General features: G+C 49.1%; 6 protein-coding genes across 15 annotated transcripts; 4 read left to right on the top strand and 2 right to left on the bottom strand.

The window, feature by feature from the left end:
• The first annotated feature begins 37,064 nt into the window (after positions 1-37,064).
• On the top strand, positions 37,065-41,039 carry Rpl11 (ribosomal protein L11). The gene is made up of 6 exons (XM_075945963.1): positions 37,065-37,135; positions 37,854-38,004; positions 38,790-38,896; positions 39,434-39,565; positions 40,596-40,706; positions 40,973-41,039. Exons 1-6 carry the CDS (start codon positions 37,130-37,132, stop codon positions 41,000-41,002), a joined length of 537 nt encoding a protein of 178 aa, XP_075802078.1. The 5' UTR covers positions 37,065-37,129; the 3' UTR covers positions 41,003-41,039.
• Positions 41,040-72,121: 31,082 nt separating this feature from the next.
• Positions 72,122-90,533, top strand: Eloa (elongin A). Its single transcript, XM_075945472.1, has 11 exons — positions 72,122-72,280; positions 78,465-78,521; positions 79,880-79,986; positions 81,375-82,563; positions 83,184-83,298; positions 83,891-84,046; positions 84,148-84,245; positions 85,704-85,884; positions 86,145-86,256; positions 87,247-87,425; positions 88,102-90,533. The coding sequence occupies exons 1-11, from the start codon at positions 72,206-72,208 to the stop codon at positions 88,161-88,163; spliced, it is 2,331 nt and encodes a 776-aa protein (XP_075801587.1). The 5' UTR covers positions 72,122-72,205; the 3' UTR covers positions 88,164-90,533.
• Positions 90,534-99,557: 9,024 nt separating this feature from the next.
• Positions 99,558-109,645, top strand: Pithd1 (PITH domain containing 1). The gene is made up of 6 exons (XM_075945199.1): positions 99,558-99,852; positions 100,339-100,382; positions 100,765-100,842; positions 106,187-106,291; positions 107,443-107,551; positions 108,757-109,645. The coding sequence occupies exons 1-6, from the start codon at positions 99,655-99,657 to the stop codon at positions 108,856-108,858; spliced, it is 636 nt and encodes a 211-aa protein (XP_075801314.1). The 5' UTR covers positions 99,558-99,654; the 3' UTR covers positions 108,859-109,645.
• Positions 109,646-112,728: 3,083 nt separating this feature from the next.
• Positions 112,729-117,016, top strand: Lypla2 (lysophospholipase 2). The gene is made up of 10 exons (XM_075945002.1): positions 112,729-112,850; positions 114,280-114,385; positions 114,604-114,635; positions 114,728-114,793; positions 115,238-115,285; positions 115,374-115,444; positions 115,571-115,644; positions 115,720-115,821; positions 115,926-116,099; positions 116,176-117,016. The coding sequence occupies exons 2-10, from the start codon at positions 114,308-114,310 to the stop codon at positions 116,224-116,226; spliced, it is 696 nt and encodes a 231-aa protein (XP_075801117.1). The 5' UTR covers positions 112,729-112,850; positions 114,280-114,307; the 3' UTR covers positions 116,227-117,016.
• A 44-nt stretch (positions 117,017-117,060) lies between these two features.
• Gale (UDP-galactose-4-epimerase) lies at positions 117,061-121,574 on the bottom strand. 9 transcript variants are annotated; one of them, XM_075944992.1, is made up of 12 exons: positions 121,487-121,562; positions 121,200-121,322; positions 120,340-120,772; positions 119,852-119,977; positions 119,643-119,758; positions 119,284-119,397; positions 118,863-119,039; positions 118,492-118,605; positions 118,344-118,410; positions 118,185-118,270; positions 118,016-118,093; positions 117,061-117,460 (listed from the first exon to the last, which is right to left on the bottom strand). In XM_075944992.1, exons 4-12 carry the CDS (start codon positions 119,970-119,972, stop codon positions 117,140-117,142), a joined length of 1,194 nt encoding a protein of 397 aa, XP_075801107.1. In that variant the 5' UTR covers positions 119,973-119,977; positions 120,340-120,772; positions 121,200-121,322; positions 121,487-121,562; the 3' UTR covers positions 117,061-117,139. The 9 variants fall into 9 exon arrangements, with proteins under 9 accessions (XP_075801107.1, XP_075801116.1, XP_075801115.1 ...); XM_075945001.1 differs by lacking the exon at positions 120,340-120,772 and adding an exon at positions 117,562-117,676 and having other exon boundaries at positions 121,487-121,559; XM_075945000.1 differs by lacking the exons at positions 120,340-120,772; positions 121,200-121,322 and adding an exon at positions 117,562-117,676 and having other exon boundaries at positions 121,487-121,574.
• Positions 121,575-123,259: 1,685 nt separating this feature from the next.
• Hmgcl (3-hydroxy-3-methylglutaryl-CoA lyase) lies at positions 123,260-137,956 on the bottom strand. 2 transcript variants are annotated; one of them, XM_075945475.1, is made up of 9 exons: positions 137,845-137,956; positions 134,156-134,239; positions 132,823-132,930; positions 132,143-132,238; positions 130,602-130,750; positions 127,706-127,769; positions 126,228-126,416; positions 125,102-125,227; positions 123,260-123,839 (listed from the first exon to the last, which is right to left on the bottom strand). In XM_075945475.1, the coding sequence occupies exons 1-9, from the start codon at positions 137,902-137,904 to the stop codon at positions 123,738-123,740; spliced, it is 978 nt and encodes a 325-aa protein (XP_075801590.1). In that variant the 5' UTR covers positions 137,905-137,956; the 3' UTR covers positions 123,260-123,737. The 2 variants fall into 2 exon arrangements, with proteins under 2 accessions (XP_075801590.1, XP_075801591.1); XM_075945476.1 differs by lacking the exon at positions 137,845-137,956 and adding an exon at positions 137,252-137,396.
• Between the last annotated feature and the right edge of the window lie 1,176 nt (positions 137,957-139,132).

Here is a 139,132-nt window from a genome sequence, read left to right as displayed (position 1 = left end):
CATGGAACTATGAGCGGGTGAGTCCTTTCCATCCCTGGGAATCTATTTCTTTCTATGAATGAAATGTAGCTGGCATCTCTTAAAGCACGTATGCAAATCTATGCAAATTACAAGGGACGCTAAAAGGTTGGGTCACAGGGGAATAACTTCAGTTCACGTCTTCATACCTGTTTAGCTGTGGCTCTCTACCCCACTCCAGGAGAGGGAAAGTGACCTTCGCAAGGTCGCACAGTGTGACACTAACAAAGACAGTCACTGGCAGGTTCCTAGTCTGTCCCTTTTCTTGTCCGTTCTCCCGGCTGTTCAGGCCTGGGGCTGGCACATTGCAGGGAAAGAGGAGAAGCCATTACCCACAGTGCTCAGCGGAGCGTGCTGGAGTCCAGTCTCCTGGGACAAGGACCAGGTGTCTTTCCGGGGAGAAGGAGGAGAACAAGGGGCATTCCACACAGCGTGAATGGCCCGTGTGAAGATGGCGAGACAGGAAGAAAAGCCCGGCCCATTGCAGGCTAACTTAGAAAAGCGTCTGAGGACCACTGCGGGGCCCTGCCTCAGGATGCACCCCTTGTCTCTTTACAACTGGGTTACCCCGCGTATCTTTCCCCTGCCTGTGGGACAGTGAAAAACAACCCTGGGAAGACAGCTAGAGACAAACCCAGACAAAGAAATGGCCATTTTAAGCATGTGAGCTCGGGACTGGGGAGGTGGTTCAGTGGTTAAGATCACTGGTTGCTCTTTCAGAAGACATGGGTTCGAGTCCCAGCCCCCACATGGTGGTTCACAATTGTCTGCAATCCCACTTCCAGGGGATCTGATACCATCTTCTGACCTCCAACAGGCACCAAGCATTCGTGTGGTGCACACTCATATATGCTGGCTAAATAATCACATGTAAAAATAAATTGAATAAACTCAATAATTTTTTTTAAAATTAAATAAAAAAGAATGTGAATTTTATTCTGAAGGCAACAGGGAGCCATAGGAAGAGAGGACTGGATTGATGTTTAGGTTAACCCTGCCAGTATCAAGGAAGTCAGCTGGGCAACCAAGCCGGGAGCCCCACAGTGAAGGTGGGCACGCTGGGTACACCTCTCAGTGAAGCAGTCTGGACCTGTGTGGTTGGCGAGTCGAAGCCGGGACTGAGCTCCTCGGGGTCTCAAGGAGCCAAGGCTCATCATTCTTTCCGTCCCTCTGTCCTCAGGCTGGTGCCCAAGCGGGCAGGAACGCCATGGTCATCAGAGCGGTAGCCAGCCTGGAATCCAGGGCAGAGGCGGCTGGACCGAGATCTCCAGGGCCTTTTAATCTGTTCTTCTGACTTGTTACGGAAAGATCCGAGGCCTTAGGGAACCACAAGTCATGGATTTCTCAAACATTTACTTAGCACCCACTAGGGCAAAGGACTAATGCAGGGGATAAAAACGCTATCAAGGCTGTGATTTCCGCGTGGTGCTGGGATGGAGATTGGGCTGCCTGCGCCAACGCTCCAAGGCCATATTTTCTGACTCAAACTGGGGCACATGACTCACAAAAGCCTTTTCAGACTCAAGGTTTATTTGTATAAAAGCCCTTCAACAACCCGTGTTCTGGGTTGAGTTGGTCCTCCAGAAGATACGCAGGGTCCTGCCCACCCACCCCCCACCCCCAGTACCACAGGCGCTGGCCTTATTTGGAAGAAAGGTTGCTGCAGATATAGCTCGCTAAGGTGAAGTCAGGCTGGGATGTGGCCCAGCTGGCAGAGTACACACCTTGTGTGAAGTCTTGGGTTTAACCCCCAGCACTGCAGAAAAGATGTTGTGGAACAAGCCTGTAATCCCAGCACTTGAGAAGTGACGGGAGAATCAAGAGTTCAAGGTCACCCTTGGCTATACAGCGTATTTGAGGTCACCCTTGGCTACATAAGACCTAAGCAAGAAAAAAAAAATGATGCACTGGGATGAGGTGCCTTAACCCAAGATGGCTTTCCTCATCCTATAAAGGGGAAAGACTCAGGTGAAGGACTTGTATTGACAGAGGCAAACCTTGGAGAGCTGAGGCTAATGTGGGAGAGCTGAAGACTGGGGGATACTCAGGCTGCCCAGAAAAGCAGGCAGCACGGAAGAATGATCCACTCAGGGTACCCTGAAGAGATCTTCAGTTTACTTTCTGAGTCCTCAGAGCTGGGAGGGCAGAAAGCAGTTCTGGGTGAACCAGATGGCCCATCAGGTAAAGGCACCTGCTGCCAAGCCTGAATACCTGAGTTGGATCCCCAGGTCTCACATGGAGGAAGGAGAAAATAGATTCCTACAAGTTGTCTTCTAACCTCTACACATGCGCTGTTGCCACAATTTTAAAAAGTAAATAACCATAATTTGTTTTGTTTTGTTTTGATGTTTGGCTTCTCTGTGTAGTTCTGACTGTCCTGGAACTCGCTCTGTAGACCAGGCTGGCCTCAAACTTACAGGTCTGCCTACTTCTGTCTCCCAAGAGCTGGGACTGAAGGCGTGCACCGTCATGCCCAGTTATGGTATTTGTTTTTTGAAAACAAACTCTAGCTTTTCATCACCTGACTGTGGTCATAACAGCCCTGGAAACCAACATGACATCAACACTAAATCACATGTCACTTGTGCCCCCTCTGGCTCCCAACTCATCTTTGTGTCCAGGGGTCTTCCAGAACACAGAGAAACTCTGCAGCGTTCCCAGGGTCCAGGCGATGCTCTGAGGGACCCTTGCCTGAGTCTGGCTGCTCTTGCTCAGCCTTTTCCCTGTCCCTTCCTGGTCCAGATCCACTCAGTGGCTCCTCTTTGTGCTCCCTCCGGCTGCTCCCTCACACCACTTCCTGCCCCACAGATTTCGCTTTCCTTCCTCAGTGGAGCTGTAAGAGCAGATAGCTCGCATGCTAGTCAACCATTCTACCAAGCTATCTGTATCCCCAGTCCAGAGGGCTGGTTTCAGACCCCCAGCTGCCATTCCCTGGCATGTGGCAGGGAACAGTTGCACAGGTGCGTGTTACCGGCTCCATTTCCTACCCTGGTGAAGTGGGAAGATCAGTAGTTCCCTCCTCTTGGGGTCACTGGAGGGTGGGAAGACACAAATACGCCATTAAAGGGCTGAACCCCTGAAAGCCCTAGGAAGTAGCTCCCGTTTCCTTGTTGTACATAGTACCTGGGCTTCCGGATGTCCCCACTGGATCGGATTACCCACGGGGTATGGTGCCTGCCTGTGCCCGGATCTCTCCTGGTAAGAAAGGGGCTATCTTGTAGCTATATCCACGCACGCAGTTTCACGAAGAATGCTTGTTGATTGAACTGTTGGGCAAAGAGCACCTGGCAATGGCCGTGGAGGCTTTGGAGACATCTTTCACAGGCCAACTTGCCCGTCCTTCTAGAAATGAAAGTTCCTCAGACAGACGACTGAGCAGAAGCCTAAGCCTCAAGCCAGCACCCCGACCTCACCCCAGATCCAGCTTCCACCCTCCCGTGGTGCCCCCCGCATGCTGTCACCCACGCACACCACCCTGTCCCCAGACTTCCTGTGACTCACACTTTCCGTGGCTAGGTGGGGCTGAGCAGGTGGCAGGTGAAAGCAGTCCTCAAGGTGTCTTCCCTTGGCTAGCTCTCGGCACCCCTCCAGGCCTCCTGTCTCTGCAAACCCCGTCTATCCACAGCCCCTGACTCCAGTGGCACAAGGCCACGGAGGCCAGAGAGGGAGGACAGTGGACAATCAAGGGACAGGGAGGAGTCCTGCTGCTATGATGGGTGCCTCGTCTGGGGTAAGTGGGCTCCTGTGCTAATTTCCCCAGAAAGGAGTTCTTGTCACAGCTGGTAACATTTGGGGACAGAGTAGGAGCTTGAAGAAGTGGGAAGGTTCCCTTCTCTGGGCCCAGTGCCGTGCCAGGTGCTGAGGGGTCTTAGTGAGTCTGTTCGTGTATTGGTGGGGTAGGGAATGAGAGGCACACTCTGGTGGGAAAAACACAAGCCTGGGAATCAGACATCTGGGTCTGGCTGCCTCTCTGCGTGATATAAGCATTGTTCCTTCCCTTGCGACTCACTGCCTCCGATCCACAATAAAGGTCCCACTCGCAATGCTCCTCAGGTCTGGAATTCCTGGCCACTTTGCTGAGAGAAAGCAAGTCTGTCTGGGGCAGGCTTCCAAGTGGAGTCCGTTTCTAAGTCAATCCTGAAGGCAGGGATGGAATCTTGCCTCTAGGCCAAGGCCAAGCCCCTTTGATTTCCTCCCACCAACTTCTGTACTAGGCTCTTTGACGCCCTGTCAGTCCAATTCACTGCCCAGCTCATCAGTCAGGATGCTTCTCCTCCTCCTGCCCCCACCTCCTCCCCCTCTTCCTCCTTCTGGATAAGTAAATGGAAGAATGACTGAGTGGGTGGGTGGATGGGTGGAGGGACAGGGATGGGGGACTCCACGGGACAGCCGGCTAGTGACTAGCTGAGAATTGAGTAAAATCATCCGCTGACCGTTACTTTCAATGCAGTCCAACTTCCCTGGAGTCCCGCCCCCACTGGGGTTGCCAGGGAAACCCCCCTGGCTTGGATCATTCCATTCCCCATCTCCAGAGGATGGATGTGAGTCCGAGGGTCCTCCCTGATTCTGCCCATGAGGCCCTGAGGTAAACTGCCCACCAGAGAATCCCATTACACCGTTCCTTTTCTGTTTCCCAGGCTCCCATGTGGACCCTGCGCGTATTCCCTCTGGCTCCCGGAGCAAAAGTTTCTGGGTGTTTGGGTTCAGAAGGAACTGACGGTGGTGATGAGAGTCAAGATGGCAGCTGCTCTCATGGCCCAAGCTCACTGCCATCACTGCCTCCCCATGCAGCGAGCCAATGCCTCCTGCCTCCTAGATACCCTTCCGGAATACTATATATTGATAATTGAAACACTGAATTAAATGTATTCTTTTAATATTTATTTTATATTTCTGACGATCTTAGGTTTGCACATATTAGATAAATATAGGGTTGTTTGTTTTTGTTTTGAGACAGAGTCTCTCTACACAGTCCTGGAATTCACTTTGTAGACCAGGCTGACCTTGAACTCACAGAGATCTGCCTGTTTCTGTCTCCTAAGTGCTGGAATTAAAGGCACATGCTACCACTTTGTGTACCACAGCTTTTTGTTTTTATTTTTATTTTCTCAAACAGGGTCTCTTTATCTCAAGTTGACCTTGAACTTGCTACACAGCCCCCAAATCAATCATGACACAGAGATTTACTATTAATTATCCTTGTCCTATTAGCTCTTACAACGTAATTTAACCTGTTTCTCTTCATCTGTGTTTTGCCTTGGGGCTTTTTACCTTTCTGTCATTCTGTAAGCCCTACTTTCCTGCTTCCTCCGTGTCTGGCTGGCTGGCAGCTGCCTGACTGGCCCCGGATCTGTCTCCCTCTCTTTCTCCCTTGTTCTCTCCTCTCATTTTATACCTAGTTTACTTTCTATCATAACTAAGGAGAACTGTAACTATGACTATCCAGTCTTTAACTCCATCAAAGACCCCAGAAAGATATATTGCCTGAGTAAACAGGAAGTGCAGTGTAAGTCACTAACAAAACTATAGAAATGACAGAAACAGCTGGCTGCCTGGACAGTCATCCAAGGTTCCTCTGCAATGTTGGGGCATCCATCTTTGGCCTACAGGCCTAGAATATCTGACAGACTTTTCTAGGAAGCAGGAATCTTGAAGGACTGTCCCTCCCTGTTTTGGCAAAGTTCAGCAGTCTTTTTCCTTCGTGTTCTGTTTGTCCTGTCTGTACAGCATACTGTCAGCAGTCAAAAGAAGAGCAGTTTCTTGCCCAAATGGTTATCTTTGCCATAATGAAAGTAAACTCCATATGGAGATTCTTCGATGCCCTTCATCCTTTTATGAATAGATTGGTGCTGCCAGGAGCAGATGTGTCTCGCTGTCATGAAAAGTTATTAAACATCTTAAATGCCATATTCTGTAGGTCTCTGAAGCATTTGAATAGAATCTATCTAAAATATATCTGTTTAACCTTGAAAACATACCTAACATAACTATAAGTTTGATTAATATAGATGACTAACTAGTAACCCATTTTTCTAAATTATACATTACATTTTTAAAAGAGTTACATCATAATAATACACCAAACAAGAGTAGAAACATACATACAGTATAACAAAAATAACTTTAAATTTGTATCAACATACCAAAATCTGTACCAATGTAAAATACTCGAGATGAATAGTTATCTTTTTATCCTATATTCCTATATCCCCACTAAATGATGACAAAACCCACCAAATGACCAAAAACCACCCACCACACCTCTAGTGAATGTGGGCATTGTGTTCTCTAGACTGCTTCTTGTTGTCTGTGGGCATCCTGAGAAAATTGAGACAATGGTCAAGTCCTGGGAAATCTAGTTGTATCATTTGTTGTCCAGTCTTAGAACTATTCCCATGCAGAGGGATCCGTATATATGTCACCTGTCCTGTAGGTTTTCTTGGTTTCTTTACGTCTGTGGTCAAGATTTTCAGGAGGTGTCCACCGATCAAACCTGATCTCTATTAGCCTTGAAGGAATCCACAGCCTTTTGTTTCCTGTGGACATAAACATATAACCTCTTCCCCGGTGCTATACATTTTCTGACTTCCATTTTAAAGTTAAGACATCCCCTAAAGCATCTAGGCTGGTCTAATTCAGCATCCCTTCTACAACATCATGTCTCTCAGCAGCTGTCATTTGCTCATGAGGGCTCAAAATATTCCAGTCAACAGGACACCACAGAGGATCCAGACTTCCGTGCACGTTCTACCCTTGTGTGGCTTATTCTTTTTATATTATTTACTCTCTCCTTAAAGACTTTACTATTATGTAGAAGCTACCTTTTTCTATGACGGCCTATATCCATTTTCTTTCCATTCTTAAGCCTATACACTTTTTTTTTTTGACACACTATAACCTTTTAGAGTTTTTTCCATCTGGACCTGTCTTTACTGCATGTCTTTAGCCTTTTCTGACCACGTGACACAAACAAATGGAGGGCTTAACTATCACACTTATTCTCTCTGCCCACAAGCCCCACCTATCCCTCTTCTGCCTCACTATTGGCTATTCAGCTTTTTATTAGACCAATCAGGTGCCATAGGCAGACAAGGTTAAACAAGAAAACCTCTTTACATAATTAAAAAAAATGCAGCATAAACAAATACAACACACCTTTCCATAGTTAAAGCAATATTCCACAACAGCTGAGGATAGTCTTGAACTTCTGATCCCTTTGCATCCACCTCCCATGTGCTGGGATATTCTAGGCTGTGCCACCACACCCTGTATTGTTTAAGTGGCACTAGGGATGACACACAGGACTTTGTGCCTGGCAGGTATTCTACCAACCGAGCCACATCCCCAACTCCACACTTGATATTGAAGTAGGGAAAAAATGGTGGCATGAAGCATACATATTCCAGTGATTCCAGCACTGGGGAGACTGAAGCAGGAGACTATCAAGTTTGAGATCATCCTTAATAATAAATAAGAAAGGAAGGAAGAGAGAAAGAGAAAGGAGGGAGGGAGAAAGGAAGGGAGGGAGAAGGAGACTGACCTCTTAACTGTTCAACTGTTTAGGTATCTGTCTCCCCTTTTCACCAAGGGGCTCCTTGAGAAAGGCACTGTCCCTTGGTCATCTAGCCCATGCAGACACACAACAGAAGTCAGTTGGATAGACAGGCATAGGAGCTAGGGAGGGGAGAGTCAGTGGGATGACCCACAGTAGGGTCCCAGAACCCACCTAAAGAAGCTGGATGCAGAGACTGCATGCACCTCTAGCCCCAGAACTTCCTACTTGGAGATGGGAAGCACAGACATCACCCAGGAACCGGTTGGGCAGCCAGTCTGGAATATGAAGCACAGCGGCAGAAACAAGAGAGACCTCAGCAAGAGAATCATTGCTGGGGCTGAATGATGGCTCAGTGAGTAAGAGCCCTGCATCCTCTTCCAAAGGATCCAGGTTCAACTCCCAGCACCTTACAGGGGCTCACAACCATCAGTAACTCCCTTCAAGAGTGCCAGTATGTACATACTGCACAGACATACACACAGGCAAAGCAATCATAAACATAAAATAAGAATAAAATACGAATAAAGAATACAAGCCAGGTGGTGGTGATACTGACCTTTAATCCCAGCACCTGGGAGGCAGAGGCAGATGGATCTCTGTGAGTTCGAGGCCAGCCTGGTCTACAGAGCATTTTCCAGGACAGTCAAGAATACACAGAGAAACCCTGTTTCGAAAAACAAATAAAAAAAGAGGGCTGGATGGGCTGGAGAGATGGCTCAGTGGTTAAAAGCATTGCCTGCTCTTCCAAAGGTCCTGAGTTCAATTCCCGGCAACCATATGGTGGCTCACAACCATCTGTAATGAGGTCTGGTGCCCTCTTCTGGCTTGCAGACATACTCACAGACAGAATATTGTATACATAATAAATAAATAAATATTTAAAAAAAAAAAAAAAAAGAGGGCTGGAGAGATGGCCCAGAGGTTAGGAGCATTGACTATGCTTCCAGAGGTCCTGAGTTCAATTCCCAGCAACCACATGGTGGCTCACAACCATCTGTAGTGAGATCTAATGCCCTGTTTCGATATAAAGGCATGCATGTAGATAGAACACTGGTATACATAAAATAAATAAATCTTTTTTTAAAAAAAATACAAATAAAAGATAAAACAACCAACTCCTTAAAGATGGCCTCTAACCTCACACAGAAACTGTGGCAATTAATAAATGGGGGCTGGAGAGATGGCCCAGCAGTTAAGCTGTACCCAACACGCCAGACAGTTTAGTTACCTATCACTCCATATCCAGGGGATCTGACGCCCTCTTCTGGCCACCACAGGCACTGCACACACATGTGGCATATTCATACAGACATAAAAATAAATCTTAAAGCCGGGCGGTGGTGGCGCACGCCTTTAATCCCAGCACTCAGGAGGCAGAGGCAGGCGGATCTCTGGGAGTTCGAGACCAGTCTGGTCTACAAGAGCTAGTTCCAGGACAGGCTCCAAAACCACAGAGAAACCCTGTCTCGAAAAACCAAAAGATAAAATAAAATAAAATAAAAATAAATCTTAAAAAGGAATGAAAATAAAAAGATGAATGAGTCTGGTGGTGTGTGCCTTTAATCCCAGCCCTGGGAGGAGGCATGAGTTTGAGGCCAGCCTGGTCTATATAGGCTATTCAGGGCTGCACAGTGAGTCCCTATCTCAGAAAAAAAAATAAAATAAAATCAAACAGACTGGGGAGATAGCTCAGGGGTTTAGAACACTTTCTGCTCTTTCAGAGGACTCAGTTTCAATTCCCAGCACCCACATGGTGGCTCACTACCATCTACAACTCCAGTTCTAGGGGGATCTAACACCCTCTTCTGGCTTCTGTGGGTACTGCATGCAGGTTTGTGTCCCACATACATAAATGTAGGCAAAATGTAAAATAAAATAAATAAATGTAAAAAAAAATTAAAAATCAAACAAACAAAAATAAAAAGAAGGCTGTGGGTAAGAGGTAGAGTACTATGGTGGCAGACAAATAAATAAATAAGAATAAATTAATACTAAGTGAATAAGAAGTACATGGATGTGGGTGGGTTTTCTCCTAGCCCCAAAGTTCAAGATGAATACGGGCCCAGGCAGGAGACAGCTGACACCTCTTTTAGTTTGATTAATGGGTGAGTAATCAAGGCTGGCATCCTGGCATCCTGGGAGCTAGGGCTTAGGGCCTGGAGGGGTAGAAGGCAGAAGAGACATGCCCAGGGCCAGCTGCTGCAGCTGGAGTGGAGGACATAGTCAGACTATGGCAGCCCTATGGGGAGCAGTGAAGGGGTAAGTGTGGGCTGCGCTCTGCCTTCCTGCCGCACCAGAACCCAGAGCAGAACGGGCATTGGCGTCACCCCCAGAGGTTAAGGGGAGCATTTGGTGGATAGGCAGATGGAGAAACTTAGCACAAGAGAGAACACAGCCTCCCAAGACCTTTTTTTAAAACGTTATGTTGTCTATGGGCAGTGGGGCACACACACCATAGTGTGTGTTTGGGGTTAGAGGACACTTGTGGGATCTAGGCTTTCCCTCTTACCATGTGGGCTCTGGGAATCAAACCTAGGTTCAGAGGCTTCACAGCAGGTGCCATATTACATTCCCACGACCTTTGACACCTCTGAGTGTCCTTCTCAGGGGCAGCAAGAGGTTAGGACAACCATAACCATCGCCCCTGAGCACTGTTTGAGAAGATGTGTTATCCCATTCTCCAGCGGGGGAAACTGAGGATCAGAAAGTCCAAGGGGCTTGTCCACAGTCACGCACAGCAGGATATGGCCAGACCCCAAACCAAGGTCTCACAGCCTTCTGCAACCGTGTGCTGCAAAGTTAATGTCCTCTCCATCTCCGAGGGTCAAATGGCTCCTCCAGGGCCACACAGCTGTTGGGGTGGGGTGGGGTGGGACAGGAAGTGGGACTGCAGCTTGCCCTTAACTGGAACAGGTGACAGGCAGCTTGCACGGTGGCAGCCTCAGGGATTTTTTTTTAGCCCCAGTGGGTGGAGCCACCTCTTACCAGGTGCCTCCGGGAATTGCTGGCCAGCCACCACCACAGGATCTAGGTCTTGAGAACTGGGCAGGGCCCTGAGCATCCTCTCTGCCTCCCTGTGTGACTTTAACACCAATCAGAATAATACCTTAGTGCTGACAATCAAGTCCCTGGGGACAGTCACAGCCTTCCTTCACACGGCCACTATGGCACCTTAGAATTGTACAGTGTCTGCGGGTAGGTATTATGGGATGCTTGCTTTTGTAGGTAAAGAGCTGAGGCTCAGAAAGCAAATGACTTGTCTGTGGCCACAAAACAAGTCAGACCCGTCGGTACTAGTCCTGACCCAGGCAGTTCTGAATCCCCCCCCCCCCCCCCCCGCCAGCTTGCCTGACAGCTGAACTGGATCAAACAGGTCACTTCCTGTGTCTTAGTGTGCTCGGCTATAAAACAGGGATGACAGCATCTACTTTATTTGGGTCCGGTACACATGAACTGAGTGACGTACCCGATGTTCTCAATACAGTAAAGAGCAAGGCTGAGGTGTAGCTCAGTTAGCCGTGTGTTTGTCCAGCGGGTACAGAGTTCTGAGTTCAACATCCGGCCTTGCAGAAATGGCGGTGGCAGTGCACACACCTGTGACCCCAGCACTGCTCAGGTGGAGGCAGGAGGATCAGATGTTTAAGGTCATCCTTGACAACATAGGGAGTTCAAGGCCTGCTTGGGCTACAGGAGACTTGGTATCAAAAACAAAGCAGCCAGTGGGTAAAAACCAGGCTGTGGAGTTAGTGTCCATTTCCCAGTCCTATCCTAGGAGACCCGAAAACTGTACCCCGTGTGACTCTGGCTTCCTTGGCTAAGCGACCACCATCAGGGCCCTGAACTGCACTTTCTATGTCCAACCCTGTCTGGCAAACAAGGAAACCTGGGGTCAAGGGAAGCAGCCCCCCACTTAGGCCTCCAGACCTCAGCTCTCTAAAGGCTGGCCGGCTGCTCCCCAGTGGGGGCTGGCTGGTAAGGCTCTCTGTTCTGGCGATGCAGGAAGCCCCCGGTGTGGTGATTGCTGGTATTGTCCCACACAATGCTACCGACCACGACAATACAACAATCACAGAGGGGTTTATTTCCACAATCATTCCAGCCCAGGGGAGGGGCCTGGGACTAGAAGAAGAGGCTCCCAGGCAGGATGCGCAAACAAGCCTGGAGGACCCGCAGCTGGGGCCCAGGTGCAGGGGAGAGAGTGGGGCAGGAAGCGGGCAGGCCGTGCTTTCTTTCCTCTTCGTTCTTATTTGTTTGAGGAGCAGCTTTACTTTCTAAATCGGTCATTGTCACCCGTTGGCCCCCACCCCACCTGGGCCAGGGCCTCCGGTGACAAGGGCTCAAGAGGAAGCGCGAGAGGACAGAGCCTCAGCCCAGCTGGATCTGAGGCTTCATCCCTGACAGGGATGTCATAGGCCACCTCCAGGTGAAAGGAATCATTTGGATGTACCTGCCCCCTGCCCGTGGCATGAACTGAGCCCCCCAGCTTCAGCTGCCAGGGAGTGGGTGGGCCAGGGGACTTTACACACTGGGAGGAAGTCAGAGGTGGTTCGGGGTATGGTGTGTTTGGCTCCTGAGATGTGTCACCTTGGTTAAGTCTTGCATCTCTCCAATCGAGCCTCTCTGCTTTCTCACCTGTGAAGATGGAAGAACTGAGAAAAGGAAAGATGATGAATCGCTGGGAGGAAGGTGAACTCAGAGCTGCCTCCTAGCCTGGAAGCATCATCACTAGCTGGAGTCGTTTAAGATGCCACCAGCCCTGCAGTGGTTGCTGGTGATGATGCACGCCTTTAATCCCGACACTCTGGGAGGCAGAGGCAGGTAGATCTCTGAGTTGGAGGCCAGCCTGGTCTATAGAGTGAATTCCAGGACAGTCAGGGCTACTCAGAGAAACCCTGTCTCAAATAGCAACAACAGCAAAACCAAAAACAGAAGGAGAAGCCAGCAGCCTTTGGGCATTTGACATAGCCCTTCATTCAACCAGCACACACAGTGTTAGATGAGACAAGAGAGGCAGGGCCAGAAGCCCACAGCAGCAGGCCCAGCATTGCAGGACAGGAAGAGCTCCTAACTGTGAAGGACATTGTGCGAGAGGATCAAGGCTTCCACTTCACGGAGCTCACCCGACTCTCCCTCGAAGCTCAACTACCTTGCTACCCGGGGGCAGAGGCTAGGAGTCAGCTCTAAGACCTGGAAGTGTTCACAGCATCGCTGATGGGCATGAAAGGTGTCAGTCAAAGCGGCACGTAAGATAGAGGCCAGGGCTGGAGAGATGGCTCAGAGGTTAGGAGCACTGACTGCTCTTCCAGAGGATCCTGGCTCGAGTACCAGGACCCACATGGTAGCTCACAACTGTCTGCAATTGCAGTTCCAAGGGACCTGACACCCATGGCAAAACACCAATGCACATAAGTTAAATTAATGATTAATTAATTAATTAAAAACAAAAACTATAGAAGCCAGTGCACTGATGCACTGCACGGATGGGCGAAGTAATGAACAGATGGATGGATGGACGGACGGACGGACGGACGGACGGGTGAAGGGATGGAATAAGGAACAAACAAGGGGATGAGCTGATGCTTCCGTAGTGCCGACTTTACAAGTTATCTTCAGTACCACGTACCACACGTTGTCCTGTGTGTGTCTGTATTTCCATGTTCCTATATGTGCAAAGACACACGTGTGTGGGTATGTGCGTGTGGAGCCCAGACAACAATCTTCGGGTGCTATCCACCTTGGCTTTAATTTTATTTCACTTTCTATCGCTGTTGTGTGTATGAGACGAGACAGAGTGAGTGTGTGTCTGTACGGGTGCATGCCCTAGCATTCCTGTGGAGGTCAGAGGTCAGCACGCAGGACTCGGTTTTCTGCTTCCATCAGAATGGCCCCAAGGGTGGGGCCAAGGCCATCAGGCTTGAGTAGCAAGTGCTTCTGACCCCTGAGCCATTCCACTGGCCTCACCTTGGTTTTTGAGTTTTTCACTAATCTGGAACCCGCACCAAGTATGCTAGATTGGCTGGCCAGGGAACTGTCTGTCCTGTGCAACCATAAAAGCAGGCATAAAGCAGGCATTGTGCTGCACTGGAGGAGGCAGAGGCAGGCAGAGCTCTGTGAGTTTAAGGCCAGACTGATCAACATAGTGAGCTCTGGGCCAAACAGAGACCCCCTTGTCTCAACACACACACCCCAAAAAACACGTATTATGGGGATCGATCTCAGGTCTCACATTCACCAGCCTTCTATGTGCCTCCCCTACCTTTAACCCTCTCAACCACCCAGCAGGCACCTGAGTGGATATTATCCCCATCTTACAGATGAGGAAGTTGAGGTCCATAGAGGAGCAGGAAGTCCTTTAGCTAAGGGCACAGAGTTAAGAAATGGCAGACCAGAACTGGAACCCTGGCTGCCAAACCACAGGGGCCATGGTTTTAATCACTACCATAACTGTTCCTCCCTTACGGTGAGAACTTGGCACTTTCTTTGGGCACCCTCGCCTCCACACGGATACTCTCGCCCCTTCCTGACTGTCGCTTGCGATGGGGACAAGCCACCGTTGTTTTGGAGTCTCTGATGGCTGTGATGGTCTTTCCAGAACTTTGAGCATGTTTCTTGGGTATAAAACAGGGACTGTATCATTTATAGGGTGACCATGAAGTCTGTACCTCAACTGTTCTTGGCGTTTCCTTTTAAGGTGAGATAAAAATTTGTGGGAGTCAGTTCTCTCATTTCACTGTATGGGTTCCAGGGAATCGAACTCGGGTCCTTGCGCTTGGAGGCAAGTGCCCTTATCCACTGGGCCATCTGGCTGGCCCCAATTACTCTACATGTTTGTTTCTAAGTGTGCTGCCAAAAGCCATGTTGTCTGTTTCCAGACCTTGTGGCTGCCCTTGATCCTACAGCACAAAGTGTCTGAGAACATCATAGGTGCCACACGGGATGCCTAGGGTCCAGAGATGCTGCCACCCCACGGGTGAGGGGACAGGACTTTTGTGAGGAGTGGATTTGGGGATGGAGAAAAGGACAGAGCCATCCAATGCCCCATATTCTAGATGATGTCCACCCCAGACCATTTGTGACCCAGTTATTTGTCCCTTTCTGGGCTCAGCTTCCCCATTACAAACTGGATGTATCTGCATGCTCACGGTGAAACTCTTTTTTGGGTTATTAGAGACAGAATTTCTAGACAGGCGCCCCAGGAGACCCACAGGGGCTTCAGAATGCATGCCCAGACACACACCCCCTTTCCCTGGGGTGATCTTCAGAGATCCAGCTCCTGGGATGAAGCAAGTGCTCAGGTCTCAGCTGTTCCTCACAGCTCTAGTCCGGCCTGATCTACCAAGCCCTTGTCTGTAAAATGCGTCTGAAGATAAGATACATCCTTATCCCCACACTCCAGACGAGGAGACTAATGTTCCAGGAGGCACGGACTTACTGAAAGTCATGATTCTTCCCCTGCCCTGTCCTGCTGTCCCTAATTCATCAGGGATCCTGGCTGGTCCCTCCCCAGACCTGTCCTGCTGTCCCTGCTTTTCCTCAGTGGGTAACATCTCACCCTGGTGACCCTACCTGTGAACACCTGACCCTAAGCATTGCTCCAGCCCCTACACTTTGGTTTGCTTTTTCCTTTGTTTCTAGGTAGGGTCTTACTGTATGGCCGCAGGCTGGCCTCACAGGTGCGCACTCTCTGGGCTTACAAGCATGTACCACCACCACATCTGGGGCAAGGATTTAATCCTTTTACCTGGCAGGCTTCCCCAGTGCCTCTCAATCCTTGTCTTTGGGGTGGGCTGGGCTGGTGTCGACTCTTGAGTCCCACCCACTGATTACAGCATACAGGGCAATCACAGAATCCCATTTTCTTTCACATAAAAATCGACTTGGGTCTGGGCATGTGATACAAGTTAAGCTAATCATCGGAGTCCTCTGGAATTTTGGCAGGAGTTAGTGGGGGAGGTTTGTGTCTCCTGCAGTGTGAGCCAGTGAACTGTGGACTAGTGAGTCCCTTCCTGGACTAGAGGAAGGCAAGGCTGGGGGGGGGGAGGGGGAGAGCCAGGGCCAGGGCCAGAGAGGTGACTTTCCCTCAAGCCACTGCCACCAAACCTGTTCACCTGCGTTCCATCCCCAGAATTTACATGGTGGAAGGAGAGAAGCCACGCTTGCAAGCCTGCCATCCTCCGATCTCCACATCTGCGATAGCGCGCACGATGTATTTATTGGGTTTACTTACAGGCGTGTGGGGGAAGAATTACCTACAGGAATGTGGGTGACCCCGAAACAGCCATACCACTAAAACTTCCCACCCAAGCATGGGGAGACACCTCTTATAGCTGTATAGATGGCGTTCCCTGCCCCCTTTCAGTTAACTATTTATGATCTGTGTGCTCTAGCCCCTCCAGAGACCACGTGCAGCCTGGGTTGAATTAACTGCAGCTGGGAGGTGGGTACAGAGGGAGGGTCTAATGACCAACAGGCCCAATCTTACAGAGGGGGGAAGGATCGCAGATAGTTACAGCCGCTCTGATTAAGATGGCAATGACTGTCCTGGCAGAATGACAAACACCTTTATACTACCAGCGTGATGGAGGCAGAGGCAGGCAGATATTTGAGTTTAAGGCCAGGCTGGTCTACAGAGTGAGACTGTTTAAACAGAAAAGAGAAAGGTAAGAAGGAAATGGCAACGACTGCTTTGCTGGAAGGACAGAGCTGCACAAAAGGAGACGACCCAACGACATCATGAGAAACCCTGGACCCCGCCATGCCTCGACCCACACTCAAAACTCCACAATAAAGGGGCCTCTTAACTTTTAACTTCGTTCTCCTTATTTGTTTTTCCTTAAATAGTTTGAAGCAGGTTTCTCCCAAAACAATATTCTTGGTCAACCGTTATTCTTTCGCCCCTGTGCACTGTCCCCGTGTGACGGCACTGTCCGGCACAGGCAGTTACTGTAATGTCAGTGATGCCCGGCTAGCCGGCTCAAAGGCCACTCCTTGTCCCCTCCCTGTTCGACAAACCATCTGGTGTTGTCCCCACCTCTCTCCCATGCCTGGACCGCTGGTCGCTCATAGGATCCTCCTGTTCGGCTGCTCTGTTCCAGAAGGTTCTTGTGCATCGGTCTGTCTCTTTTCACTCCCCCATCTCACCCCCTTGGCTGGGGTCCCCTTCAATTCAGGGCAGAATTCTGTCTCCTGCTCTGTTCTTTATCCCCCGCTGTTGCGGCCACAATCCCACAACCTAGGATTCTGTGCTTGCTAGGTGAGCGTTCGTTCCTCAGCACCCCCCCCCCCCCCCCGCCCACCCCGGCTCAATGCGCAGTAAATCCTTGACCCCGTAGGATTCTGGATTCCATCCAAAAAGAATAATTACAGTTTAGAAAGTGCTGGGTGTTTTCTTGTTGGCCTTTAGACCTCTTTGCTCTGTCAGGGATGGAGTCAGTAACCAATTTTACAGATAAAAATCTTGGCTTCAGAACCTGGTTCTGACCTACGCTTGCCAGTTCCCAGATGAGGACAGAAGAGGAAGAAGGAATTCCAGCCAGGGGCAAAGGCTCTGGATGAAGGCACTACCGTCACAACCAAGTGACGGCTATGTGGCTCCCAGCATGCCCAGCATGTCCACTTACTCTGTCTCCTATATCTTATGAAACGATGTCCCTTTAGTCTAGACTGGCCTGGAACTTACTTTGTGGCCAGGAATGACCTTGAACTGATGATGATCTTCCTGCCTCTGTCTCCCAAGTGCTGTGGTTACAGGTGTGTGCCACCACACCCAGACCCGTTGTCCTCTTCCTCTTTTTCTAAGATTGATTTATTTTACTTCATGGGTATGAATGTTGAATGTTTTGCCTGCAGGTATGTTTGTACACCACGCGTGTACCTGGTGCCCAAAAAGGGTAGCATTAAATCCTTTGGAACTGGAGTTACAGTTGACTGCGACCTGCCCCGTGGGTGCTGGGAATCAAACCCAGGCCCTCTGCAAGAGCAGCCAATGCTGGTAACAGCGGAGGCACACATCTCTTCGGGCCCCTCGCCACCCCCTTTTGAAATAAGTTCTCCCCCTGTACCTCTAGTTGGCCTTGGAGGTGTAAAGAAGGTCCGGTTTCTACCTTTCAGGTGCTGGGATTGTAGGTGTACACCACCATGCCTGGTCAACCAGGTGCCAGGATAAACCCAGGGCCTTGTGCATACTAAGTACCCTACCAAATGAGCTACACATGCAGCCCCTAGGTTTTGTTTTACTTCTGTTTGTTATTGAAATAGGGGCAGGAGCTCAACATGTAGCCTAGGCTGGCCTCAAAGTCGCCATCCTCCTGCTTCAGCATCCTGAGTGATGATGGGACTACCATCGTACAGCTAGGGCCAGTGCCTCCTCTGCTTACTCTCATTGAGGCACAGGAGAGTTTGGAGACTTGCCTCTTCCTCCTGAGGCCTGGGTTTCTGGGACCTCATCACCAGCCTGACACGGGCAGGAGATGTCCTGTTTTAGAGGCCACAATGGAGGCTCCGAAGCCAACCGCATAGGTTGCGGGTGGCACCTTGTGATCTGCAGCTCCTGCTTGGAACCAGGGGGCCTGTCTGCCGAGTGGGCGGCCCCTCCCTTCAGCCGCAGTGAAAGCTGAGCGTCCCGCAGCGAACTCAGCAGGTGCACCGTTCTCCGCGGGTGTGCTAGCGTGGGCGTGGGCGAGGGACCCAGGCGGTCCCCACGCCCATCCTCCCTCCTGCCTGCCCTCCCTCCAGTGGCTGGTGGCAGGTGAGTGGGTGTCGAGGAACCGCCAGGCAGCGGAGAAAACAGGACGCCGCAGAAATCTGATTACTCACCTGCAGCTGCGCAGCCCCAGGGCTAATAAAAGAAGAACATCCTGTTGTTTCTTATTACCGCCCTGTGCCTCCCCCAGCCCGGTCCGCTCCCAGCTGCGGCCTCAGCTCTAACTGCTCGCTCAAAACTGGTAGCTCCCAGGTCCAGACCCCTCGAAGCCTGACCTCACTGCCTGCCCAGCACAGGGTGGGATTAGGGAAAGCGCCGAGGGTGGCCCTCCTCACCTGCCTGGCAATCACCTGGATGCTGGTTAGCAAAACAGGTCCTCAGACACTCTCTACACCTGCTGGGTTAGAATTCCTGCAGTTTAAGCTCCCAGCGTCTAAATCCATAAAAAAGGGGGTTTGCATGTATGAGGGATGATGGAGAGTCACCAAGTACAGGTGTGTTCCTTCAGACTGTCACCTAGGAGTTAGGAGTGGAGTCGAACCCCATCCCCAGTCTTGAGCAAGTCCCTGACCCTCAGAGCAGCAGTTTACTGATTTATACTGTAATGGATGCAAAAAGCGCAGCACCCAGAATGCTTGGTGGTGTTCCCTTCCAGAGCTGCGGTGGCTTTACGCTGATGGTCGCCTTGACAGCATCTGCAATCACCAAGAGGCCAGCCTCCAGAGTTGCCTAGATCTAGGGCATTAGCCGAGGTGGGAAATCTACCCTGGACGTGGGCAGCGCCATCCCATGGGCTGGGGTTCTAGTCTGGATTTTATTTATTTATTTAATTAATTTTTTGTTTTTCAGGACAGAGTTTCACTGTGTAGTCCAGGCTGTCCTGGAACTCACAGAGATCTGCCTGCATGTCAGGGAATTTTTAACAGCAATGAGAACTGTTGTTTATACATGGACTAGCTGGGACCAGACACAGTGCTCCACTATGGTCAGGGGGTACAGGGACCAGAGTGATGGAAGCAACCTCAGTTCACTCTGTGAATGCTGAGAAAGGCCCTTCACCATCCACTGCATCCGGATAAGGGCCCTGTCTGGGCGCTGGCCCTGGTGACCCATCTGGCAGCCTCTTCTCATCCATCTAGGACACCTGGTCACACCTTTCTCCAAACTCTCAGCCTCCAGGGCTGCTCCCATCCTAACTTCCTCTGATCACCCAGCTTTTCCTCCTTCTCCCCACTGGGGTCCTGGGTGCCTTGGCCCCCTGCCATGCTCACACCTCTTAGACAGTGGTTTCCCCCAAGCGGAGCTCTGTCCTGGGTTCACCTGTAATAGGGCCAGGGAATGCAGTCCCTGAGCTCCCCCCAACCCCATGGTCTCCCATTTCCACCCATTGTTTTCTCCCTATTAGATCTTGGCTCCGCCTCCTTTCCCACCCCCCAGGGCAGACGCTTAATCTCTCGCCACAGTTAATAATTATTTCTCTTGGATTTCATTTGTTTGTTTTGAGATAGGCTCTCACTTGCTGGCCTAGAACTTGATATGTAGACCGGGCTGGTTTCGAACTTGCTGTGACCCTTCCAACTCCGCCAGTTGTGTGCTGAGCTTACAGATGTACGGCATCACACACAGCTCTGCTCGGACCTTTATTACTTTAGTTGCGTTTTTTGGTTCACGTAGCTCAGGCTGCCCCCAAATTCACTATGTAAATGAGGATGATCTTTCACCCCTGATTCTCATGCGTCCCCACCTCCCAAGTGCTGGGATTACAAGCGGACACCCCCGAACTCATTTTATACGGTGGGTGCCAGGATCAAACCTAGGGTTTACACTACTAGGGTGGCTCAGTAGGAAAAGGCTCTTACCACCAAGCTTGACAGCCTGCATTCAATCCCCAGGTCCCATGTGGGGGAAGGAGAGAACCAACTCTGACTTTTACACACAAACACACAAGCCACGGCACATGAACACACACACACACAGTAAAAATGAAAAATTTAAAACCCATTAAAAAAAAAAAAAGAAACCCAAATCTTCAACCCCTACCCCGGTTACTTTAACAGGCTTCTCAGGTGGCCCTGGTGGCTCCTGTCACCCCTCATGCTTGTCTCAGGGATCTGAGACACTCTCTTCCCTGGCCTGGATGCAAACCTCAGAGTGATCAGCATGGGACCCAAACTCCGGCCACTCAATGCTGCCAGCCAGACTCCTCCAATCTCCTCACAGCAAAGCCGGATGCCAAGGTGTGCCAGCTCTCTCAGAGCATCCCCGCCCAGTCTCGGCACAAAGGATACAGAGGAAATGGGAGGTAGGGTGAACTGCCCGGAGTCACATAGCTGGTAGCTGAGTTGGAGCTCGAACCCAGGTCTCTCTGGCTCCAGAACTGGTGCTCTCAACCACGCTGCTGTTGGGTCTCCTCCTCCTCCTACCTGTGTCAGGGTCCCCTTGGGTTTATGTCTTCTGATATTTGGGAGGATGCCTGGCCTGCGATAGGCGTTTGATGAGATTTAAAAACAATTTCTACTGTGTAATATTTGATGGATTTAAAAATACAAAACATATAGTGTAGTAATTTATTTGTAAAGATAAACTTAGCAAATCAGAAATTCCTACCTGGGGAACTCAAATCTCATTAACCTGTCCCCTCTTCTATGTATTGTTGGCTTTTCAGCCTTTATATAAACAATATACTACATTTGTATTCTTTCCTCCACCCCCCCCTTTGTGTGTGAGAGAGAGAGAAAGAGGGGGGAGAGAGGGACAGAGAGATTGAGAGATTGTCCTTTCTTCTTTGGGATGTGAGACTTTCTCAGTGAAAGTTTTGTGTTTTTCTTCTTCTTGTCTTGATTTTGTTGTTAGTTTGTTTCACTTTTGCTTTTACAAACAGATTTGGTTTATTTTTAACTGTGTGTGCTTGCCTGTGGGAGTGGGTAGGTGCGTGTGTGCACAGGTGTCTAAGGCAAAAGAGGACCTCAGATACCTACATCTGTGGGCCACCCAACATGGGTGGGGCAACCGAACTTCGGTCCTGCTGTAAGAGCAGCCCGTGTGTTTAACTTTGGGCCACCTCTCCAGCCTCTTGCCTTTCGGTTTTGAGACAGATTTCACCATGTAGCCCAGGTTGTGCTGGAAGGCCTCATCTTCCTACCTCAGACTCCTGGGTGCTGGGATTCCAGGCGTGCATTTTGGTGGAGTTAGGTTCTGCAGCCCCTGGCTCACAGAACAGAGCTAGTTCCAACCCAGCATGCTTTGTGCCCATGATGTCATCCATCCAAATCATCCATCCCTCAGTGTCTGGGGAGCATCTTCTCAGTCAATCATCTTTCTTTCTTTCTTTCTTTTTTCTTTTTTTCTTTCTTTCTTTCTTTCTTTCTTTCTTTCTTTCTTTCTTTCTTTCTTCCTTTCTTTCTTTCTTTTTTTTGGGGTGGGGGCGTATTTCAAGACAGGGTTTCTCTGTGTAGCCCTAACTGTCCTGAAACTCGCTCTGTAGACCACACTAACCTTGAATCTGAGATCTGCCTGCCTCTGCCTCTTGAGTGCTGGGATTAAAGACTTTCGCCACCACTGCCTGGCTTCAGAAGGGCAGAGTTACTACTGGGAGAAAACGCACAGCCCTTGTCCCTAAATCTTAGTTTCTCTGCCCTCACTGGCTAGGTCTTTGGGTCAATCCCTGTCTCAACTATGCCTCCATTTCCTTGTCTATAAAACTATGGTGGAGGAGCCAGGCAGTGGTGGTGCACACCTTTAATCCCAGCACTCAGGAGGCAGAGGCAGGCGGATCTGTGAGTTCGAGGCCAGCCTGGTCTACAAGAGCTAGTTCCAGGACATAGCTAGGACTGTTACACAGAGAAACCATATCTGCCCTTTGAGGATGGGGGACATTGAGAGGCATAAGCAGGTCTTGCCTGGCTTTCACCACACACCAGGAGCTGGGTAACCAACCAGCACTGAGCCTCACACCAGACAGGCCCCGGCACTCACGGAACTCTCCATCCCACGGAAGGACATGAACACAAGACAGATACAGAAAACCCTGTGGCTCATGATGAGGGCAAAGGCAAAAAGCAGAAGGGCCACGCAGACAGAATGACCAGGTGCTGACCCGGTGTCACACAGGGAAAGGCTCCTGGAAGAAGGGACACTTTAGCTGAGGCATGGAGGATGAGGTAGCCTTCAGGGCAAAGAGCGGCAAAGAGAGCATCCAGATGCAAAGGCCCAGACGCAGGAATCTCTTGGCATTCCAAGGAATTTCAGCCAGGTCGGCATGGCCAGGGTCAACTGGGCCATGAAGGGAAGAGAGGAGACCTGGGAAGACTCAGGATCAAGGTTCTCATCGGGGTGCCGTGGGCAGTTTTAGACAGTGGGGTGTCATGATCGGGTTTCTGTCCAGCTGCCTGTGGAGGTCAACTCTCTACGAATTCATCACGGCGCTTCAAGAAGCCGCCAGTATTTTTAGCCGGTGCCCAGTCTCTGCAAAGCCAAACTTCCCTTTATTGGTCATAAATTTACTGCTTTTGGGTTTTAAGGGGAGCCCCCTTCTGCCTCGTAGCTGAGGGTTAGCGAGGCAATGAGAGCCTTCCAGTCAAGAATGTCACAGCGGAGGGGAAGTGACGGGAGGGAGAAGAGGGTCCCCAGGTCCATCTCACCTGCTCCCAGGATGTCTTCCTACCTGTAAAGAAGGCAGCTGAAGCTGTGGTAGCACACACCTGTCCTTCCAGCATTCTGAAGGCTGAGGCAGGGGGATCACAAGGTTGAGGCCAGAGTGAGGTACATAACAGGCATCTCTTCAACAAAAGAAAGCGCATGATGGCTACAGACTGTGATTTTAGCACTTCAGACGCTGAGTCAGGAGGATTGCCATGAGTCCAAGGCCAGCTTGGAGACCCTGTGTCAAAATACCAAAATAATGAACACAATAAAATGATGAAGGCCGGGCGGTGGTGGCGCACGCCTTTAATCCCAGCACTCCGAAGGCAGAGGCAGGTGGATCTCTGTGAGTTTGAGGCCAGCCTGGTCTACAAGAGCTAGTTCCAGGACAGGCTCCAAAGCTACAGAGAAACCCTGTCTCGAAAAAAAAATAATAATAATGGATGTGTTGGCTCTCTCCTACACGCATCCTCAGTTTGGAGCCACAGAGAACAGCTTTTAACCCACTCCAAAGCTGCGCCCACAGTTCGTTATTTCTTCCAAGAACTCGAAGGGCAGGCTTCGTACCCAAGGTTTCCATCATCCTGGGGTCTGTGTCTCAGCTCGGATTTTGCCTCAGACATCTCCACTGCCCTGTTGAACACAAACGGATGCTTGCTACACCCTCTAGTGGGCTCTTCCCTTTCCCCACCTGGCTCCTTCTGGCTTCTCAGCAAAGTCACCTCCATCTTTCCTTCTCTGCTTTGCCTCGGTTGTCAACTGAGGGGATACAGCACCACCTAGGAGATGGGCTTCGGGCACCCCAGAAGGGGCTGTCCTAATATGGGTAATCAAGGCCCTGGTGTGTGACAAAACTTCTCCTGGGGAAATGAAACACACACCCCAGATAGGAAACCCAGGACAGACACAAAGTCCAGCTCGGTAAACCAGTGAGTTTTATTGAGGTCACCTACAGGAATATGGATGAGGGGTTATTTACAGGGGCAGAAATGGCTCAAGGACAGCTGCGTCACCAAGAGCCACCCCACCATGGTGACAGCTCACAAAGCTGGGAACCTGGAGCACACTGCACAACCTGCAGGCTGCTCCACAGGTGGGAGAATGTCCTTTCCAGGGGGCTCAGTTGGTCTAAACCCCTTCCAGGCAGTTTGCTGGTTCCTGATTCTTCCTGGCAGCTTTTCCCTTCTGAGCATCTTTATGTCTTATCCCCCTTCATCTGATCAGGACTCTCAACTTTGATGGTTTACTCTGGTAGGGAGGGGCCTAATGCATCTAGTCAGTTTTAGGGACTTCCTGAAGCTACTTCGGGTTGTTTATCTTCCTGTTTAAAGAGCATCTGTTATACACTGGTGGGAAGACCTGGCAGCTATGGGCAGCGCCATCCCCTGGCCTGTATAAAAACGAGACCAAGCGCTGGGTTTAAGCATTCATCCGGCCGCTGCCTGGGGATGCCATGCAACCAGGTGTCCAGGACTCCTGTCCAAACTTCACATCTGATCCATCCCAGGTACCACAAGCTCTCCTTCCCAAAGATGGCATCATCTAACCTCCACCTCTTCCACTGCCTAAGACAGAACCACCAGTTTTTGCCTGCCATTATGACCCAACCCCTCTTCATGCCCTGACCCCTCTCCATACCCCAACCCTCTCCATGCCCCAACCTCTCTCCATGCCCCGACCTCCCTCCATGTCCCCAGCCGTTAGTCGGGAGTCAGGGAAAGGGTTAAGAAGAGAAGGCATAGAGTGGTGAGATGCGTCACATATCCAATGCTGGTAGGAAAGTCAGATGAAAATTGATTTAGCAGCCCCTTCCCTGTGGCCACTTCCCTGGACCTTACGAAGTGGGTCACAGCTCCCCTGGTGGACGGAAATGAAATGACAGCCCACCCGGTACCTTGTGGTAGCGCTTCAGAGCACTGGATGCAAAGCTTGAATCCTGCCTCGCCGAGGCTTGTGCCTTCACCGGCTCCTTTAATGCTCTAACCTTTAACCCTGCGCTCAGTGCTGTGGGCAGGCTCGCTTTACAGGCCCGGAAACTGGGGCTCAGAGAGGAGCTGTTGGGATGGGGATCAGCCAGCCTGTACCCTCGCCTGACTTCCAACCACAGTGTCAGCTCCTCCTTCAGTTGGGTACTAGACTAGAGGCTGGCCAAGTTAAGGAGGGGACTGGCTGGGACTGAATCCTAGGAGCCACGGGCCACTGGTCTCAGCTGTGGGGAGGACCCGGACATCATTACAGCAGAGTGGGGCGCATGCGCTTAGGAAGGCGTGGGCAAGAGAACGCCAAGGGGAAGAAAGACACCAGAGCGGGGAGAGACCATGATGTGCCTGTGTTTGGGGGTGGGGGGGTGGGGAGCAGACAAAAATCACAACCAAGGCTAAAGGCAGGGGGATGAGGCAAGAGCATCAGGGCTCTGGGCAGTCCCCAGCTAGATTTAACAGGTGGCTGGCGGGTGGGGTGCACTGAACAAATGATGTGTCCCACTTGAGTAATAGGGTGATGTTAGATTGCATTCACTGATTCAGCAAAGCTTTGGTCAGGTTCTGACCAAAGTGATGAGAACACAGAGGAAAAGGTGGGAGCACACTGGGGAGGGGAGAGAGAGAGAGAGAGAGAGAGAGAGAGAGAGAGAGAGAGAGAGAGAGAGAGAGAAAGAAGAAGAAGAAGAAGGAGGAGGAGGAGGAGCAGGAGCAGGAGCAGGAGCAGGAAGAGGAGGAAGGACCATAAAGACATAAAGGCTTGGCTAGTAATGGGGGTGAGGAGCCGGTGAGAGTGGCCGAGCAGCAGCAGCATCCTAGGAACCTTGGGCAAATCTTCTGTGACTAGCCCCAAACTCCCTGTGCAGCCCAGGCTGACCTTGGACTCCTGATTCTCCTGCCTCCACCTCCCCAGAGCTGGGATGGCAAGTGTGTGCCACTCCACACAGCCTGAGAAACAGTATTTTGTAACCAAAGCTCAGGCCCAGCTTGGTAAACTTCCTGAAGATCGTGTAATTGCATGTTTAAAATGAACAAATGTTGTGTTCTATAAATTCTACCTTGTTGTTGTTTTTAAAATACACCTGGGGAGGCAGAAGAGATGGCTCGGTGGCTGAAGAGAGCATTGTGCCCATGGAGAGGAGTCCACATCATCCCAGAGTCTCACATCCACCTGAATTCTAGCTCCGGGGATCCCACACCCTCTCCTGACTTCTGAGGGACGCTTGCTCTCGTGTCCACATTCTCTCTTCCACACACATTACACATAATTTAAATTAAAAATCTTTTTTTTAAAAAACACAACTGGGGCTAAGAAAACATGAAGTCTCAATTTTCCCAGCGGCTCTGAATCTCAGAAGGGAGAATATTCCAGATGGAGGGTGAGAGAGAAACCAGGCACTTGGCGGGAGGGGCTGGCCTCACAGTTGGACTGTTTGGATTCTCTGCGTTGACTTGACTCTTGCTCCAGGAGGTTGCCTGTGCATTCTGGAGCAAATATCTCCATTCCAGGAAGAAGGCCAGCCTCACTTTTCAGACGGGGAAACTGAGGCTCAGAGGGGTCAAGCAGTTTACCCAGACTCATGACCATTAAAGCGTAAAAACTGAGAGAGTTACACTCCAGGGTTGTCTGCTCCAGAGCCTGGGTTCCTTTCTACAGCAAACGTCAAGAGTCTTTGCTCAGGATCCCGTGCTACCCACGCGTCGGCGCTTCGCCGGCGCCACCTGCTGGCCACTTGAAGGAAGCTCCGGCTTCTAGCGGTGCCCTCCCTTAATAGTCTCCTTCCTCCCTTCCAGTGTTTTCTGCCTACATCTCCCAGAGGCTTGTAGTCAGGAACAGCTGTCTAGCTTCATCTTCGCGACAAGGAGACCAAAAGACTTCTCAAAGATGACCCAGAGAAGCAGAGGGAGACCCAGGTGTACTGGGACCACCCACCTATGCAGTTTGGAGCCAGTCCCTCTGCGGGCTGGTTTACATGCCAGGCAAATTGTTTGCTGGCACAGGGGCTTATTATGCAGCAGGCCAGCGGTCCCCCTCATATATTCGTGTGTGTGTGTGTGTGTGTGTGTGTGTGTGTGTGTGTGTACGCGTGCGTGTGTGTCTGCTTAGCTTTTACTCTTTACCCTTTTGTTTTGAAAACAAAACCCAAACAATTTGCTGTAACCACTGTGCACTGTTTGGGGTGTGACTGGGTGGTAACTCACTTGCAAGACCCTTAATTCAATCTGTAGCAACAAAAAAATAAAATAACGAGTAAGTATGTGAGTTAGGAACCATTAGTTCCAAGCAAGAAATGATAGTAAGAAATAATAAGAAAATGGATGGGGGTCTGGACAGACGGCTCAGCAGGTAAAGGTGCTTTCTTCTACCAAGCCTGACTACGGAGTTCCATCCCCGGGACCTACGTGGTAGAAAGAGGAATCCCACTCACCAAAATTGTCTTCTGACCTCTGCATGTTCGTACAGTGCTTGTGTGCCCAGAAACATACATACGCCACGCACAAATAAATGGAGAAAGGAAATTTCAAAAGATCAATAGAAGATAATCAATAGAAAAAATAATAATAAGGGTTCGCAAGATGGCTGAGCCAGTAGAGACACTTCCCACCAAGCCTGATGACCGAACTTGCGTCCCTGGCACCTATGTGGTGGAGGGAGAGACCCGTGTCCCTCAAGTTGTCCTCTGACCGCCACGCTCACACCCTGGGACATGCGACAGCTTGGAAGAGGGGGTCCTCTCACTCTTTCTCCCTCCAGGCCGCTGTCTCTCTGTCCCTCAGTCCCCTTGCAGACCAACTCTCCACTGTACTCAGTGTTCCTGATGTAGTAACCAACAGCTCTCCTTCTCTCCTCCTCCCCTAACTACCTGTGCTGATTTACTAACTGACCCTGAACCTACTAGCTTCCCATCAGGGCTCAAGTCTCCAGACCCATTTCCCTAAGTGGTTCAACAGAACTTTCTGTGAGACTGAACATGTCCTGCGCCTGTTGTGTTTGGTGTGGAAATGTAGCTACTGGTAACCAGGCAAATGCCTGCAATCCCAATACTTATAAGGCTGAGACAGGAGAATTTCGAGTTCCAGGACAGACAGGGAAGAGCCTGTCTGTCCTGGAACCTGAGGAGGCCAGAAAAGAGCAAAGAAGCCTCCAGGGGCTGGAGTTAGAGATGGTTGTAAATGCGCATGCTTTTAATCCCAGCACGGGGGAGGCGGAGGCAGGCGGATCTCTGAGTTCATGACCAGCCTGTTCTACAGAGAGCATTTCAGGACAGCCAGGGAAACAAAGAGAACAGAAAAAGAAAGAGAGTGGGGGTAGGGAGGGAAGGAAAGAAGAAAGGAAGGGAGGGAGGGAGGAAGGAAGGAAGGAAGGAAGGAAGGAAGGAAGGAAGGAAGGAAGGAAGGAAGAAAAAAAACTGGGCTGCTTTTGGAGACCACACTTGGTCTAAATGGCCTATATCATCCCAGCAGCTTAAGGAAAGACCCTCTAAGGCTGGAGAGATGGCTCAGTGGGTAAGAGCACTGGCTGCTCTTCCAGAGAGACCTGGGTTCAATTCCCAGCATCCACATGGCAGCTCACAACTGTTTGTAACTCAAGTTCCAGTGGATCTGACTCCCTCACACAGACATATGTGCAGGTCAAATAGCAACACACATAAAAATTAATAAATAAATAGAAGTTACATTTTTTTTTAAAAAAAAAAAGAAGAAAAGCCCCTCTTATGTTTATGAGTCAGGGTCTCTCATTGGACCCGGTGTTCACCAATTTGGCTATTCAACAAGCCCCAGATATCCATCTCCTCAGTCCAGGAGTTACAGGCATACACCACTGGTCCTCATGCTTGCCAAGCAAGTATTTTACAATAATAATTGTATTGGGCCGGGCGGTGGTGGCGCACGCCTTTAATCCCAGCACTCGGGAGGCAGAGGCAGGCGGATCTCTGTGAGTTCGAGGCCAGCCTGGTCTACAAGAGCTAGTTCCAGGGCTGGAGAGATGGCTCAGTGGTTAAGAGCACTGTCTGCTCTTCAAAGGTCCCGAGTTCAATTCCCAGCAACCACATGGTGGCTCACAATCATCTGTAATGAAATCTGGTGCCCTCTTCTGGCCTACAGGCATGCCTGCAGGCAGAGTAATGAAAATACTGTATACATAATAAATAAATTAAAAAAAAACAAAAAACAAAGAGAATGTTTAAAAAAAAAAAAAGCTAGTTCCAGGACAGGCACCAAAGCTACAGAGAAACCCTGTCTCGAAAAACCAAAATAATAATAATAATAATTGTATTGTAAGCTGTCTCCCCAGCACCTCTCTGCTTGTTTGTTTGGTTTTGTTGACAGAGGGCATCAGGTAACCACGGTCAAACTTAAACTCCTGATCCTCCTGCCCCCCCTCCCAAAGTGCTGGGATTATAATACTGGCTTGCACTGCCACACCCAATTGAAATACCAGAATTCCATGCTAGCAATCTTTTGAAAAATTTTCAACCTAATGAGCGAAAATGTATTGCTTTTCTGTTCCCTTGGGTGAGACTATACATTGTTTTTGTTTTGTTTTGTTTTCTGTGTGTTTATTGAGACTGCAAAGTCATTGTTATGGGCATTGCTTATGTGTGTCCTTCCCCCATTTTGCTACTAGGTAGGTGGCTTTTTATTTATTTATTTTAAAGCAATGTGTAGAGCCTATTTGGATGTAAGGGTCTCTCTGTGTAGCCCTGACTGTCCTGGAACTAGCTTTGTAGACCAGGCTGGCCTTGAACTCACTGAGATCCGCCTGCCTCTGCCTCCCAAGTGCTGGGATTAAAGGTGTGTGCCACCACTCTAAGCTTTTCGAAGGTTTCCAAGCTGTGCTGCTTCAGGATGGGGGATGGGAAGAGGAGACCAACCAGAGAGGAACCCATGTTCCACCTCCATCCCAGCTTGCTCAGCCTTGCACATAGTGTTATTTGAAGATTAGGTCTGTGGCTAAAACATGAATGAGAATCTGACTTCTGCTGGGGGCTGGAGAGATGGCTCAGTGGTTAAGAGCTTTGCCTGCTCTTCCGAAGGTCCTGAGTTCAATTCCCAGCAACCACATGGTGGCTCACAACCATCTGTAATGAGATTTGGTGCCCTCTTCCGGCCTGCAGGGATACATGAACACTGAATACATAATAAATTAAAAAAAAAAAAAGAATCTGACTCCTGCACTCAGGAGGCACAGGAAGGTGGATTTCTGTGAGTTCAAGGGCAGCCTGGTCTACAGAGTGAGTTCCAGTACTGCCTCCAAAGCTACCTCAAAGAAAACTTGTCATGCAGCAGGGTGGTGGTGCACGCCTTTAAATCCCAGCACTCTGGAGGCAGAGGCAGGTGCATCTCCCTGAGTTTGAGGCTAGCCTGGTCTACAGACAGAATATTGTATACATAATAAATAAATATTTTTTAAAAAAGAAATTGAATGGGATAAATAGGTAGATTACTGTGAACTTACACCAATAATAATAACAACAGTGAGTAATAGTGTAAGGAGCCGGACAGGATCACCATTACAAGATGGCGCTGACATCCTGTCTTCTTGGAAATAAACAACTCCATATTTGGCTAAGCCTTTGAGAGCTGCGTGTCCCCCGCTTCCCGCATGCGCGGTGGATAAGAGTCCCTGGGCCTATCCCGATGCAGTCTGGTGTCAGCTGTTGGTGGCAGCCAATCACAGGGCGACCTGTGTGCCATTTTCATATATAAGCAGCTGCCTTAGGGCTCTCGGGCCCCCTTTGCTTCATGCTCTCTCTCAACCAAGGGCACTCCAATAAAGCGTGATCTGAGAAGAATCCTCGTGTGGTGGTGGTTCTTTCTCACTGGTTGAGAAGTCTGCCGCATAATAGAGTGAACACTAATGAGCTATTATTTATAGACAAGTTAATTGGTATAAGTTCTTGTATATTGATACAAGTTCAAATTATATTTGTTATATTAAATCTTCTCCTATTTCTATTTACAATATTTGTACACCAATGCAGTTATTTTGTCAGATTGTATGCATGCATGTTTCTACCTCTATTAAAGACATTTTGTATATTTTGTACAATTTTTGGATATATTTATCATATTATATTATACATTTCTACCTCTAATCAAGAGACTTATACATTATTTAAATTTTGAGGTTATTTTCCTCATTTGCTACACAGCTGTTTAAAGATTGTTTAATATTCTAATATAAAGTCAGTCTTTAAGTTATATAGGTATTGAGCATTATAGGTCAATAATCATCCATGTTTGTCATACTTATAGTCAGACTAATCAGGTTCTTTAGATACATAGAGATTGTATTATGCATAGACAGGTAATCTTCAACCACTTTAAAGAACTGTAGAATATGGCATTTAAATACTTAGGGTTCTGTTGACGTGAGACACGATTGCTCCTGATAGTCTTGATCTATTCCTGAGAGAATTTGAACATTGAAGACACTTTATTTGGAAATTATTTTCTTCTTGACAAAACTGGCCTTTGGGCAAGGAACTGCCCATGTCGACCACTGACAAAATGTATGGTGTCCAGACTGGACAAGCAGGATACAAGAAAAAAGACTACCAAACCTTGACAAGACAGGGTAAGATGATTTTGAAATTTTTCCTGCCTCTAAAAATGGTCTGTCAGTTACTCTGGGCCTTAGACAAAGTTGGTTGCTCCAACACTGCAAATGAGACTTTGGGTGATTGCTCAGGCAGTCAGTTGTCTCTGTTATCTACTGCACATTTTAGATGCTGCTTGACTGCACTTCCTGCCTACTCAGGTAATATTATCTCCCTTCTCAGGCCTTCGATGGGGTTGAAGACTAGATAGTCATAGTTAGCCAAGCCATTTCTTTTTTTTTAAATATATTTATTATGTATACAGCCTGCATGTATGTCTGCACACCAGAAGAGGGCACCAGATTTTATCATAGATGGTTGTGAGCCACCATATGGTTGCTGGGAATTGAACTCAGGACCTCTGGAAGAGCACTCAGTGCTCTTAACCTCTGAGCAATCTCTCCAGCCCCCCCCCCAAGCCATTTCTAATACAAGACTTAGACTCCTTAGGCTAAAATAATTATTAAAACATTTAGCGTATGTTTCTTGCTTACTATTGTTTATGCTGGTTGTAATTCTAATTTTTATACTTGATATCTGTTCTTATTGTATATAATTTTGTATTGGTTTTGGAACTCTGTTATTTAGACAAAAGGGCGAGGTGATAGGGAACCTCCTTCAACCAATAGCCTTTGAGAGACTGGACCAGGTTGGGAGTGGCCTGGGGTACCAAAAAGCCTGCGGGTCCATCCTCTTGTTCTCTCTCCCTGCTTGCCACACCTGGATTCCGTTCCTGTTCCTCATTGTGAACTGTGAGTTTCCCTTTAGTAAAGAACACCTTATATACCCTATTCAGAGCTGGTGTGGGATTATTTGATTCACATTTCCCCCCATCTGGTGCGTTCCCCATTACAGACCCTCTAAAGAACACCCTTAGAATCCAGGCAGAGGCTGCGACTTGGAACCCTCCAAGCAACCTTTCCTTTGGGAAGGAGACAAAGAACTCTCGCTCATCTCCCACCGACCCTTCTCCGTGTCCCGTCGCTTCTTCCTTCCTGCTCTCCCTCTTTGCTGATTTCTTAGAGGGTGAGACAGATAAAGAACTTGGATGACCCACCTGCTTTCTGTCCTTTTTCTGCTTTCTTCAATCTTCCCTAGCTTTAGAGTCCCCTGCTCCGCTCCACAGAACTCTCGTCTTGATTGACAAGTGAGGTGTTTGCTCTGCTCAGGAGCTGCCAGTAAGAACCAGTGAAGATTGCTGAGCCAGGCTTGTTATGGTTCGGTCTACTGACCCTTCTTTAGGATCTCCCCACTTGCCCTCTCGGGGAGGCTGTGGGCACCGTCCACACCTCAGCACCAAGGACAGTGTTCAGGCAACATTCAGATTCTCACGTGGTGATTGAACAAATTTGCTATCTGTTGCTATTATTCTAGATATTGCCTGGGATCACTGGACCCTATGTATCAGAAAACTCAGAGATAATTGTTTTGTTGGGAATTTATCCTAATTAAGTGATCTAGGATATATTCGAAGATTTATCAACCAAGAAGCTTAGAACAGTTTTTAGTAAAAATCAAAAATAAAGAGTCATAGCCAGGTGGTGGTGGTGTATGTCCTTAATTCCAGCACTTGGGAAGCAGAGGCAGGTGGATCTCTGTGAGTTCCAGGCCAACCTGGTCTACAAGAGCTAGTTCCAGGACAGGAACCAAAGCTACACAGAAGAACCCTGTCTTGAAAAAACAAACAAAAAACAAGAAATGAAGACGGGGCAGGGATGCCTGAAGCCCCAACCCCTTCTTCTCTGTGCTAGTGGTCATTGTACTTGATGTCAGGGTTTAGGTCCAAACTCCAAAGCAGTTTCTGAGTTTATCCATCTTTAAGACGGAGATGATGCTGACTGCATTTATCCATCATTTAATTTAAGATTTATTTTATTTTATGTGCATTGGTGTTTTGTGTGAGGGTGTTAGGTTCCCTAGAAATGAAGTTACAGACAGTTTTGAGCCACCATGTGGGTGCTGGGGATTGAATCTGGGACCTCTAGAAGAGCAGTCATTGCTCTTAACCACTGAGCCATCTCTCCAGCCCCGCATTTATCCCTCTTTAAGAGATGATGCTGACCGCCTAGACTGGTGTGGATCTGTGAAGTCGCAGAGAAACAAGTGCATTGTCAAGACCAATAGAAGAGCCAGTCTCCACCCCACCCTCACGGAGAGCTGGGGGAAGGCTGGGGTTGTCATCTGACCTGATCCTTAGCCAGTCTCCAGGCCGTGGGTAATCTACTTCTGACACTCGGCTGTTCCCTCCAAGGAAGATGAGGACATACTCTTTTTCTTACAAGTCTGAGTTATGTTTATTTATTATCTGAGATTGTGTCTCATAGTCTGAAGCTGGGACTTCTGACCCTCCTGCCTCTACCTCCCAAGCCCTAGGATTATAGACACATGACATCACATCCAGTCTTCTGGTTCTGGGCATGTGCCCTGATTTGCCTTAACTGTCAACTTGAGACAGCCTACAAGTCACCTTAGGGGGAGAAGCCTCAATTGAGGAAATTGCCTAAATCCAGCTGGTCTGTGGGCACGCCTAGGAGGGTTATCTTCATTATTAACGGATGCAGGATGGCCCATCCCACTGTGGGTGGGTCCATTCCCTAGGCAGGTGGTCCTGGGCTACGTAATAAAGCTAGCAAAGCGTGATGCTGAGGTAGAACCAGCAAGCTGCATTCCTCCAGGGTTTCCATTTCGGCTCCTGCCTTGAGTCCCTGTCTCTGAGTTTCCCTTGATGTAATCCTGTAAGACATTAGATGAAATAAACCCTTTCCGACCCAAAGTTGCTTTCTGTCATTGTGTTTGATCTCAGCAATAGAGTGAACATAAAACAGAGTGGAACCCAGGGCTTTGTTTGTGCTGGGCAAGTGCTCTACCAACCGAGCTACATCCCCAACTATATTTTTTTGTTTGAATTATTTATTTATTTTGGTTAATGTGGCATACATAGGTGCAATACCATGCTTGTAGAAGCCAAAAGATAGCTGCAGGGGTCGGTTCTCTCCTCCTACCATGTGAGTTCTGGGTCTCAAACTGAGGTCTTCAGACTTGGCAGGAGACTCAGTTTTCTCTAGTACGTTTTCATTGATAAATTACCCAATCCCAAGTGGTCAGCCCTACACACACAGACATATGAGCAACACTAGATGGACTCAGTGTGTTACACACACACATATAATAACTGAAGAGGAGGTCACAAGTTTGAAAGGAAATAGGGATGAGGGATGAGCTGTGGAGAAATGGCGGGAGTGGAGATGATATCAATACAGGGCTCATGTAGGAAATTCTTTAACAATTATTAATTAATTACATTGAGCTACATTGAGTATGTATAAGTTGCATGTTGCCATGTCAGATGTGTGACGGTTACAACTTTGTGAGGCTGGTTCTCTCCTTCCACCTTTACACAGGTTCTGGGGATTGAACTCAGGTCACCGAGCTTGCCTGGCGAGAACTTTACCTGCCTTGCCAGCCCCATTCCAAGTCTTGAAGAAGCGCCCCCACCTTGCTGTGCCATTCACGGGGTCTAAGTGACAGCCCTGTTCTGATCTGGGAAGACCATGAAGGAACTGACTCCTCTTCAAGTCGTGATGCGATGCTTCGGATGGCAGGTCAGGAAACCCCTGAGGAAGAACCGGAAGTGGAGTTTTCCCTGAGGATGATGACGACTCTGAGGACCCTGAAGCGAGAAGCAACAGCAGAAGCCGTTTAAAGAGGATTCCCACTGGGATGGCACGTCTGCTGCCCCTTCACAGCAGGCTCCTCCCCAGATACAAGCCCCTCCCAAGCCTGGACAAATGCCTGCCCCACTCTTACGGCCTCCTGGGCCACCTCCAGGGGCTCCTCCATTCCACCTGGAATATCTGGAATTCAAGGACCTTTACCACGACTTTTAGCTCCAGGGCCAGCACCAGACCGACCTCCTGGCCCTCCCCCAGGTTCATCTCCAGGTCTTCCTCCTGCTCCCCTTCTCGAGGACCTCCACCAAGGCTACCTCCTCCTGCACCTCCAGGTATCCCTCCTCCTCTTCCAGGCATGATGCGCCCACCCTGGGTGCTTCCTCTCGAACCTGTCCCCCACCCCCGGGCTTTTCCAGCCAGCTCCCTTGCCCAACCTGGGGGTGTTGAGTGCCCCACCCAGCCTCATTTAGCGACTCGACTTAAGCAAGTGCAGTCACCATCGAGAAGAAAGCCACAGCGACCATCAGCGCCAAGCCCAACATCACCAATTCCAAGGCAGAGGTCAACGGTTTTGTGCCCACTGCACTGAGAGTGCACTGGGAGGATAAGGGGGCTACTGCTGTCCCCCCAAAGGAGGTCAGAGGGTGATTCCGCTGTGCCTGTTGCCAAAACAGCCCCCAGATCTGGTCTTTCTGTTCCTGTCCCAGTACAAGCTAAAGACGATGTTTTTGGAGCGTTCATAAGAGGCAGTGTCCACCGTCGGGGTTTCCAACTTCAGTCCCGGGCCTCCTGTCACTTGCCTTGCTGGGGTTCCCTCCCTGCACAGGGCGTTTCTCTACAATAGACCGGGACGGGAAGCTCTGCTACTGAAACACGTTCTCTAGGACGCCACCATTTCAGCCCCTTTCTTACCCTCTCCATTTTGGGGATTACATCAGAGAGTTCTTAGTTATTTGTAGACTCTGGGTTTCTCCGCTATGGGCACTGGAGTAGAGATTTCTGGGGGGAAAGGTTTATTTCATCTTGACTTTTGTGTTTGAGTTATTTAATATTTTCCTGTAAATATTTTGTAATATTTTACTTGTAGTGAAATGGATTACAATGTCATTTCTTATTTCCAAGCAGAATATGTGAGAAGAAAATGTACAGTTCTCGGTTTAAAGTCGTTTCCCACGACCTAACCTCTGAGTCTTTCATGGAGAAATAAAATGTTCCATACAAATAAATGAATAAATTGACTATAATCTGTCTATTTATTTATTTAATTAATTTTTTTTTGTTTTTGTTTTTCGAGACAGGGTTTCTCTGTGGTTTTGGAGCCTGTCCTGGAACTAGCTCTTGTAGACCAGGCTGGTCTCGAACTCACAGAGATCCACCTGCCTCTGCCTCCCGAGTGCTGGGATTAAAGGCGTGCGCCACCACCGCCCGGCTTATTTATTTATTTTTTAAATTTTGCTTATTTTACTTATATGGGTGTTTTGCCTACCTACATATGTGTGCTCCGCTTGCATGACTGTGACCTGTAGATGCCAGAAAGGGGTCTGTCCTGGAACTGGAGGTACAGCCGGTTTTGAGATGCTCTGTACATGCTGGGAACCAAACCAAGGTCCTCTGCAAGAAGAACCTTCTCGCTAGCCCAGTGCACAGCTGGTTTAATGAACCTTGGGCGGTGTCATCACTCAAGAACCACCAGGTCCTGAGACTGTTCACAGAGTCACGGACTCTAGGTAGGATGAATAAGTCTACCTGGTTTTCATAAGCGTTAGACAATCCAAGACCTGATACTGCTCCGGAGATGACTGCAGTTCCCAGGACTGTCCACTAGGAAGCGCTGCGCCGTGACAGTCATGTCGCTCTTCCTCACTCCCATCTCGTTTCCTAGCCCAGCTAAAAAGCCCGCCTCCTAACCCATAAGGCCACGGGGCCGGAAGTCCTACTCTCTCTTCCTGTTCTCCATCATGTCGGTGAGTATGCGAGAGCTTGCTTTGCGTCCTTTTCATCCACCTCCATCCGAGGCCGGCGGGGCCCACGAGGGTGCTCTGGCCGGTGCGCGAAGGAGGTCGGAGCCCGCGATGCTGCTGGCACTGAGACCGGCAGGGCTGTGCGGGCCGCGGGTGCAGGGCTCGCCCGTCACATCGCCTCCCGGTCTAGGAAGGGATCCAGGTCCGCGGCCCCGCGGGCCCCGAGGGTCATGGGGCAGCAGTGAGTGCGAGCGGAGCCTGCCGAGCTCCGTGTCTGTTTTCAGTCCGGGGCCCTGGAAGCCGTTTGGTGCTGGGGAGCTTCTGCGGGTTCCTGTACCCGGGGCCGGGGACAGCTTCGGAAGGGGGAGGGGAAGTCGCCCAGGCGCGTGCGTCCCGTCGGGTTTTTAGGGTTGCATTGCATTCGTCTCTTGTCTGGTTGGCCTTTGATAAGCCGTTGTCTCCGTCACTCTACACGCGGGCCCCCGTAAGGTTCAGGCTTGCTCTGTGTATCCGTGCGGCCCGCCCGTGGAGGAAGAGACACACTTCCGAATTGACCCCCCCCTTCCTGCTAACTAAGCAGATCTGCTGGGACTTTTCTGAGGGCATTCGTAGGACTTGGGACGATGGAAATAAATAAGATGCTGCCGTGGCGAGGACCCTGGCCTCTCCGCTCAGACGGCCGTGAGGATGCTGACGGCCATGTCGCTTTTCTCTCTCGCAGCAAGATCAAGGTGAAAAGGAGAACCCCATGCGGGAACTTCGCATCCGCAAGCTCTGCCTCAATATCTGTGTTGGGGAGAGCGGGGACAGACTGACCCGGGCAGCCAAGGTGTTGGAGCAGCTCACAGGCCAGACACCTGTCTTTTCCAAAGGTGAGTGGTGGTGGCAGGCTGGCCGGGGAGGGCTGCCCTTGATTCTGCTAACCGGAACACCAGCTCAAGCTTTGAAGGAATACCAGCTAGCGTAGGGGTGTGGTATTCGACCGGCTGGCGGGTACCTGGCTGTGCTGCTCGCCTCTGGCTGTAATAGGCTCTCTACGTCAGCTGTGAGTCCCTGTATTGTGGCATGAGAGGAGCGGGTTCTGTTGCATGTGGGGCTTGGGTGAACCGTCATGTGGGGTTAGGTACTGTGCAGACAGTGAGCTTGGGCGAGCTGACCTCAGAACATCTGTACAGTGGTGACAGTAAGCTGTTAGAAAACACAGCTTTTATCAAGGTGTGTTCTTGGGACTGTCACCTGGTTGTCACTTCTGTGCTCTGTCCTGGGGATTGAACCCAGGTTCCTGCACATTGGTGCCATGTTTTTTTGAGCAGCTGGGAGTGGCAGCCTACACCAGTAATCCCATTACCCAGGCTGAAGCAGGAGGATTGCTGCCAGGTAAAGGCTAGGCTGAACTGCATTCGAAATTCTCAGTGAGCATAATAGTTCTCTCTGGCTAGCTCTCGAGACTTGAATGGTATTTCAGGTTCTTAGTCCTGAAGTGTGGCTGAGTAGATTAGAGCTGGAAGGTCTGTTCCCTGAGTTAGAGACAAGTTAACTAACACATTAGAATACCACTTAGAATGTGAGTAGATGCTCTGGTCGTGGAGCTACGTTTGGGGTAGCAGCGCGTGCCGTGGGGGTGTGACATTACCTGACTCTTTGCCTCTGCCTGCAGCTAGGTACACCGTGAGGTCCTTCGGCATCAGGAGAAATGAAAAGATTGCTGTTCATTGTACTGTCCGTGGAGCCAAGGCAGAAGAGATTCTGGAGAAAGGCCTGAAGGTGAGGCTGGTCTGTGTGTAGACGGCTGCAAAGATGGGCTCACACGGAGCAGTGCTGAGCTGCACTTTGGTTGGTGTTTTAAAGATGCCCGTGTGTTCTTTGGGTTCCTGTTCTTTCTTTGCTTGGGTTTTTTTTTTTTCCTGCCCTTTGGCATTTGGGATCATTTGATGGAATCTGTAGGTGGGGGGTGGGTTTTGTTTAGGGGAGGGGATGGTCTGGTCTCCTGGCCAGGTTGCATAGACTTGGTTTGGCTCTGGCCCTTCTGGGTGTTCATTGGAGCGTGTATTGGCGTGGCTCTTTTTTTTTCTTTTTTTTTTTTTTTTTGGCTTTTTGAGACAGGGTTTCTCTGTAGCTTTGGTGCTGGTCCTGGAACTAGCTCTTGTAGACCAGGCTGGCCTCGAACTCCCAGAGATCTGCCTGCCTCTGCCTCTCGAGTGCTGGGATTAAAGGCGTGCGCCACCACCGCCCGGCCTGGAGCGTGTATTGGCGTGGCTCTTGAACATGGTGAATAGCACGATTGCTGCGTTTTCTCCTCAGGTGCGGGAGTATGAGTTGCGGAAAAATAACTTCTCAGATACTGGGAACTTCGGCTTTGGGATTCAAGAACACATTGACCTGGGCATCAAATATGACCCAAGCATTGGGATCTACGGCCTGGACTTCTATGTGGTATGGCTCCTTACCCTTTCCCTAGCTACCTGGCGGGGGGCTACTGCTCCTCTCTGTTGGTCACGGTACTCTTGCTGTTGGGATGTTGTGTGCCTTGTGTCTTGTCTGCGCGTATGTCCCTCTTATGAGGAAGGGCTTTTTTTTGTGTGGCAAGTGTAGAAGTTCAGCACCATATAACACAGCCTGGTCCCTGCCATTGTGAAGCTTTCTGGGCCGCTGGACTGTGGCGGCCCTGTCTTCTCCAGTCTTCCCCTAAGGCTTATGAATTCCATGCAGAAGGCATAGAAATAGGTGTGGGCTCAGGTAGGGGTTTTCGTGTGGCGATGGCTTTGCTGCCAGAGTTTTTCTTTCATAAGAGTAAAGAGGCAGAAGTGAAAGTGAGAGACCCTGGCACCTAAAACTTAGACACCTAGACATCCGTGAAGGTGAGAACTCAAGAGGTTAGAGCAGCAGAGCTTTGGGGAGTGTTCTGAGCAAAGGGGGTGAATATGTGTTTTTCTGTGCTTTGTAGAACTTAAATGCTTCCTCATTGTACATGTTATAGGTTTTGTTTTAAGGCAAAGTCCTTGGTTTGTAGCCCAAGCAGGTCCTGAGCTCCATCGAAATCGCCTGTGTGTTAAGATTCTGGGATCTACTGGCACACAGCTGGGTTTATTGTCCTGACCCACACCAACACATCAAAATTTATTTTTATGTGTATGGATGTTTCTACCTGTATACATGTGGGTGCCTGTGGAAGACAGGGCAATCATAGCCTCCTAGAGGCTGGAGTTTACAAGGTGGGAAGCAGTTGTGTATCCTCAACACACTTGGCAAGGGGTGGGGAAGGAGAAAGGGGTGAAGGTTCCAGCCTGCCGAGCATACATGTGTAGTGTAATGTTCTCCGGAAGCTAAGGGCGGTTCTGCCGACTCAGGGGTGTCCCAGTCCAGTAAGTTTTTAGACACCTTGAAGATGGGTCTCTAGTATGTGTCTTGTCCATCTTCAGTTGACCCTAAACTGGATAGGTGACTGTTGGTTGTTCTGGCACAGGTGCTGGGCAGGCCAGGTTTCAGCATCGCAGACAAGAAGCGCAGGACAGGCTGCATTGGGGCCAAACACAGAATCAGCAAAGAGGAAGCCATGCGCTGGTTCCAGCAGAAGGTAAAGCTGATTTATCTCAAGTGAACTGGTGGTGGTGGTGACTGTTACTGGGATTGAAGGCTATGAAATACAGTGCTGTTTGGAGGGTAGCTTGTTTTAAAGATAGAATATTGGGCGGTTTGTTAAATGATTCCCAGGGTTGGTGGTTGAAAGGAAGGCCCAGGTCTGAGTATAGGTAGCCGGAATCAGAATTTTCAAACGTTAGTCTATGCTGCCGTTCTTGCTGTTGCCTCCTGTTCTGAAAAATACAATCTCTTCTTTTTCAGTACGATGGCATCATCCTTCCTGGCAAATAAATTTTATCCAAAAGGCCAATAAAATTTTTCTCAGAAATGCATGTTACTATTGTGTGTTTGTGAAAGGAGTCTGACCACATTCAAATCCTGGGATCTCAAGCGCTTAAGCCTCAAGGAGAATTGCTGTTGGCGTCCTGGACTCCAGTGTTTCCCTGAGGCTCACAGCCGACCATTGTGCTTGCGTGTCCTGTGGGTGGGCTGTGACCCAGTTTAGATGGGTTTTGAGAGGTATGTGGGGGGTGGGGTTTGGATTTAGTTTAATTAAAGGACAGCACCTCATGTCCCAGTGAGCGTCCCTTGTTGGTGACTTAAGCTTCTGGTGTGGTGCTGAAAACTAAATTTTGAATTCAGAATTAAGTTGCTATTAAAATGAGAAGGTTGGGCATCTGTGGAGGAAAGTCTCGTGGGCCAATTGTCTGAGTTGATTTCCTAGTCCTCCTTTATTAGCATTGCTTCCTCCTCCACAGAAGCAGCAATCCTTGGGACACTGCTAGGCACGTAAGTACAAAAAAAAAGAATTTGTGTTGTGTGTGGAACTTGAAAAGTTGGCTGGCATTTGGTATAAAGACATCTGTAACCCCTGGGCAGTGGTGGCACGCACCTCTAATCCCCGCACTCAGGAGGCAGAGGCAGGCAGATCTCTGAGTTCAAGGCCAGACAGCTCTACAAGAGCTAGTTCCAGGACAGGCTCCAAAACCTCAGTGAAACCCTGTCTGGAAAAACAAAAAATATCTGTAACCAACGGAATAAGGTTTTGTTTTATTCTTCCCCCCCTGATCAGAGGCAGTGGGTGGAGGGCCCAAGTTCAATACCCATAATATTCACATCAAAAGCCAAGTGGACAAAAAACTCAGTGATCTTCCACCATACCCTATTCTTAAACCCCCTCCCCCCAAAGGGTTTCTCTGTGTAGCCTTGGAGCCTGTCCTGGAACTTGCCGTGTTGACCAAGCTGCCTCCTGAGTGATGGGATTAAAGGTGTGTGCCAACCATGCCTAGCTTTAGATTTCATTTTTTTTTAAGGTGCATGGGTGTTTTGTTTACATGTAGGTCTGTACCACGTGTATGCTTGGTGCCAGTAGGGGGCAGAATAGGGCATGTGGTATCTGAGACAAACAGAATTGCAGTTAATGTTGTGAGGTGCTGCATAGATGCTGGGAGTCGAATAGCAAGTGCTCTTTTTAACTCAATCCTCTTGGGTGAGCAAGTGTAATTGATGGCTTATGAGCCCATAGAAAGCTTGTGTTCTGAGACAGTGAAGTCCTCCTAGCTGTGGTCTCCCGTTAACCAGAGTGGCTTGGAACTTGCAGTATGACTGAGTAGGACCTCCACCTCCTTGGTGCTGGGATTTAAGTGCACCACATCCAGTTTTCAGTGCCAGAACTTTGTGTATACCAGGCAAGCATTCTGCCGGCTGAGCCACATCTGCAGCCTCACAGCTACCCTTGGAAACCACTAGCTTGGGATGAGCTGTCATAGGAGCCTGTGTTGTAGAGGTGGCACACAGTAACTTTAAAATATTCTAGAAGCAAGGAAGTTAAGGCCCTGCTACCTTTTGCTCAGTGTCTTTCTTTCCCTTGATGTTTGTATTGAAGGGAGGATTGGTATACAGAATGACAGGTTTGTTTTTTGTTTTAGAGGGTGTCACTCTGTAGCCCTTGGCTGGCTGGATCTCACTATAGATGGACAGTTGAAGTTGGGTCTGACTTTGACTCCCTAGTGCAGGCACCATCTCGTGTGACGAGTGACAGTTTTTACTGTGCCGCTTCTACAAGTCTGTTAGGCTTTACCCATGCTCTTCTATGTTCAGGTTTGTGTGTGCTGTAGTTTTAGATCTGTATTCAATGTATTGACTTGGTTTTAACAATGTGAGTGTGCTGCCCTGTGTTGGGTCCTGACATACTGTGTACGGTTGACCTGGGTTTACATTTGTCTTTGTTTTTCAAAGTTGACTGTATAGCCCCGACTGGCCTCAAACTACCTTTGAATGCTGGAATTAAAGGTGTGTGCCACCATACCTGGCTACATTAGTTACTTTTTAGTTATATTTTTGCAGAAAACAGGTATTGTTTTACAGGACCTGGGAATTGATCCCAGATCTTTGGCAGAAGTGTTCCTAACTGCTGTGCTATCTCCAGCCTTGCGTTGGCTTTACTGAAATTATAGAGCTGAGATTCTGGCTCAGTGGAAGCCATGTAGCTAAGAGGTTAAACTGTTTTAGTCCTGGCTCTTAACTAGCAGTACCATATTGAGGTCGTGGAGCAATAGAAATAGTCACCTAACCAGTGTGCAGCAGCCATGGCTGGGCAGCGAGTGGGTAGACAGGATCGCCTGGGAGTTGACAACTGTTTCCCTTCAGACCTGCAAAGTGGTTTGTCTATGGACTGCCCACATCCTGATGCCAGGAGGAGGTGGGGAGGTTGGGGCTTCACACGCTTGGCTCATAAACTTGGTTTCTTGGCTTTCTTGTGTGGTTATTTTCTCACACACTTAATTACAAAACTTGATAGTTGAGCCCTGTCCATCTTTGGGTTAAGACAGTGAGCATCTGTCCCCGCAGCAGGCCCAGACATGTGGGGCTCCTTTGCTGAGAGTTATTAATCCTGCAGGGTCTTGAGCATGCTAGACCAATGCTTTGCAGCTGAGCTGCATTCTCAGCTCTAGGACTGATTTGTGTGTAATCAGCAGTTTGCTGAATTTCCAAAATTTTTTATGTCAAGCACACTGCCATGAAGGATAATCCCACGTATCCTATAGATTGCAGAGTTGGGGTGGGGGGGATCAGGTGGTGTGTAATGGGTGTACTAGCAATACAGAAAAATGGAGTCCTTATAACAAGGAGAAAAGTGGGATAGTTGAGGCTAGGATGCGGACACAGGAAGTTCAGCCAACCTGCCTTTGGGCCCTGGCTGCTTCAGAAGCAGGGAAACCAGAGAGTGTTTATGTGATTGGTGTTTATCCAGGAGGAAGACCAAAGGGCAAGAGCTGTCTAGAGAATCATTGACTTCAAGGCAGGGGTAGGGGAAGAACACGCCATACCACATTTGGCAGTTGGGGAAACTGGGGTCTACTCAACTTTTAAGAGGGTTCCAAGGGCAGAATTCAAGTCAGGCTTGCTATACAAGCACCTTTACCCACCATTGCCAACCCTGTCCAGGTATTTCTGAAAAGGTTGATAAATTTTAGTCTGCATGGAAATACTGGCTTACACTGTTAAAAATGGTTCTTTGTACTTAGATTGATTTTAGACTAGAATACAGTACTAAGGGACAATACAGTCTCCTTCCCCAGTGGCGATACTAAAAATACAGCTGCTGTCCTAGGCTTTTTCTGCTTTTTTGAGACAAATAATGCTGTGTAGACCAGATGGTGTCGCTCCCCCTGAGCTTTGGGGTTACACACAGCTGCTACTCTCTGGCATTTTTGATGACACGGTATTTTGGGTTTGTTTTTAAGCATAGTTGAGAGAATGAGGAGCCGTGTGCTTTTCCCTTGGAGTGGCTGTGGAGTATTGCCTCCACCCACTTTGGGGAGAAATGCCAGCAGGCCTGTTCCTGGAGATCTCAGCCATTACTGAGAAAACAAACAGGGGAGTTTTTATGTCTCTGACTCTGCTTCTGCTAGGGAGGGCTGCAGAGGAGCCTCTCTGACCTCTATAGATGGTCTGACTTTTTTCTGTAAGCATGAGCTCATCCTGACTTACTGCAGCCTAGTGCTGAGGTGCTCCAGGTAACAGTGGGTGCCAAAGGAGCCTGAGTCCTAAAGAGTTAAGGGCTCCAAAATCACCCACAAACAGTTTTAGGCTGCCAGCCACTGGAGACCTTGTAGTGCCTGGGGGTACAGAGCTACTTGGAGAGCACTTGTTATGGAAACCATAGAGTGGTTGTCAGAGGGGAATCAGCCCAGGGTGCCTAAGGCACCAGCAGGACTCAACTTGGCTCTTGAAGATTTAAGTGTAAAAGATACATTTGTATCAGTCTTTATAACTGTTGTACTTGATAAAATCAGTAGGAGCCTGAAAGAAGCTGGGAAGCTATAGGCATTCAGCAGCTTAACCATGGAGGAAGTCAAATCTCCCTGTTTTCCTTGCTTTGCTAGCATGACTAAAAGTTTGAAAATGATGGTAACCACCATCAAAAGTGCTGCTTTTTTAGCTGGGCGGTGGTTAGAAGCACACCTTTAATCCCAGCACTTGCGAGGCAGAGACCGGCAGGTCTCTGAATTGAGGCCAGCCTGGTTTACAGAAAGACTTCCAGGACAGGCTTCAAAGCTACACAGAGAAACCCTGTCTCTACAAAACAAAACAAGGTGCTGCTTTCCTATTTTAGACAGTTTCATTATGCACTATATGGTGTGGGCTGGCCTGGAACTCGAAATGATTCTGCATTGTCAGATGTTACAGCTGTGAGCCACCCCACCCCTTCCTAGGAATACAGTGGTGTTTGTTTTTTTGCAGGGGCTTTTTTCTTTTCTTAACTCTGCTCAAATGCTACATGAGATGGGTCCTGGCATGTGAGTGAAAACCAAGCACGGCCCTTACAGGTACCATAGACTTGTTTCCTGTAGGGAGGTCACTAGCTGTGAGCTGCTCTGCTTCCAGTGTTGCTGCGTGCTGATTGCTAACTTCAGGGTGAACATACAGGAATTTGTGTGTGGGTGTGAGGTAAAGTGCCCAGAATGGTCTGATTGTTCTTCCAGGGCAAGCACATTATCTGATAGTGATTGGGATTTTTGGTTTTTTTTTTTCTGGTTGAGACAGGGTTTCTTTGTTTGGCCTTAGCTGTCCTGGAACTAGCTGTGAAAACCATGCTGGTCTCAAACTCAATGAGATCTACTTTGGTCCCCACCACCTCGCCCCAAATAATCACGTAGAAGCTTAATATTAATTGCAAAATGTTTGACTCGGGCTTATTACTAGCTAGCTCTTACAATTTAACCCATGTTACCACATGGCTTTACCTGTCCTCTTGACTCTGCCCTTCTCCCTGTATTTTCTGTTTGGCTTTTCCACCTAGCCTTATTCTGCCAAGCTATCAGCCAAATCAGCTTTATTATCAACCAATGAGAATAATCCATATTCACAATGTACAGAAGAATTATCCCACAGCCATTTAAGTTACATGCGTGAGTGGTTATGTGAATGAGTGCAGACGCCCTTGGAGGCTTTGGACACAGCAGTGTGCACCTGTAATCTCAGAGCTTTGGAAGCAGAATTCCTGGAGCTAACTTGCCAGCCAGCCTAGCTAATTGATGAGCTACAGGTCAAGAAGAGATCTAGCTTCAAAAAAAAAAAAAATAGGTGGAGAGGATGGAGAGCTGGCTCAGCAGTTAAAAGCACTTGCTACAGGGCTGGAGAGATGGTCAGAGGTTAAGAGCATTGCCTGCTTTTCCAAAGGTTCTGAGTTCAGTTCCCTACAACCACATGGTGGCTCACAACCATCTGTAATGGGGTCTGGTGCCCTCTTCTGGCCTGCAGATATACACACAGAATATTGTATACATAATAAATAAATATTTTTTTAGAAAAAGAAAATTTTTAGAAAAATATTTTTTAAAAAAGCACTTGCTCAACTCGAGGACCCGGGTTCAGTTTCCAGCATCTATACGGTGGCTAACAACCATCTGCAACTCCCATTCCAGAGGATATGGCCCCCTCATCTGGCCTCTGAGGACATTGCATGCATATGGTACACAGATACACATCAGGTAAAACGTATATAAAATTTAAAACTTTTTTTTAAAAAAAAGCCAGGCTGTGCTGTGGTGCACGCTTTCAATCCCAGCACTCGGAGGCAGAGGCAGGCGGATCTCTGAATTTGAGGCCAGCCTGGTCTACAGAGCGAGTTCCAGGACAGGCTCCAAAGCTACAGAGAAATCCTGTCTCGAAAAACAAAAAAGTGGAAAGCAATTAAAGAAGACACATGAAATCAACCTCTGCCCCCACCCCACACCCAGGCATGTGTACCAAAACATGAACACACAGAAATATTTGCGACACTAATACTACTCACCTCAGCATGACAGGGACATGACAGGCTGTGATGGGTGACACCCAGGGTTTCCTCAGGTTGTTCTGAAGTCCTGGGAGGGCGTGGGTCCAGCCTTGTCTGAGTCAGGCAGAGAAGACTTGGGAAGTCTTTTCAGGTAGACGAGATGGCTCAGCAGTTAAGGACACAGCGCTTTCACAGAACACCTGAGCTCAGTTCCCAAAGCCCACATCCAGTGTCACACCGCTCCAGGGGATCCCACACCTCTGATATCCGCACTGATCTGCACACCCCACCTCAAACACTCAGGTGGAACACACCTGCATCTCCAGAACGAGGAGGTAGAGACGAGGAGCAGGAAGACAAAAGAGAGCCCATCTCAGTGAGCAAAGTAAAGGAAGGAAGGAGGAGGATGCCTCTGGAACTGAGGAAGGGGTGGGCATGAGGGGACATGTGGCCCAATTCACAGGCCATATGCTTGAGGAAACAGCCAACCTGGAAGGCAGCCCACAAAAGTGGCAGGATACAAGCCACAGAGTCTGAGCAATCTGGGACAGAAACCTGGTTCTGGCTCCTAATGACATTGGCATCTTGGTGAACTTTTTTTCATTTTTCTGAATCTCCTATCTTTGGTAGACAGGAGTAAATACCCCTACCTGACTTGGTTATTGTAAGAAGTGAAAATAATGTAATTAGTACATGAGGTCCCTCCAAACTTGAGTGACCATGATGGCTATGAATATTATCTGTCAACTTTGTGTTTAAAAAGCTTAGCCTAACCAGGTGGTGGTAGAGCATGCCTTTAATCCCAGCACTTGGGAGTCAGAGGCAGGCAGATCTCTGTGAGTTCGAGGCCAGCCTGGTCTACAGAGCAAGTTCCAAGGACTGGCTCCATAGCTACTGAGAAACCCTGTCTTGAAAAACAAACAAACAAGCAAACAAAAAAGTTCAGCCTAAGACAACTGGCTAATTTCCCAGACAACCTGGGTTGGAGTCCTAGCTCTCATGTGGCTCTCACAGCTATCCGTAACTCTAGTTCCAGAGTATCTAATGCTCTCTTTCGTTCATCAGGATCCTGTATGCATGTGGAGTGTATAAACTCACACAAGTGCACACACACACATACTAAAAGATAAAAGTTTAAAAAGCAAACTTCAGTTTAAACCAGGTGTGGTGGCTCCACATCTGTAATCCCAGTACTCAGGAGGCTGCAGCAGGAGGATTGCCTTGAATTCACGCTAGCCTGGGCTGCAAAGTGAGTTTCTGTTTCAGAAAGATAAAGAGATAAAGAAGCCAGGCACAGCCGCTCACCCCTTTAATCCCAACACGTGCAGTCAGTGTGGATCTCTGTGACTCAAGGCCAGCCTGGTCTACGTAGTGAGTTTCAGGATAGCCAGTGCTACACAGAATTCTCAAAACACACACACAGAGTTCAGTCAAGCAGAGGGCTCAGGGAACAGTAGATTTGGCTGAGCAGAACAACAGGGACATCCTGTTCCAGTGGGCTGATGGGATGATGGGGCCTGAACTGAGGCAGCTTGACAAGCAGCATCGAGAAGAGACACAAGCTGCACAGTGGTGGCGCACACCTTTAATCCCAGCATTTGGGAGGCAGAGGTAGGCGGATCTCTGAGTTTGAGGCCAGCCTGGGCTACAGAGTGGGTTCTAGGACAGCCCACTACACAGAGAAACCCTTTCATGAAAAACATAAAGAAAATAATAATAATAATTTTGCTGAGATACTCTGAAATACCTTTCTGTGAACTCGGCTGCGGGTGAGGGTAGTGGAGACAAACAGGAGATGACGTCATTCCTGAGAGACCAGTGAGGTGGTTAGGTCGGTGAATTGGCATTTGCCAATTAGCCTGATGACTCAAGGTATGTACGTCCCTGGGACCCACATGGTAGAAGGAGAGACCTGACTCCTGCAAGTTGTCTGACCACACATGAGTCATAATGCATCCATATCCCCTCCCAACAAAAAAAAAAGTGATTAAAATGCAGTGTCAAGCATAGAGCAGTGGGATGAAAGGTGGATGTGTGGACTGATCAGCGAGGCTTCCGCGATAGAATACGTGCCTACCGTGCAAGAGGCTGCGTCTACCCCCGGGCATCCAGAGGGAGGAGGCCCATTTGTAGACTGGCGTAGGATATGTTTTTGTATTATTTTTTATTTTGTGTGCACATGCGTGTGCCATAGAAAGCATGTGGACAGTCTGCTGGAGTCAGCTCTTCCTCCATGTAGGTTCCAGAGACTAAGCTCAGGTCATCAGGCCTGGCAACAACCGCCTTTAGGGGGCTGGAGAAATGGCTCAGAGGTTAAGAGCACTGACTGCTCTTCCAAAGGTCCCGAGTTCAATTCCCAGCAACCACATGGTGGCTCACAACCATCTGTAATGAGATCTGGTGCCCTCTTCTGGCCTGCAGGCATGGAGGCTGAACACTGTGTACATAATAAATAAATATTTAAAAAAAAAAAAAACAAGCGCCTTTACCCACTGAGCAATCCTACTGGCCCCCTTTTTAAATGATTTTAGAGTTTTAGAAGATGCAGTAGATATTCTTGGTTGTCAGCCTGACCACATCTGGAATTAGCTAAAACTCAGAGGGCCGGGCATAACATGGAGGACTTTCTTTCTTCTTTGTGTGACAGCGCTGGCTGTCCTGGACCTCACTTTCATGCAGATATGAACTTTCTTTTTGTTTATTCTTCGGGTCTTTCACATCTCAGTCCCATTTGTTTCCCGTCCCTGCATATCCACCCTCTGCCCTTGCAGCCACCCCCAATAAAATTTAAGAGAAAAAAGAAAAAAATAGAGGAAAAAAAAATCTCATCATGGAAGCTATAGTGTGATCCACCTTTAATCCGGGCCACACCTCTCGGTGGCAGCCTATATAAAGGACGTGGGGCCAGGCACTAGTGGCACATGATTTTTATCCCAACACTTGGGAGGCAGAGGCAGGAGGATCTCTGTGAGTTTAAGGCCAGCTTGGTCTATGGAAGCTCTCTCTTTGCCTGCTTATTCTCACCAGCAAGTCCATTCCTTCACTGGCATCAGAGCCTAATTCTGGGGGATTCCATCATAGATAGGGTGGAGACCAGCGGAGACAGTCAGCCTCACGGACTGAACAACTACTGGATTCTTGGGCCTTCTGTCAGTAGACAGTCATTGTGCTAGCAGAACCAAAGCCTGCAAGCCATTCTAATAAATCCCCTTACTACATGTGTGTGTGTGTGGTCATCGTGGTGGTCAGTCGTAGTGATCGCTATGACGGTCATTGATGCCCTCAGTTGTAGTGTTCACCTTAATGGGCGCTCACACTGGCCACTTGGATGGAAACTGATGTGGTCGGTTGTAATGTACACTGTGATCGTTAGCCATAGTGGTCATCGTGTTCATCATTGTGGTGGTCAGTCATAGAGTTCGGTGTGATGATAAACCATAGTGGTCACTTCTATGGTCAGTGGTAGTGTCCACTTGATGGGCAATCATGGAAATCACTGTAGTGGTCAGGTAGTTGTGGTATTCACTATGATGGCCAGTCACAGTGCTCACTGTAATCGTCAGTGGTTGTGGTTAGCTGTAGTCACTATTATGGTCAGCGGTAATGGTCACTATGATGGTCAGCCATACTGGCCACTTGATGGTTAACTGTGGTGGTCATTGTGATGGTTAGCTCTGGTAGTCACTGTGATTGTCCCCTATAGAAGTCACTGTGATGGCCAGTAGTAATATTCACTTGGTGGACAGCTATGGTGTTCGCCATGATGGTCAATCATAGTGACCATTGATGTGGCAAGTTGTACTGTTCACCATGATGGTCAGCTATAGTGATCACTTGGTGTGGTCTGCCATAATGGTTACTATCATGCTTACTGCTGTGGTCAGTTGTAACTTTATAATCTCTTTAAGACATTTCTATTATTCATTTTAAAATTTATTATTTTTATGCATATGTACCTACATGAGTTTTGTCTGTATCATGTGTGTTCAGGAACCCGAAGAAACTAGAAGAGAGCGTTGGATCTCCTAGAACTGGAGTTATAGGAGGTTGTAAGATGCCATGTGAGTGCTGGGAACTAAACCCAGGTCCTCTGGAAGAGCAGCCAGTGCTCTAATCACCGAGCCTCCTCCCCAACCCCATAATCTCTTGATCTCTCTCTATAAATTTTTTAAAATTATTTTTATCTTTTGTTATTGTTTGTTTGTTAGTATTTTGAGACAGGGTTTCTCTGTATAGCTTTAAAACCTGTCCTGGAACTAGTTCTTGTATACCAGGCTGGCCTCGAACTCACAGAGATCCACCTGCCTCTACCTCCCAAGTGCTGGGATTAAAGATGTGTGCCACCACCATTTTGTTTGTTTTGAGACAAAGTCCTGGCTGTTCTGGAACCCATTATATAGACTAGGCTGGCCTGAAATTCACAGAGATCTGTTAGACTCCACCTTCCAAGTGCTGGAACTACGTGTGTGTGTGTGTGTGTGTGTATACATCTGTGCTTGTTCATGTGGGTGAGGGTTGTCCTCAGGCTCACCTCCACACACTCACTGGATATGTGCCCATTCAGTTCCCTCAGTCTGAGCTAGCCTGGGGTTTTCCTCATTAGATCTATAGAGTACATTTTTTTTTTTTTTTTGGTTTTTCGAGACAGGGTTTCTCTGTGGCTTTGGAGCCTGTCCTGGAACTAGCTCTGTAGACCAGGCTGGCCCTGAACTCACAGAGATCCGCCTCCCTCTGCCCCCGAGTGCTGGGATTAAAGGCATGCGCCACCACTGCCCGGCCTATAGAGTACATTTTGAAGCAGAGTTCCAGAGCAGATTTCCCTTGTGGGTCAGTATCAGTGTTTCCTATGTAGTTTTTTGCCAGCCTGACACAGGCTAGAGTCATCAGGGACGAGGGAACCATTTGAGAAAATGCTTCCATTAGGTTGATCTGTGGGATATTTTCTTAGTTAATGGTTGATATGATGTGGGCAAACCCAACCCACTGACAGTAGTGTCACTCCTGGGAAGGTGGTCCTGGGCTGTCTGTATACAATAGCAAGATGAGAGGCTGGAGAGATGGACCAGGTTCAATTCCCAGCACCCACATGCCAGCTCACAGCTGTCTATAACTCTGATTCCAGGAGATCTGGCACCCTCACATGGACATACATGTAGGCAAAACACCAATGTACATAAAATAAAAATGAGTTTTTTTTTAAAGAAAGGAAGATGAGGCTGGAGAGATGGCTCAGAAGTTAAGAGCACTGACTGCTCTTCCAAAGGTCCTGAGTTCAATTCCCGGCAACCACATGGTGACTCATAGCCATCTATAATGGGATCTGGTGCCCTCTTCTGGTCTGCAGGCATATGTGGAGGCAGAATGGTGTATACATAATAAATAAGTAGATCTTAATAAAAAAGGGGGGGTGCAGAGATGAGCAAGCCAGGAAGAGCTAGCTAGTAAGCAACCCTCCTCAGTGACCATTACTTCGGTTGCTACCTTGAGTTCCTGCCCTGACTTCCTTCAGTGACGGGCTGTGATCCAGACATGTAAGCCAAACAGCCCTTTCCTCCCCTGCTTTTGGTCTTGGTGTTTTTATCACAGCTAGAAACACTGCTAGGACACAGTGGGATTATGATGCTGACATTTCCCTAATGGGGTGGCAGAAAGAGTCTGACCTAAACAAACTTGGAACCATGGCTTATGGTTGCATACTATAAGACCAAAGACAAGAAAAACTGTATATACACTTTGGGCAAACATCCTGCTCCTGAGCTCCACCCCCAACTACAATGTACTCTGGCTGGGAAAGCAGTTTTCATAATGTTGAGTGAGTGAGGAAGGAGCCTGAACAGCAACTCTGAGACTGTGTCTATCCCAGGATGGAACATAAGTAAATACAATGTAGACACTGAGAACCAGGAAAAGCATACAGAGAAGAGATTCTAGAATGTAGCCAGGATGGCCAGATCAAAGCTGGGAACAAGTGTGTGTGTGTGTGTGTGTGTGTGTGTGGTGCCTGGCCCTTTCTACTGGAAAGTTCTGGAAATACCACCAGTAACAACACCCTAACCAAGTAGTCAAAACCGGTATCAGTAGCCACAAAGCGAATCAACGGCAGAAAGTACGTAGGTTTCATTTGTTTGCTTGGTTTTGGTTTAGGTTTTTTTTTTTTTTTTTTTTTTTGGTTTTTCGAGACAGAGTTTCCCTGTGGCTTTGGAGCCTGTCCTGGAACTAGCTCTGTAGACCGGGCTGGTCTCGAACTCACAGAGATCCGCCTGCCTCTGCCTCCCGAGTGCTGGGATTAAAGGCGTGCGCCACCATCGCCCGGCCTTGGTTTAGGTTTTCTAGACAGGATTTCTCTGTATAGCCCTGGTTGTCCTGGAACTTGCTCTGTAGGCCAGGCTAGGCTTGAACTCAAGAAATCCACCTGCCTCTGCCTCCTGAGTACTGGGATCAAAGGCCTGTACCACCATACCCAGTATTTATGTCTACATAGTGAGTTCCAGGCCAGTCATGGCTGCATAGTGGGGCCCTGTCTCAAAAACATATTTTTTTCAATGAGGCTGGAGAGATGACTCATCTCTGAAGGATTCTTGCTCTCTTTGCATAAGACTGGAGTTTGATCCCCAGCACACATATTGGGATGTTCGCAATCACCTGTCACTCTAGCTCCTGGAGATGCAATGCTACCTCTGTCTTCCTCAGACACCCATATGAACACGCACATGCTAACATGCATACATGCACACACACACAAAGTAAACCTTGCCATGCATGGTCGTGCATGCCTTTAATCTCAGCACCCCAGAGACAGAGGCAGGAAGATCTCCATAGTTCCAGACTAGCCAGAGGTAAACAGTGAGACTCTGAAAATGAATAAATAAGAATAGCTGGACGGTGGTGGCGTATGCCTTTAATCCCAGCACTCGGGAGGCAGAGGCAGGCAGGTAGATCTTTGTGAGTTCGAGGCCAGCCTGATCTACAAGAGCTAGTTCTAGGAGACTCCAAAGCTATAGAGACCCAGTTTCAGGGGGGAAAAAACCCACCCCCAGTAACATCCTTCATCAAGGTCACACCTCCTCCTCCTTGTAATCTTTTCAAACAGCTGCACTCCCTGGTGGCCAAGTATTCAAATGAGCCCAAGAGGGACATTCTTCTCCAGACCACCACAGGACCAAGTGAGGAGCTGAGGGCCTTCCTCCTGAAGAGCGAGGGAGGTCACTCATGGTCCAAGAATTACAATAACCCTTTGCCTAGATTATGCAGCAAGGCTCCAACTCCAGTGTCCCTGTCATCCTGTCTCTCTGGGCCTGTCCTCAAAGAACGGTCCATATACTCCTAGGTGGACTAGGGGCAGCCATTTGTGGGAGAGAGACTTTGTAGGCAGTGTGTTAGGTTTCCATAGTTTTCTGTTGCTGCCTTTGCCTCCTAAGTGCTGGGATTAAAGGTGTATGCCACCACTGTGGGGCAAATAAATGTATTTTTTGAAGTACTAGAAACCTATGGCCTTGTGTCCTGGAAGTCCGAAGTCCAAAATGGGTGTTATTGACCTTCGATTCAAGTATCAGCCTCATTTTGCTTTGTTTGAGACAGGTTCTCTCTACATAGCCCTGACTGTCCGGGAACTCATAGTGTAGACCAGACTGGCCTGGGACTCACAGAGATCCACCTGCCTTTGCCTCCTGAGTGCTAGGATTAAAGGCCTTTGTCACCATGCCCGACTGTAAGTATCAACCTCTTCTTCAGCTGAGCCTCACTTCCCTCTTTCACTTGGAAGGCTCTCTGTGGTGTGGCATCATGCCCACCTCGTAACCAAGAATAACCTCTTCATGACCAGGTCGGACGATTAGCAAACTTGGCGCATTTCTGGGTCCCAGGGTCAGAGTCTGTGACTTGGGAAACCATCACCGACATCGAAGGTTGAAGAGAAAGCATGAGTCAGGGACCAGTTCTTCTGGAAACCCAGTCCCAAAACTCCAAGAACCGCTGGGGGGTCTGAGGATTCTGATTCATGTCTGGATCCCAGGTCATCACGAAGGTGAATTTCTCAAAAGAAAATGTCAGACTAGCTGCTTTGGCTTCCGGAATCCCCCTCTGTGCTTTGCAAAAGGTCTTTTTCCCTGTGTGCCTTGCTGTTGGTGTGTATTTCTCCACCCCTAATAAAAGCATTTCTTGTTTGTTTTTGTTTTTTTTTTTGAAACAGGGTTTCTCTTGTAGCTTTGGAGCCTGTCCTGGAACTAGCTCTTGTAAACCAGACTGGCCTCAAACTCACAGAGATCCACCTGCCTCTGCCTGCTGAGTGCTGGGATTAAAGGTGTGTGCCATCACCGCCTGGCTAAAAGCATTTCTTAAAAAAGAAAGAATAGAGCCAGACTGAGGCCAGGTCATCTCTCAAAACAACAAACAAACGAGCCAAAAAGAATTGCATCGAGAGGGTCTTTGCAGGCTTCACGATGAAGGCCTGACAGGCCTGGAACTTACTGTGTAGCCCAGGCTGGCCTCAAATTCCTGATCTTCCTGCCTCAGCATTCTTGGGGTGCCAGGATTACAGAGGTGTGCCAGCATCCCCTGCTTTTATCAGCTTGTTAGCTTTATTTATAGCTTGTAAATATTTCGATACATGGCAGGTGGTCCTCTGTCTGCGCTCCAGCCTTTGACGCTGCAAATGTTAGGGGTAGGTAGCCCTAACCCAAAGTCACATTCCAGTCAGTGTTCCCGTCAGGACACACCCCTGCCCTTTCTGCTGTGTTCACAGGACGGGCTTGCTCTCCCAGGAAGGAGGCGACCAGCTGCTTTTCACTTACTCCATTTTGGTACTATGTATCTCTGCCTGCCTCCTTGCTTGTTACAAAGCTACCTAGCTAACTGGGGGAAGGAGCGTTGGATCTGTAGTACAAGCGATCAAACCCAGGACCCTCCTGCATGCTAGCCAACCCTATTCTTGAGGAGCTGGCCCCTCAGCCTTTGGAAGCTAAGGTTTCCTCACACTCCTCGGTTCCCTGCACATCTGCCTCTACACAGACCCCTCCTGGACCTATTCAGGTGTGCTCATCTGTGGATTCCCCAAACACTTATTTAGTGTCTCTGCCATGGCTACCAGGAAGGCTTAGTCATAGTCCTTGCACTCAGGGAGCCCGCGGGAGGCTAGAATTGAGTAAAGGTTTTCTTTCTTTTTTTTTCTTTTTTTTTTTTTTTGATTCCCACACCGGGAGTCGAATGAGTAAAGGTTTTCAAAGCAAGTGATCACAAGCTGAGTGTGAAGAGGCCCGGAGGTCGAGCCTGGGACCTGGGGTTCACAGAAAGACCCTGTCACTACAGCGGGGCAAGTTTGGAGAAGTTCAGGTCTGTCGCAGTGACTGGACTAGAGCAGGAGGTAAAAAGAAGAAGAGAGGCCTAAAGCACTGAGTGTGACCCCATTTGTGGGAGACAGGGAACCGACAAGAGAAGTAAGGGTGCTGTCAAGTCCAAACTAGTGGACCAGTGAGGTGGAATTTGCTGTTGTTTATTTGATTTTGATTTTTTTGAGATAGGGTCTCACCAGGTAGCCCTGGATGGCCTTGAACTCACAGAGCTCTATCGGCCTGCCTCTGCCTCCCAAGTGCTGAGATTAAAGGCATGTACCACCACACCTGGGTACCAGTGAATTTTATTGAGGTTACTTATGGGAGTGGAGCTGACCCAGACAGCTGCATCACCAAAGCCACCCTAGCATGGATCACTGCTCTAGAAATCTGGGGCTCACTGTACAACTTGCAGGCAACTGGACAGGTTGGAGTTGCCTCCTTCAGGTGGTTAGGCTTCCTGAGGGTATATCCCAGCCATCCTATTGCTTATACAAACTTGGGGAGCAATAGGGTTAGAGAATCTGGTCAATTCTCGGCACTTCCTGAAGCTATTGAGTTGTTTACTTCCTAAATCTGGGGTCGGGGTCAGGGGAGGATTTCTCTGTGTACTTGTTTCCCGGCTGGCATGGAGGTTGCTCTGTAGAGCAGGCTGGTCTCGAACTCAAAGATCTGCCTGCTTCTGCCTCCTAGGTGCTGGGATTAAAGGCGTGTGTGTACACTGTTCAACATCTTCCCTCTAAGAGGGAGTGTTTGTTCTCTTCCATAAAGGTGGAGAAAATAACACGGCGAAGTGAGGCCTAAATGGTATTTGTCATGGCAGCCTCAGACGAGAGGGGATCTGGTACCCAGCAAGGACTTAGTGTCTGCTGAAGTAAAAGCTGGGTGATGTGGGATTGCTGAAAATGGCTCCAAAAGCCTTCACTATAGCCTGGGGACAGCGGTGTCTGCCTGGCTTGTACATTGGGATCACTTAGGGAGCTTTAAAAATTAACAGCTTGGGGCTACTGGCTCAGCTGATAATGTACTCGTCCATGACGACCTGAGTCCCTGTCCCCGGCATTCATGGACAAAAGCAGAAGCCAGGCTGACAGCATGGCCCAGCAGGTAAAGGTGGTGGTGGCTCACAATCCCTGCATTCATTTGGAGAAAAGGCAGAAGCAGCTCCTGCAACAATGTCCTCTGACGCCACAGGCATGTGTGGCACACCCCGGCACCCTCCGCCCAGATAAATACATAAATATAATTTTTTAATATTTATTATGTTTAATAATAAATTATTATGTTTAATATATATTCTGTCTGTGTGCATGCCTGCAGGCCAGAAGAGGGCACCAGACCCCATTACAGATGGTTATAAGCCACCATGTGGTTGCTGGGAATTGAACTCAGGACCTTAAGGAAGAGCAGGCAGTGCTCTTAACCTCTGAGCCATTTCTCCAGCCCATATAATTTTTTTTTTTAAAGACAAGGTTTCTCTGTGTAGCTACCATGGAACTCACTCTGTAGACCAAGCTGCCTGCCTCTGCCCCCTGAGTGCTGGTATTAAAGTAGTGTGTGCATCACCATGCCTGGCTTGTAAATATAATTTGGAAAAGATTTTTTTAAAAGTATATCTTATATGTGGGGGTATTTTACCTACATGTATATCCATGACCCATGTGCATGCCATGTAGAAGAGAAAGTTGAATCTCCTGGAGTTGGAGTTACAGATGGGTCCCCTAAAGCCCCAGGACAAATGGCTACTAACGTAGCTAAACCAATGCTGGCCGCCAGGCCCCCAGCATGCAAACACCTGTTGCTTCTCTGCTCTCCTCACTCTCTGCCCTAGACCTCTCTAACTCCTGAGCTTCACCGTCCTTCCTCCAACTTCTCTTTCCTGTATAACTCAGCCATTTCAGCCACGTGCTTCCTTGGCCTCTTGGTTTCTCCCGCTCTCCTGATCCCCTCTCTGGTCCCTCTCTCTTCTCTTCCTCTGTCACACTCTCTGCCAACCCCTCTCCTGGCCCTGTCTATCCTGCTGGCCGTGTTCAGTTCAGACTCTTCCAGGGGCCTCTGGATGCTCTCTCCCTCATAGCTACAATAAAAAAAAACTCAGCTATACCTAGGAGTAGTTACGTCCACATTTTCATTCAGGGTGATTGTGAGCCATCATGTGGGTGCTGGGAACAGAACCCAGGTCCTCTGAAAGAGCAGCCAAGCCTGATGACCTGAGTTTGATTTCCAGGACCCAGATGGTATAAGAAGAGACCTGAATCCCACAAGATGTCTTGTGACTCCCATGAGTCCTGAGGCATGAATGTACACACACACACACACACACACACACACACACAGGTACAAAAGAAGAAGAAAGAAGAAGAGGAGGAGGAAAAGCTGTTGTTACAAAGAAGAGGACACAAATTGTGGCCAGGTGGTGGGGGCAGAGACAGGCAGATCTCTGTGAGTTTGAGGCCAGCCTGGTCTACAGAGTGAGTTCCAGGACATGCTGCGAAGCTACAGAGAAACCCTGTCACAAAAGAAGAAAGGAAGAAAGAAAGAAAGAAAGAAAGAAAGAAAGAAAGAAAGAAAGAAAGAAAGAAAGAAAGAGAAAGAAGGAGTCACAAATTGTGTCAATAACCCTAGCATTTAATTGAAGATAGGAGGATTCCTGGGGCTTGCTGGCCTGCCATTTGTGCTACATCAGGGAGTTCTAAGTTTAGTGGAGAGTTACTGAAGATACCGAATATCCACCCTTAGCTTCTACATGCATGGGTGCACTCCCTACACAAATACCACACACACATTTTTAAAAATTAAAAGTCTTGTTGGTGCAAACTTGTAACCATGGCACTTGGGAGATGGAAGCAGGATGATCAAGAGGTCAAGGTCATCCTCAGATACAGTAGGAAGTTTGATGCCAGCCTGGATAAAATAACACTGTCTCAAAAACAAAATAACACAAACAGAAATCTTCGAAGTCTTCCTTGTGAACCTCAAGGCCGAGGAGCAGGTGCTAGGAGCAGTGTCAAGTCTCCCAAGGTGATTCTGAGCAGCCTGGGTTGAGAACAGGGGCTACAGGCCCCAGGGGCCCCTCAGTGGCTTTTCTCTGATTTGCATATGAGAATCACTCTGAACTGACAGTTCTGCTGGAGAGGAGCGGGTAGGGGCAGAGGAGGCCTTAAGGGCAAATGGGCACATCAGTGAGAACCCGAAGAAAGGATGGGAGAGCAGGGGGCTCCCAGGGGGGCTTAGAAAGGCACAGTCAACAGGACTGGGTGACTGCAGGTGTGTTGGGGGTAGGGACCAGCACAGCCCCTGACTTCTGACTTGTACAGCCTGGTGCCTGGGTCTCTACTGACCTTCTACTAGCTCAGGATTTCACTTAGCTTCTTGCCTCAGGTGCTGAGTAATTTCATTACTTTCATTTCTTCTTTATGACCTTCCCAACCATTCTACTCACTTTGTGAGGCAGGAGCCATGCTAACAGGAGTACACACACACACACACACACACACACACACCATATATACTGATGTGTGCCACGTTGCTGTCTCTAAGACAGAGCACCCCGGATCCAGAACATTACACACTACCTCTCTGTCCTTCCTTCAGATGGAATCTCACTATGTTACTCAGGCTGGGCTCAAACAATCCTCCTACCTCAGCCTCTATAGTGGCCAGACTACAGATGTGTTCTGCCATGCCCAGCTGTGGACCTGTTTTAAATAAGTGGATAGGGAGTTGGGGGTAGAGGCAGCACCAGTTTAAACACATATGGAGGAGGCTGGCAGGGTGTGGTCACTGTGAAGCCCACTGCCAGTACCACAGCTGAATGGTTCCTAGACATAGGTGACCTTTTGGTGGCCTTTTCATGGTGGCAACCACCCTGGAGAAACTAAACTGCCTACACAAGGTAACAGAGTGACTTGAGTGAGCGATAGGAAGATGTGAAGCATATTGGGAGAGCATCCTTAGTCCATCAAAGTCTTGTGTGTCCTTGACCTTGACCCCAGAGTTCCACTTAGAATTAGCCTACAGTCAGTCACCGGTGTCTAAAGTTAGTGGATAAAGACATTTCTGCTTTTTAAAGATGTATTTATTATTGTTTTAGGTTACATATAGGTGTGTGAAACAGGTGCATGAGAATGCAGGTGCTTGCAGAGGCTTGAGATGTCTGAGCCCCTGGAGCTTAGCTACAGGTGGCTGTGAGCTGCCTGATGTGGGTGCTGGGAACAAAACGTGGGTCCTCCAGGAAAGCAGTGTGTACTCTGAATCCCTAAGCCGTCTCTCCATTTCTTGTTTTGTTTAGTCATGTGCTTTGTTAGTTTGCCAAAAAATAAGACAAAACAAAACAAAAGCCTGAGATAACTTGCATGTTTGTTAGAGGATATGTTGAAAGGTTTGGTCCTCTTTATGAAGTGGATTGAATGCTAGTGTGGAGAGTGTTTGGTGGCATCTTCTTTTTTTTTTTGGTTTTTTCGAGACAGGGTTTCTCTGTAGCTTTGGAGCCTGTCCTGGAACTCCCTTGGTAGACCAGGCTGGCCTCGAACTCACAGAGATCCGCCTGTCTCTGCCTCCCAAGTGCTGGGATTACAGTGGTGGCATCTTCTAAAGGGGTGCCAGGTGTGGGGGCGCACACCTTTAATTTCAGCACCCGGGAAGGCAGAGGCAGGCGGATCTCTATGAGTTCGAGGCCAGCCTGGTCTACAAGAGCGAGTTCCAGGACACGCTCCAAAACCACAGAGAAACCCTGTCTTGAAAAACAAACAAACAACAACAAAAGAACTAGGTAGTGGGGGGACTAGAGAGATGGTTCAGATGGCTCAGTGGTTAAGAACACTGACTTCTCTTCCAGAGGACCCAGGTTCAATTCCCAACACCCACATGACAGCTCACAACTGTCAGTAACTCCAGGATCTGATCTGAGACACACACACACACACACACACACACACATATATATATATACACAGGCAAAACACCAGTGCACATTAAAAAAAAAAAAAAGCTAGCTGTGGTACAAGCCTGTAGTTTCAGCCCTGGGACGGTGGAGGAAGCGGATCTCTGGAGTTCACTGGCAGCAGGATAGTGTAACTGGGACGGTGAGAGAACTTGTCTCAAAAACCAAGTCGGACAGAACAACACTAAAAATTAACCTCTAGCCTCCAAATACACGTGCACACACGCCAACGTAAACACAAGGGTGTAAACATGCATAAGGGGGGAGGGGGCGGAGAAAGAGAGAGAGAGAGCACACGAATGTGGAAGTCTCCAATCCACTATATATTGCTTGGGCACATTCTACTCAGCACTTGAGGAGCCAAATAACTAATTTGATGCAAGCCCATGAGACACACCTGCTGGGCCCACTTTACTGGTGAAGAAGCATAGCCTCAGAAGGTGAATGATAGCTCAGCTCACACCAGAGCTGGGGTTTGAACCCAGGAGTCTCACTGCCTGAATCTCAGATACAAACCCACCAGCCCATGTAGCTGCGGCAGTGTGCCCCCACCTCCCCTTCCTGCTCCTACCATGAACAGTTCATTGCCTTTCTATTTTGGCTAAACAACTTCCAGTGTTTGCTTCCAGTGCTAAAACAAGATGGCTGTGCTGTCCCTTCTCTCTCTTTTTCTAGGTGGGGTTTAGGTAATAGGGTGCCAGACTGGCCCCACTGTAAAGTTGCTAATGCAGGTCCCTGGATTTATCCCCAAGGGTGCAGAAAGGACACATTTCCATGTTTCCAGGACTAGAAGTTTGTGTGTCCAGAGAGGGGGAGCAGGTGATCTCACTGGTGTAGCAAGACTCGGAAGGAACAGTTACAGCCCAGCTCCAGTCTGGCCAGACAGGACTGGTTTTTAAGGGAAGTTGTGAAGGCTCCTGGTTTAAAACTCCTGGCAAGCAGCTGCTGCTGCTGCTGCTGCTGCTGGTGGTGGTGGTGGTGGCTGCAGTGGCAGCGACACCTTTAATCCCAGGATTTGGGAAGCAGAGGCAGGCAGATCTCTGTGAGTTCAAGGCCAGCCTCATCTACAAATCGTATACCAGTACAGCTATCACTGTTACACAGAGAAACCCTGTCTCAACTCCCCACTACTTCCCCCCAAAACTCTGGCAATAAATTGGTTTAATTATCGTATACACTGAGAGCAAACAAAGCATGCCAGCAAGTCGTACTGAGCCCACACGCTACTCTCTCAGCTCCAGCCTTTCTGTGCGCCATGGAGCAAAATATTTACCAAGTGCCTGCTCTGCCTGGAGCTGTTCATGGGTCTGTGACTGGAAGCTTTCTGGTCTAACAGTCCTCTGTCAGTACGGAATCAAATCTGCTGAGTTAGCCTGCTGTTTCCCAGTGCTTTTCACTCATGTCTCCCCAACAACACAGAGAGAATGAGCATCTTTTCATGGATCTATAGAATTTTCTTGTGGGTCTGGAGAGATGGCTCAATACTTGAGAGCACATGCTGTTCTTGCAGAGGAAGAACACCCATGTAAGGTGGTTCAAAACTACTTACAACTCCAGCTCCAGCGGGTCAGGCAACCCTCAAACACAACAGCATGCATACACAAAATATGACTTAAAATAAAACATTTTAGCTGGGCCGTAGTGGCACATGCCTTTAATCCTGGCACTCTGGAGGCAGAGGCAGGCAGATCTTTCTGAGTTCAAGGCCAGCCTGGTCTGCAAGAGCTAGTTCTAGGACAGCCATGGCTGTTATGCAGAGAAACCCTGTCTCGAAAAACAAAAACAAACAAATAAAAAATTAAAAAGCCTTTCTTCTTCCCCAACAGACTTTTTTTTTAAAGAATCTCTAGTAATCCAAGTTAATCTCAAACTCATTATGTAGCCAAGAATGGCCTTAAATTATTTTAATATTTATTTATTTATTATGGATACAATATTCTGTTTGCATATATGCCTGCTAGAAGAGGACACTAGACCTCATTACAGATGGTTGTGAGCCACCATGTGGTTGCTGGGAATCGAACTCGGGTCCTTTGGAAGAGCACGCAATGCTCTTAACCACTGAGCCATCTCTCTAGCCCGGCCTCAAATTTTTGTTTTTGTTTTTTTGTTTTTGTTTTTTTTTTTTTTTTTGCTTTTTCGAGACAGGGTTTCTCTGTGGCTTTGGAGCCTGTCCTGGAACTAGCTTTGTAGACCAGGCTGGTCTCGAACTCACAGAGATCCTCCTGCCTCTGCCTCCCGAGTGCTGGGATTAAAGGCGTGCACCACCATCGCCCGGCCGGCCTCAAATTTTTGATCCTTCTGCCTCTACCTCGTGAGTTCTAGTATCACAGGTGTGCACTGTGAAGCCGAGCTTCTGGAGTGCTGGAGACTGAAGCCAGGGCTGTGTGCTCGCTGGGCAAGCACTGTGAACTAAGCCACAGATCCCAGCCCCTCACCAGCATTTCTGTTTCGGGGTCCCTAGATCGTCCTCTGGGCACTGTCACATTTAAGGGCAGGATGCTTCTTTTGAGTGGCATTGTATCCACTAGACCAAACTCCTTGTTTGCACCTCATGGGAGGCCCAGTGTCCAGCCCAGGGCACTGAGTGGTGTTGCAATAAATGTTTGAATGGGCCAGAAGTACAACTTAATAACGGAGCACTTAGCGAGCATGTGTGAGATGCTGGGTTCAGGGACTTGTTCAGGTTCAGTGATTAACACTTGTTGCTCTTTCAGAGGATGAGAGTTTGGTTCACAGCACCTATATAGTGGCTCACAACCATCTGTAAGAAAAAGAATAAGCTTTGGAATTCAAAACAAAAAATGAAAGGATGAACACAAATTTAGGAACAGAGTTTCTTCATGCTTAGAGTGAGGAGCTATGTTCGTTAGTTTTATGGTTCTTGACACAGCTAGAATTTTCTGAAATGAAGGAATCTCAATTAAGAAAATGCCCCCAGGGCTGGAGAGATGGCTCAGAGGTTAAGAGCACTGATTGCTCTTCCAGAGGTCCTGAGTTCAATTCCCAGCAACCACATGGTGGCTCACAACCATCTATAATGAGATCCGGTTCCCTCTTCTGGCATACAAACATACATGGAAGGAATGTTGTATACATAATAAATAAATAAATCTTAAAAAAAAAAAAAAAGAAAATGCCCCCATAATGTTTGTTTTCAGGGCATTATATTTATTAATGATTGATGGGGGAGGGTCCAGCCCATTATGAGTAGCCCCAGTAGAGTGGTGGTCCTGGGTTCTATAAGAAAGCAGGCTGAAGCTGGGCGGTGGTGGCGCACACCTTTAATCCCAGCACTTGGGAGGCAGAGGCAGGCGGATCTCTGTGAATTCGAGACCAGCCTGGTCTACAGAGCTAGTTCCAGGACAGGCTCCAAAGCCACAGAGAAACCCTGTCTCGAAAAACCAAAAAAAAAAAAAAAAAAAAAAAAGAAAGCAGGCTGAGCAAGCCAGGGGAACAAGTCAGGAAGCAGCACCATTCCATGGCCTCTGAATCAGCTCCTGCCTCCAGGTTCCTGGCCTGCTTAAGTTCCTGCCTTGACTTCCTTCACTGATGGGCTGTGATCTGGAAGTGTAAGCCACAAAAACCCTGTCCTTCCCACCTTGACTTTGGTCATGGTGTTTCATTGCCTCCAGGTTCCTGGCCTGCTTAAGTTCCTGCCTTGACTTCCTTCACTGATGGGCTGTGATCTGGAAGTGTAAGCCACATAAACCCTGTCCTTCCCACCTTGACTTTGGTCATGGTGTTTCATTGCAGCAATAGAAACCCAAACTAAGACAGAGACCCTGCTGCTTACACTTGGTTAGTATCGAATAAATCTGCTACTGCCTCCAGGGTTGTTAACCTATCCTGTGCTGTTTGGAATTATCATAAGGATTTTGATTTCACTGGAAAAGCAACCATCTGTTCTGAAATGCAATCTGTTTTTATTGCCGCATATTAATTGCTCAAAGGAGTTTGAGTATGACATAAAATATATACAATTATAACTTATTTATTTATTTAAAAAATTATTTTTATGCATAGGTGTTTTGCTTGCATATATGTCTGTACACCATGTGTGTACCTGGAGTGTGCCGAAGCCATAAGGGCATTGGATTTCCTGGGACTAGAGTTACAGATGGTTGGGAGCTACCATGTAGGCACTGAGAATTGAACCCCAGTCCTCTAGAAGAGCAGCCAGTGCTCTTAACTGCTGAGCCATCTCTTCAGTCCCAGGAAATCTATTTTTACAATCAATCTGTGATGTGCTCTTTTTGTTTGGGTTTGGTTTCGTTTTTTTCAAGACAGTGTTTCTCTGTAACTTTGGAGCCTGTCCTAGGACTAGCTCTCGTAGACCAGGCTGGCCTCAAACTCAGAGGTCTGTCTGCCTGGGCCTCGAGTGCAGGCAGCGTTTTGTTTTTGTTTTTGAAGGCAGGATTTCTCTGTACATTCTTTTTTTTTTTTTTCAAATATTTATTATGTATACAATATTCTTTCTGAAGGCCAGAAGAGGGCACCAGACCTCATTTCAGATGGTTGTGAGCCACCATGTGGTTGCTGGGAATCGAACTCAGGACCTCTGGAAGAGCAGGCAATGCTCTTAACCGCTGAGCCATCTCTCCAGCCCCCTCTCTGTACATTCTTGACTGCCCTGGAACTCACTCTGTAGACCAGGCTGACCTTGAACAATGGAGGTCTCGCTGCCTCTGCCTCTGCCTCTGCCTCTTGGGTACTTGGGCTAAAGGCGTGCGCCGCCACTGCTGGTCTGTGACCTTTTTCTTTATCACATACCAAGCTCTTGCAGAATTTTCAGTTGGTGGTAGGCCTGGAATGTGGACCCGTGGTACAGAAGCTTCCCTGGCTTCTGAGACATGCTGGGTTCAAACCCTAAAAAACAAAACAAAACAAAAACCAGACAAGCAAACATAACCTTTCCATCCAGGAGCATAACGTTTCTTTATTCTTCAAGGCTTGGCAAAAGTATTAGTGATTTGTTATCAGCACATTTGCATCAGCCACAGCTCCAGCACTCTGATGTGAAAACACCTTTTCGTGAGGCCTTTTTCTCTGGCCTGGCCCGTTAGAAGCAGGAAGCCAGCTGCCTGCGGGGCTTCCCTCATGGTGGTCTGTCCTCTTTTCCATCCTCTTCCTTCCTTATGTCTCTTTCAGTCGCTGGGTCAAAGCCTAGGCATGCTTCCCCTGGCACTCTGGTTTCTCTGAAGCTTCCCTCCCCTTCGACCATGCTGCCCCACTGCAGGATCGACCTGCTGACTTTCTTAGACCCTAATTCAAAACGCCCAGCTTTCATCTATGCTCCCTTCTCCCTCCTCCGGAGGCTCGCGGCTTGCCTACCCTGTTGTGTTCCTCCCAGACTCTAGTAAGATTGTCCTCACAAGTAAAATAATAACAACCAAATAAGGGAAGTAGAAAAGGGAACTAGTCGGTAGCTAGTTCTTGTAGGTGTTGGGGAAGTGTCTAGAGAAAGGGTCTTGGAACTTTCAGTGAGCAAGGCTGTGAATTTGATAAGCAATTGCATAGAAATTATCCTAACAGGAGGCGGACACAGAGTACCACAGGTCACAGATGGCCTCTCTCCCAAAGTCAGTCAGGATGTGAAACTCTGTCGGGGTGAAATGGAAAGACCTGTTCACAGCTGGAGCTCTGGGTTTCAGCCTCAGCTTTCCCACCATTTGACCCAGTCTTGGTTTATTCCCTCTTTCTGGAACATAAAGGTAGCAGTACCCACCTAAGGTGAGCAACATTTAAAGAACTACCTCTGCTAACAGAGTTGAATCTTCCATTTGGGTTGTTACCATGGCTGGCCTCTGTCACTCTAAGTCAGAGGGGCATTTATCTGGGAGGAAGATTTCTGATAGCATACTTTCCCCCCAAACCATATGCCTGTCTTAGCTCCCTGGAATGGCCTCTGTTTAGGTGTATGCAAGTCTCTGCCTTTTGGGTACAAGATAACTTCTCTAGAGAGAAAGTTCCTTGAGGGCTGTAGGCGGTCATGCTGACTTGAACACAGTTGTTCCATGTGGCTGGTTTGCATCTGTGCTCAGACGACCTGGTTTGTGTCTTCAAGGTAGAACTCTGCCTCACAAGCCCTGTTGTGTCTGTAGGTGTTTTGAGCAAGGCGGGGTGGTATGCTGGAGCATTTGTTTTGTCCTGGGGTTTGAGGTGGGATGTCCTTCTGTATATGTGTTACTTTTATTGGTTGGTGAATATAGCTGTTTTGGCCAATGTCTTAGCAGAGTAAAGCCAGGTGGGAAATCTGAACAAAGATATATAGAGAGAGTAGGCAGAGTCAAGGAGACACAATTTAACAGCTGAAGGAGAAAGAACCAGAACATTACCTGTAAGCTACAGCCTTGTGGTGATACACAGATGTAAGAGCTAGCTAAGAATATGCCTGAGCCATTGGCCAAGCAGTGTTGTAATTAGTATGGTTTCTGTGTGATTATTCAGGTCTGGGCAGCCGGGAAACCAACAGGCAGTCTCTGTCTACTGGCATTCACAGGAGCAGGGTGTCCATATCCTTCCCTACCTTCATCCAGGGTCTCATGTGTCCAGTCCTCTTGTAGCTGCTTCTGTCCAGTCTGCAGCGACCTTCTGCTCACAGTTCAAGCTCTTTCCTCTAAGAGCTATGGCGATGGTCCCACTCTTGACTGCCAGGCAGAGTTGGGCTCCCTTCCTTGCTCATATTCACTCACTCACTCAGTCATCCATTAGCAATGTTTTTCCTTGCCCGTCAAGTACTTGGAAAACACTCTAGCACTGATCTACAGTCCCAGCTCTCCCACAGCTCACAGATCACTGGAGGAGAGGAGGTTTAAGGAGACAGCTGATTCCATCTTGAACCTGCTCAGTCCAAGGGATTTGGAGGGGCATCAAGGAAATGAATGAATGAATTAATTAATGGATGGATGGATGTGAAGTGAGAACTCACAAAAGCCTAATAACCAATTCATTAAGGGGTGCAATGAAAAGACAAACTCACAGATACAGAACAGATCAGATTCAGCTGCCTGTATTCAGCTGTTCTGCCCAGCAGTGAAGAGCGAGCACGGGCACCAAGAGAGGGAGAGAGAGCAAGAGAACCCTCCTATCAGCCACATACGCAGACAAGACCACGCCCTAGGGTTCATAACCCCCAAAAGTCATTGGCTAAAGGGATCAAAATCCCACAACATGAATGAACCGTTGAATGACTTCTTCCCAATAAGCTTCTCAGGCAACAATTAGCTTCTCAAGCAAAGGAGCCTAAGGTCAGTGAGCTAGAGTTTATCACACAACGTAATCTCAGGAGGCAGAGGCAGGAGGATAACTGAAAATTAGAGATCAGCATATGCTATGTGGTAAATTCCAGAACCACCAAGACTGCAGAGGGTCACGGTGTCTCAAGAAACAAAACACAAAAGCAGCCAAGCTACTTCATTTATCTTTTGGTTTTGTCCTTTACCAAACTGATGGTCATTCTTTAGCCTTTCCAAGCAGTAGATGCCCCATCCTTGAAATTCCTCATGCTGGGAGGGAGAGATGAAGAAGCCGAGAGCTGGGCTACCAGGAAGACACTCAGCCAATAGCAGGTAGGAACCTGCTTCAGCCAGGCTTTCAGGGGCAGGCTCTTCCCCTTGCTAAGGCATCACTGTGGTCCTCAACCCAGTCATTAAGTATCTGTCTACCAGCTATAGAGCCCAGAGATGCTCCCTGGGTTTACACAAAGAAAAGAATCAAAATAAATTAAGACAAAGAGCTAAGGGAAGCTTGTAGGCTTTCCTGGATACAATGTGTATAAACACAGGACATTTTAAAGTATTGAATTATTTTTGTTATTCTTTGAGTGATGGAAGCACAAGTACTAAAGCCAGGGCCTCCTACAAGCTAAGCAAACATTGTATCAACCAGCAGAAGTGGCTTCCTTTCCATCTTTTCTATTTTTGCAGGGTTTTTTGTTTGTTTGTTTGTGTGTGTGTGTGTTTATTTGTTTGTTTTATTTTGAGGCAGGGTCTCTCCATGAAGTCCTGGCTATCCTGGAACTCCCTATGTAGATCGGGCTGGTCTAGAACTCAGAGATCTGCCTGTCTCTACCTCCTGAGTGCTGGGATTAAAGGTGTATGCCACCACAGCTTCAGAGTAACTTTTTTTTGGAGAGGGGGGAGAGGGCAGGGCTACAGATTTTTAGTGGACTGTGTAGACAGATTTTTCTTTGGGCCACCAGATCAGAAAAAAAATGACATGGAAACTTATTATTAATTATGAAAGGGTGGCCTATAGCTTAGGGTTGTCTTTGTTGGGGTCTGGTGCTAGCCCAGACCATAAATTATTTCTCTACCAGACTCCAACATAAACTATCTCTCTCTGGACCAGTGTGGAGGAGACAGGAATAAAGACACAACTCACAATCATCTGTAATGAGATCTGGTGCTCTCTTCTGGCTTGTAGGCATAGAAACCTGAGCCTATGAAGAAAACAGTGGCTATAGATATACGAAACAAACCTGCCCAGCTGGAGGAATTTGTATGCTGTTTTACTGCAGAATTCAGTATTCCTCTTCAAACAGTGTCTTTTCCCAATAATTGCTTCTTTCTTTTTTTCTTTCTGTTTTGCTTTTTTTTTTTTTCTTGAGCAGAGTTTCTCTGTGTAGCCTTGACTGTCCTGGAACTCTGTAGACCAGGTTGGACTTGAACTCACAGAGATCCTCCTGACTCTGCCTCTAGAGCGCTGGGATTAAAGATGTGTGCCACCGCCAGGCTCCTTTCTTTTCTTTCTTTCTTTCTTTCTTTCTTTCTTTCTTTCTTTTTTTTTTTGAGACAGGGTTTCTCTGTAGCTTTGGAGCCTGTCCTGAAGCTAGCTCTTTTTTTTTTTTTTTTTTTGGTTTTTTTCGAGACAGGGTTTCTCTGTAGCTTTTGGAGCCTGTCCTGGAACTAGCTCTTGTAGACCAGGCTGGCCTCGAACTCTCAGAGATCCGCCTGCCTCTGCCTCCCGAGTGCTGGGATTAAAGGCGTGCGCCACCACGGCCTGGCTTTTTTTTTTTTTTGATTTTTAAGACAGAGTTTCTCTGTAGTTTTTGGTGCCTGTCCTGGAACTAGCTCTTGTAGACCAGGCTAGCCTCGACTCACAGAGATCCACCTGCCTCTGCCTCCCAAGTGCTGGGATTAAAGGCGTGTGCCACCACCACCCGGCTCTTATATTTTTTATAAGTTATTGTTTTTTACTTTATTTTTATTTTATGTGCACTGGTGTTTTACCTGCATGTGTGTCTATGTGAGGTTGTTGGATCCTCTGAAACTAAGAGTTAGAGACAGTGAGCTGCCATGTGCATGCTGGGAATTGATCCTGGGTCCTCTGGAAGAGAAGTCAGTGCTCTTAACCAATGAGTCAGCACTCCAGCCTTCTTATTCTTCATATACTTTATATATATATATATATATATATATATATATATATATATATATATATATATGTGTGTGTGTGTGTGTGGATGTGTTCATGCAAGTCCAAGGGTCCTCTGAGACTAGAAGCATAGGACCCTCTGGAATGGGAGTTAACAAGCAGTTGTGAGCCAGGCGGTGGTGGCGCACGCCTTTAATCCCAGCACTTGGGAGGCAGAGGCAGGCTGATCTCTGTGTGTTCGAGACCAGCCTGGTCTACAAGAGCTAGTTCCAGGACAGGCTCCAAAGCCACAGAGAAACCCTGTCTCGAAAAACCAAACCAAACCAAACCAAAACAAAACAAAAAAACCAAAAAAAAAAAAAAAAAACAAGCAGTTGTGAGCTGCCCTAAGATGGACTGAACTCAGGTCCCCTGTAAGTGCACTAGGTGCTCTTAATTGCTGAGCCATCTCTTCAACCCCCTCTTTCTTTTTTTGACATAGGGTCTCATGTAGTCCAGGCTGGCTTTTAATTTATTATGTAGGTTGATCTTAAATGCCTTCTCCTTGACCTGAGTGCTGGGGTTACCAGTCAGAACCACCACACCTTGCCTGACGCTTTTCCAAAGCTGCTGTATGCTGATTGCTTAACACAGGTCTCACAAATCTAGTTAAGTGGGAGAAGCAATGTCAGGGTTTTCCTAAGGACCAGAAGCCATTGTGAACTCAGCACCTGCAGCTCAGGTTGTCACTGCCTCAACCCTGTGTTCTTTATTCTCACCATCCAAGCAAGTTCGAGTGATGCCTCTTTCTGAGAGAGTGGTGGAGCTCAGGGCTGGAGAGGTCTGAAGAGATACCCCCAGAACCAGCATCCCCCACTTAGCGTAAGAATGGCACTTGAACAACTAGAAAACAGGACTGCTTTCTGCTGTAGAAGACAAGATGCTAGATAGATAATGTATCTTTTTGTTATTTTTGCTTCCAGTGTTTCAAACTGCCTTAAAACCAGTCTGCGTTGCTCTTTACCAAAATTACAATACCGTTAAGTTACTTTAAATTTTTTAATTGTGTGGGTGTGTGTCACAGCTTTTAGGTGGAAGTCAGATAATTTACAGGAGTCTGTTTTCTCCTTCCATTCCAAGGGTCCCGGGATGGGACCACGGAGCCAAGCACTGACACCACCGTCAGGTGTAAATGAGGGTGTGGCTCGCGGCAGGACCGGGAAGGCTGTGCGCTGGAGGAGTTAGGCCGGAGTTAGGCCGGAGTTAGGCAGGAGTTAGGCTGGCGGATTTCAGCGCCTGTGCCAGGGGTGCAAAATCTGGGGGCGGGGCTGGCGGCGTGGCTCTGGGCTGGGCGTGTCGGGGGCGTGGCCTGCTGCCGGGGTCGAGCAGGGCGGATCGCGGAGAGCATGTGGGCGTGGTCTGGCGCGGGGGCAGGTCCTCAGGCCGTCCCCACACGCCCCCCAGCGGAGGCCCGGAAGGGACCATTCGCGCTTCCGTCTCCGCCGGGGCCGCACGGAGGGCGGAGTTGCGGCCCGAGGACGCGACGCGAGCCCAGTTCCGGCGAGGAGGCCGCGCCAGTGACAGCGATGGCGGCGGAGTCGGCGCTCCAAGTTGTGGAGAAGCTGCAGGCGCGCCTGGCCACGAACCCCGACCCTAAGAAGGTGAGCGGCGGGCGGGCCGAAGGTGCGGGCGGGCGTTGGGCTGGGCGCGGGCCCGGTAACGGTCGCGGGCCGGGTGAGCCTGGGTCCTCGTTGGACCCGGAGCCAGGCCCCGCGGAGCGGCGCGGGGTAGCGGAGAGTTCGCAGCCGACGGGCGCGTCCCGGCTGGGTGCTGAAGACTCAAGGGGGGCACGGGAGGCCTGGCCTGGCGGCTTTCCCGGGGCTTGGGCAGCCGCGCCAGCTGTTTCTCCGTCCCAGCCGAGCGACGCTGTCCGGCTGGCTGGGGTCCTGTCGCTCCGCCGTTCAGCGGCGCGAGGACCCCCGCTCTCCTCGCTGTCCTTTAACCGAGAAAACGAGGAAAGCCTTGGGTTTTCGAGCTCTGCTCCTGGGCCAGGCGTGAGAGTATTACACGGCTCTGACTTACGGAAAGGTGGGAGCAGCCAGCCCGGAGAAACCACGTTTAATTACACTTAACTACTTTGTTGCTTCTGTTAGAAACTATTACTTTAAATACATTGTTTCCACTCCTGGTCTCCCGGTGACTCGGCTTCTCCGGGGTCTAGGAGACGATATGATGGGTGTTAGAATAGTGATCATTGAAGTCTCTGGATGAACGTACCGAAGGGTGTGACATTGCTTGTCAGCATTTTCGCCTGGACCCGCAGTTCCTAAAAGGTGAAGTCTTCAGCGAGCTGAGTGGACGAGGAAGTAGTGGAGGGAGGCAGCGGGCTTCTAAGTGCAATCTAGGTTCCCATTCAGCACCAGGTCTGGGCTTTAGGGGAGGTCTTTGCTCCGCCTGTCTCTATTTTCTTCCTGAAATGCCAGGGGGACCCAAGTGCTCTGTGTTAATCGCCATCTTTCAGAATTTCCAGTCAAGAGCCCCATTTACTCTTCTTGTTCCTAGCGGGTCCCAGAGAGGTTTTTCCGTTTTTTGAAAGTTGCTACCTTTCACCACCAGGCCACTTTCTTTTTTTTTTTTTTTTTTTTTTTTCTTTCTCAAGACAGGGTTTCTCAGTAGCTATGGAGCCAGTCCTGAAACTCACTCTGTAGACCAAGTTGGTCTCAAACTCACAGAGACCCGCCTGCCTCTGCCTCGAGTGCTGAGATTAAAGGCGTGCACCACCATCGCCTGGCCTACTCCGTTCCTTCGGTTCGGAAATATACTTCTTCAGGAAGCTATGTTCTTAATTAGTGAAAACTTAATGTTTTCTATTGTCTTTGTCTCACTTTCTCTGGAGGCTTTGGTACCTTCCGTCAAACATTTACAGTTTCTTTTTACAATAACCCTCTGTGGGTATCTAATGGTCATTATTTTCAAGTACCAGTACACTGTAATATTTGTCAGTGACCTTAAAGTAACCATCCTCATTTGGGCATTTTCCCATTAGATTAAAAAAAAAACAACTCCATATACTATCTATAGGGCCCCCCCCCCATTAGAATTTAAATTTTGAAATGATCTTTCTAGTTGTGCTTGAAATTTCGAGTTAGGGAAAGTTTAAGTAGGTTTTCTTGCCTGGTGGTGGTGGCACATGCCTTTAATCCCAGCACTCGGGAGGCAGAGGCAGGCGGATCTCTGAATTTGAGGCCAGCTTGGTCTACAGAGTGAGTTCCAAGACAGGCTCCAAGGCTACAAAGAAACCCTGTCTTGAAAAACCAAAAAAAAAAAAAAGTTTTCTTGAACTACTAGGAATGTTTTTCAAAAGGTATTTGGTGTTTTTGTTGTCATTTGGTGGCGGTTCTGTGGTGCTGGCATCTGCGCCCAGGGACTTGTGTGCTAACACTAGCAGACAAGTGTTCTACTACTGAAAGCCCTATCTGACTTTTCTTTTCCTAACTAGAAAATTATCTTGGGGCTGGGGGTGTAACTACTTGGGCTCCTGGGTTCTGTATCCACTGGGGAGGGAGAACTGAATGTGTCCCGAAGAGAGCACTAGGAAGGTGAGGAAAGAGGAAAATATTGAGACCGCTTTGCAAAGGGTCTGATTGTTGACATTCAGAAACAAGCGGAGTGCAGAGGGAAAATTGCAAGCTGGCGCACTGGCTTTCCAGACTCCTTTAACACAGCAAGCTCTCACGGGTTCTGGAGACGGCGAGATGATTATAGAGCAAGACCGAATTCGCAACCAAATCTTCCAGACCATCATTAGCCAAGGCTGAGTCCACACCCGTGTTTCTGGGACTCCTACTATTGGACTTTCATGTTTTAAATGTAAATATAAGTATCTATCCACTCCACATTCATCCAAGGTGTAGGCTCACTTGATAAAGAAGGTGCTAGGAGAGACAGTTAGCTTTTTTTCTTACTATGGAATCAGAAATGGTTTTCGTGATTGATAAAGTTAGCAGTCTTCTGTTGAGTTTTCAGTGTGAAACTATGAAGCTCACAGATCGGTAGATAGAGAGAACTAGAGGTCACTGCTGAGAACCTCATTGGCTTTAAGGGTGGAAGCAGTGGGCAGGAGGCCCAGACCCTCGGCTCAGTCATCTGTTACCAGTTCTCGCTGGCTCCACAGATGCTACTTGGTTGACAACACAACCTATAGTGCTTTCCCCTTGTTAGTGCTTCATTCAGTCTTTTTGGAATTTACTAAAAACTGGAGATGGTGAAGTTCTTTTTCCCTTACATTGGACCAAATCAGCTTGAAAGTCTCCGGAGTTTTCATTTTGTCTGCTCACCCCAAGGCAAAAGACAAGCAACTCTCATTTTGCCAGTTAGTGCTAAGCCTTGAGATGAACACATCCTCTGTGACTTCTGGCTCCACCCTTCTATGTTGACTGCGTAGAGGTCCTGTAACTCTGTGTCCTTGTGACCGCCTCTGCCTTGTGGACTGTAAGCTGTCACTGTGAGCATGGTACTGAAGAAGAGTGCCTGCTTTCTTCTTTCATTTTAAGTGCTCAGTGCATGAGTTAGATATATGCTCCCTTTTTATCTTAGGTGTTTCTTGGCTCGCTAGGCAAGCTTTGAAACCTCACTTGGCCCAGCTTCAATATGGATAAAATAGGAGAATAATACCCACTAGACAGGGTCAAATGAGACAAACTTAGCATGATACCGGCACACCGTGAATGGTATATAAATGTTCCCCTTCTAGGGATTCACATTAGAGAAGAACCACCTATCTTAACTCTTTTCAATATCTTCAGATTTCCCTTTCAGGAAATGTGAATTGACTTTAACCTTTGCACTTTATGTGACAAGAAATGCCCGTATGCTCTTTCCTGAGTTGGACCATGGAGGAGTTGGAGTTTGAGTACAGTTTTTACTCCATTAAGTTTCATACTCCCAAGATACACCACAGGGCCTCTTATTCCCAGTCAAACAAGATTGTCACCTGTGATCCAATTGTTCTGCCTAGAGACCATGTTAAGTAATTATGGAAGTAGAATGACCAGAAAAACATACTTGCTGCCCCACCTTATAGTGATACGGCATACCAATTACAGCCTGAACTTCAAAGAAGAAAGAAAATATCTTGCTGTCTATTATTTAAATGTAAAGGCAGCTAGTTATCGATTTTTTTATTTTGGCTTATTAAAAGTGTTTATTTTTATTTTTTATGAGTATTAGTTTCAGATGTGTGCCTGATGCCTATGGAGGCCTGCAGAGGGCATTGAATCCTCTGGAACTTGAGTTAGAAACAGTTGTGAAAAATTGATCCCAGGTCCTCTGAAAGAGTAGCCAGTGCTCTTAGCTCTGGGGCCATGTCTTAAACCCTGTTTGGCTTTTTTAAAATTAAAACTGTTAGGCACATATGTGTATATCTGCATGTTTGTTTGTACATATGCATGTGGGTAGAAAGCCAGAGGAGGGCAACAGATGCCCTAAGGCTGGAGTAACAGGTGGCTATGAACTGCCAGATGGTTCTGGGAACTGAGCTTGGATTCTCTGGAAGAGCAAGTGCTTTTAACCACTGCCCTGTCTCTCATGTCCTGTATTTTGGCTTTTTGAGTAAGGGTTTGCCATGTAGCTGGCCTGGTATTCAAATGTAGCCCAGGCTAGCATCCAACTCTGGGTGCTGGGATCATAAGGGTGTACTGCTGCAGCTGGCTCAGTTATCAGTTCTACACTGCTTGTACTTTGCTACACTCCCGGTATGGAAAGTGTTTACATTCTTAGAAAAAGGCTTGGGCAATCCTGACTTTCCTAGAAATAAAGTAAGTAGGAATTGACTGAGCAGTGTCTGGTCCAGGATCAAGAGTCGGACATGGAAAGAGCTGTTGGTTGATGAATGAAATGATTAGGGGTGGACATGTTTAATTTTATAGTGTTGGAGACACCATGACTAAGCACATGGTTTGTCTCAGTAAATCGTCACAGCCTGTGCAGCAGACGGAGATTTGCAGATGAAGTAACTAAGGTTCAGGGAGGTTACTGACTTGCACAAAATCAGACAAGAGATCAACTAAGACAACCTGCCTCTGATTCCATTTTGAGCTTTGTCCTACCAGTTTTGACCAAGTTTTAGAGACTTTAGAAAGGAAATGGGCAAACCCAGATCTTTCTGATCTACCCAGGCATGTTTGATCATATTAGCCTTAAAGCTCTGACTCCAGCAACCCGAGATTGATCTTGGCTTCCCATTTGTGTTGACAACACTTATGCTAGCACTGCAGCTCTTGAGGAGGCTTGTAGGTAGGACTCTGTTCCTGTGGAGTCCTTGGTCTGCTTCCCATCCTGTCAAGTTCTGGGTCATTTCCCTAAGCTTTTACAATCCTCTGCAAAGTAATAGTTGCTGGCTGCTTTATTTGGTTGTTTTTGTGGGGAGGGGTGGGGTCATTCTCTGAAACCCAGGTGACCTTTGAATTCATGGTGTTCCTCCTGCCTCAGTTTCCTAAATGCTGGGATTATAGACATGAATACCAGGCCTGTTAGCAAGGGTTTAAAATTTTTGTTTTATGTGTATGGGTGTTGTGCTTGCATGAATGTCTATGTACTTCATGCATGTCTGCTGCTCTTGGAGACCAGAAGAGGGTATTGGATCCCCTGGAACTGGAGTTACAGATAAGATCATTTGAACCGCCATGTGGGTACTGAGAATCAAACCCAGGTCCTCTGGAAGAGCAGCCAGTGCTCTTAACCATTGAGCTATCTCTCCATTCCCAGTTAGTGAGTTTTAATTCTCTTCTCTGCCTCTTTCTTTCCTTGGAGAAGGAAAGCAGTTGAAACCACAGACTCTAGCTAGGTCTAGTAGCAAGATTCCTGTAATCCCTATTCAAAAACGAAGGCAGGAAGCTCAGAAGTCAAGACCATACCTAAGCAAGCTAGTGAGACATTGTCTCTAAAAGTGGAGAGAAGGCTGGGTGATAAAGCACTTGTAAACATGGGTAAACAAATAGGTTCAATTTCTAGTATTATAATCAACTGAAAGCCACAGAAGAAGACTTGGGAAGGTATAACTCATTTGGTAACATGCTTACTTCAGAAGCATTAGGGTTTGATTTCAATCACCTGTATCCATGTAAAAATGCTGGGCATGGTGTGCTCTTATAATTTGAGTGTTGGAGAGGCAGAGACAGGAACCTGGGGATTCATGGATCAGTGAGCCTAGCCTAATTAGTGATAGACCTGGTATCAAAGGAGGTAGGCAGTGATTGCTTGATTTTTGACACAGGGTTCCTATGTAGACCACGCTGACCACTGCTTGTCACCTTGTGCTATATATAATTAAAGGTATGCATTACCATGCCCAGCTTGGTAATTTTTAAGGTTGTTCTCTGACCTCCACAGACATACGCATATGTGCTCAAACACACACACACACACTTATTTGTTTGTTTGTTTTTAGACAGGTTTTCTCTGTGTAGCTCTGGCTGTCCTGGAACTCATTCTGTAGACCAGGCTGGCCTTGAACTCACAGACATCTGCCAGACTCTGCCTCCTGAGTGCCAGGACTCAGCCATCACTACTCAGCAAAAAAAAAAAAAAAATCTATTTTTTTTTAAAAAAGCACAGACTCTAAAACCATAGACAAAAGTTACCTTGTTCCACTGTGTCTCACATTTGTAAGATCATACAACCCATAGTTGTTACTATAAAGTTAGCTTGTTCCACTGTGTCTCACACTTGTAAGATCATACACCCATAGTTGTTACTATAAAGGGTTTCACCATCAGATAGTCTCATCTGCTCCAGAGAAGACGGTTATGACTATAGAAGTTAATATTTGTTTTATTCTCTTTGCAGCTCTTGAAATATTTGAAGAAACTTTCCATCTTGCCTATCACAGTAGACATTCTTGTGGTAAGACTTTTGTAACTGTAAATATTACCTGACTATATTGCAAATGTTTCCCACCAGAGAAGGGTAGAGGGAGATTTTGAGGATGGGCTTTACAAGCTAAAGAAGCGAGACACAAAACATTGTACACTGTCTGAGTCTGTTCTTATGAGATGTCTGTAATAGGCAACGGCAAAGTCAGAAAGTAGGTAAAGTGCATGGTTGTTAGGGGCTGAGGGAGTTGGGAGGAACAGCGCTTCTTTTTGTGTTCTGAAGTTAGGTGATGGTAATTATTGCTCAGTATGAGGAATGTTCTAGAAATCACTATGTACTTTAAGATGGTGAATTTTATGTCATGTGTTAGGTGGACAGGTGTGCTGTAGAACAAGCCCAGGATGTTACAGATGATAGAAAAGCATTCTCAGCTGAGCTACACTGCCATTTCTGTTATATGAATTTTAGTCCAAAATTTAAAAATTTATTCTTTTACTTTGTACCTGAGTAACTTTGAGTATTATGTGTTTAAATGCCCAAAGTGGCCACAGGACCTCAGACTGACTGGAACTAAAGTTATTGTGAGCTACCTAATATGGGTGCTGATTGAATTCCTGTTTTCAGCAAGAGCAGTAATTGCTCTTAACTGCAAAGCCATCACTCTAGCCCTCAGTTCAGAATTTAGATAGATGAGGTGCATGGGTGGTTAAGAGTGCTTACTAAGGAACCAAGCGTGGTGGCACTCGCCTTTAATCCCAGCACTGGGGAAACAGAGGCAGGAGGATCTCTGTGAGTTCAAGGCCAGCCTGATCTACAGAGAGAGTTACAAGATAGCCAGGGCTACACACAGAAAAAAACCTGTCTTGAAAAACAAAAACAAAACAAAACAAAACATAAAAAGAACATTGGCTTTGATATTTACTACTCCTAAATTCTAGTCCAACTTCTAGGCAGGCATGGTTCCGTGTGCCTTTGTCTAGCCTGGTGTACAGAGTGAAACCCTGTCTTTAAGAAGAAAATCAAATCTAACTCTGGCTGGGCCTCTGTACAGTGAGGCTGATTACTTCCTACCTCTAGGGGTTGTGATGAACACTGACTCCTATAGGGCATGCAGGATCTTAAGCCCAGGGTCCACTGCCTCCCCTCCTTGTTACATTGTTACGGTTCTGGGATGTTTTGAATGACACACTTCTCTAACCCTGTGAGCTTTATTACTTAGACTCAGATCTTTGGGCACAGGCAACAAAGTAATTTAGTATAAGGCTTAGAAGGCATTTTAATAGGGAAGTATTTGCTTGTTCCTTTTCTCAAAGGGGAGGCCTTATTTCTTTAGAAAAATATACCCTTAGTTTCAGAACCCTCAATCAATTCCTTTGTTAAATTTGTAGGAGACTGGGGTAGGGAAAACAGTAAACAGCTTTCGAAAGCATGAACAAGTGGGGAACTTTGCCAGAGACTTGGTGGCCCAATGGAAGAAGTTGGTTCCTGTAGAGCGGTAAGAATGTTTCTTCTTTGCTTGTTCTGCTTCTTATATCAAATAACTATAATGCTTCAAGTATAAAAATAACCCGTAATTATTGTAGGCTATTGTAGAATATACAATAAAATATTAACAATCAAAATGGCTCATGCCTTTAATCCCAGCACTTAAGAGACAGGCAATCTGAGTTACAGGACAGCTAGGGATACACAGAGAAACCCTGTTTCAAAAGACAAAACAAGCAAAACAACAACAACAGCAACAACAAAAAACGAATCAAAATTCCTTAGGGACCAAGGAGATGGCCCTGTGGGTCACCTGCTACCTACTACCAACCTGAGTTTGTCCTTGGTACCTATATGGTGAAAGGAGAGGTCTGGGTCCCAAAGGTTATCCTCGGATCTCCAGATGTGCACAGGGCATGCTACCTATCAAATAAGAAGTAAAAATGGAATCACATATTTTTTTTCTTACCATGTTTTTGCTTTTGTTTTTTAAGACCGAGTCTCTCTCTATGACCCTGGTGGAACTCTGTAGGCCAGGCTGGCCTTGACTTCACATCTGCTTGCTTCTCTTGAGTGCTGGGATCAAAGGCATGTACCATCATGCCTGGGTATACAGTTCTTTTTTAATGATAAACATTAACATTTTGTTGGGTATTTTTTGTTTTGTTTGAGGATTTGGTGCTGCGGATTGAGTCCAGGGTCTCTCACATACTAAGAACGTTATCTTACCACTGAACTATACCCTTTGGTTGTTCTTTCTGTTTATTATGGGGGGCGGGTGGATATATGCTCTAGCTTTTGAGAGTCAGTTCTTTTCTGCCACCATGAGATTGGACACAGGTCACCAGGCTTGCATGACAAGTATTTTCGCCTGTTGAGCTGTCAGGCTGACCTTAATATCTTTCTTTAGACAGGATCTCATTTTGTGACTCAATCTAGCTTAAAACATACTATGGAACAGGATGACCTTGAACATCTGATTCCTCAACAGTCCTATCTTAGTCTCATTGATCCTGGGGTTATAGTTATGAGCTACCACTATTGACCTGACTTTTGTTATTTTATTTTGTGGTGAGCCGGTCTCTCTTTTTTTTTTTTTTTTTTTTTTTTTGTTTTTTGAGACAGGTTTTTCTGTATAGTCCTGGCTGCCCTAGAAATCACTCTGTAGACCAGGCTGGCCTCTGCCTCCCTGAGTGCTGGGGTTAAAGGCACGCGCCATCACCACCTGGCTGAGCCAGTCCCTTGTAGCAGAGGATGGCCTTGAACTTCTGATCCTCCTGTCCTCACTTCCCAAATATTAGGATTATAGATTTACCCTCCCTGTTTAACGTCAGGGTCTGTGATTTTATCTAGAGAGGCTTATGCTGAGATTTCCTTCTGCTTTTGCTTTTATCTTAGAAACAATGAAGCTGAGGATCAGGATTTGGAGAAGAGCAGTTCCCGAAAGCGCCCCCGAGATGCTCTTCAGCGGGTGGAGGAAGTGGAGGGGGACTACCAGGAAAGTTGGAAAGCCTCTGGCAGCCGGTCCTACAGTCCTGAGCACAGGCAGAAAAAACACAAGAAACTCTCTGAGCCTGAAAGGCCTCACAAAGTGGCTCACAGTCATGAGAGGAGGGATGAAAGAAAGAGGTGTCACAGAGTGTCACCACCATATTCTTCAGACCCTGAGTCTTCTGACTATGGCCATGTTCAATCCCCCCCACCTTCCAGTCCACATCAAATGTACACCGACCACTATAGGTCGCCAGAGGAGGACCATGAGCCCATCATTTCACACCAGAAGCCTGGAAAAGTCCACAGTAATACCTTTCAGGACAGACTAGGAGCTAGTCAAGAACGACACTTGGGTGAGCACCAGGGGAAAGGGGCTGTAAGCCAAAACAAGGAGCACAAATCTTCCCACAAGGAGAAAAGGCCTGTGGATGCCAGGGGTGATGAGAAGGGCTCTGCCCTGGGCAGAGAGAAATCATCACACAAGGCCTCTTCCAAAGAGGAGAACCGAAGGCTGCTCTCAGGGGACAGTGCCAAGGGGAAGCCGCCCTCTAGTGTTGCCAAGAAAGAGAAGGACAGAGAGAGCAATAGTCTCAAGAAGTTTTCACCTGCCTCAGAGGCTGTTTCAGAAAACCACTTTAGAAAGCCCAAACACAAGGACTCCGAGAAGAGCAAGGCAGACAGGAACAAGCCGAGTGCAGATGGCTTAGACTCGGGGCGGGGGACAGGGGACCTGCTGCTCAAAGCAAAAGAGAAAGTTCCCAACAGCCTGAAGACCCCGGAGGGAAAAGGAAGATCTAACTTGGATCGAAAGTCACCAGCCTCGCTCCCTAAAGTAGAGGAGCCGGAGGTGGATGATGAGTTTGAGCAGCCCACCATGTCCTTCGAGTCATACCTCAGCTATGACCAGCCTCGCAAGAAAAAGAAGAAGGTTGTGAAACCCTCAACCACAGCACTTGGAGAAAAAGGACTTAAAAAAAAGGACTCCAAAAGCGTTAGTAAAAACTTGAACTCAGTTCAGAAATTGCCCAAGGTCAATGAAAACAAGTCCGAGAAGTCGCAGCCAGCGGGAGCTGAGCCTCCCAGGTCTCGAAAGGTAAGAAAGGTAACTGCTGCCACCCAGCGCCTAGCCTGCTGAGTGCACAGAGCCACTGCCATGCCGCCTGGCTTGCTGGCATTTGGCCAAGTGAGTTTCGAGTGGTAGGAATATGTTCTGGGCCTCACTAGTTGCTAGCATGGATGCTACCCAAGACTTATTGTGGGCTGAGGAGGTAGGTAGCTCAGTAGTACAGGGCTCGCCAAGAGTGTGGGGTCCTACATTTACTTCTTAGCACCTCAAAAAATTTTCTTCAAGGACTAGTTGTTGTCCTATCTACATTTTATCGTTTACTTATTTATTTGGGTGGTGAGGAGCTCGAGATAGGTTTTGCCTGTGTAGCCCTGGCTGTCCTAGATCTTGATCTGTAGGTCAGGCTGGCTTCGAACTCACAGAGATCACCTGCCTCTGCCTCCCGAGTGCTGGGATTAAAGGCATGTACCACCACCACCCAGTTATACATTTGTTTCTTGACTTAGATGGTGTCATTCATGACTTCTGTCCCCCTCTAGCCTGGATCTATCTCTATCTGCCTGTGCAGTATGCTTGATTAACTCAGGGATTAGCGCAGGGAAGAACGTGGTGCTTACAGGATCAGCTTCGCGCTCTGTCTCTTGCAGGCCCCTACTGATGTGCTGCCAGCATTGCCAGACATCCCCTTACCTGCTATACAAAGCAACTACCGTCCCCTTCCTTCCCTCGAGTTGATTTCTTCTTTCCAGCCAAAGCGAAAAGGTAATTTTGGACATCTTTACATTTATTTATTTGTTTGTTTGTTTATTTTTTTTAAAGATTTATTTATTTATTTATTTATTGGTTTTTTTTTTTTCGAGACAGGGTTTCTCTGTGGCTTTGGAACCTGTCCTGGAACTAGCTCTGTAGACCAGACTGGTCTCGAACTCACAGAGATCCGCCTGCCTCTGCCTCCCGAGTGCTGGGATTAAACGCGTGCGCCACCACCGCCCAGCCTATTTATTTATTATGTACACAGTGTTCAGCCTCCATGTATGCCCGCACGCCAGAAGAGGGCACCAGATCTCATTACAGATGGTTGTGAGCCACCATGTGGTTGCTGGGAATTGAACTCAGGACCTCTGGAAGAGCAGTCGGTGCTCTTAACCTCTGAGCCATCTCTCCAGCCCTATTTATTAATATTTTAAGTGAGTCTCACTGTGTAGCCTTGACTGGCCTATAAATCACTTTGTATTCGAGGATGTAGGAGCTCTTGGGATTGGAGTCACAGAAGGTAGTGAGCTGTCATGTGGTTCAGAGTCTTCACCATGTGACTTAGACCTTTTGTGACTTGCTGGTTTTTCTCTTTCGACAGCATTCTCTTCACCCCAGGAAGAAGAAGAAGCTGGATTCACAGGACGCAGAATGAATTCTAAGATGCAGGTGTATTCAGGTTCCAAGTGTGCCTATCTCCCCAAAATGATGACCTTGCACCAGCAGTGTATCCGGGTGCTTAAGAACAACATCGACTGTGAGTCTCCACTTCTCAAGTCATTGCCACACTGGGGCTTTGTCACCGCAGAGCTTGGCTGCCATTCAGCACTCACCTTGTCACCTCTGGTTCCTCTGCAGCTATCTATGAAGTGGGAGGAGTCCCCTATTCTGTTCTTGAACCCGTCCTGGAGAGGTGTACACCTGATCAGCTCTATCGAATAGAGGAATGCAATCACGTGAGTGTCCCGAGTGGGAGCAGGGCACCTTCCTGGCTGAGTTTCCACAAACAGTTTTGTCTCTGGTCTGATGTGGCTGAAGGGCAGGTCAGAGGGCAGGTCACTAGATCACTGTTCTGGGCATGTTTGGTTTGCATCTGGGCCTTTAACTAAGCATGCTCTTTGCCTACTCCTGGGATCCTTCTTTGGTTTGTTTGTTGGGTTTTTTTTTTTTTTTTTTGAGACAAGGTCTGGTTGCTCTGAACTCAATATGTAGGCCAAGCTGGCCTCACAGAGATCCTCCTGCCACTGTCTCCCGAGTACTAAAATTAAAGATGTGTGTCCCTATGCCCACCTCCTTAAAAAAAAAAATTAGTGTGTGTGCATGTATTGTCTGTATGGAGAGGTCAAAGGACAGCTTTGTGGAGCTGCTTCTCTTCTGTCTTTACATGGGTTTGAGAACCAGACTTAGGTCAACAGGCTTATATGGCAAGTTCCTTTCCTTTACCCATGAGACTTTTTGTTTGTTTGTTTGTTTGGGGGGGACAGTTTCTCTGTAGCTTTAGAGCCTGTCCTGAAACACACTCTTGTAGACCTGACTGGCCTCGGGCTCACAGAGATCCTCCTGCTTCTGCCTCCTGGGTCCTGGGATTAAAGGCGTGCGCCACCACCACCCAGGCTCTCTGGGGATCTTAAGCAGGGGGCTGGGATTCAAACACAGGGAAAAACACTTTCAAGGTGTCCCTTGACTTTGCCTAGTCATGAAGGTAAATGGGAAATACTGGCAACAAAGCATCTGGGATCCAGGGAGATTTGTTTAGTGTTGACACTTGTGTGTCTAGTAAAAGTGACAGCCCATGCTAGACATTTGGAATCTTCTAGAATCCTTCCTAGAAGGCAGATACACTCATCTGATCTCACTATTCAAGACCTCCAAGGTAGCCCTCTTGCATGGCAGTTCGGTATATTGCTGGCAAACCTTTGACTTTACCCCAGCTCCGTTGTTACCGATTTCTGAAGAAAAAGACCAGTGTTGGTAGCTATCTTCTGTTAGCTCTCCATTCGCAATGCCATAGAGCAGAGATTCTCAACTTGTGGATCGTGAGTCCTTTTAGGGTCTTATAGTGGATATCCTGTATATCAGATGTTTATATTCTGATTCATAATAGTAGAAAAATTACAGTTATGAAGTAGCAATGAAATAATTTTATGATTGGGAGTCACTACAATATGTGGAAATGTATTAAGGGTTAAAGTATTAGGTTGAGAACCACAGTTCTAGGGTGATTAGCATAGTGCCTACAACTTACCTATATGTTTAATTTGGTGATTTGCCTTTTTTTTTTTTTTAGAATTGTGGTACTATAATACTATTGTTTAGATTCCCCCCCCCCAACTGTTAGGCAGTGGGTCATGCCTAGGCAGAAGGGAGAGAAGCAGGGGCACTTACATCGAAATGATGTCCTGGCCTGATTGCAGGTATTAATTGAGGAAACAGATCAGTTATGGAAAGTTCACTGTCACCGAGACTTTAAGGAGGAACGACCAGAAGAGTACGAGTCCTGGCGGGAGATGTACTTGCGGCTTCAGGATGCCAGAGAGCAGCGGCTGCGCCTGCTCACCAACAACATCCGGTCTGCACATGCCAATAAGCCGAAAGGTAAAAGAAGTGGGAGCTGTGCAAGGGCAGCCAGCTGGGTGCTTGAGTCAGCAGCGGAGTCTCGGTGGACCTGGTGGAGATGGGCTACTGTCCTCAAAATGTCTCTTTGCACGTGGGCAGGCAAGGTTTTTCTTCTGCCATAGGCTGCTCCCAGAGAGTCTTGGCCTGATTAAGTTTGGGGCTTTCAAAAGTTGTAGATTGTTAAATTGGCAGCAGTACCTTTGTTTAAGAAGTAAATATTGATGTTGTGTTTCTCATAGGACGACAAGCAAAAATGGCTTTTGTCAACTCTGTGGCCAAACCACCTCGAGATGTCCGACGAAGGCAGGAGAAGTTTGGAACTGGAGGAGCAGCTGTCCCTGAGAAAGTCAGGCAAGATCTCTGCTGCCACATGGTCATTTCCTGAAGGAGAGCTGGGGGACAGGAAGTGACTTATTTTGGGGGTAGAGACCAGCAGAGCGTGCTCTGGAGTGCTTACTGGGTCTGCACTCCACCTTTTGGCCCCTTGGTGTCTGAGCCTGCTGCCTGGATAGATTATTTCTTTCTTTTTTTTTTTTTAATATTTATTTTTTTAAATATTTATTTATTTATTATGTATACAATATTCTGTCTGTGTGTATGTCTGCAGGCCAGAAGAGGGCACCAGACCTCATTACAGATGGTTGTGAGCCACCATGTGGTTGCTGGGAATTGAACTCAGGACCTTTGGAAGAGCAGGCAATGCTCTTAACCGCTGAGCCTTCTCTCCAGTCCCTGGATAGATTATTTCTGCTTCTTGGTCAGGGACACAGGTCAGTTTCGTGGAGAACAGGACCTGGTTCAAGGAAGTGTACCTCTGCTTTCATTTTTCTCATTTAAACAAAACTATTTCTAGGGTTGAGGAGATCGCTCAGCCGATGAAGTACTTGAGGTCTGAGTTTGATCCCCAGCACCCATGCTGATAGACAGCTGGGACGATGTGTACCTGTGATCCCAGTGCTGGGAGTGGATCACTGGCCTGCCAGCCTAGCCTGTGCAGTCAGCTCGAGGTCTCACAACCAAGTGACTCCTAAGGAATGACACCCAGGCTTCACTTCTGGCCTCCACGTGAGCACAGTTTACACACACAGCAAAACAAAATAAATTTCTAGGGTGACTAGATGATTCTAGACCACATCAGCATTTTCGAATTATAGACTAACAATTTAACAGCCAAAGTTTAGCTGAGACTGTCATTCTCACTGATGGGCTCAACAGTTGCCTCTGAACCTTCACCAGAACTCAGTGTTATCAGGCCTACTGCTCAGAGCCACACCGGGCTCACCCAGAACAGCTGTTTCAGATCACGTGCTCCCAGCTAAGCAACTTTGTTCTGTGTTACAGGATTAAGCCAGCACCATATACAACAGGAAGCAGCCATGTTGCTGCTAGCAACAGCAGCAGCAGCTTCCACTCCAGCCCCGAGGAACTGGCCTTTGATGGGCCCAGTACCAGCAGTGCCCACTTAGCTCCAGTGGCTAGCAGTTCTGTTTCCTATGATCCTAGGAAGCCAGCTGTGAAGAGTAAGCAACTTTGATGGGAGCAGGGCTGTGGGTGGGTGGGGATCCTGGCACAGTTGTCAACTTGGCATAGGTCACTAGCCAAGGGCAGGCTGGCCATCCTCAGGTGTTTTGAATTTAGCTCATCTGAATCTTGTTGGGAAGCTGTGGGGGAGGTTAGGGGAGGTTTGTGTATTATTTACTGGTTCGAATGTTTATGTTGCAATGTTAAATCTTGGGACTATGGCCCCTATAGTCAGCAAAGACTCCTGATTTGACACAGCCACCATGAACACGTCAGCTGATCTTCGAGAGCTGTGGTGTTAAGGATGGTGGTGGTTCTGTTCTTGCAGGGTCGCGGCAAGGAACTGCCTCATGATGTGATTTCTATTGCAGCGCTAGCAGATAGTTCCTGTTTGTGTCCATGTCTGTGTCCACATACTTACGCATGTGTGTACGTGTGTGCATGCGTTCATTCATGCATGCGTGTGTGTGTGTGTGTGTGTGTGTGTGTGTGGTCGCAGCAAGGATCCGCCTCATGATGTGATTTTTATGACGGCACTAGCAGATGGTCCCTGTCCATGTATGTTGGGGGCGGTACACAGCCAGGGGAGCGAACTCAGTCTGGCTTTTGCTGTGAGCCACTGGTGCATTTCTGTGCTGCCGCCGTCTGAAACAACTGCCTCCCTTTCCTTCACAGAAATCGCCCCAATGATGGCTAAGACAATTAAAGCTTTCAAGAACAGATTCTCCCGACGATAAATAGGACTTGCCTTGGAGGTGGAGTCTGGGAAGCAGAGATACAGGGATGGTAGGGACAGGAGAAGAGGATGCCCACAGAAGACCCGTATCTTTTGCTTTGTGGACAGGAGAAGAGGATGCCCACAGAAGACCCGTATCTTTTGCTTTGTGGAACTTTGGGCCTCTGACTCCTGCCCAGTTGCAGGCATCTTCCTGTGTGCCACAACCCTGCACCCCGCCTGGAGCACACTTCAGATTTCTGAAGACAGTATGAAGCCTCAGTCTTACTGAGGACTTTAAGGTCAATTATACTTTTATTGCTAATTAGCATCTTTGTAAACTATAAGACATAGTTTTAATTAATAAATATTGCCCCCAGATGTATTTATAGTACCCCCAGGGGTTTTTTGTTTTTTTTTTTTCTTATTATTTTTTTTAATTTTCTTTTTTCTCTCCTTTTTCCCCTCTATTGTATATTTAGCATTTTATTTTCCAGGTCTTTTATTAAAGTTAGATGAGTCTAGCAAAAGCCAGTCTTGTTCTAGGTCAGGTCTTTTGAGTAGACACTGGTCCAAAAGGTTGTCCCCAGAGCTTGTGTGTCACTTCAAACCCAAATATGGATGGAGCCAGGAGTTAGGAAGTGCTGGACTGCCTGTCCTCCAGGGGAGCCTTGACATAGTAACTGTTCAGAGGGTCCTCACTCTGAGACCATCAAGAGTTCTGGGTAGGGGTCTTTCTTCCCTGTCCTTCAGTAGTGTTTGCTAAGGAAAGTTGTTTGCAGAGTCTAGAGTTCTTCCCTCTTCTGCAAATCACGCTCCTCCCTGTTCTAAGGCTCACTGGAAGACAGAGCCTTGGGTCAAATTTGCATAGGACCTCAGCAGGTTTAGGATTTCTAGTTTCTGGTTCAGTATTTTAGCCCCTCCTCCCCTTATTTTTCCTTTCCTTACGCCACCGGGAAATACAGACATGGCAGGGCTTTTGTAGCTCTGAATGTGGGTTTTGGGGTTCTGAAAAGCCAGCACTTTACTCTCTTGTTCCCTATGAATTACTACTAGGAGTGAATTATTTGAAACATTGTAGTGCTCTGTTGGAAACTGTTTTTGTTTTAAAGGAAAGATCATGAGACTGGAAGAGCACAGCAGGTCGCTGTGTCTGGCAGAGAACTTGCTGGGAAGCCCTCCCTCTACCTTCTGAGTGAGGGCCAGAGTTAGGAGGAAAGGGCCACCTTTGGGAGGGGCTGGACTATACACACTGAGTCAGGGAAACCTGGTCCCAGCTAGCCAGCCAGTTCTGAAGGGAGGGAAGCTCTTTCCAGCTGACATGGAGGCAAGATCAGAAAACTAAGAGGGCAGCACCAGCTCCTTCCTTGCAGTCAGAAAGTATGGAGCTAGTAGGACTCGCTTGGTTATAAGCCAAGTGAAAGAAGCTGTGAAGTTGAGGGGACAGATTGCTAACCTGTGCCATCACTCCTGTCTACATTGTTTTTAACCACCCTGCAGACCTCAGGCTAATGAAGACTCCAAGGCAGCCCAGGAAACCTGCATTGCCACGCAGGATGCCTGTTGCCATGGGACACAAGTATTGCTGTATTTGGGATTGAGTAAAGCATGTTTCTCTGGATTGCTTATTTCACATACCACCTCTCTCTTAGCCTGACCTCGAATCTACCATCAGGTCTCTGACCTGAAATCAAGGGGACGTTTGCACCAGGAGCCAGGCACCTGGTGCTCAGAATAGCCCCTCTGGGTGTTGACCACCTCAGATCTGCCTTAGCTCTGTTTCTGAGACTTCCCATTGCCGTCTTTCCTGTTCTAGATTCAGTTGTGTATGATTTAATTCCCCTTCTTTGGAGTGTGTAGGCCTAGGGGAAGAAAGGGCACAGATTTGTCTATCTCCGGTGTCAGTGTCTGGTTTGGCACATTGATTTCTGATGCAGCCAGTTTGCTTAGAGCCAGATCTTCCACCTCTTCAAGAGTGTCTGTGTCAGGGATATGATTGGTGAGAGTGGTGAGGGACCCAGGGAGCCAACCGTCTCCACAACCCCTCACCAGTGTACACAATAGCCACAAAGCAGACACACAGTGATGTTCAATTTTTAGTTGCATTTGTGAAAACTTGTGCAATTTTTTTCTGTGCTACACTACATACAAATCACAAATGACAGATTAGCCCTTTGCGATCCTTGGTGTAACAAGGGGTTCTCAGGGGCTTTCTTTCTCTTTTTTGGAGGCAGGAGTGAGCATCATCTTGCTCTTCATTTGTATTTCGGTCCCAAAATGTAAATACAATTTTCTATGTTACTTTTTTGTGGTAACTACAAGATGAATATTTTAATTAGATAAGTTATACAAAAAAGAAAAACTCAAGTCTAAATAAAAAACAAGAATTCTACCTGCTGAGCCTTCTTCATTTTATCAGGGAAGAGATATCGATCATAAGATACCTGCTTCTTTAATTTTGGGGGCTATGCTCACACTGATGGGGCTGCCTCAGCGCCTGTGAGCGCCTCATATTTATGCTATACAACTGAGCAGGGAAGGGGTTTGTCGTATATAACTGAAGGGGGTTATGCTATACAGCTGAGCAGGGAGGGGGTTTGTCATATATAACTGAAGGGGGTTATGCTATACAGCTGAGCAGGGAGGCCAAACTGAACGGTGTGCATCTGAACTAGGGAGCAGGTTTAGCTAATCTCAGTGGAGCAGTCTTAAGGTAGCAAGCATCTTTAGGGGGTGAAGGGTGATAAGATGGACATTTTCTGTATATAGTCAACATTCACACTAGGACCAGAGGAAGACTATCATCCTCTGAGCCTCAGCTGGGAAAGCCTTTGCCATCTTTATGATTCTGATGCACTGGAGTCCTTGGTGTGGCCTTGCCAGTGTCAAGTGATGCACATTCGCTCAGGATTTCCCTCGCTCCCTATAGGCCTAGCCTTAAAGGATTCGGGGCTTCTGCCTAAAGCAGAACAGGACCAGAGAGGAGTTTCAGAGACAACCTTGGCATCAAATATGTAAAGAGCACTTGGTAAGGACTGGTGCTCTCTGTGCTTAAAGGCCTGAGGCTGAGCTAGTAACGCCATGATATTGTTAGGAACTCTGATTCAGAGATGGAGTCATATAGCCATGTTGAATAGCTTCAAGAGACAGAAAAGTATTTGAAACCCAGGTTCCCTGACTACAAGCTTTGAGCCCTTTTGGCTCTTACAAGCCCAAGAGTGTGAAGGGTAGGTCTACATCTTCCCTTGGCATCATGAGATCAAAAAGAACTTGGCAAGAACCTGCTGTGTTGGCTCTAGTTGAGCTGCACAAGTTGTAGCATTTGTTAGAGGGACCAAGGGCTTTACTTGGCTCCCCCTGCGTGTATCCTACATCAAACTGGGATCTCACAGCTACCCAGTTCTGTAGCCATCCTCTCCTACAAATGGCATTTTTGGCCCTTGGTCTAGACTTCCCTTTCCTCCCCACTCTGCTTTACTAGATCTAGTTGTCAGTGTTAGGGAAATCCGGTACCTATATTAGATCTTGCTGATTGGGCTGGAGAGGTGGCTCAGAGGTGTGTGGGCATACATGCCAGAACACTGCCTATATAATAGATAAATCTTAAAAAAAAAAAAAAAAAAAAAAAGATCGGGGGCTGGAGAGATGGCTCAGCGGTTAAGAGCATTGCCTGCTCTTCCAAAGGTCCTGAGTTCAATTCCCAGCAACCACATGGTGGCTCACAACCATCTGTAATGGGGTCTGGTGCCCTCTTCTGGCCTGCAGACACACACACAGACAGAATATTGTATACATAGTAAGTAAATAAATAAATATTAAAAAAAAAAAAAGATCTTGCTGATTATGCCAGGCCCCTCTTGGTCCTGATACTCTGTTCTCACATACATCCTAGGGAGTCAGTCATGGTTCTGCTTTATTTGTATTTGTTGGTGGAGTGTGAGGCAAAGTTTTTGTAGCTCAGGTTGGCCTTAATCATTGAGTGATCCTCCTACCTCAGTCTCAGAAATGCTGGGATTATAGGCATATACCACCATGCCCTGCTCCATTTAAAAATAGGACTAGGTAGGCATTGGAAACCCATGCCTTTAATCTTAGCACTTAGGAGGGAGAGGAAGGTGAATTGCTCAGGGCCAGCCTGGTCTACAGAGTAAGTTCCTGTACAATCAGGGTACAGAGAAACCTTGTCTTGAAAAACCTAAATAAAATGAGTAAGAAAACTGAAGTACAAAGAATCCTACTATTGCCATATTGGGGATAAGGGGCAGTGTGTGGTGTATACAGGTACACAAGGTACACACATGCACTCCTGGGGGCCAGTCCTCCCTGCCTGCAAGCACTGGGATTCTAAGTGTGCCTGGGGTTATGTTAAGATCTAGCCTGAGGCTGGGTGGTGACCGCACACCCTTTAATCCCAGCACTTGGGAGGCAGAGGCAGGTGGATCTCTGTGTGTTCGAGACCAGCCTGGTCTACAAGAGCTAGTTTCAGGACAGGCTCCAAAGCCACAGAGAAACCCTGTCTCGAAAAACAAAAAAAAAAAAAAAACAAAAAAAAAAGATCTAGCCTGAGGTCATAGAAATTGTCCTGGGTGCCCAGCGTTAGTGGCGTGCACTGGTGAGAGTTCAAGGCCAGTCTGGTTCCAGAAAAGGCTCCAAAGCTATGGAGAAACCCTGTCCTGGGCTATAGTGCTGTGTGGTTGCCCATTTCAAAAATCAACAGAAGGGATTTAGCCTGAATGAATGTGTCCTCTTTCCCTCCCCCACCAGCTCTGATGTTGAAATCCTAAAATCCAGCACGATGGTGTTAGGGGGCAGGGCCTTTGGAGGTAACTAGGTCATGGCGGCTTTAGCTTTGTGAAGAGAATATCCCCTGTATAAGAAGAGAAATGCAAGCCTGGCCTGGTGGCACATGCTGTAATCCCAGCCCTCTGAAGGCTAAGGATTATGCATGCGTTCAGCTCAGCCTGGGCTACATGAGCCTATATCTCAAGTGTTTAAAAATTAAAAATTTGAGAGCTACTCCATTAAATTTGCCACAAACAGTGCTGCCGGGCCAAGGGTCAGGGCTGGGAAGTTTGCTCATCACATGCCTGTAGGGTCTGTTGCAGTCTCACCACTGATTAAGCAGATATGGCCCGTGTCCCCAGGAAGCCATGCAGTACGGGCTAGGGAGATGGTTCATGGTTAAGAGAACTGCTCTCGCAGAGGACCTTGGTCTGGTTCACAGCACACGTGGTGGCTCACATCCATTGGTAATCCAGTTCCAGGGGATCTGATGCCCTCTTCCAGCCTCCTGTGGCAGCCAAGCGTAAACAGAGTGTACGTGCACATTTGAAACACGCTTAGACACACAAAATTAAATCTGAGAAAAGTGAAGCTGTGTAGTATAGAGTAATCAAATAACTGCGTAAATAATTGTTTAAAATGTAATTCTCCAGGTTGAGAAGATGACTCAGTGAGAAAATCTCTTCTACATGGGCATGAGGACTAGGGTTCAGAGCCCCAGAACTCACATAAAAAGCCAGTCATGGCTACAGTTGCATCTGTAACCCCAGTGCTGTGGGAGGCAGACTTAACTGAGCTCCTGGACCTGGAGAGACCCTGTATGGATGGAATAATGTGCAGGGCAGTAGAGCAGAACATCTGAGGTCCTCCTCTGGCCTCCACGAACACAGCTCAAACTGAAAACGATAATACTCAGATATCTCCGAGCCAGAGTGTAAGAGCAGGAGCGGGAAGCAAGAAGAAAGAAAAAAAAATGCAGGGTGGAAGGAGAAACCAAGTTCAGCAGTTGTCATCTGAATCCACATGTGCACAGTGGCATTTCCTCCATATATATATAAAACTAATCATTTATACTAGACACTTCTACAAGACAGGGGTAATGACAGGGCTCTTAGTTACTCTTCTATTGGTGTGATAAGACACCATGACCAAGGCAACTTAGAGAAGAGAAAGTTTATTTGGGGCTCATAGTTTCAGAGAGTGGGTCCATGACCATCACGGCAGGGAGCAAGGCAACAGGCAGGCATGGCATCAGAGCAGTAGTAAGAGGCAGAGCTAACTAGGCATGGGCATTTGAAACCTCCAAGCTGCCCCCAGTGATCGATCTACCTCCTCAAACAAGACCACACCTCCTAGTCTTTCTCAGTTCCTGTTGCAAAATACTTGATTACAATGTGTAAAGATATGTCACTGTGATTGGTTTAATAGAGATTAATGGCCATTAACTAGGCAGAAAGGTTAGTCAGGGCATCTGGGGACACAGCTCTGGGAAAAAGAAGGGCAGAGTCACCAGCCGGAGGTGGAAGAAACAGGATGGGTCAGGAAGTGGTGGCACACACTTTTAATCCCAGCACTCGGGAGGCAGAGGCAGGTGATCTCTGTGAGTTCAAGGCCAGCCTGGTCTACAAGAGCTAGTTCCAGGACAGGCTCTAAAGCCACAGAGAAGCCCTGTCTCAAAAAAACAAACAAAACAAAAAATAAAAAGAAAGGGCTGGAGAGATGGCTCAGCAGTTAAGAGCATTGCCTGCTCTTCCAAAGGTCCTGAGTTCAATTCCCAGCAACCACAATGTAATGAGGTCTGGTGCCCTCTTCTGGCTTGTGGGTATACATGTAGACAGAATATTGTATACATCATAAATAAATAAATATTTTTAAAAAAATAAAAAAAGAAACAGGATGGGCAGAATGGAGATAAGGTAACAGCCATGGGAGAAGGTAGATTAAGAAGTATGGGTAAGAGCTAGTTAGAAACAAGTCTGAGGGGACTGGAGAGATGGCTTAGTGATTAAGAGCATTGCCTGCTCTTCCAAAGGTCCTGAGTTCAATTCCCAGCAACCACATGGTAGCTCACAACCATCTATAATGGGGGTCTGATGCCCTCTTCTGGCCTGCAGACAGACCATGCCTAAGAAACATAAATAAATAAAAATAAATAAATAAATAAATACCCAAGTCTGAGCTAAGACCAAGCTTTCATAATAATAGGTCGCTGTGTCATATCCTGTGAGCTGGCGGTCTCGGCAAGAAATTTCATCTAGCTAGATAGATGGTGGTGGCGCACACCTTTAATTCCAGCCCTCAGGAGGCAGAGGCAGGCGGATCTATGTGAGTTTGAGGCCAACCTGGTCTACCAGGGCTAGTTCCAACACAGGCTCCAAACCTACAGAGAAACCCTGTCTTGAAAAACCAAGAAGGAGGGGAAAAAAGTCTATAATTCCCACCAACTGGGGACCAGACATTCAAATGTATGAGGCTATGGAGGCCATATGCAGGAAGTGGAGTCATGAAAACCACAGAATAAACCCCTTCATCTCTCAGTTGCTTTTGGTCATGGTTTTTATCACAGAATTAGAAAAACAAACTATGTAGAAATCCAAATTCTGTATAGGATAGAAAAACACTGCACAGAGAACTAGGAAACGGAATGACCCTGTGTTTCTTCAATGTTCTGAAAGAATTCACCCAAATAACAAGATCCACATATCAGCAGCCTAAAGGACCTTGTACCCCGTGCCGTGTGTGCCTGCGTGGCAGGTGGCCTCCGAGCAGCTCTGTCTCCTTTAGGATTCGGTTTCCTCAGACACTGGCTGAACATGTCCCCGTAGAACCATGGGACCCTGCAGACCCAACAGCATGGCAGTGACTAAGGTTAGCACATCAAAGACCTTGCTCTGGGGACAGTCAGCTTCTGTCATACCATAGGTTTACTTAAATTGTCCACACAGCCGTAAGTCGTGGACCTTCAGGTGACTTCAGCCTCCTGAGAGATCCCAAGTTTGAAGTCACCCAAGGAAGCCACTCCCAAATTTAATTCTTGATTCAGAAACTGTGAGCTAATTGTTGTTCGAAGCCATGAAACCAGGGAGGTTTTTTTTTTTTTTTTTTTTTTGGTTTTTCAAGACAGGGTTTCTCTGTGGTTTTGGAGCCTGTCCTGGAACTAGCTCTCGTAGACCAGGCTGGTCTCGAACTCACAGAGATCCGCCTGCCTCTGCCTCCCGAGTGCTGGAATTAAAGGCGTGTGCCACCACCGCCCGGCCAGGGAGTTGTTACGTAAGGAAAGAGACCCACTTCTCACTGAGGGGAGGTGGGCAGGGCTGGGGTATTTTTATAGCCTAAGAAGGAAACAAAATTTGCCTCTCCACCCTTGAATCTGCACTCATCCATGAAACCTGTTTTGACTAGCGAATCATTATAAGCAAACTACCGAAGTGGGGAATTAAAAAACACCTAGGCCCAGTCAGGTGTTGGCACCCCAGTACTCAGAAGGAGGAGGTAAGAGGATCAATCAAAGAAGCCAGTCTGGGCTATCTGATGAGACCCTTTAAATAACAAAACAAATACCAACCAAACAGGCCAGTAAGGTGCTTCCAGAGGTAGGGCTGCTTGCTACCAAACATGACGATTGAGTTAGCTCCCTGGGGTCTACATAGTGGGAAAAGAACACATTCCGGCAGGTTGTCCTCTATAGTTACACACACAATCTAAAAAGTAAAAAATGGGGGGCTGGAGAGATGGCTCAGTGGTTAAGAGCATTGCCTGCTCTTCCAAAGGTCCTGAATTCAATTCCCAGCAACCACATGGTGGCTCACAACCATCTGTAAAGAGATCTGGTGCCCTCTTCTGGCCTGCAGGCATACATACAGACAGAATATTGTATACATAATAAATAAATAAAATAAAAAATAAAAAAAATTTAAAAAAAGTAAAAAATGTGCTTGTGTTGGATCCTGGGAATTTGGTGACTGTTATCTTGTATCTAAGTTTAAGTGTCTCTGCTGGTGCCATGGGCTGCCATCATCCCAGATGACAGCCGGTGTGACTGGCCAGTCTGGTGAGGCGATCCCAGACTTTCAGCACACGAGGAGGTGGCCCAGGAAAGAGCTACCCTAGCTAGTCACGAGCTCCTATTTTGGGTGAGTTTTTATGCCCCTAGCTAGTTGATCGAACACCATGATGTCTCTGTATCTTGCCTTTCTCTCCTCTATGCCCTGCTCTAGGAGGATGCATTTCAGGATTACTACTGGATGAGTACAAAGCCAGGCCACTTCCTAACTTCTTTAAAAATCTAAATAAATGTGGGACATGACAGAGACAGACACCTACAGTCAACTTTTTTTTTTCCTGCTGAGACAGCCCTGGCTGTCCCAGAACTTGCTCTGTAGACCAGGCTGGCCTCGAACTCACAGAGAACTGCCTGCCTCTGCCTCCTGAGTGCTGGGATTAAAGGTGTGCGCCACCACCGCCCAGCTAAAGTCAACTGTCCCCCATTACACACTCTGTGTAATGCAATCACACACATTGGTAAGTGCATTTGCGCACACAACCACACAGACACACACATACACACCTGCCTATGGAAAAGCTGCATGAGGTACTTAGGGACAATGCCTGAGACTGTCTTGTGAAAGCAGGAATAATTCATGACCTTGAGCTATTCTGAAGCTGAACGGAACCTGCCCAGTTCACAAATAATTGGAGCAGTACACCTTAAGTATTTCTAAACAGATTTTTTTAAAAGATTTATTTATTTATTATGTATACAGTATTCTCAGTATTCTGCCTACAGGCCAGAAGAGGGCGCCAGATCTCATTACAGATGGTTGTGAGCCACCATGTGGTTGCTGGGAATTGAACTCAGGACCTTTGGAAGAGCAGGCAGTGCTCTTAACCGCTGAGCCATCTCTCCAGCCCCCTAAACAAACAGATGTTTAGGGCTGTATTTTATCAACTTAGTTTGGGCACTCCTGAGCAGCTGTGAAGGGAAAGGAATTCCAGAAAGTTCTATAGCTTTCTCAGCACCCTCTGGGGTTCCCCCTCTCTGGGTGAGGGAGGAAGAAGGTGCTCTACTTTGAAGACAAAATCCTTTGAGCTGGACAGTAGGCTTTCAATCCTTTTGATGTCAACCTACAATATGAAAGCCACCCAGGTGAGCTCGCGACTCAAGGTGGAAACATAAAGGTCCTTGAAATATCAAATGGGCAGGCATTAGCTCCATGGGGGTTAAGTCTTTGGCCCTAGACCGCACTTATAGTTAGTAGTGTTTGGATTTGGTGGTGGTTACTAACAATCGAATACTTCCCCTGTGTCAGCCACTCCTGACACTGAGTTGTCTTTTCTGCTACGGTTTTGAGACGGGCTTTTATGTGCCAGGGTGACCTTGAATGTGAGATTCAAGGTGAGAACCACCACACCCATGTTGAGTTCTTTTTTTTGGGGGGGGGGGCACGTTTCAAGACAGGGTTCCTCCGTTCCGCGTAGACCTGGCTTTCCTGGAACTCACTCCGTAGACCAGGCTGGCCTTGAACTCAGGTCTGCCTGCCTCAGCCTCCGGACTGCTGGGATTAAAGGTGGGAATTCTTGAGTCACATTCTTCCACCCCCTAGTCACTGTGACTACTGGACAGATATTATCGCGTCCCAGAACAGATGAAGAAGCAGTCTCAAACCACGGAAAGAATGGCTTCTCTCCCCAGTGTAACATGACCAGTGGCAGACCCAGACACTTGCACCCCAGGTCTGGTGGTGATCACAGCCTGCTATCAAGAAAGTAGCTATGTGCTATGGAGATGACTCAGTGGCTAAGTGTGCAGGCTGTGAAGGCACAAGGTTCAGAGTTCAAATCCCAAGCAGTCACGTAAAAGCTGACCATGGCCCTAGGTATGCAGCAATCTTAGCTTTGGAGTGTGGAGTCCAGGAGTTCAGTGACCAGTTAGTCTAGTCTACTAAATGGTGAGCTTCAGGTTCAGGGATTCTGCATCAATAAAATGGGGCTGGGCGCACCTTTAATCCCAACACTCAGGAGGCAGAGGCAGATGGATCTCTTGATTTTCAAGCCAGCCTGGTCTACACAGTAAGTTCCAGGCTAGCCAGAACTAGGTAGTGAGACAGTGACTCTACTACCAGACATGGAGGTGCGTGCCTGTAATCCCTGAATTTGAGACTCGGAGGATCAGGAGTTGAAGGTCATCCTCAGATATATAGGTCATCTGAAGCCAGCCTGGGTTCCATGAGAACCTATCTGTAAAGAAAATCGAAGGAAAAGGGAGAGAGAAGAGAGAGAGAGAAGGGGAAGAGGTGTAGGAAAGTAGGGGTAAAAGGAGGAGCGGGGGGGGGGGGTAGAAGAGAGAGAGGAGGCCGGCTGTGCTGTCCCCTGGGCCCCGCCTTATCCACCACTCCCGAGAAAGCTAGCCGCTAAGGACGAAAGTGCACGCTTTGGCCGGGGAGAAGAGGATTCGCGTCCCTGCCACGCGGTGTTCTCCGATGCCGTGGCGTCTCCAGCTCTTCAGTTTCCACGCCTGAAAGGTGTCACTTTTCCCCACCGCCAGCATCAAGCTCGGCGGGCAGGCGTCCGGTGCCAACCCCTCCCGGCCCCGCCCCCTGGCCCCCACGCGCACGCGCCGCACAGGGGCGCCTTTTACGACGCTTCAGTCGCTGCGCTTGGCGGCGGGCGCGGAGCGGAGCAAGCGCCGGTCGAGCGGCGGCTCCCGGGAGTCGCAGGCGGGCGGCGTCGCCATGTCGCACGGGCACAGCCACGGCGGGGGCGGCTGTCGCTGCGCCGCCGAACGCGAGGAGCCGCCCGAGCAGCGCGGCCTGGCCTACGGGCTGTACCTGCGCATCGACCTGGAGCGGCTGCAGTGCCTGAACGAGAGCCGCGAGGGCAGCGGCCGCGGCGTCTTCAAGCCGTGGGAGGAGCGGACCGACCGCTCCAAGGTGGGCGGCCGGGGCGGGCTCGGAGCCGCGGGGCCTTGGAGGATAGACAGGCAGGGAAACTGAGGCCCAAAAGAAGCAAGGTGGGCGTTTCTCCTCCTTTCCAAGGCGGCGAAGGCTGCTGCCTCTTCCTCTGACCATTGGTCCAAATGGCTGTCCGACGGCATCACCTAGCCTAGGGTCGCGACCCGTGTTTCCAGCCTGGAGCCCAGGACCTCTTTGAAAGCCATTTGAAGGCTTCCCAGAAGGATACACTTAAGCACCGGTCTTTCAATTCGGAGCCCGGGAAACCCTCAGAATCTAGTTTAGATAGAGGGTCTGTGGAGATTAGAACCCTGGCTGAGACTCAATAGAGCCTCATGCTCTTGGGTTGGGTGGTGGTGCAGGTCTGTGCATCGCATGCCAGTTTGTAGAACAGGGAGGCAGGATGCCTGACGTGGTAGGCTCTCGGCAGCAATTTGTTGCTTTCTCCCCGCCCCCCCCCCCCAGTTTGTTGAAAGTGACGCGGATGAAGAGCTTCTGTTTAACATTCCGTAAGTATTTCCTCGGTACTGGCCTCTGGCAAGGTAGGCTCTACCCAGTTGTCGCTTCAGACGGCGTCGTTCATTGGCTACGTCAAGAGTGCACATCTGTTTGCAGAAATGGGACAGATTACTTTGGTGGGTCTGAAAAAGAAAGCATCATAGCTTTTGTGTGTCTGTGTGTATGAGTAGAAATGGATGTGTTTGTTGAATTAATAACCGAGAAGTTGAGGTAAATTTCCTAGAGTTGTGGAATGACAGAATCTTTGAAATGGCTACAAGGGACAGGTAGTTAAATTGGGCTGAGAGAGGGGAGGGTCTTGCTCACGCAGGGTCTCGCGGCTTAGCGGGATTCGATCCCAGGTAGACAACGCTCTCGTTTGCATTCTGGCAGGTTTACGGGCAATGTCAAGCTCAAAGGCATCATCATCATGGGAGAGGACGATGACTCACACCCCTCGGAGATGAGACTGTGAGTATCCGGGGCCTTGGCCCTCGGGAACCTCCCACTTGTCTTTTCTCCTCTGCTGGCATTTTATTCCAGGGATGGGGAGACGGCACAGTGGGTAAGAACGCTTGCTGCACAAGTGGGGAGCTCGGGATTCAGATCCCCAAGACCCAAGTGAGGAACTGCTGTGGCCTCCGTGCTGTGGGGAGAGCGGGATTGCAAGGCTTACAGGGGTCAGCCCAGCTCCAGGTTCAGAGAGACCTGTCTCAGGGGAATAGGCGAAGAGTGCCAGGGGAGGGTCCTGAGGTCCGTCTTTGGCCTCACACGTCACACACAGATAGGTTGGTCCGGCTGGGTGTGGCAGTGTATACTTGTAATCCTAGCACTGAGGAAGCTGAGGCAGGAGGATTATTGTGAGTTCAGTGGATTGATCTGGGTTCTCATTTACATTGGAATGCATGTATTGCTTCCTGAATTAGTTATATATGGAAATGTTATTTAAGTTATATATATATGTATGTATGTATGTATGTATAAAAATATGAGCTTTGCTTTATTTTTGAGACAAGGTCTTATGTGTTATGTAGCCCAGGCTGGCCTTCAGCTTCAAACCCCTACCTCCATCTTCCAAATTACAGGTGTGTGCCACCATGCCCAGATGACTTTATTTATTTTCTTTTTCTTTTTTTTCCCAGATGACTTTTATTTTTGATGCAGGTTCTTACTGTGTAGCCCTGGCTGGCTGGGAACTCACAGAACTCTCTTTCTCTGCCTTCTGAGTGCCGGGATTAAAGGCACAGAACACTCTGCCTAACTGACTTTTTTTGTATTTTGTGGTTCTGGGGATGGACTACCAGGCCTATGAGTGCTTGGTACCTGCTCTACCACTGACTCTCATCCCCAGCCCAGTGACTCTCTTCGATGAAGCATCTCTAGGGCCAGCTGCTTATCTCTTTTCCACGTGCTGACTGTGGCGGCACTCAGACAGTTGGTGATGACTTTGCAGTTTCCTTAGTAACCTGCAGATTCCTCGGTGTTCCTTATGGCTGCTCTCGGTGCATAGTGACTATCTTTGTAGTGCTGTGCTGACATGCAGGTGCTCCATCTGCATCTGTTGACCTCAGGGCAAGGTTCCGGGGTCCTGGAGAGCTTGCTTTTTTTTTGGTGTCGCCTTCCTGAAAGAAGAGGAATGTCCTTAGTGATGCTGCGGAAATGTTAAATCCTCAGGACAGCTAGGAACAGAGCTCAGTCAACAAACTGCTTGCCTAGCTGGCACAAGGACCTAAGTTGCGTCTCTGACACCGATGTGATAGAGTGTGCTTGTAGTAATCCCCGTGCTGGGAGACGGGAATCCTGGGGCTCATTGGCCGGCAAGCCTCACCTAATTGGCGAGCTTCTAGCTAATAAGAGACCCTGTCTCAAACAAGGTGGGTGGCATTCCCGAGGATCACACCCAAGGTTGTCCTCGAACTGCCACACAAGCATGCAGACATAAATTCTCTCTCTCTCTCTCTCTCTCTCTCTCTCTCTCTCTCTCTCACACACACACACACACACACTAGAAGGGTGCAGAGATGGCTTAGTGGTTGAGCATAATGCCTACTTTCCCAAAGGACTCGGGTTCGATTCCCAGCACCTGCTGGCTCACAACCATTTCTTAACTCCAGTTCCAGGGGATCTGACACCTTTTTATGTCCTCTGAGGGCACCAGTTATACAAGTGAGGTGCACAGATGTACATGCAAGAACTCATACATAAAATAATAGAAAGAAAAAGAAGTGGCCACAGAGAGACGGTTCAGTGGTTCGAAGCACTTAATGTTCTTACAGGGGCCCCGGATCTGATTTCCAGCACTCACACCAGGTGGCTCACAGCTGCCTGTGACTCCAGTTTCAGGGATCCGACACCCTCCGATGTCCTTGATCACCTGTGTGCATGTGATACATACATAGAAGCTCATGCAGGCACACACAGATACACGTAAGGATTGCCTTGTCCAGCTCAAACGCAGGGGGTGTGCTTGCTATGCCATGCTTTGCTGAACCCATGGGAGGCCTGCCCCATTCCGAGCAAATGTGGAGGAGGAGTGAGAGGAGAGGAGGGAGGGGAGGCTGTGGTAGGGATGTAAAATAAGTAAATAATAAAAAAGTAATAAATCTTGATTTAAGCTAGGCATAATATCTCATACCTTTCATCCTGGCACTTGGAAGGCTAAAATAGGATTGCTGAGACTTTGAAGCCAACTGGAGCTATATAGTGAGCTCTGGGCCAGTTTGGGCTACCACATAACACCCCATTATAAAAAACAAACAACATTTTAAAAAGTTTTAAAAAAAAATTAAAAAAGCTTAATTTGGGGCTAAGGTTGTAGCTCAGCAGTAGAGGACTGGGCATGTGGGAGGTCCCGTGTCCAGTCCTTACCACTCCTGGAGAGGCCTAAAGTTCAGTTCCCAGTGACTACATTGGGTGGCTTGTAATCATCTGTAACTCCAGCTCCAAGGCATTAGACACCCTCTCCTGGGCTCCTTGGGCACACATACCGGCATGGCATTGACTCACAGAAATTCACACATTAATAAAATAAATCTTTAAAAGTATATCTCTGTGTTGAATCATTTTAAGGAAACTCGATGTTTGATCTGATAACTTTTGATACTTTTGGATACTTAATTACTGGGGAGGTTGACTAGCTTCAGTGCCTCTCTGGTTAAGAGTGTGGTCTGGGGCAAAGTGAGCTCATTTCACACTGTACACTGACTAGCTGCTCCATGAATTCCGGACACTGTTTATCTGTATGCTTTATTTTATGTGTATTTGCCTGAGTATGTAAATACGTATGTGTGCCACATGCGTGCAGTCGCCTGTAGAGGTCGGGAGAGTGTCCTGGATACTCTGGAACTGGAGTTACAGGTGGTTGTGAGCCGCCATGTGGGTGCTGGGAACCAAAACTGAATGCTCTTAATCTCTCCTACCCCATGGGTTTTTATTTGTTTATTTTTCTGAGGCATGATCTTTCTACACAACTCTGGCTGTTCTGGAACTCACTCTGTAGACCAGGCTGACCTCGAACTCACAGAGATCCGCCTGCTTCTGCCTCTGCTGGGAGGAAAGGCGTGTACCATCTGGCTCCTGTTTTTTTGAGAGAAGGCCTTATAACAGTACATGCTGACCTCTAACGCACTATGTAGTTGAGGCTTAAACTCCTGATCCTCCTGTTTCTGATCCCCAGGCGCTGAGATCACAGCCTCAGAAGCTTTTCTGTTCTTTTCTACAGTGTCTTTCCCCCATCATCTTACTGTGTAAAAGACTGGTCTGGTCTCAGTGTGTCAGCCTCCCGCGTGTTGGCATTGGATCCCTATGCCTGGTGATCCATATTTGTCCTACTGTGCTGTAGGATCCTAGAAGGTATTCCTTCTACCTAGCTGCATCCTGAACTAGTTAACCAGTCTCTCTCCATGCTCACACCCCCGCTCAGGCTCCAGTAATCTCTTCTCTATCCTTGTTTCCCTGAGGTCAACCTGTCTTGCTTCTAGGTATGTGTGAGAGGGAGCGTGCAGCATTTGTCTTTCTGTGTTAAGCTCATTTCACTTAACATCCTCTAAGCGTGTCTACACTGCATCAAATGATGGATTTTATTCTTTTTATAACTGAATAGCATCTGTGCTTACGTCACATTTCCTCCATTCATTCATCTGTTGATAGGACCGAGGTTGAGTCTTTGTCTTGGCCATTGTGCCGTGATAAGCAGCAGACGGCAGCAGGAGTGCAGATGGCCCTCCCATGCTCACTTCCTTTCCTTTGGATATTTGCTCAGTAAGGGAATTCTTAGCTCATGTGGTATTTCTATTTCCCTTTTGGTTTTTTGTTTGTTTTTAAGGATTTTCCACAATCTCACCCTAGCTTACATTCCTATATGCAGTGTTTGTGTGTTCCCCCTTCCCTGCTTCTTCGCCAATGTTTATTTCTTGTCCTTTGGTAGTAGCCTTTGTGAGAGGGTAAGATGATAGCCAATTTGCATATCCTTGGTTAGTGATGGAATATTTTTTTCATATTCTTGTTGGCTTCTTGAATATTTCCATTTTGTGGTTTTGAGACAGGGGCTTACTATATAACCCAGGCTGACCTCAAACTCGGGATCCTCCTGGCTCTGCCTCCCAGGTGCCGGGATTACCAGAGTATCATGGCGCCCAGGTGTGTATCTTTTGAGACCTGCCTTTTCAGCTCTTTTGTTCTCTAATCGGAGTATCTGCTCTCCTGTGGCCGACTTGAGTTCCCCCATGTGTAGTTTGGAGCACCTTGCATGTAGTTTCTGTCATTCTGTAGGATGAACCGTGGGTTTTTAACTGCAGTACCGCACTGCCTCATAACGCGGCTCGTGAACGCTCACTGTTATTACCCTGCTGGGGCTCATTCTTGGGAACACTTTGAAGCAAACACTTGCTTCTTAAATGACACACATTCTGCTGCAGTGAAATTATAGCCCCTCCTTTGTGGGTGTGTTAGTAAAATCCCTGGAAGGACATTCAGCTGAGTACTTCAGAATTTGTTAGGTGTTTTTTTGTTTTTAAATATTTTCTTTAGCTTACTGGCAGTTTAACTTTCCAAAGCCTGTTGTGAGTTTGTTGTCCTTTGTGTTCTCTTTTTGAAGTTGAAATCCCTTATTGTATTTTAAGAAAAATTGCTGGATATGTTGGCACAAGACCTTTAATCTCAGTGCTTGGGAGGCAGAGGCAGGTAGATCCAGCCTGGTCTACCTAGCAAGTTTCAGGACAGCCAGGAGACCTTGTCCCAGGGGAAAAAAAAACAGGAAAAGAAATATGATATGATGGTGTTCAGGTGGTTTTTGGACATGAAACCCGCTTGAGTGTTGGACCACCTGATCTTAACTGTGTGTAATGTTTCTGCTGAAGTGTGCGCTTTCCCATGAGTAAGCTGTCTTCACAGTTCAGCGTGGGCTGGATGTGCTGAATCTGCTCTTCTCCGTGCAGTTCCTGCATGTGACCCAGCTGAGCGCTCTGCTCGCTGCATTGCCTCTTGGGGTCTCAAGCCCTCAATGGTGCCACTGGATTGCGTGTGGTTCTCTCTACTTGCTGTTTTGTTCTCCCTCTCTTCTCCTCTCCCTCCTTTCTTTCAAGGTGGGATCTTGCTGTTTGCCTGCAGTGGCCCCGAGTGAAGTCCTCTTGCTTTGGGTTCCCTGGTAGCACTACCCCTTCCAGCTTTGTCGTTGGCCTAGGGATGTTTGTATGTAAATGCCAGTAAAATACCATTTTGATCTCCTTTTGACAGAACTGGGGCTAGTAGGGCAGTCAGTAGGGAGTTATAAAACACTGAGAGATAATGCCTGTTCCTTGACTTTTTTCCCCCTCAGGTACAAGAACATTCCTCAGATGTCCTTTGATGACACGGAGAGGGAGCCTGATCAGACCTTCAGTCTGAACCGAGATACTGCAGGAGAATTAGAGTATGCTACAAAGTAAGCGTGCGACCGTCCTCCACTCTCTGTCTCTTCTTCCTTTCATTTTGGAGAAGGGTCTTGATATATGCCCAGGCTGGCCTTGAACCTCAGTCCTTCTGTATATCTGTCTCCCCAGAGTGCCTGCTGCTTGCCCTGGCTATGCCATGGCTTGTCCTTGACTTGCAGCAAGCGTGCAGCCTGTGAGCTTGCTTCTTTCTTTGGCCAGTGTCCTGCTCTGTGAGCAGTGGAATTGAATTACAACAGCAGAGGAAGCTTGATCTTTGGCATGGTCAGCTTTTGGCAGAGATCAGTGCACATCACAGACTTGTTAACTTGGAAGCACTGGGCAGTCTCGGCTGAGCAGCTAGTATGGCTTAGCAAAGGTGTTTGCAGAATTCATCTGCAAAGTGGGCTTGTGGCAGACTTGTTACCTGTGCCTGCCTGCTCGCCCCCCCCCCCCCTTTTGTTTGTTTGCTTGTTTTTTGAGATAATATTTTTCTAGCTGTCCTGGAACTCACTTTGTAGATCAGGGTGGCCTCGAGCCCACAGAGATTCACCTGTCCTGCCTCCTGAGTGCTGGGATTAAAGGCATGCATCTCTACTACTTGGCCCCACCTGGTCTCTTCTTATAGTGTTCTCCAAAGGGTGAAGTCGACTTGATAAACATGGCTTAGAACCCTGCCTGGTCACACATCATTCCTATTTCTTGAAGTTAGGAGCATTATATATTCTTTTTTTTGCTTTTTCTTTCTTTTCCTCCTCCCTCCCTCCTTCTTTCTTTCTTTCTTTCTTTCTTTCTTTCTTTCTTTCTTTCTTTCTTTCTTTCTTTCACAGTTTTTCCACATATCCCTGGCTGGGCTGGAATTAACATGCCGACCAGACTGGCCTTAAACTTGTGGTAATCCTCCTACCTCTGCCTTCCGGGTATGGTGATGACATATGCCACTATGGCAGGTGTGGTTTTTATTCATTTTTCTGTCCTTGCCTTAAACAGGGTCTGGCAGATGCCTAGTAAGTGTTCACTGCTCCTAAGGAAACCGGGGTGAAGGACCAGGTGTCCTCTGATACTTGGCTGCAAGTTGGGGCTGAATTGTCATCTCCCCTGGTGGAAGGACGCATGCTGCATGGTCAACTGTGTCTTCTCTCCTTCTTTCTTTTCTACCCTCCAGGATTTCCCGGTTTTCAAATGTCTATCATCTCTCTATTCATATTTCGAAAAACTTTGGAGCAGATACCACGAAGATCTTCTATATTGGCCTGAGAGGAGAGTGGACTGAGGTAAGAGAGACTGGTAATGTGTGCGCACACTATGGGGCAGGAGCTCCAGGAGAAGGGCAAGTGAGGTATTGGCTGCTCCATCCACTTATAATTTTTTTCTTTTTTTTTTTTTTTTTTTGTTTTTCGAGACAGGGTTTCTCTGTGGTTTTGGAGCCTGTCCTGGAACTAGCTCTGTAGACCAGGCTGGTCTCGAACTCACAGAGATCCGCCTGCCTCTGCCTCCCAAGTGCTGGGATTAAAGGCGTGCGCCACCACCGCCCGGCTTTCTTTCTTTTTTGTTTGCTGTTTTGAGACAAGCTCTCACATTTAATTCTAGCTAGCCTAGAACTCATTATGTAGCCCAGGCTTGCCTGGGTCTCACAGAGATTCACCTGCCTCTGCCTCCTGAGTGCTGGCTTCTTAATTTTTTTTGATTTCATCATAACTTTCTTCATTGGATAGACTTGAAGTTTTTTGCTTTTCTAATTCATGTATTTTATTTTCCGAATATATTTATGTGTATATAGGTATGGGTAGCTTACAGGACCTTCTAGGAGTCATTTCTCTCCTTCCACCATCTTGGTGTCACATGTATAACTTAGGTCATCAGCCTTGGCAGCGTCACCCTTACCTGCAGGGCTGTCTTCCTGGCCCCGCTATAGGTATTATTAAGGGAATGGAAATGATAGAATTTCTATCAGTTCAGTTTTTTTTTTTTTTTTTTTTTTTTATTTTTCGAGACAGGGTTTCTCTGTGGCTTTGGAGCCTGTCCTGGAACTAGCTCTGTAGACCAGGCTGGTCTCGAACTCACAGAGATCCGCCTGCCTCTGCCTCCCGAGTGCTGGGATTAAAGGCGTGCGCCACCATCGCCCGGCTTCAGTTCAGTTTTGAAGTTTCAGATTTTCATGAATATTTTTGATACAGCGTGTGGGTGTAGTTCAGTGACAGCTTGCTTAGCATGCAGAAGGCATGGGTTCCAATCCATCACACATCCTTGGCTGTCTCTTGTTCTGGGCACCAGAGATAAGTTCCTTAGACAAGTTTCTGTTCTCACCTGGATTTTCTTGGCTGCTGGAAATCTTGGTAGTGGATTGTGGTCTTTGTTGGCTTCTCAAGGTTAAAGTGTCAGCGGAGGGGAGCTTCAGAGAGGATGTGTGGCGGGGAGGATCTCTGGGAAAGGAGGGCTCCCTGGCAGCCACTGACCTCACCGTTACCTTTGCCTGTAGCTTCGTCGGCACGAGGTGACCATCTGCAATTATGAAGCGTCAGCTAACCCAGCAGACCACCGGGTCCATCAGGTCACCCCACAGACACACTTCATTTCTTAAGGGCGTGTCCAAGCTCCCTCAGATGCACTGTGAGTGAAGATGTGCGACCACCTGCTGGGAAGGACTGAGGAGGCTCCAGCAAGAGCTGCCTGCCACAGCCTCGGCCAAGCTCTGTCTCGGGGTTGCTGCGGGAACCTGGCCTGTGGAAAGGGCCTAACCACCAGGAGCAGTGTGGGTGCCAAGGGCAGTGTTCTCTAAGGCACTACAGAAACGGGCTTAGGCTGGGTGCTATCTGGCAGTCCTGAATAACGTTTGCTTTTCCAGTCAGTGTGGCCATGGGATCCCAAGTGTCTTGTTGCTTGTGGCAGGTGTTTTGTGTGATTTGTCCGTTTTAAAAAAGAAGCTTCCTGGGCCGCAGGAATCCTTCTGACACCGAAGTTTAGTGTTTGTGTTAGCCATCAGGAAGATCTCCAGCTAGAAACACACGTCCCTGCTCGCTCCTCCTCCCTGTCATTGCTCAGCATTTGTGTCAGGTGCCCAGCTGGTGTCATATGTCATGCACGAGTGTCCCATGATGGTGGTTGGAAAGGAACGCATCTCTTGGCAAATGACTGCTTGGGGGAGGTCTCTTCCAAGCAGGTGGGAGAGCGTGGCATCGTTTCTCTGTGGGCGACCTGGATGAGGTGAGACTGAGTTACTAGAGATCACCCTCGGGACTCCTTGGTGTTTACTTGCTTCTGCCTTGTGTTATAAACTCAGTGCTCGGATCTGGAGACCCTGGTTCTTCTGTTCATGGCTTCTCTTCACTGTGACTAATAAGCTTCTTAATAAATCCTTGCCAGACTTACGGTTTGTCCTGTCTTCTGTGCTCTTAGTACTGTGAAACTCACAAGCAGATAAAACACCCATATACATAAAATCATCTTGGATGCAGGAGAGATTCTGGAGGCATCAGACGAAGTGAGGATGAGGCTAAGAACAATTCCTAACGGTGAGCAGAGATAGCACCTGGTGAGAATCTGAGTGTCAGAAAACATTGAGACCTGGTTTTCTCTAAATAGCAAGGGTTGGTAAGGGAATGCTGCTGAGTCTGGTCCTGGAGAATTCCAGGACGGCTCATGCTCGTCAAGGAGGATGCGCAGTTCTTGGTACAAGGTCTGCCAGTTGAAGCCTTGGTGAGAATCAAAGTTCTTCCAGAGCATGAAGGTTGTCTTCAGCCGCAGCCTGCTTTGTGGGGGGCATTCTGAAGACAAGCAGAGGGCTAGCGGGTGCGGACCCTTGCCTAGCATGTGCAGGGCCCTGGGTTTGGCTCCTAGCACCAAGATAAAGGCTATTTAAAAATTTGGATTAAGGGAAAATAGAAAGTTAACCTCAAAACAGGACCATGCAGAAGGTAAGAGTATTTGCTACTTAAGTCTGACAACCTTAATTGGGATCCCCAGGACCCAATTGAAGCCCGAAGCCATGGCACATGTCTATAATCCCAGTGAGACAGGCAGAAACGGGAGATTATCAGGAAGTGCTCAGGCCAGCTTGAGTGCGGTATCCAACACTGCAACCGAACAGACTGCCTCAAACAGGAGGTTTGCCTTTCATCCCAGTCCTTGGGAAGCAGAGGCAGGCACATCTGTCTGCTGTACATAGCCAGGTCTGAGAACTGATGGCTGAACTTGGTCTCTGCTGTGAACAAACAAGTACACACATGCACACAAAACACCCAGCGCCTCAGACACCAGCCCGTTTGTTCCCTTACTATGGGCTCACATGGAGCTCCTGGACCTGGGCCTGTAGGTTTAAAGCGTCCCTTGCCAAATTGCCATGTGGCCCATGTGATGAGCCTGCAGGAGGAGCTGCATTTTACCCACAAACCAGCCCAGCAGGATTCTAGGACTGCAGTCAGGGGACCACCCCATCCCCTTGTGTTCTTCTACCTTTTTTTGTTTGTTTTTCGAGACAGGGCTTCCCTGTGTAGCTCTGGCTGTCCTGGAACTCGCTCTGTACACCAGGCTGGCCTTGAACTCACAGCGATCCACGATCCACCTGCCTCTGCCTCCCAAGTGCTGGGATTGCAGGTGTCTGCCACCACTGCCTAGCTGTTTTCTTCTTTTATCCCCTTTCTTTTGTGACATCCACTTCCAGGTCTTTGGCTTGCTGTGGTCTCTTGATCCTAGTATTCCAAGTTCCATTTCCATGACCTTTTGACTCAAATACGAGAACAAATTGCTTCTTGGCCTCGAGGGAAGTGTTTTGAGCTTCCAAGCTTGAACTGCTTTGGGTTCATGGAAAAAGACTATAGAGTTGGTTAAACTGGGAAAAGGAGGCCTCAGTTGCTGAGGGACCCCTGTGACTCATTTCCTGTTTGCGGATCCCTACTGGCTCTCTCAGGGACTCAGTCCTTCAGTTCTGCTTGTCTCAGCCTGGACTCCAAGCCCAATTTCCACTTCAGCAGTGTGACTCAGTGGTGACCAAATGAAGTCCTTTGGTTCGCAGCTCGCAGCTGGTGGCATTCGGTACAACCTGCAAGGCAGCAGTCGGCAAGAACAGCATCAACACCGCTGGTGCTGCTCCATGGCAAGGACAATGTCAAGTCAACACACTGGCGGCCTACGTACTTTCCCAGGGTCCTTCTTCAAATGATTAAGGCCTCCTACTATGATCTTCTAGTGTTCAAAGCAAGTTTACATGGCCTCATTGGAGCTTAACAGCAAAATGACGAAACAGCAGGTGGTTATTATCATTTTATAGCCGAGGAAGCCGGTCAGGAAAGGCAGATTACAGTGTAATCTCGACGTTGCTATTCATTTACTTCCTTTCCTCAAGCCTCAGTTTCCTCACCTTTAAAGATAAGCGTGGAGGGCTGGTGATCTCGGGTCTTTTCAGGTCATGGTGTAGGACAGCATCCATGATCCAGTGAAACTGGAATAGGGCTTGAGAACCAGTATAGAGGACGAACAAGAAGAAAGATCTAAAGTATACAGGTGTGTAGTTAAAGGCATTCAATCCCAGCACTCAGGAGGCAGAGGCAGGCAGATCTTAGTGAGTTCAGGGCCAGCCTGGTCTACAGAGCGAGTTCCAGGACAGGCATGACTGTTACACAGAGAAACCCTGTCTCCAAAAATCAAAAACAAAAAAATGCATTCACATTTTTTTTTTTTTTTTAGTTTTTCGAGACAGGGTTTCTCTGTGGCTTTGGAGCCTGGAGCCTGTCCTGGAATTAGCTCTGTAGACCAGGCTGGTGTCAAACTCACAGAGATCCGCCTGCCTCTGCCTCCCGAGTGCTGGGATTAAAGGCGTGCGCCACCATTGCCTGGCCATTCACAAGTTTTGTGAGGGAAGCCAAACTCTGAGATGTAAAAGTGTTCCACTACAGTGACCATTTTACTTATGTATACAATGCTGTGTGCTGGAGATGTAAGCAGTAAAGTGTATCTTAATAAAACCAAATAACCCGGGCTGTGGTGGTGCACCGCCTTTAATCCCAGCACTAGGGAGGCAGAGGCAGGCAGATCTCTGAGTTCGAGGCCAGCCTGGTCTGGTCTACAAGAGCTAGTTCCAGGGCAGGCTCTAAAAAAACTACAGCAAAACCCTTTCTCGAAAACAAAAAGAAAAAAATAAAATAAAACCAAATATTGGTTAATACCCAAGACCACACACACCTGGAAGTGTGCCCTGCCCTATAGGGATGGGAAGACGCCCAACTTTATGATAAAGAATACTGTGAAGACTGTCTCTCCTCCAGGACGCAGATCGACCAGGAGCGCTGGGCTGGCAGAGCGTCTGGGAATCCCCTGTCGTGTCCAGACGCTGCAGGCGGCAGCGTCGCATCACAGGGAGTGGTCCCACTGTGGGCAACATGGCAGCCCCTAGCCAGGAAACCCGGACCCGCTTCCGGATTCCGTACCACTGGCCAGGCTACTTCCGGCAGCGCGATGGCTGGGTTCCCGGGACTCGAACGGAAGTTCCGGCGGGGGCGGCCGAGGGGGTCGAGTGTGTGTCTGTGCGGGAGAAAGGGGAGACTCGTCCGACCGGTTTCGGAAGCCCCTGGGAGTGAGGTACCCAGCTCGGCGTGCGGCGAGGCTGCGAGGGTCCCGGGGCGGCGGCGGGGAGCGGCTGGAGGGTGCTGTCCAGTCCTGGGACGGCGGGGCCAGGGGCTGCGCGCGTGGCGGGAGAGCGGCTGCGCGCTGGGCAGTGAAAGACCCCATTGTGGGGCGGAGGCTCCCCCGGGTCAGTGCCCCTTTGTGGGCGGGTGCGAGCCCTGGGGGCAGGGTAGAAAATGCCACTGTAGGGATGTTATGACCCCGGGTCAGGACCCAAGTTCCCACTGTGGAGAATGGGAGACGCCGGGTCATCCCATCTCACCCTTTGGAGAATGGGAGCCGGGTGTAGGTGGGAGTTCCCAGAACGGAGGAGGAAGGGGATCCTAGCTTAAGGCGGCAGGTGCATCCTTCCTGTGTGGGAAGAGGATCCTCAGGGTCAGATGCTGTGTGATCTTCCTACCTTGAAGAGGGGCAGTCGGGGTCAGTGCTGGAAGGTGGGCGCCTGCAGGAGGGCGGGGCGCCCTTAAGAAGACACTTAAGGGGCAGGTAGCGGAAGCTTCCGGAGTTTGGAGGATGCTAAGGATGGGGAGGGGCCAGCCAGCTTGATATTCTTTTGTGTTGGGAGTCGCAACACCTGTTCATTTGGAGACCCATTTGGAGTCAGTGGCAGCAGCAACAGCAGGTAGCCCCGTGGAGATGGGAAGGTCTGGAGCACAGTTTGTCGTGGAAGATGGCAGAAGGGAGTTGTTAGGCTCTCATGGGACCTGGGTGGCTTCCAGAGGCCCTAGGAATTTCTTACTGAGCCAGAAACTGCTGTGAAGACTGGATAGGGTGGGTGGGACTGAGTCTGTTTCTCTGGCATTTTCTTTCCTTCGTCTCTTCTAGGGCCAGGACTCAGGGAAAGAGGGGCTCCAGGGTTCCAGGAAGGGATACCTGGGACTTTGGAAGGCTGCCACTGGCTCTCAGAGGCTTATGGGGAAAAGCTGCAGGAAATGCCCTGCCTTTCCTTGTCCCCTCTTCCAACCCCTGTGTCTGTCCATCTGTGCCACGCTTGAGCTCTGGGGTTGGGTCAGGACCAGGAATGTGAGTTCTAGACCATGAGCATGGCTGCCCATGCTTCTCAACTTTGGGATGATGCCAACTTTCTTCCTTGGTTTTTCAAGACAGGGTTTCTCTGTGTAGCCTTTGCTGTCCTGGAACTAACTCTATAGACCAGGCTGGCCTCCAACTCAGAGATCCGCCTGCCTCTGCCTCCTTAGTGCTGGGATTAAAGGCCTGTGCCGCCGACACATGGCAAGGGACAATTTTCTGTCCCTCTGCCCCAGACTTCTCTTTGCTGGTGTTTTCTCTCAGCTCAGAATCCAACCCTGGTGATGTGTGGCCTGTGGGGGGGCTTCTTCTCTGGCTTGACTTTGCTCTTAATCTACCACCTTCCCTTGCGCAGGCCCAGCCTGCAGGGAGCCCTGCAGTGTATGTGTGGTAACACCATGTCTGTGCCCCTGCTCACCGACGCTGCCACCGTGTCTGGAGCTGAGCGGGAAACGGCCGCGGTAAGGACCCTGGGCCAGACTTGTGGGTGGCAACTGGCTGTAGGCAGTGTGGGAAACATGGAGGTGGTAGTATGAGAAGGGACTAGCCTGAAGCTAGGAGGGGGTTAATAATCTGTTGGCTCCCACCTTGATCTCCCCAGGTCTGGGGGGCGGGGGCGCTGGAGTTGGAGGGTCTAAACGGGGACCTTTCAATTCCATTGTTTTTATTTTTTTCCCAGGTTATTTTTTTACATGGACTTGGAGACACAGGGTGAGTGGGCTGAGGGGTGGGGTGCTCCTTCATCAGGTGGGGCTGTCCCTCGAGATCCTTTCTTTACCCGAGCCTCTTCCCCCCTCCCACAGGCACAGCTGGGCTGACGCCCTCTCCACCATCCGGCTCCCTCATGTCAAGTACATCTGTCCCCATGCGTGAGTGTCACCCCAACCGGAGAGGGGCTAAGGGGTGGGGTGTCCTCTAGCCCTAGGCCTGGCTCTTTTCATCAGCTGCCTCCTGGGGCTTGGGCTTAAAGCAGTCAGGCCTTGTTCAGTTTTATCTCCGTAGAGCCTTAGGAATGGGCTCCAGTTTCTGCCTTCACCCCCAAGGCTTCCTAGACCCAAGACCTCCTAAACCGAGCCTTTTCCAAGTACTCACCCTCTGAGCTGGACCCCATCACCGGGCAGTAGTCTCTGCTTCTCCATCCTTATCGCTGATGCCCCAACCACAGGCTCCAGCCCCACGTGGCAGGTTGCCGGGCAACACTTGAAACACAGGCTCTGCCTGCTGGGAGGGGCCCCCAAGGGCAGCTGTGCCCATGCCTAGGCTCTCTACCGATGCTCTGTCCCTCCTGAGACCCCTTGGCCACCCCTCCGCAGGCCCAGGATCCCTGTGACACTCAACATGAAGATGGTGATGCCGTCCTGGTGAGTGTGGAGCAGGAAAGAGATGGCAGCTGAGGTTGCTGCAGGGGCTGGCCAGTTCTTCCAAAAACTGCCGCCTCTGCTTGCCCAGGTTTGACCTGATGGGGCTGAGTCCAGATGCCCCAGAGGATGAAGTTGGTATCAAGAAGGCAGCAGAGAACAGTAAGGCCCCAGCCCCCCCTTCGCATCCCCTCCCCACTCTCCCTTCCCGAAGCACTGGGCAGTGCCTGCTTGCTCACTTTAAGCCAGCAGCTTCCTCCACCCAGTCTTGCCCTTCCCACCCCCCAGTCAAAGCTTTGATTGAACATGAGATGAAGAACGGGATCCCTGCCAATCGAATCGTCCTGGGTGGCTTTTCGCAGGTGAGGCGGTTGTAAGGGGGAGGGGCTGGGTGTGTAAGCTGTTCCCTCCTGACCCCATCATTCTCTTCTCCCCAGGGCGGGGCCCTGTCCCTCTACACAGCCCTTACCTGCCCCCACCCTCTGGCTGGCATTGTGGCATTGAGCTGTTGGCTGCCTCTGCATCGGAACTTTCCCCAAGTGAGTATCCGTGTCAGCCCCTCCCCTCCTGAGGGTCCCTGTAGCCTGGGTGCTGTGCTGTGCACAGCACTGACCTTGACTTGGAAATTCTTTCTGGCCCACAGGCAGCCAATGGCAGTGCCAAGGACCTGGCCATCCTCCAATGCCATGGGGAGCAGGATCCCATGGTACCTGTTCGGTTTGGGGCCCTGACAGCTGAGAAGCTCCGGTCTGTCGTCACACCTGCCAGGGTCCAGTTCAAGACATACCCAGGTGTCATGCACAACTCCTGTCCTCAGGTCAGTGGGGATGGCCTACTCCCATGCTCTCCCTCCTCCCTCCAGCAAGGAGCCTCACAATCTCCCCTCATCCCAGGAGATGGCAGCTGTAAAGGAATTTCTGGAGAAGCTTCTGCCTCCAGTCTAATGAGTTGCTGGCTCCCATTGTGGTCCCCCAGCTCACCAGGGACCCCGCAAACAAGCAGTGCACCATCTTGGATCTGAGCCGGTCGAGCCCCTGTCCTTTCTCTTCCCACCCTGTCCTCTTCCCACAGGCCTCTGGGTAGGTGGCCAAGACTGGCCAGGCCTTCCTGCTGGCCTTGGCCATCTGGAAGTCAGCAGCAGGGGTGGGCTGCTTTCTTCCCCACTTCCCCAGAGGTGGGCCCCAGCAGCAGTATTGGAGGGGCTGTAGGCAGCGGGAGAAAGGGGCCCAGCTGCTGACCCACTCACTCAGGACCTCACTCACTAGCCCCGCTTTGGGCCCCCTCCTGCGACCTCAGGGTTTGGCCCGTGGGGCCCTTATGGGCCCCCCACCCCAGTGATTCTGCCCGGATAATCGTCTCTCCTGCCTCACTGCAGCTGCTTCTCTGTCACGAATGTGTCCATGACCCGGGGCCCTTGCTACTGTGGGCTGCCTGCTCTGTGCAGGCCAGGCAGTGAGGAGGTAGAGTCCCTCAGGGCCTCCCCTCAGTCCCTCCCCCAGGGGGGCTGGGCCCTGCCTCCCCATGGCCCTTCCTTGCAGGCCTGGAGCCTACAGGGCTGAATCGAGGTTCAAGGGCCCCCTGCCCCCTGCTGTCTCACCCCCACTATGTCCCCACTCTAGGGCCAGGGAGGTGTGGGGGGAGTTGTGTCTTGTCTTCTGTCTCCATGTGGTTTTAGGTGTTTTTCTTGTTTTGTCCTGGATTCCGATAAAATTAAAGAAATTGCTTCAACTCTGAGGCCCGCCTGATGTGGTGTGGGGTGACCATCTGTGAGACTCTGCCCCAGGATAAGAAAACGTTTTTATTTTAAATACTTTGGAAAACTCAATCATAGCAGTATAAGTTAGTGCCTGGGAGAGGCTATGGTCCCAGACCCCTGGCCCTTGCAGGCTTTAGGGGTCCCATGAGCTCCTGGACCCTGGAGGAGATGGGCTGGAAAGACCCAGGCTTCTTCCTGGTTAGTGGAGCCAGGCAGAGGTTGGCCTGGAGGGCTGAGCAGGCAGCTGGCATTTGAGGTAGGGTGGCCTCAGCTTGGCCCCAGAACATAAGGGTACAGGGTCCTGCGGAGATTGGGAAGCAGGCAGTTGCTCCTCTTCCTTTCTGGTCCCTGGTAAGGAGGTCCTCAAGCCTGTGCCCCAAAGCCTGCCGGGTTCTGCTTCTGCCAGCGCCACAGATCTTCACCTGTGCAGATATAGGTGGTCAGAGCTTGCCCGAAGCCAGCCCAGAGCAGAGTTGCCCTTTCTAGCCTATTGGTCACTCTTCCAGGAGAAGCAGACACTCACACATCCTGTCCAGCCCCAAGGCTGCTGTCCAGCCCAGCTCCTCGTGGGCCAGGCTGGGGTTGGCATAACAGGCTGCCACGTCACCTTCCCGCCGTGCCACCACCTTGTACGGGATCTGTAAGGAAGGTAGTGGATGCTTAGCTGAACAGGTCCTGGGCCTGAGGAACTGTGAGCGAGAGCTGTGGCTATTTATTTATTTTTTTTGGTTTTTCGAGACAGGGTTTCTCTGTAGCTTTGGAGCCTGTCCTGGAACTCCCTTTGTAAACCAGGCTGGTCTCGAACTCACAGAGATCCGTCTGCCTCTGCCTCCCTAGTGCTGGGATTACAGGCGTGCGCCACCACCGCCCGGCTGAGAGCTGTGTCTAGAGTATCACCTAGCTCTCAAGTTCAAGGTGGCCGGAGGCGGAGGGTGTGCTGGGGTGTGCTGGGTGCCTACTGCGTGGGTGGGACCTACCTTCTTCCCCGAAGCCTTCTCCATGGCTTGGACCATCTGCAGGACAGAGTAGCCTGTGCCTGTGCCCAGGTTGTAGATCTGCCCAGGAGAACAGGGGATGTTGGATGGGGTGTCTCATCCACCCCACATTCGCCCTGGGTTCCAACCCTTGCCCTCACTGGCTTCCTACCCGGCAACCACATTGCTCCTTCAGTTTCTTCAAGGCTGCTATATGGCCCTTTGCCAGATCCACCACATGAATGTAGTCCCTTACACCTGTGGAGGAAGCGGTCGACGGAAAGTTTGCCCTCCTCAGTCACCCCCCTTTTCCTCTGACTCTTAAGCTCACCTGTCCCATCCTCTGTGGCATAGTCATCACCAAAGACATTCAGAGCCTCTCGTCGCCCAATTGCCACCTAGGGCAGAGGTCAGGTCAGCTTCCTCAAGGGCCCTGTACCAGCGGTACTCCAAGGTACCCTAGGAGTATCCCTCGTTACCTGGGAGACATAGGGCATGAGGTTGTTGGGGATGCCTTGGGGATCCTCGCCGATGCGGCCCGAGGCGTGGGCGCCCGTGGGGTTGAAGTACCGAAGCAGCACCGCGTTCCAGGCCTGTGGTGCAGGTCAGACAGTGGGGCTGGGGCACACGCAGTGAGTCCCAGCTCAGTCCACAGCCGTCTACCCCAGCGTGTCCATTCTCAGTTCTCTATGAATGAGTGAGGGGTGACACCTGCGTACCAGCTGCTGTAACCTTATGCAGGGTAGTGCCACATCTGAGCCTCTGTCTCCTTGTGCTGGGAGTGCCCAGGGTTCCAATCCTGGCCTCAAGGTGAATGGGTGGAATGAGAGCTGGGGCAAGAGGGCCTCACCGAGTCTGCCCTGCACAGGTCCCGGATCATCTCCTCAATGAAGAACTTGGACTTCCCGTAGGGGTTGGTACAGCCCCCGGTGGGGTGGGCCTCATCCAGAGGCAGGTACTGGGGGTTCCCATAGACGGTGGCTGAGCTGCTGAACACCAGGTTCTTCACTCCGTGGGCCCTCATGATCTGGCCGTGGAGGGGAAGGTCAGTGGCCTGCGCCTCAGCAACTAGTCCCATCTGTTACTCCACCCCAGCAGGTGGGGCTGAGGCGAGGGGCAGGCTCAGTTACAGAGAGGGAAACAGGCTGGGAGGTAAAGAAAGGCAGGTGTCTAAGATAATACAGCTTGGGTCATTCTTCCACAGGCCCTACTGTGGCCAGCATGCCAGGCCGCCTGGGACCCAGCTGGGGTCTGTGTCCCCTTCCTCTTACCTCTAAAAGCTGGATGGTCCCTGTTAGGTTAACTCTATAATAATCCAGAGGTTTCTGCACTGATTCGCCCACAGCCTTGAGCCCAGCAAAGTGGATGACGGCCTTAAAGCTGTGCTGCAGGGGTAGAGCAGGGGTCAGAGGAGGCTCTGTAGCCTTGGTAACGCTCCTCCCACCTGCCAAGCAGCAACCACCTTTGTTTGTTTGTTTGTTTTGAGACAGGGTTGCTCGACATAGCCCTAGCTGACCTGGAACTTGTTATGTAGACCAAACTGGCCCCAAACTCACAAATGATCTGCCTGCCTCTGCCTCCCAAGTGCCGGGTTTAAAGGCGTGCGCCACCACATCCAGCTAGCACCCACCTTCTTAAAGAGGTGCTGTAGGGCTGCCTGGTCCAAGATGTCCATCTCCTCAAACTCCACAGAGCGGCCTGTCAGTTCTTGGACCCGCCGCAGGCTCTCAGGCATGGAGTCCCCTCCTGGAGGGCAGGGAGAGGCTGTCAGCATTAGAAGATGGGGTCCTGGACACAGCCCCTCCAGAAACCACTCACTGCTTCCCAGTCAGCGCTCACCACGAATGGCATTATGGAAGTTGTCGATGACCACGGGTGAGTAGCCTGCCTCCAGCAGCTCCAGGACTGTATGGCTGCCAATGTAGCCAGCCCCACCTGTGACCAGCACCTTCTCCGCCATGATGTCTGGTTAGAGAACATAGAGTTTCAGAGGTGGCTGAGGGTGTCCGCTCAGGGCCTCCCTCAGGGATGCTGGTCCCCTAACGTCACCTCAGAGGATGCACTTGTGGGCCCTAGTGTAAGGAGGGGCTCCGGAGTCAGCCCAAGGTCTGACTGGATAACTCGCTTTCTGGCTATTTCTGGTTGAGGCGTCCCTACTCTCTAGGCCATAGCTTCTACTCTATGACTAATTTCTGCACACAGGCCATGTGTTAGGAGAGCCCAGTGAAGTGGTTTAGGGGTCTGCCACCTTATATGTAGGAGTCAGACACGTCACACAGTCTAGTTCCCACTGATGGGGTGGGAAGAGGGGCCTTTTGAGGACCCACCTCCTGCCTCCCTGTCTGGAGAATTGGAAGTCCTGGGCAGAAGAGTCCGTGGCTTCAGGATTAGAATGCAAGAATTTGAAAAACTCAGGCCCTCTCCCAGAAGCAGAAGCTTCCTGGGTTTGGTGACTAAAGCCTGGTCCTCCAACAACCCTTCCCCTTGAAGGTCAGTTGGCAGGAAGCAGAAAATGCAGTAAATGCCTTCAAGGGTGGGGTCCTGAGCCAGGGCAGCCAAGCCCAGCTCCGAGACTGCAGTACCAGCAGCCCCGGAGCTAATGGGGCTTCTCCACCCTGGGGCAGCCAATAGCTCAGCTTTGGTCCGGCCGGATCACTTCCCGGCTAGAGGCAACATATCCCGCCCAATTTCGGGCAGCCGGTGTCGACGTGGATTTGGCCCGCACTCCACTGCCAGGTGTGCATCCCCGCCCTGAGCAAACTGCTGTGCGGACAGAAAGGAAATCCACACACTGAGGCCTTTCATTCTCGCGATCTGGCCTGCCCATCTCTCTCCAGGCTGCCCCAAGTGGCTGCTGGGGTCATTCTGCTACAACCCATTGGACTGGGCGCCCACTGCGTGCCAGAGTTACTACCCCGCGCTCGTGCGTTCCTCCCTCCCCCCAAGTTCCCCCCACATCTCGATGGGGCAGGTGTTTCTAAAGCACTTGGGTACTAAGGTCAGGATCTGGAGGCAGTCTGCCCGGGGTCACAGAGTAGTGAGAACTGGGTTGGATGGGAGTCCTAGCCTTCTTCCCTCTCCTCCCCGCTGCTCCCGCTCTGCGCACGGACTCGGTGTAGCGGACACCGAGGGTCCCTGGAGGCAGAAAGGCTGCTCTGAGGCCGCTCCGCTCCAGTCGGGAGCTGACCTTGGTCAGTTGTCCCCTCCTCAGTTTTCCCAGTCTGTACAATGGAGAGGAGAGGACGCTAGGCACCAGGAGCCCGGAGGCGGCTTTTGGTCCTGGGCTGGGAGCGCGAGCGGGGAGCCGGGCCTGGAATGAATGGGTTCAGGTGGACCCCACTACGGCCGCGGGAAACGAGAGCAGAAGGGGCGGGCCTGGCTCTGTCTCGAACACGACCCTCTTGGAACTCCCTCGCTCCCCGCCGACCACAGACCCTTCCGAGCCCCCTATGCCCGTTATTCTGCTACCCAAACCTGCTGAGGATCCCGCGCTGGCTCCGGGTGCCGCCTCTCGCGACCTGCGCGGCGGCCCCTTTAAGAGCTGACAGCCCAGTCTGGCTACGCCCCCTTCACGCCCTCCAGGAAACGTGTCTACTAGGTTACCTGCTCTACGGCGGCTCTGAAGGGACAAAAGACCTGCACAGCCTTCAGCCAGCTACGCACCGCAGTGCGTTTCCAACGAGGGCGGAAGTGAGGGGCGTGGAACGTCATCCTGTGAGTTGCAGACTGCGGAGGAGAAACGGCCTGCACGGTGGCCTTCCTAGTCGTCATCCGTGGCAGCTGCACCCCGGATGATTGCGACCTGTTCCACTCTGAGCCGCTGGCTTCCGAGTTTCCGCTCATCTGCCAGCCCTTCGTCGGGCTGTGCTATTTGGAGGGCATGGCTGGCCCGGACTGCAACCTGGATCCAAGCCCACTTTGGAAAAGAAAATAAAACCCTGGAGCGAAAAGAACCTTTAAATCCTCAGTAGCAATTGCTTGCCCATCACTGAGCCACTGCCTCCCTCCCTCCCCCAAAAGTGTGTCTGCACCTCTCCACCATATAGCGATTCAAGACACAGTTTTGTCTCTGTTAAAGAGGCGGGGCTGGAAGATGGCTCCGAGCACTTTTTGCATTGAACCTGAGACCTTTTCCCAGTACCCACATACTGCCTATTATTCCCATGCCCGCTCTGGCCTCCGTGGCCGCCTGCACATTCCTGACGTTCTCGCACGTATAAGCAAAAATAAATCTTTTCTGGTGGCACAGGGCTTCAATCCTAGCACTTGGTAGGCAGAGACAGGCAGATTTCTGTGAGTTCGAGGGCAGCATGGTCTATATAGAGGGTTCCAATCCAGCCATGAATGAACAGTGAGAAGCTGTTTCAAACCCAAATATTAAAAAAAAAAAAAAAGAGGCGGAGCTGGAAGATAGCGAATCAGTCAAGGGCACTTGTTACCGTCACAAACTCCTGTAAGTGCAATTCCAGGGGATCTACAACCAACCATTCTGTCTTGGAGCTCCTGCAGTCACACACACACACACACTTCTTTAAAGTGGGGAGGGAAAGCTTCAGGAAGGCTCAGTAGTTAAGAGCCGGTGCAGGTGCTACTTTTTCTGAGAACGGAAGTTCTGTTCTTAGCACCTAACCTGCATGGCTCACAACTGTCTGGACGGCCAGTTCCAGGCTCCCCAGTGTCTTCTGGACACCGCAGCCCCTGTACTTACACATGCACATACCCACGCATGCATGCATGCACGCGCACGTGTGTGTGGAATTAGAAATAAATCTCAGGGGGCTGGAGAGATGGCTCAGCGCTAAGAGCATTGCCTGCTCCCAGCACCCACATGGTGGCTCACAACCATGTGTAATGAGGTCTGGTGTACAACACCGTATACAAAACAAACAAATGAAAAGTCAAGCTGACCATTGTCTCCATTCGAGCACTGGAGAACCAGGGACAGATGGATTCCTGGAGGGAGGCTCATTGGCCAGTCAGCCCGTCTACCTGGCTAGGTTCAGGCCAATTAAGAGACCTATCTCACTGTTCTGGGAACAGAGGCACAACCTCAGAAGCAACTCCTTGGGTGTCCTGGCCAGCCACCATATTGGTCTCGGGAATTAACCCAGAGTCATGATTTCCAGTCACTGGACCTGGGGCTCAGTGTAGAGATGGAAGAAATCCAGAGATGAACCAGTTAAGACCTTCACTCTTCCTCAGAATGATCTTATTCCCCCACTCATAAACAAATACACATTTGCATGATTGGATATTAGAAAATTAAACCTTTAATTACATAATCTGTTTTCAAAAATCATGTACAGAGTGAAGATTTCCCAGAGATGCTGGGCTTGGCAAATGGCCAGCACAGCAGATCAGCCCCCACCATTTCAGCAGACGCTTTGCTGCTCTAGGGGGAAACTGTTCCGTTTTCCAAAGAGACGCACAGGACCCACAGTCATGGCAGGGTGGACAGCAGCTCTGTTAGTCAGCAGACTCGCCCAGGAGACCCAGGGCCATCCCAAACCAGAGCTCAGGCCCTCAGCTCTGGGGAGCTGGCCTGCTGGAAAGGGGGACGTCCAGGCTCCAAGACCACTCAGTCGCCCCAAAGCCTGGCAGCTCCTGCCCTTTCTGTCTAGAACCTTTGTGATACCTGCTCATTTGTCCGCATTCCATTCCCCCACCAAGGAATCATCTGAGCATGCCCACCTCCCCCGGTCCCAGGCCTCAGGTGAACAAGGGCTCAGAGTTTGCAGGTGGCCTGCGCCACTTTGGAGCTGGTTTTTCTACTCAGGGCTTGACAGATGAAGTCCCCAGCTTCGAGGAGTTTCTGGAGGTTCACACCCTGGAAGAAGTAAGTCGGAGGATGAAGCCAATCAGGGCCTGCCCTCAACACCGAGGGAAAGAGACTGATAGCTATGGCACAGAAAGAGGAAGGCGACAGCACTCAGGCCCCTGTTGCAACCACTGTCTGGGATGCTGTGTCCAGCAGGCACCAGGGTTCTTTCTTCAGAGTGGCTGTGGGACCTCCGCCAGAAGAGGGGGCCTTATTAATCTTGTCTCATCTCCATGTTTGGGGTCTAGCACAGGGCCTGGCCATGGAAATGTATTGTTCACTTATTTGCTTTTTTCCTGTGCCAGGAAAGGTACCCAAACCACTGCTCATGCTAGCCAGCGGTTCTAGTCCTGAATCGCGTCCTCAGCCTGCAACTGTAGAGCAGCTGCTATCTGCTGCCGAGTGCCCAGGGCTAAGCACTCGACATGGTTCCTTCTGGCGCTGGAGACTGAACCCAGGGCCTCACCACTGACCTACACCTCTGGCCACACATTTTCTTAATTCTGTAACAACCTATGAGTAATCCATTTGCTGCCATGACTAGAGTTTGGAGAGATAATTTGAGGTCGCGCAGCCTGTGAGGAACAGATTTGGGGTTTTAAATCATCAGCTCTTAAAGCAGAGACTCTGTGTGACTTCTGTGCCACCACTGATGTCCCTGGTGTCTGGGGGAGCCCCGTGCGCTAATTTCACTGTCCTCATTTCGCAGAGAAAACAGGCTCGGGGCAGTGACTCACTGCAGGCCATGAAGCCACCTCTCACGGCGGCTCTTTCCACCCTTTCTGGGGCCTCCAGGGACTGAACTGTGGACATCATCATTCTGAGGTCTTGGTCTCCTGCGCTCATGATCATGTCCAACAGACAAAGTCCCTTCTGCCATGCTGCTCCCTCTGCCAGAGACCCCTCTCCTCATCCCATCTTTGGCTGGCTCTTTCTCATCCTTGGAGTCTTAGTCTACTCCTTCTAGGCCACCAACCAAGCCCCTCCTGCTGCCGAAACCCTGTCTACTGGTTCTTCACATACACACCCCAGGCTGCTCTGCCAGGGTCTCTATAACCTCACACGGGCCCGATCGCTGTATCAGCCATTTTCCACTCTCCTGGAGGATTGTTTAGTCTCTCCTCTGCTCTCTCAGAAATATAAAGCTCCCACAATCCCTGTCCCCCTTCTAAATGCCAGCCGCCCTAAGGATGGATGCCCATATGCCTATCCTCTGACTCCAGTCCAGCACTTAGTTCTGGATGTCACCACCAGGGGGCAGGCAGGCTTACCGTGTGAATCCCTAAGCCAGTCAGCATGTAGACCAGGTCCTCCGTAGCCAAATTCCCTGAGGCCCCTTGTGCATAGGGACAGCCTCCAAGTCCAGCCACAGAGGAGTCCACAACGCTCACTCCCATCTGGAAACACAAGGATGGTGAGATGTAGCTGCCGGAGCCTGGAGGCCATTGAGCCTCTCCTCATAAGCCTCTTGCCCTGGAGTCAGGAATTCTGCCAAAGCCATTCTCCTGCCTGCGATCCTGCAGGGGGAATCCGCTGAAGGACAGAGCTTCTCTCCCTGGATCAGTGAGCCTCCTTTGCTAGAGGAACTTCCCTCATCTCTTCAGCTGACTCCTGGCTCTGTTTCTCCCTTTGGGGTTCTCCTTAGAGCGGCTCCTCTGGGACATCAGCTTAGCCCCTCGGTTCCAGGACAATGGCACTGATAGTGGACTCAGCTTCTCTGGAGGTGTTTTGTCTTGAATAGAGTCAGAGAAATGGGAAGTTGGGGGTCTCAGAAGATCTATAATTGGCTAGTGAGGTGTGGCTCAGGGGGTAAAGGTACTTGCTAGAAATTGTGACAACCTGAATTTGGTCCCCAGGCAGAAGGAAAGAACCAGCTCCCTGGTTGCCCTCTGACCTCCACAGGTGCCCACACATCCTGTCAAGTCTTCAGGTGGAACACCAGCTATGGCCTGGTGCCAGCGTGGAAACCAGCACCAGAGGGCGCCATTGCAGCAGGTTCCACCTGCTTACTCTCTCTGTCACCCTGCTGCAGCCAAAGACGCCTCCCTGTTCCCTGAACATGGTAAGCATGCCCTTCAGGCCTCGGCACCTGCAGGCACCTGCACAGCATCCTCTCGTGACCTTCTGTAGGGAGCCATTCCTTTAACCTGGTGTGTCTCTATCTGTGGCCTCATATACTTTTGCTTCAGCATTTTTTCCAAGACAGAGTTTTTCTATGTAGGCCAGGCTGGCCTCGAACTTACAGAGACCTGCCTGGTTCTGCCTCCCAAGTGCTGGAATTAAAGGCGTATGCTGCCACCACCACCCAGCTCATCAATACTTTTACTAATAAATAAAATGAAGCTGGGCTGCTCTGTCCCGTGCCCTCCTGGGGAATGGGCACGTGGCTTTCATTACCTGCAGAGCTACCAAGGTGTTGGCCAGGGCTTGACCATAGGTATCATGGCAGTGGACAGCCAGTGCGGCCACAGGCATCTCCTGCAGGACAGCAGTCAGCATGTCTTTCATGAGTCCCGGGGTGCCCACACCAATGGTGTCCCCAAGGGAGATCTCATAGCAGCCCATTGAGTACAACTTCTTGGCAACCTGGAAAAGCAAATGGATACTTAGAGGATCCCAGTGGCACCGGCGTGACTCTAGGGCTCAGAAGCATGGACTCTGCCCAGGCAGTTCACCTCTCTGAGCTGCTGTGTTCCTGGGTCCTAGGACCTGACAACTCCAATGGAAATGACAAGCATTGCTCACAGGCTGGGAGACTGAGCCCGGAACAGAGGCAACCGTGGCGGCGGCCCGTGACTCCCCTCTGCTTCCTCCACAGTGGCTGACAGGGATCAGGAAAAGGCCTTCCTCTGGCAATACGATCTGTGGACTGTGGGTCTAAGATACTAGCTGTGTTCTTTAAGGAGCCACGGGGAACTATGTAACTTTAGAGAAACTCATTTGAAACTGGCCAGTCACCACAGAGCCTCAGCAGCCAAAGTCGCCCCTGAGGAGGCTGCCCATGCCCGGCTCTGAGCAGAGGCAAGGGTGGCAGGAGACACAGATGTTTACTGTTTACACAGATGACTGTCCTGATAAATGACACAGTGACATCCCACCCTTCACCCCTGCCATGTGCCTACCAGGTGACAGTGGTGGCAGGCCTCTGGGGTCATGTGATGCTGAGTTCAAAAGTTCCCACTCTGCAGTTCACTGGCTACCTGCTTTAGGGGTGTGACTTCTCTGAGCCTCAATTTCTGCTTCAGGGAAGTGGTGATGGGCTACAGGGAGGGCAGGTGACAACAGGAGTGGGGTGCACAGACCAGGGGACAGCAGCCACTGGGGCCAGCAGCAGCCCTGGGGTCATCCCTACCTGGATGCCATAGGTATTGGGGAAGAACAAAAGGGTTCTGTAGGACACAATGGATGAGACGCCAGCTGCATCAGCACCCTAGGTGGCCAGTGACTGGCCTCCTCAACTGCTCGTGGGAGAACAGCATCAAGTAGGCAGTGAAGTTTTCTGGATGAAAAGGCTGAAGTTCCTGGGTTACTCACACCTTGGTCCTATGTTGGGTCCTCCTCTGTGTAGCCATGGTTACTAGTCAGGAGGATGTGTGTGGTCTCTCACCTCCTACAAGGAACCTGGGGACTCCTGGGGATACCACACTGGCAATCGTGCCTCAGCGGATGAGACTGGAATCTGAATGCAGGGCTTTCGGGTGGGGTAGAGACCTGAGGGGCAGGTGCGGGCTGTGCTCTCAGTATGAGTGTGCCTGCGTGTGTGTGGCGGGGAAAGGGTAAAAACGGTGTCCTACTGGGGAAGAGAGGCGAGGGCACCTGTGCATGCAGGTTGGCAAGGAAGCCAACCCTCACAAGACCTTGCCCACTGCACACACCTCAGCTACTTTAGCCGGGGAGACCTTCCCCTCGTAGGGGCATCCGAGGGCACAGGAGACATACCTGTGGAGAAACAGGAAGAACGGTGTCAGTGACCCAGCTCGTCACCATCAGGAATGCCTGTGACCATTTGACACACATCCCTGGTGAGGCCACAGTAAACATGAAGCTGGGCAGGAGGCCCAGTACCGGGTGAAAGGGTAACTCTGAGTGGGCCAAAGGCTCTTTGGCCTAGTTTCTGGGCGGGAGAGCTAGAGAAGCCCGCAGGGAAGGCGGGGCTAAGAGGCCATAGCTTCAGAAGCAGGTGGCAGGTGGTTGAGAACTCACAGTAGGTACAAGGAACTAAAGTGCACCTGAGCTGTCTGGAGGGGCAGCCCCACGCACTGGGGGAGATGGGCCAGTATTGAGGTCACCAGTGCCAGGATGAACACACAGGTTCGCACAAGAAGACAAGAACAGACGAGTCAGTACCAGGCTTGGGCCCCATGGCTCATGAGATGAAGACGGTGTGCCAGGCACTGGGCAGAGCCGTGAGAGGACCCATGAAGGGCCCTCGCCTCCAGAAGCATGTAAAAATCAGGAAGATGGCAAATAAGACTGCAGTCACATTAGAAGGGGGAGATAATTCCAGAAAAAGACGCGTCGTGAAGGACGCAACAGGAGGAAGAATAGGCAGGCAATGCAGCAAGGGTTGCTAGGCTGAGCTCCCTGAGGTCATGGCGCCAGAGTTAGAGAGGGGAGGGTCTTCAAGAAGCATGTTTCTGTCAAGGCCAGAATCTGACATACCCAGGACAGAGCAAGGGACAGAACATCTAAGGCATGGGGAGAGACAGGGGCAAAGAAGGAAGACATGAGACAGGAGGGGAGCCCAGGCCTGACCCGCGACAGCCATGCGGTCTGCTCTCAGTGCCCCTGCTGGCTCTGGAGCATCTTTATTGAGTTAGGCTGAGGGTGGTGGCTCAAACCTGTAATCCTAGCACCTGGGAGGCTGAGGCACGAGGATTGCCAGCCTTGGTGACATGAGTTCTAGACCAATATGAACCTAAAGAGTAAGATGCTGTCAGAAGAAACCAAACTGAAATAAAAACCCAAACCCTTCATAGTCAAGTCAAATATTCTGTCTATTAAGAGATGGAACAGGAGTGGTGGAGCATGTCTTTAATTCCAGCACTCCGGAGGCAGAGACATCTCTGTGTGTTCCAGACCAGCCAGGGTTACACAGAAAGACCTTGTCTCAACAAATAATTAGATAAATAAAGTATATAAATCAAAATAAAAAATGTTTGCTGGATCAACATTCCAAAAATCTTGGTATGCCTTCCACCTTAATTTTGCTATTTACTGGGGCTGGCGAGATGGCTCAGCGGTTAAGAGCACTGCCTGCTCTTCCAAAGGTTCTGAGTTCAATTCCCAGCAACCACATGGTGGCTCACAACCATCTGTAATGAGATCTGGTGCCCTCTTCTAGCCTGCAGGCATATATGCAGACAGAATATTGTATACTTAATAAATAAATATTTAAAAAAAAATTCCTATTTACTCTGATGTTGCTAAACAAGAAATAGTGGTTGGTGGCACAAACATCTGACCCCAGCACTTGGGAGACAGAGGCAGGCAGAACTCTAAGTTCAAGGTCAGTCTGGTAACAGAGGGAGTTCCAGGACAGCCAGGGCTACATAGTGAGACTGTGTCTCAAAACAAGCAAACAAAAACAAAAAAAAAACCCAGAAACAACAAAAAAGTAAGAAAGAAGGGAAGGAAAAAGAGAAAGAAAAAGTTAAAAGATTTAAAAAGATTTACCAGGACAGAGCACAGGCCTGGGGGGACACAGCTGGAGACCCAGCTTCCCCCGCTTCCACCTGTTTATCGGGTTTGTCAGGCCCTGTGATGGGAAAGCACAGCACCCAGGCACTGTAGGACGTGGCCTGCCCTCAGAGAGAGCACAGCCCAGTGAGGTGAAGGTAGCTGCAGAGCTAGACAGCTAAGTGCCATGTTTCAGGATGTCAGAAGACTTTGGAACCCCAAAGGAGGGGCGCTGTCTCCTGTTGAGGGACAAAGAAAACCAAGCGGAGCTGACATCCACGGAGGACCGTGAAGGAGCTGAGGAGCAGAATGAAGAGGAGCACTCTGCCCACGGAGTGTGAGTGCACAGGCAAGAGACAGAAGGCATGTGGCAGAGGGCTGGAGGCTCCACCAGAGCCGGCACACAGAGCCATGAACTATTATATCCATGCTGCAGAATGCCAGGGTGATGCGCACAGGGTCCTGAAAGCTTCACTCGCTGTGCATACAGCAGTGGTAGAGTACCTGCCCAGGAGGCTACAAGGCTTCATCAGTGCTGCATCTCGTCCCCAGCATTGCAGTTTATTTTCTTGAGACAGGGCTTTTCTGTGTAGCCTTAACTGTCCTAGAACTCAATCTGTAGACCAGGCGAGCCTCAAATTCATAGAGATCTGCCTGCCTCTGCCTCCGGAGTGCTGGGGTTAAAGGTGTGCACTGCCACTGCCCGGCCCCAGGCACTGTATTTTGTTGTTGCTGTTGCTTGGTTTTTGTGTTTTGAAACACGTTTAAAGGCGTGCCCCAAGCCACCAGGCCTGGCTTCCCAGCACTGTAAGAACCAATCCTGGGGCTGGGCATGGTGGCACATGGCATACCAGCACTGAAGTAGAGACAGCTGGATGTCTGTGAGTTCCAGACTGGCCTGATCTACCAAATTTAGGTCTGAGAGAAACCCCAGCTAATCTTCTGCCTCCACTCCTTCGGAGAAAGGTTCAGTTGTGGAGTTTGGGTTGCTCCCGCCCAGCAGGAGTCTGAGGTGGAGAGACTGGTGGGTGGGAGAATCTGGCTCCATTCCACCAGGACCCTGAGGAAAGAGCCCTCTGAGGCCTGACTCACCCTCTCACAGGGATGCTGGCGGCCTGTGCGGCCTTCATGACTCCATCAAAGCGCTGGAAACTCTCGTCGATGGAGCAGTTCACATTCTTCCGAGTGAAGAGCTCAGAGGCCGCCCCAAAGATGCTGACTTCCTTGGCACCTGCAGCTACCTGCCAACATCCAGGTGAATACCTTTAGCACTCTGTTCCTAGAAGAACTGGTCCCGTGGCAAACCCTTTCTTGTGGCAGGTTGGATGGTATGTGACTGTTACAGGCTGCACAGTCATAGAAATATCCTTTAGGGAATAGGCTGGGGCAGGCGACACGGCTCGGGAGGGAAAATGCATGTGCTGTCAATCCTGATGACCTGAGTTCAATTCCCCAGGACCCACAAGGGAAAAGGAGAGAATCGAGTCACTCAAGTTGTCCACTGACCTCCATATGAGAGCCACCGCACACACGTGTGTGTGCACGCACATACACAAGTAAACAAACAAATTTAATAATAATAAACATATTATGTGGACATCCCAATATTTAGTTCCCCAGAACATGACCGTACTTGGAAAGAGAGTCCCCACAAATGTAACTAGGTAAAATGAGGTCACAATGGAGCAGGATGGGCCCTAATCCAGAATGACGGGTGTCCTTAAAGGATGGCTGTGTGAAGAAATGCGGAGGGCAACCCGAGGGTGGAGGCAGGCACTGGAGGGGGGCACGCACACCAAGGCTAAGTGCTCATCCCAGTCACTAGAAGATGTATGCGACCCCTGGCCTCCAGAATGCGAGACAGCAAGGCGATTTCTGTTACAGTTTGCGGTATTTTCTCATAGCAGCCCTGGAAAACTTATATTTCAATTAGAAAACAAACCAAAAACAAAGCTGGGGAATGTGGACATTACAAGCGGTGGGGGTCGAGCAACCACTGCAGAAGCATCCATGCGCGGCCAGGGTTGAGCAGCCACACCGCAGAAGCGCCCATGCGCAGTGAGGGTTGAGTAACCACACCGCAGAAGCGCCCATGCGCAGTGAGGGTTGGGCAACCACACTGCAAAAGCGTCTATGCACAGCGCTGGTACCCTTCCTAAAGCAGTGAGTCATGCGTGCTGCAGAGAGCGCAGCACTTAAGAGCGTTTGCTGCTCTTGCACGGGATCTGGGTTGGATTTCCAGCATCCATAACTGTTTGTAACTCCAGTTCCAAAAGACCTTATTTCCTCTTCTGGTCTCTGCAGGCATTGCATGCGAATGGTGCACAGACATTCAGGCAAAACACCAGAACATATAAAATAAAAAAATCTAGAAAATGAAAAAAGAAGTGGGTGATCGCAGGACCTAATAGCTATAGCAAGTGCGTGTCTCTCGGGCTCTTATCGAGCATTGCCTAAAGGAAACAAATGGGCTCAGCTGTCAGTACCATGAAGCTCAGAGGTTAAGCAATTTGTCAAGACAACAGAGCAGTCCCCTCGTCCCCAGTCTGATGCTGCTCATAGCCACTGGAGACTAGCTGCTCAGGGGGCCATCCCAGGGCAGGACCGGAAGACGAGGCAGGTCAACCTCTTACCGCTTCCTTGAAGCCTTTCACATTTGGAGTCAGGACTGGATAGTTGACGCCAGGAAACTTCTGAATGCCCTTCAAGACTTCAGAGTGGTCAGCCATCTGGGAGCCAAAGAAGCCAAGAGCTCAGTGCTAGAGAGACCCCTCTCATCACTGAATTTTCTGTTTCCAATACTTTCCCTATCTGTCTGACCACTGAGGGCTCAGGAGACATCCTGGGCAGCTCCTATGGTCAGTACTGACAATTCTGTGGTACCCTCAGTCACAACCAGCAGCAGCCACTTACCCAGAACCTTCTCTGGTGGGCCCTGGACACCACTCCCTGTGCATTGCCTGGCACTCACTGTCATGGGATGGTTTGCCCACCCCTGTGAAGGGATCTTTGTGGCAGATGGGCATGGGGATCGTATGTGCTAGGGAGACCTCAGAGGCCGCCTCTATCTTGAGAGAGCAAAGGCCTCACGTAGCAAGGGTTCCAATAAACCAGGGCAAAGCCCAGACCAATTTGGAGCCCCTGGCTCCCAGGTCACGTCCTTCCTGTGCTACACAGTGCTGAGACTCACTTGAGACCCCTGAAGCCAGGGACCTGGAAACCTATGCTTCCGACAGCCAGAGGCTGCAAGAGCAAATGGGGGAGCTCCCCACCATCCCATCCAAGACAGGCTTCTTCTGGAGGCTGGGCTCACCTGGGGAACCCACTTTGGAGAGACAAAGCTGGTGGCTTCGATAACGGGGAGCCCTGCTTCAGAAAGCATGTCTATCAGCTTGATTTTCACGGGGGTAGGAACAATGTTCTGTAATAGACGGAGACCCAGAGAAGGCAAGTCAGCAATACTGGTACCAAAAACGACCATTTTCCTCTTCCTTAACTCGATGTGTTGGTTTACGGCCCCATCATCAACTAAGAGCAAGAAGCCTTGGCCAGAGTGAGCAGAAATAAATCCTCTGCTCTCTGAGTGCTGTGGATGGGTGGACCCCAAGTACCACGTTTTTTCTCTTTTTCTCCCTTTCCCACATCGAATCCCTCAGCAGAACCTATGGATTCCTTTCTAATCTACCCCTAAGATCCCAGGTGTAGTATGGCATGGCTGCCCTCTGTCAACTCAGTCTAAACTGGAAACTTCCTGAACTGCAGTCTCCAGTGCCTCACTTTCCTGCCCAAAAGCCATCCACGAGGGACTGCAGAGACGGCTCAGCAGTAAAGACTCCTTGGAGGACCCATGCTCAGTTCCCAGTACTCTAGCTGGGCAATTTACAAATGCCAATTAACTTCAGCTCCAGGGGATCTGATGCCCCCTTCTGGCCTTCATGGGCACTGCATGCACGTGGCAGGTATACACACACAGGGATATACACACACACACACACACACAAATAAAAATAAACTTTAAGCTGGGTGGTGGCAATGGTGCAAATAAATAAATATATATATAAAAAACTTTAAAAAAAAGCCTTTCATGGCTCCTTGGTGCCAGTCAGTAGGATTATGGTACAGGTCCTAACAATTCCCGGCCTGCTCGTCATCTTCCCCGGGATTGTAAGCCATCATATGGGCACTGGGAATTGAAATTGGGTCCTCTGAGCAGGAAGCACTCTTAACCACGGGGTCAATGTCTCCAGTCCCCTCACAAGCCACACATCAAGTGCTCCAAAGCCACACATGTTGCGACCATAAATGGTGTATGAGCCACATTTAAAGTTATCCTTGGCACATGAGCCCTGTGTGTACAGACTAGACACGTGACTCATACTCAGGTGTAGAAAACTCCCACTTTTAAGGGAGTTTTATGTTTCTTTCTAAGTAAATACTTCCACACATACCTAGGCCTGTTTCTTCTACATAGGAGTAAAGTTGAATACATATTCTGTTTTGCAGCCTGTCATCATTTAATATTCTTGTATTAATAGCTGCATAATATTCCAGTTTCTCAAAAGTCCATAATGTACCTGACCCAACTTCCCTGGAATGCTCCAAACAGACATGTGAACCATCTTTCCTGAGCCCACTTCCGTCTTTACCTTTTCATTCTGCAGACCATCGCGGGGACCGACTTCCACGATCTTCACCCGCTTCGGGAAGGCACCCATGGATGATGTGCCGGCCTTTGGTTTAAAAGAGGAAACCCAAGTGTCAGGACTTGGCACAGGACCGTGTAGAACACAAGGCTCTTCCTTCACTACTGCGAGCAGCCAGTTTCTCCCTATTTAACTCCACCTGGTCTCTTTCAGGATTAAGACAAAAAAGCAAAATATGCTTTGGGCAGGAATGAGCAAGAAGCGGTGTGTCCAGGCAGATCCTCTTCTGGTTCAGCACATGCACGCACGCACGCCCATTTGACAGCCCCATTTCCACACTTCTCATTCGGCAGTCCCCAAAGCCCACACTGCACAAACACTCGCTTGACTCTATCCTGTCTGTCTCTGCAAAAGACATCACCTGAACCCTGTTGCTCAGCTGGACTCTGACTCACCCTTCCTCTAGTCACCCTGCCTTGGAGGCTCTGACCTCATTACTCACCCCTCCTTTCTGCTCCATTCCCTTCTACCCTCTGCCCAACAGGTCGCTATGCTCCAGTCCAGCAGGGCTGCCCTCTGTCTGGAATGCGCACCGATTCTTACACCCATCAATCTCGGAGCGCCTTCCTTGATCTACCATCCATCACCTTTGGTACTTTGTATTTCACAAGACTACCTTGTCTCCCTCTGCCCCCATCTCATCCTGGCTGGCACTGTCCTGGCAATGCATTCATCACATTGCAGGAACAACAAACAATGCACGCAGGTATAGTGTCCAGAGGCCAATCGCTGAGCACCAAGAGGAGTCAGCCTCCGATCCCACAGCGGTGATGAGGGTATGAAGGCTTTGCTAGCTCCGTTAAGGCTTGTCTAAAGCCCAATTCTGCACTGATGGGTGACATGGGGACATTAGGTCTGAGGAGATGACATCCCCAGCAACTGAAGAAATTATTTTTCCAAAAGGTTAAAGCCTTTAGTTCACTGTACAACAGGTCTGCCGCAAATCTTCCCTTATCCACCTACAGATTGTTAATTATTTATTTATTTTAGGTGTTTGGGTATTCTGTCTGCATGTATGTCTGTTTGCCACATGTGTGCAGTGCCCTCATAAGCCAGAAGGCATCAGATCCCCCGGACTACAGCTACAAATGGTCGTGAGCCGCCAGGTAGGTTCTAGAAACCAAGACGGAGTCCTCTGGAAAGAGCAGCGATCACTCTAAACCGCGGAGCCACCACCTCTCCAGCCCTTCCGCCACCCCCAAATAAACATCCTGCAATGGGCAAGGGGAAGATGCACTGCACAATACACCAAGGACCCCAGGCCCACGCAGCCCTTAAGGAAGGACACAGCTGTGCCACGAGTCAGCTGGAACACCTCAGCGCCCCTCAAGTGGCTTTGGTTTTAGCCGGCAATGGTTTCTAACAAAGGGGACAAGGCCCTGGATTATAAGAAGTCGGGGAGCTGAGTGAAGGTCCCTGCTCCTGGAGTCTCCCCTCCAACTGAGACGGTCAGCCTCTGCTGGTGTATCACCCCAAAATGACGCAAGTGGAACTTAAGTGCTAATGGCCAGGAACTTGGTTCTCCCCACTGCTCTTCCCATGGCCCTGGGACATAACAGACTCAGTAAGTAAAGGCTAAGGCAAAACGTGCCTATTTTCTTAGGAACAGGTTGGCCTTAGTTCTACTTCTTTCCCTATAACTGCTCTTCATATAACAACAAAGGCCGGGTGTGGTGGCTCACACCCTAATCCCAGCACTTGGGGATGGAGGCAAGAGGGTCAGAAGCTCAAGGGTGTCTTTGGCTACCTAGCAAATGTGAGGCCAGACTGAGACAGGAAAGATCTTATTTTTAAAATATACCCAGAGACTGAAGAGATGGCTCAGTCACTAAGAGTGCACACCGCTCTTACAGAAGACCCGCGTTGGGCTTCCAAACACACGTCAGACAGCTCACAACTGCCTAAGTTTAGCTCAAGGAACCTGATCCTCTCATCCATGGGCACCTGCAGGCACACATGAATTTATATAATTCAAAACCACATAAGCAGTGCTGGAGGGATGGCTCAGCAGTTAAGAGCACTTGGTGCTCTTCCTGAGTTCAGGTCCCAGCACCCATGCCAACTGCCTATAATTCCAGCTGGCCTCCAAAGGCCCCGGAACACCCATTGAACACATTTACACAGACATGCACACATAACAGACCAACAATAAAAACAAAACAAGAGGCTCGAGAGATGGTTCACACTCAAGAGCATCGGTTGCTCTTCCAGAGAACCTGGGTTCAATTCCCAGGACCCACAATACAGCTCCCAACTGTCTGTGACAACAGTTCCAGGGGAATCCTACACCCTGACACAGACAAAATGCCAATGCGTATGGAATAAAATTAAATAAAGACAAAAACAGAAACCAGGGTTGGCAAGAATTAAGACACTTGCTGCTAAGCCTGACGACCGGAGTTCCACCCCTGGAACTCACACAGGCGGACAAAACCAACTCCTCAAAGTCGGTCGGCCTTTGGACTTTCACTAGGGCACGCTCACATATAAACAAGCAAATGAATAAATATAATTAAAAGCCAAATAAAAGAGAAAAGTGACAGCTTTTCATTCCATTCCATTACACCAGGTTTTAAAAAATGATTATGATCTAGCTGAGCATAGTGGTGCATGCCTGTAATCCTAGAGGCAGAGGCAGGCTGATCTATTTCTGTGAGTTCAAAACTAGCCTGGTCTACATCATGAGTTCTAGGACAGCCAGAGTTACATAGAAAGATACTCTATCTCAAATAAACAAAACATTATTATCCACCATCTCATTTCCTAACTTCTGAAGTTGGAGTTGGCATTTTCGTTCGATCCCTGAGCAATCAGTGGAGCTGGGTAGACTAAAGATACAGAAATGGTTTTCTGAGAGAGACCCACGAAATGCATAGGAAGTAGTTTTCCCAAGTACTGATATACTGCCTAAACTCTCCAATATGTAGTAAGTCCATCACTGAGCTGAGGATGTAGCTCCGTGGTAGAGTAGTGAAGTGGGGAGCTAATCTCCCCCAAAACACAACTCCACCAAAACACCACCCATGACTGATCACTCACCAAATCACCCTGAGACAAGCTATCCATTTCATGTACAAGCAAGATGAGTGAAATCCGTCACTTGGCCTTGAAAATGGCAAGCTCATCCGGACACAAGTTTGCGGCTTAACCAGCGCAGCTCCTTGGCCCTTTCCCTCCCCTCACTGTGCGTGGGAGAAGACCTAACACCAGGATCGCACAGGCCCAAAGGGATTGTGCCCGACCCACGCGACCCACGTTCTCCGCGGGAGTCCAGAAAAGCAACAAGACCCGGGGAAAGCGGCGAGCAGGGATGCTTTTTCCAGGTGGGACGTGTTTTTCACTAATAATAAAGGGCTGGAGAATTCCGAAGCTCAGTTAGGGAAAGGGGCTAGAGCCACCGTAAGGGAGTTAAGGCACCCAGGATGATGTCCCAGGTCTCCACAGTGACAGCGGGTTGCTTGGCTTCACAGGACTCAGTTTCCCCGTTTCTTGCAAGGGATCTGAGCCAGACCGGCTGGATCCGGAACTCTCAAACCCTCCCGGCTTCGGCCCCTGGAGCTGCCCCGCTTCGTCTGTCAGAGCAGCCGACGAAGCCCACCCGACCCCGACTGTCTCCCGCTTGGGGCACTTACAGCCCGGAGGGACGCCAAGCCCACCAGCCTTCGCGGGAAAGCTCTCCTCACTGTTGCCATCTTTGCCCAGAGTCCCCGTGGCCACACCCTCTGGGTCCCACGTGACCGCCGAACGCCCTGTGTGCGGGACCATGCATGGGGCGGAGCCTTGTGCGTGACGTAGACTCCCAGAGTTGGCTCCATCCTCAGTCCGCCTTTGTTTTCCTTCCTGGCTGGTTATTCTGGTTATTCTCCGCGCCACGGAACTGTTTTTTGGTTTTGTTTTGATTTTGGCTTTCTGATTCTATGTAACCCACGCTAGCCTGGAATTTACATATCACCCAGATTGTCCTCCTACTCATGGAAATCCTCCTGCCTCTGCCTCCCGGATGTTGACAGGAGTAAGCCACTACATCTTGCCCATTCAGTATTTTCCAGGCTTCTGTTATAAAACACAAAACAAGGAGCAAGGAATATAGAGATGGTTAAAACTTCAGCTGGGTATGGTGGTGACGCACGCCCGCTGTCCCAGCACTCCAGAGGCAGAGGGAGGACTGTCCGAAGTTTGAGACCAGTCTGGTCTATATGACAAGGTTCAGACCAGTCAAGGCTTTATCTATAGAGAGAGAGGTCTTGCCTCTAAACACCAAATCCAACCAAAGAGGGGGGGGGAATGAGGAAATGTAGTGAAAGTCTGTCTTCCTGGTTTTAGAGTCTGAGAGCTATGGAGAGAAACGTGGCTGTAAAACGTCTAATTTTGAAGATAAGCCGCAGTACACCTGTTTTCTGTTGTGTTCTGAGCTGTCTGCATGTATTAAGTATCTGCCACCATCTTTAGGCGGCAGCAGCTTCAGAGAAAACATTCTGTGATGGGTTCGTGAAGGAGTAAGAGCTATCCAAGCGAAGAGGTTGTCAAGTATGAGACAGTAGAAGATTGAAAGTCCTCAGGAATTAGCAGAACCCTGGGCTGGGAAGATGGCTTGGTGCACAGCACAAGGCTGTGAACTGAGATTCCCCGGTGCCTGGTACCGGCGGGAATAGGAGTGCGCGCCTTGAATCCCAGCACTTGGGAGACAGGCAGGAGATCTGCCTGGTCTACACAGTGAGTTCTAGGACGGCCAGGACCGAACAGAGAGATGCTCTCTCAAAGAAACAAAAGAATTTTTTAAAATATTTATTATTTATACAGTTAGCCAGAAGAGGATATCAGACCTCGTTACAGATGGTTGTGGGCCACCAAGTGGTTGCTGGGAATTGAACTCAGGACCTTTGGAAGAGCAGCAGGCAATGCTCTTAACCGCTGAGCCAT

Source organism: Microtus pennsylvanicus, chromosome 13 (assembly GCF_037038515.1).
Source record: "Microtus pennsylvanicus isolate mMicPen1 chromosome 13, mMicPen1.hap1, whole genome shotgun sequence".
Classification (NCBI taxonomy): domain Eukaryota; kingdom Metazoa; phylum Chordata; class Mammalia; order Rodentia; family Cricetidae; genus Microtus; species Microtus pennsylvanicus.
Note: the sequence above shows the minus strand (reverse complement) of the source record. Positions and strands in the feature narration are given on the sequence as shown.

What these genes read in the sequence shown, in the direction of transcription:
- Rpl11 (XM_075945963.1), top strand. An exon ending in ACGGCCTGGACTTCTATGTG is followed by an intron (nt 39,566 to 40,595) that starts GTATGGCTCCTT and finishes GTTCTGGCACAG; the next exon opens with GTGCTGGGCAGGCCAGGTTT. An exon ending in TGCGCTGGTTCCAGCAGAAG is followed by an intron (nt 40,707 to 40,972) that starts GTAAAGCTGATT and finishes CTTCTTTTTCAG; the next exon opens with TACGATGGCATCATCCTTCC.
- Eloa (XM_075945472.1), top strand. Translation starts at nt 72,206, where the DNA reads ATGGCGGCGGAGTCGGCGCTCCAAGTTGTGGAGAAGCTGCAGGCGCGC. An exon ending in TTTCCAGCCAAAGCGAAAAG is followed by an intron (nt 83,299 to 83,890) that starts GTAATTTTGGAC and finishes CTCTTTCGACAG; the next exon opens with CATTCTCTTCACCCCAGGAA. An exon ending in GCTTAAGAACAACATCGACT is followed by an intron (nt 84,047 to 84,147) that starts GTGAGTCTCCAC and finishes GTTCCTCTGCAG; the next exon opens with CTATCTATGAAGTGGGAGGA.
- Pithd1 (XM_075945199.1), top strand. Translation starts at nt 99,655, where the DNA reads ATGTCGCACGGGCACAGCCACGGCGGGGGCGGCTGTCGCTGCGCCGCC. An exon ending in GAGCTTCTGTTTAACATTCC is followed by an intron (nt 100,383 to 100,764) that starts GTAAGTATTTCC and finishes GCATTCTGGCAG; the next exon opens with GTTTACGGGCAATGTCAAGC. An exon ending in TGAGAGGAGAGTGGACTGAG is followed by an intron (nt 107,552 to 108,756) that starts GTAAGAGAGACT and finishes CTTTGCCTGTAG; the next exon opens with CTTCGTCGGCACGAGGTGAC.
- Lypla2 (XM_075945002.1), top strand. Translation starts at nt 114,308, where the DNA reads ATGTGTGGTAACACCATGTCTGTGCCCCTGCTCACCGACGCTGCCACC. An exon ending in AAGTACATCTGTCCCCATGC is followed by an intron (nt 114,794 to 115,237) that starts GTGAGTGTCACC and finishes ACCCCTCCGCAG; the next exon opens with GCCCAGGATCCCTGTGACAC. An exon ending in TGCATCGGAACTTTCCCCAA is followed by an intron (nt 115,822 to 115,925) that starts GTGAGTATCCGT and finishes TCTGGCCCACAG; the next exon opens with GCAGCCAATGGCAGTGCCAA.
- Gale (XM_075944991.1), bottom strand. Translation starts at nt 119,972, where the DNA reads ATGGCGGAGAAGGTGCTGGTCACAGGTGGGGCTGGCTACATTGGCAGC. An exon ending in CTTCCATAATGCCATTCGTG is followed by an intron (nt 119,759 to 119,851) that starts GTGAGCGCTGAC and finishes CCTGCCCTCCAG; the next exon opens with GAGGGGACTCCATGCCTGAG. An exon ending in TACAGCACCTCTTTAAGAAG is followed by an intron (nt 119,398 to 119,642) that starts GTGGGTGCTAGC and finishes CTACCCCTGCAG; the next exon opens with CACAGCTTTAAGGCCGTCAT.
- Hmgcl (XM_075945475.1), bottom strand. Translation starts at nt 137,904, where the DNA reads ATGGCAACAGTGAGGAGAGCTTTCCCGCGAAGGCTGGTGGGCTTGGCG. An exon ending in ATGGTCTGCAGAATGAAAAG is followed by an intron (nt 132,931 to 134,155) that starts GTAAAGACGGAA and finishes CGTCTATTACAG; the next exon opens with AACATTGTTCCTACCCCCGT. An exon ending in ACACCTTGGTAGCTCTGCAG is followed by an intron (nt 125,228 to 126,227) that starts GTAATGAAAGCC and finishes TTGTGTTTCCAG; the next exon opens with ATGGGAGTGAGCGTTGTGGA.